This window comes from Zea mays, chromosome 2 (genome assembly GCF_902167145.1).
Source record: "Zea mays cultivar B73 chromosome 2, Zm-B73-REFERENCE-NAM-5.0, whole genome shotgun sequence".
Classification (NCBI taxonomy): domain Eukaryota; kingdom Viridiplantae; phylum Streptophyta; class Magnoliopsida; order Poales; family Poaceae; genus Zea; species Zea mays.
In genome coordinates this window covers 2,672,576-2,814,033 of record NC_050097.1, presented here as the reverse complement: position 1 = coordinate 2,814,033, position 141,458 = coordinate 2,672,576, and the positions used below count along the sequence as shown (strand labels likewise).

At 45.6% G+C, this 141,458-nt stretch overlaps 10 protein-coding genes, 1 long non-coding RNA gene, 8 other non-coding genes and 1 pseudogene across 26 annotated transcripts; 3 read left to right on the top strand and 17 right to left on the bottom strand.

Moving 5' to 3' along the window:
* Nucleotides 1-24,174: 24,174 nt before the first annotated feature.
* Nucleotides 24,175-25,941, top strand: LOC732748 (putative phytol kinase, chloroplastic). Of its 2 annotated transcripts, NM_001112377.1 has the most exon segments (6): nt 24,175-24,664; nt 24,883-24,950; nt 25,040-25,171; nt 25,248-25,363; nt 25,449-25,563; nt 25,639-25,915. In NM_001112377.1, coding segments are annotated over 6 exon segments (912 nt in total). In that variant the 5' UTR covers nt 24,175-24,388; the 3' UTR covers nt 25,844-25,915.
* Nucleotides 25,942-28,854: 2,913 nt separating this feature from the next.
* LOC103645784 (plant UBX domain-containing protein 7) lies at nt 28,855-34,577 on the top strand. Its single transcript, XM_008670495.3, has 10 exons — nt 28,855-29,146; nt 29,239-29,387; nt 29,455-29,586; nt 31,966-32,128; nt 32,542-32,619; nt 32,709-32,777; nt 32,957-33,100; nt 33,238-33,340; nt 33,717-33,994; nt 34,083-34,577. The coding sequence occupies exons 1-10, from the start codon at nt 29,042-29,044 to the stop codon at nt 34,245-34,247; spliced, it is 1,386 nt and encodes a 461-aa protein (XP_008668717.2). The 5' UTR covers nt 28,855-29,041; the 3' UTR covers nt 34,248-34,577.
* A 7,136-nt stretch (nt 34,578-41,713) lies between these two features.
* On the bottom strand, nt 41,714-44,313 carry LOC100383309 (hydroxyproline-rich glycoprotein family protein). Its single transcript, NM_001175967.1, has 2 exons — nt 43,391-44,313; nt 41,714-42,609 (listed from the first exon to the last, which is right to left on the bottom strand). The coding sequence occupies exons 1-2, from the start codon at nt 44,193-44,195 to the stop codon at nt 42,269-42,271; spliced, it is 1,146 nt and encodes a 381-aa protein (NP_001169438.1). The 5' UTR covers nt 44,196-44,313; the 3' UTR covers nt 41,714-42,268.
* Nucleotides 44,314-47,732: 3,419 nt separating this feature from the next.
* On the bottom strand, nt 47,733-47,805 carry TRNAA-CGC (transfer RNA alanine (anticodon CGC)). Its single transcript has one exon. It is a non-coding gene; the product is annotated as a tRNA-Ala (tRNA).
* Nucleotides 47,806-51,470: 3,665 nt separating this feature from the next.
* Nucleotides 51,471-51,543, bottom strand: TRNAA-CGC (transfer RNA alanine (anticodon CGC)). The gene has a single exon. It is a non-coding gene; the product is annotated as a tRNA-Ala (tRNA).
* Nucleotides 51,544-51,782: 239 nt separating this feature from the next.
* Nucleotides 51,783-51,855, bottom strand: TRNAA-CGC (transfer RNA alanine (anticodon CGC)). Its single transcript has one exon. It is a non-coding gene; the product is annotated as a tRNA-Ala (tRNA).
* A 224-nt stretch (nt 51,856-52,079) lies between these two features.
* Nucleotides 52,080-52,152, bottom strand: TRNAA-CGC (transfer RNA alanine (anticodon CGC)). Its single transcript has one exon. It is a non-coding gene; the product is annotated as a tRNA-Ala (tRNA).
* A 239-nt stretch (nt 52,153-52,391) lies between these two features.
* Nucleotides 52,392-52,464, bottom strand: TRNAA-CGC (transfer RNA alanine (anticodon CGC)). The gene has a single exon. It is a non-coding gene; the product is annotated as a tRNA-Ala (tRNA).
* A 226-nt stretch (nt 52,465-52,690) lies between these two features.
* Nucleotides 52,691-52,763, bottom strand: TRNAA-CGC (transfer RNA alanine (anticodon CGC)). Its single transcript has one exon. It is a non-coding gene; the product is annotated as a tRNA-Ala (tRNA).
* A 504-nt stretch (nt 52,764-53,267) lies between these two features.
* On the bottom strand, nt 53,268-62,957 carry LOC103645783 (probable adenylate kinase 6, chloroplastic; annotated as a pseudogene).
* Nucleotides 62,958-65,029: 2,072 nt separating this feature from the next.
* TRNAA-CGC (transfer RNA alanine (anticodon CGC)) lies at nt 65,030-65,102 on the bottom strand. Its single transcript has one exon. It is a non-coding gene; the product is annotated as a tRNA-Ala (tRNA).
* Nucleotides 65,103-68,913: 3,811 nt separating this feature from the next.
* On the bottom strand, nt 68,914-72,875 carry LOC103645782 (probable adenylate kinase 6, chloroplastic). Its single transcript, XM_035965132.1, has 3 exons — nt 70,384-72,875; nt 69,726-69,998; nt 68,914-69,367 (listed from the first exon to the last, which is right to left on the bottom strand). Exons 1-3 carry the CDS (start codon nt 70,393-70,395, stop codon nt 69,224-69,226), a joined length of 429 nt encoding a protein of 142 aa, XP_035821025.1. The 5' UTR covers nt 70,396-72,875; the 3' UTR covers nt 68,914-69,223.
* A 2,823-nt stretch (nt 72,876-75,698) lies between these two features.
* LOC118476220 (uncharacterized) lies at nt 75,699-78,347 on the bottom strand (the record flags this gene model as incomplete). Its single annotated transcript, XM_035965040.1, has 5 exons — nt 78,333-78,347; nt 77,819-77,995; nt 76,168-76,463; nt 75,852-75,960; nt 75,699-75,800 (listed from the first exon to the last, which is right to left on the bottom strand). Coding segments are annotated over exons 1-5 (699 nt in total), but the record flags the coding sequence as incomplete, so codon positions are not given.
* A 3,176-nt stretch (nt 78,348-81,523) lies between these two features.
* On the bottom strand, nt 81,524-84,441 carry LOC118476219 (uncharacterized; the record flags this gene model as incomplete). The annotated part of the gene is made up of 5 exons (XM_035965039.1): nt 84,190-84,441; nt 83,644-83,820; nt 81,993-82,288; nt 81,677-81,785; nt 81,524-81,625 (listed from the first exon to the last, which is right to left on the bottom strand). Coding segments are annotated over exons 1-5 (936 nt in total), but the record flags the coding sequence as incomplete, so codon positions are not given.
* A 2,087-nt stretch (nt 84,442-86,528) lies between these two features.
* TRNAA-CGC (transfer RNA alanine (anticodon CGC)) lies at nt 86,529-86,601 on the bottom strand. Its single transcript has one exon. It is a non-coding gene; the product is annotated as a tRNA-Ala (tRNA).
* A 3,832-nt stretch (nt 86,602-90,433) lies between these two features.
* On the bottom strand, nt 90,434-104,413 carry LOC103645781 (protein RNA-directed DNA methylation 3). The gene is made up of 9 exons (XM_071507225.1): nt 104,354-104,413; nt 103,955-104,264; nt 103,651-103,695; nt 103,434-103,544; nt 101,519-101,622; nt 100,757-101,059; nt 91,883-92,024; nt 91,225-91,497; nt 90,434-90,866 (listed from the first exon to the last, which is right to left on the bottom strand). Exons 1-6 carry the CDS (start codon nt 104,411-104,413, stop codon nt 100,940-100,942), a joined length of 750 nt encoding a protein of 249 aa, XP_071363326.1. The 3' UTR covers nt 90,434-90,866; nt 91,225-91,497; nt 91,883-92,024; nt 100,757-100,939.
* On the bottom strand, nt 97,198-100,027 carry LOC118476218 (uncharacterized; the record flags this gene model as incomplete). The annotated part of the gene is made up of 5 exons (XM_035965038.1): nt 99,956-100,027; nt 99,315-99,491; nt 97,667-97,959; nt 97,351-97,459; nt 97,198-97,299 (listed from the first exon to the last, which is right to left on the bottom strand). Coding segments are annotated over exons 1-5 (753 nt in total), but the record flags the coding sequence as incomplete, so codon positions are not given.
* Nucleotides 104,414-104,492: 79 nt separating the features above from the next.
* On the bottom strand, nt 104,493-107,999 carry LOC118471893 (uncharacterized). Of its 3 annotated transcripts, XR_004856051.1 has the most exons (4): nt 107,115-107,999; nt 105,814-106,006; nt 105,593-105,681; nt 104,493-104,622 (listed from the first exon to the last, which is right to left on the bottom strand). It is a non-coding gene; the product is annotated as an uncharacterized lncRNA (long non-coding RNA). The 3 variants fall into 3 exon arrangements; XR_004856053.1 differs by having other exon boundaries at nt 105,072-105,681; nt 105,814-107,999; XR_004856052.1 differs by lacking the exon at nt 104,493-104,622 and having other exon boundaries at nt 105,353-105,681.
* Nucleotides 108,000-113,121: 5,122 nt separating this feature from the next.
* LOC103645779 (uncharacterized) lies at nt 113,122-116,313 on the top strand. Of its 5 annotated transcripts, XM_020546291.3 has the most exons (7): nt 113,141-113,383; nt 113,483-113,547; nt 113,638-114,015; nt 114,105-114,163; nt 114,253-115,613; nt 115,688-115,921; nt 116,001-116,313. In XM_020546291.3, exons 5-7 carry the CDS (start codon nt 115,291-115,293, stop codon nt 116,110-116,112), a joined length of 669 nt encoding a protein of 222 aa, XP_020401880.1. In that variant the 5' UTR covers nt 113,141-113,383; nt 113,483-113,547; nt 113,638-114,015; nt 114,105-114,163; nt 114,253-115,290; the 3' UTR covers nt 116,113-116,313. The 5 variants fall into 5 exon arrangements, with proteins under 5 accessions (XP_035821024.1, XP_020401880.1, XP_020401879.1 ...); XM_035965131.1 differs by having other exon boundaries at nt 113,122-113,383; nt 113,638-114,163; XM_020546290.3 differs by lacking the exon at nt 115,688-115,921 and having other exon boundaries at nt 113,638-114,163; nt 114,253-114,379; nt 116,106-116,313.
* Nucleotides 116,314-132,025: 15,712 nt separating this feature from the next.
* On the bottom strand, nt 132,026-134,786 carry LOC103645780 (probable adenylate kinase 6, chloroplastic). Its single transcript, XM_008670491.3, has 4 exons — nt 134,408-134,786; nt 133,499-133,639; nt 132,830-133,102; nt 132,026-132,478 (listed from the first exon to the last, which is right to left on the bottom strand). Exons 1-4 carry the CDS (start codon nt 134,699-134,701, stop codon nt 132,335-132,337), a joined length of 852 nt encoding a protein of 283 aa, XP_008668713.2. The 5' UTR covers nt 134,702-134,786; the 3' UTR covers nt 132,026-132,334.
* Nucleotides 134,787-141,458: the final 6,672 nt, after the last annotated feature.

Here is a 141,458-nt window from a genome sequence, read left to right as displayed (position 1 = left end):
GGAGCAAAGTGGCAACCGAAGGCCCTCTGGTCTGGGAGCACCGGACTGTCCGGTGTACACCGGACAGTGTCCGGTGCACCACTGGACAGTGTCCGGTGCACCAGAGGACTCCAACGCGAACTCGCCACCTTCGGGAATTTTCCAGACCGGCGCGCTATAATTCACCGGACTGTCCGGTGTACACCGGACAGTGTCCGGTGCTCCAAGGAAGCGCGGCCTCAGGAACTCGCCAGCCTCGGGATTTCACTTCAGCCGCTCCGCTATAATTCACCGGACTATCCGGTGTGCACCGGACTGTCCGGTGTACCAGCGGAGCAACGGCTATCTCCGCGCCAACGGCTACCTGCTGCGCATTTATTGCGCGCTCTGCGCGCGCAGATGGCAGGCGCGCCCATTCTGGCGCACCGGACAAGGAACAGTAGATGTCCGGTGTGCACCGGACACCCAGGCGGACCCACAAGTCAGAAGCTCCAACGGCTAGAATCCAACGGCAGTGATGACGTGGCAGGGAGCACCGGACTGTCCGGTGCGCCATCGAACAGACAGGATTCCCAACGGCCACATTTGGTGGTTGGGGCTATAAATACCCCAACCACCCCACCATTCATTGCATCCAAGTTTTCCACTTCCCAACTACTACAAGAGCTCTAGCATTCAATTCTAGACACACCAAAGAGATCAAATCCTCTCCAAATTCCACACAACGCCATAGTGATTAGAGAGAGTGATTTGCTTGTGTTCTTTCGAGCTCTTGCGCTTGGATTGCTTTCTTCTTTCTTGATCCTTTCTTTGCAATCAAACTCACTTGTAATCGAGGCAAGAGACACCAATCTTGTGGTGGTCCTTGTGGGAACTTTGTGTTCCAAGTGATTGAGAAGAGAAAGCTCACTCGATCCGTGGATCGTTTGAGAGAGGGAAGGGTTGAAAGAGACCCGGCCTTTGTGGCCTCCTCAACGGGGAGTAGGTTTGCAAGAACCGAACCTCGGTAAAACAAATCTCCGTGTCTCACTTGCTTACTCGCTTGGGATTTGTTTTTGCGCCCTCTCTCGCGGACTCGTTTCTTTACTACTAACGCTAACCCCGGCTTGTAGTTGTGTTTATATTTGTAAATTTCAGTTTCGCCCTATTCACCCCCCCTCTAGGCGACTTTCAATTGGTATCAGAGCCCGGTGCTTCATTAGAGCCTAACCGCTCGAAGTGATGTCGGGAGATCACGCCAAGAAGGAGATGGAGACCGGCGAAAAGCCCACTACAAGCAACGGGAGCACTTCATCGGAAGAGTCCCGCACCAAACGGAGGGAGAAGAAGAAGAGCTCCTCCAACAAAGGGAAGGAGAAGAAATCTTCTTCTCACCACAAAGAGAAGAAGGAAAAATCTTCTTCCCACAAGCCGCATCGGAGTGGGGACAAACAAAAGAGGATGAGGAAAGTGGTCTACTACGAGACCGACACTTCATCAACATCAACCTCCGGCTCCGACGCGCCCTCCGTAACTTCTAAACGCCAAGAGCGTAAGAAGTTTAGTAAGATCCCCCTACACTACCCTCGCATTTCTAAACATGCACCTTTACTTTCCGTCCCATTAGGCAAACCACCAACTTTTGATGGTGAAGATTATGCTAGGTGGAGTGATTTAATGCGATTTCATCTAACCTCACTCCACAAAAGTATATGGGATGTTGTTGAGTTTGGTGCACAGGTACCATCGATAGGGGATAAGGACTATGATGAGGATGAGGTGGCCCAAATCGAGCACTTCAACTCTCAAGCGACAACGATACTCCTCGCCTCTTTAAGTAGAGAGGAGTATAACAAAGTACAAGGGTTGAAAAGCGCCAAGGAGGTTTGGGATGTGCTCAAAACCGCGCACGAGGGAGATGAGCTCACCAAGATCACCAAGAGGGAAACGATCGAGGGGGAGCTCGGTCGGTTCCGGCTTCGCAAAGGGGAGGAGCCACAACACATGTACAACCGGCTCAAGACCTTGGTGAACCAAGTGCGCAACCTCGGGAGCATAAAGTGGGACGACCACAAGGTGGTTAAGGTTATTCTAAGATCTCTTATTTTCCTTAACCCCACTCAAGTTCAATTAATTCGTGGTAATCCTAGATATACTAAAATGACCCCCGAGGAAGTTATCGGGCATTTTGTAAGTTTTGAGTGCATGATCGAAGGCTCGAGAAAGATCAACGAGCTTGACGAACCCACCACATCCGAAGCTCAACCCGTCGCATTCAAGGCGATGGAGGAAAAGAAGGAGGAGGCTACACCAAGTCGACAACCAATAGACGCCTCCAAGCTCGACAATGAGGAAATGGCGCTCGTCATCAAGAGCTTCCGCCAAATCCTCAAGCAAAGGAGGGGGAAAGACTACAAGTCCCGCTCCAAGAAGGTTTGCTACAAATGTGGTAAGCCCGGTCATTTTATTGCTAAATGTCCTATATCAAGTGACAGTGACCGAGGCGACGACAAGAAGGGGAGAAGAAAGGAGAAGAAAAGGTACTACAAGAAGAAGGGCGGCGATGCCCATGTTTGTCGGGAATGGGATTCCGACGAAAGCTCAAGCGACTCCTCCGACGACGAGGACGCCGCCAACATCGCCGTCACCAAGGGACTTCTCTTCCCCAACGTCGGCCACAAGTGCCTCATGGCAAAGGACGGCAAAAGGAAAAAGGTTAAATCTAACTCCTCCACTAAATATGAATCTTCTAGTGATGATAATGCTAGTGATGAGGAGGATAGTTTGCGTTCCCTTTTTGCCAACCTTAACATAGCTCAAAAGGAAAAATTAAATGAATTAGTCAGTGCTATTCATGAAAAGGATGACCTTTTGGATTCCCAAGAGGATTGTCTAATCAAAGAAAACAAGAAACATGTTAAGGTTAAAAAGGCTTATGCTTTAGAAATTGAGAAATGTGAAAAATTATCTAGTGAGCTAAGCACTTGCCGTGAGATGATTGACAACCTTAGACATGAAAATGCTAGTTTAAATGCTAAGGTTGATTCACATGTTTGTAATGTTTCAATTCCCAATCCTAGAGATAATAATGATGATTTGCTTGCTAGGATTGAAGAATTAAACATTTCTCTTGCTAGCCTTAGAATAGAAAATGAAAATTTAATTGCTAAGGCTAAAGATTTTGATGTTTGCAAAGTTACAATTTCCGATCTTAGAGATAAAAATGATATTCTACATGCTAAGATTGTTGAACTTAATTCTTGCAAACCCTCTACATCTATTGTTGAGCATGTATCTATTTGTACTAGATGTAGAGATGTTGATGTTAATGCTATTCATGATCATATGGCTTTAATTAAACAACAAAATGATCATATAGCAAAACTAGATGCTAAAATTGCCGAGCACAACTTAGAAAATGAGAAATTTAAATTTGCTCGTAGCATGCTTTATAATGGGAGACGCCCGGGCATCAAGGATGGCATTGGCTTCCAAAGGGGAGACAATGTCAAAATTAGTGCCCCTCCTAAAAAATTGTCCAACTTTGTTAAGGGCAAGGCTCCCATGCCTCAGGATAACGAGGGTTACATTTTATACCCTGCCGATTATCCCGAGAGCAAAATTAGGAAAATTCATTCTAGGAAGTCTCACTCTGGCCCTAATCATGCTTTCATGTATAAGGGTGAGACATCTAGCTCTAGGCAACCAACCCATGCCAAGTTGCCTAGAAAGAAAACTCCTAGTGCATCAAATGATCATAACATTTCATTTAAAACTTTTGATGCATCTTATGTTTTGACTAACAAATCCGGCAAGGTAGTTGCCAAATATGTTGGGGGCAAGCACAAGGGCTCCAAGACTTGTGTTTGGGTACCCAAAGTTCTTGTGTCTAATGCCAAAGGACCCAAAACCATTTGGGTACCTAAAGTCAAGAACTAAACTTGTTTTGTAGGTTTATGCATCCGGGGGCTCAAGTTGGATACTCGACAGCGGGTGCACAAACCACATGACAGGGGAGAACAAGATGTTCTCCTCATATGAGAAAAACCAATATCCCTAAAGAGCGATCACATTCGGGGATGGAAATCAAGGTTTGGTCAAAGGTTTGGGTAAAATTGCTATATCTCCTGACCATTCTATTTCCAATGTTTTTCTTGTAGATTCTTTAGATTACAATTTGCTTTCCGTATCTCAATTATGTCAAATGGGCTACAACTGTCTATTCACTGATGTAGGTGTCACTGTCTTTAGAAGAAGTGATGATTCAATAGCATTTAAGGGAGTGTTAGAGGGTCAGCTGTACTTGGTAGATTTTGATAGAGCTGAACTCGACACTTGCTTAATTGCTAAGACTAACATGGGTTGGCTCTGGCATCGCCGACTAGCCCATGTTGGGATAAAGAATCTTCATAAGCTTCTAAAGGGAGAACACATTTTAGGACTAACAAATGTTCATTTTGAGAAAGACAGGATTTGTAGCGCATGCCAAGCAGGAAAGCAAGTTGGCACTCATCATCCGCATAAGAACATTATGACGACCGACAGGCCACTGGAGCTCCTGCACATGGATTTATTCGGCCCGATCGCTTACATAAGCATCGGCGGGAGTAAGTACTGTCTAGTTATTGTGGATGATTATTCTCGCTTCACTTGGGTATTCTTTTTGCAGGAAAAATCTCAAACACAAGAGACCTTAAAGGGATTCTTGAGACGGGCTCAAAATGAGTTCGGCTTAAGGATCAAGAAAATAAGAAGCGACAACGGGACGGAGTTCAAGAACTCTCAAATCGAAGGCTTTCTTGAGGAGGAGGGCATCAAGCATGAGTTCTCTTCTCCCTACACTCCTCAACGAAATGGTGTAGTGGAGAGGAAGAATAGAACTCTATTGGACATGGCAAGGACCATGCTTGATGAATACAAGACTTCGGATCGGTTTTGGGCCGAGGCAGTCAACACAGCTTGCTACGCCATCAACCGGTTATATCTACACCGAATCCTCAAGAAGACATCATATGAACTCCTAACCGATAAAAAGCCCAACATTTCATATTTTAGAGTCTTTGGTAGCAAATGCTTTATTCTTGTTAAAAGAGGTAGAAAATCTAAATTTGCTCCTAAGACTGTAGAAGGCTTTTTACTCGGTTATGACTCAAACACAAGGGCATATAGGGTCTTTAACAAGTCCACTGGACTAGTTGAAGTCTCATGTGACGTTGTGTTTGATGAGACTAACGGCTCTCAAGTAGAGCAAGTTGAACTTGATGAGATAGGTGAAGAAGAGGCTCCATGCATCACGCTAAGGAACATGTCCATTGGGGATGTGTGTCCTAAGGAATCCGAAGAGCCTCCAAATACACAAGATCAACCATCCTCCTCCACGCAAGCATCTCCACCAACTCAAAATGAGGATGAAGCTCAAGTTGATGAAGAAGAAGATCAATCAAATGAGCCACCTCAAGATGACGGCAATGAGCAAGGGGGAGATGCAAATAATCAAGAAAAGGAGGATGAGCAAGAACCAAGGCCGCCACACCCAAGAGTCCACCAAGCAATCCAACGAGATCACCCCGTCGACACCATCCTCGGCGACATTCATAAGGGGGTAACTACTCGATCTCGTGTTGCACATTTTTGTGAACATTACTCGTTTGTTTCCTCTATTGAGCCACACAGGGTAGAGGAAGCACTCCAAGATTCGGATTGGGTGGTGGCGATGCAAGAGGAGCTCAACAACTTCACTAGAAATGAGGTATGGCATTTAGTTCCACGTCCTAACCAAAATGTTGTAGGAACCAAATGGGTCTTCCGCAACAAGCAAGACGAGCATGGTGTGGTGACAAGGAACAAAGCTCGACTTGTGGCCAAGGGATATTCCCAAGTCGAAGGTTTGGATTTCGGTGAAACCTATGCACCCGTAGCTAGGCTTGAGTCAATTCGCATATTATTGGCCTATGCTACTTACCATGGCTTTAAGCTTTATCAAATGGACGTGAAAAGTGCCTTCCTCAATGGACCAATCAAGGAAGAGGTCTATGTTGAGCAACCTCCCGGCTTTGAAGACCGTGAGTATCCTAACCATGTCTATAAGCTCTCTAAGGCGCTTTATGGGCTCAAGCAAGCCCCAAGAGCATGGTATGAATGCCTTAGAGATTTTCTTATTGCAAATGGATTCAAAGTCGGAAAGGCCGATCCTACGCTCTTTACTAAAACACTTGAGAATGATTTGTTTGTATGCCAAATTTATGTTGATGATATTATATTTGGGTCTACTAACGAATCTACTTGTGAAGAGTTTAGTAGGATCATGACACAGAAGTTCGAGATGTCTATGATGGGGGAGTTGAAGTATTTCTTAGGATTCCAAGTCAAACAACTCCAAGAGGGCACCTTCATCAGCCAAACGAAGTACACTCAAGATATTCTAACCAAGTTTGGGATGAAGGATGCCAAGCCCATCAAGACACCCATGGGAACCAATGGGCATCTCGACCTCGACACGGGAGGTAAGTCCGTGGATCAAAAGGTATACCGGTCGATGATAGGTTCTTTACTCTATTTATGTGCATCTCGACCGGATATTATGCTTTCCGTATGCATGTGTGCAAGATTCCAAGCCGACCCTAAGGAAGCTCACCTTACGGCCGTGAAACGAATCTTGAGATATTTGGCTTATACTCCTAAGTTTGGGCTTTGGTATCCTAGGGGATCCACATTTGATTTGATTGGTTATTCGGATGCCGATTGGGCAGGGTGCAAAATCAATAGGAAGAGCACATCGGGGACTTGCCAGTTCTTGGGAAGATCCTTGGTGTCTTGGGCTTCAAAGAAGCAAAATTCGGTCGCTCTTTCCACCGCCGAAGCCGAGTATATTGCCGCAGGCCATTGTTGCGCGCAATTGCTTTGGATGAGGCAAACCCTGCGGGACTACGGTTACAAATTAACCAAAGTTCCCTTGCTATGTGATAATGAGAGTGCAATCAAAATGGCCGACAATCCCGTCGAGCATAGCCGCACTAAACACATAGCCATTCGGTATCATTTTCTTAGGGATCACCAACAAAAGGGAGATATCGAGATTTCTTACAATAATACTAAAGATCAATTAGCCGATATCTTTACCAAGCCGCTTGATGAACAATCTTTTAACAAACTTAGGCATGAGCTAAATATTCTTGATTCTAGGAATTTCTTTTGTTAACTTGCACACATAGCTCATTTGTATACCTTTGATCATACCTCTTTCATATGCTATGACTAATGTACTTTCAAGTCTATTTCAAACCAAGTCATAGGTATATTGAAAGGGAATTGGAATCTTCGGCGAAGACAAAGGCTTCCACTACGTAACTCATCTTTCGCCGTCGCTCCAAGCAACTCTCCGTTCTAGGGGGAGAAACCATGAGCATCAAAGAAAAGGATTTTGTCTTTGGGGAGAAATTAAGAGCCCAAGGCAAAAGGACCAGACTTCGTCCTTGGTACAATCTTAACTCATTTATTTATGACCAAAGGGGAAGATAACACTTCGAGGGCTCTAATGATTCCGTTTTTGGCGATTCATGCCAAAAAGGGGGAGAAATGAGCCCAAAGCAAAAGGACCGCACCACCACCAATTTCAAAAACTTAAGTATTGAATATTTTCTATTGGTATCCTATTGTGTTCAAACGGGGGAGAAAGTAGTATTTCAAAATAATATATCAAAACCCTCTTGAACACTAAGAGGAGAATCTCTTTTAGGGGGAGTTTTGTTTAGTCAAAGGAAAAGCATTTGAAACAGGGGGAGAAAATTTCAAATCTTGAAAATGCTTCTCAAAATCTTATTCATTTGCCTTTGACTATTTGCAAAAGAACTTTGAAATGGATTTACAAAAGAATTTGCAAAAACAAAACATGTGGTGCAAACGTGGTCCAAAATGTTATAAGAAAGAAACAATCCATGCATATCTTGTAAGTGTTTATATTGGCTCAAATTCTAAGCAACCTTTACACTTACATTATGCAAACTAGTTCAATTATGCACTTCTATATTTGCTTTGGTTTGTGTTGGCATCAATCACCAAAAAGGGGGAGATTGAAAGGGAATTAGGGTTACACCTAGTCCCTAAGTAATTTTGGTGGTTGAATTGCTCAACACAAATAATTGGACTAACTAGTTTGCCCAAGTGTATAGATTATACAGGTGTAAAAGGTTCACACTCAGCCAATAAAAAGACCAAGTTTTGGATTCAACAAAGGAGCAAAGTGGCAACCGAAGGCCCTCTGGTCTGGGAGCACCGGACTGTCCGGTGTACACCGGACAGTGTCCGGTGCACCAGAGGACTCCAACGCGAACTCGCCACCTTCAGGAATTTTCCAGACCGGCGCGCTATAATTCACCGGACTGTCCGGTGTACACCGGACAGTGTCCGGTGCTCCAAGGAAGCGCGGCCTCAGGAACTCGCCAGCCTCGGGATTTCACTTCAGCCGCTCCGCTATAATTCACCGGACTATCCGGTGTGCACCGGACTGTCCGGTGTACCAGCGGAGCAACGGCTATCTCCGCGCCAACGGCTACCTGCTGCGCATTTATTGCGCGCTCTGCGCGCGCAGATGGCAGGCGCGCCCATTCTGGCGCACCGGACAAGGAACAGTAGATGTCCGGTGTGCACCGGACACCCAGGCGGACCCACAAGTCAGAAGCTCCAACGGCTAGAATCCAACGACAGTGATGACGTGGCAGGGAGCACCGGACTGTCCGGTGTGCACCGGACTGTCCGGTGCGCCATCGAACAGACAGGATTCCCAACGACCACATTTGGTGGTTGGGGCTATAAATACCCCAACCACCCCACCATTCATTGCATCCAAGTTTTCCACTTCCCAACTACTACAAGAGCTCTAGCATTCAATTCTAGACACACCAAAGAGATCAAATCCTCTCCAAATTCCACACAACGCCATAGTGATTAGAGAGAGTGATTTGCTTGTGTTCTTTCGAGCTCTTGCGCTTGGATTGCTTTCTTCTTTCTTGATCCTTTCTTTGCAATCAAACTCACTTGTAATCGAGGCAAGAGACACCAATCTTGTGGTGGTCCTTGTGGGAACTTTGTGTTCCAAGTGATTGAGAAGAGAAAGCTCACTCGATCCGTGGATCGTTTGAGAGAGGGAAGGGTTGAAAGAGACCCGGCCTTTGTGGCCTCCTCAATGGGGAGTAGGTTTGCAAGAACCGAACCTCGGTAAAACAAATCTCTGTGTCTCACTTGCTTACTCGCTTGGGATTTGTTTTTGCGCCCTCTCTCGCGGACTCGTTTCTTTACTACTAACGCTAACCCCGGCTTGTAGTTGTGTTTATATTTGTAAATTTCAGTTTCGCCCTATTCACCCCCCCTCTAGGCGACTTTCACCGGTACCGCCCCACCGTGCGGTCTCGTCATCGCCGTTGTGCGACATTTACTCCGGCGTTGTGCACCTCACCGGCGTCCACCGAGCTCCACTGCTCCCCTTCCCCCCGGGCGCCTATAAAAGGGTCGCCCCGAGCACCTCTTCGCCCCGCACCGGCCACAGCCACCCCTCTCCCCCCCTCACCCGAGCAATCGTGCAAGCGTCGCCGTCTTCTTCCCCTCCGGTAAGCCCTTCCCCCTCCTTTCCCTCTCCCTCTGGTGGTTCAGTGAGAAATTAGAAAGGCTTATCAGCTTCGCCACACCGCCGCGAACTTGGGACACCACTCTGCTACCCCAATCCCCGCCCGAAGCCCACCGGCGGCGACTTCCGTCGCAGAGCTCCGCCACCTCCCCGCGGTCAGCCCCCTCCCGGCCTCCTCCAGATCTTAAATCCTTTTCTTTTTCCTTTTTCAGCCTTTTCTCCTTTAATTATTACATCTCAATATTTTATGCACCAAAAATTATCAAAATACTTTCTAAAGTCACATGTAATAATAATATTAGAAAATGACACACTCCATTTAGTAAACCACTATTGATGTATTGTTTATTGCATGTTTTACTAGAAGAAGCGGGGACCGTCGATCCGGAACCCGTAGCCACGGAAGAAGGGCCAGAGCCCGATCTCTCGGAGGTGGACCTTTTGTGCCAGGAAAGCTTCGACGAAGGCAAGTCCATCCTTCCCTTGATGCATAAATTACCTATTCTTTCTACCACTACCTAGGCCGGGATTACAGGGTGGGATATTTGCATTGTGAGTAGAGAGATAGCCCGCATTAACATATATCTTTTGGATACAAAATGTGGGTTGGGAGAAAGGGCAATATGTTTCTTCAAACAAGATTTCTTTTAAAAAAGGGAATGTGCGATGAAGGGTATTCACCCTCATCACCTTGGGAGTGGGATGATCAGGGACTCCCTGGTTTAGGGAGGGCCTAAGGTGTTGGCTCAGCTGGTTTAGGCGTGAGCAGAAGGATTGTCCCCTCATATAAGGACAGGTTTGTCATCATTCACTACATGTACTCTTGATAAGTACAACCACTTGAGACTGTGTGGGCAGTCACTCAATCTGAACTCGTACGGTCCAACCCCAGGGTTATGAAGGCTGGGGAGCACCGGGAGGATAAGGAGGGGGAATGTTTTGTCCGGTTTGGACATGGCGGTGGCCTGACTCCTTCCGGTATAATCGTTAATGTTAGGACGTGCGAGGAAAGAAAGAAATTCGGCATTCGGGTCTCACGACGGTGAGATCACCGAAACCGGACTAGTGGGAAAAGTGTACCCCTCTGCGCAGAGTTGAAACCTATTGGAATAGTCCGTGTCCACTGGTATGGACGAGTCTGGTGTGGTATGACAATTAGTGCTTTTATAACCTCCGTGAACAGGGAAATGTGTGTGTAAGTGCGTACTAAAAAAGAAAACAAGGCCACGAGAGCGGGAAGCTCAATGGCGGTTGAGTATTTTGTTATTTTTAATTCTCTGGGAAAAACCCTACATCAACTGCCTTTCTCTAAGAAAATGAAGAGTGACTTCAACTCCACCAAATAAAGCATGTATGATATATGTCTCTTTCTCTTTACGGGAGCGGGGTGGGCTTGTGGAATACCTGGTGTATTCACCCAGATTTATTTATGTTTTCAGCAGCCGAAGACTTCTTTTCTGCTATGCTTGATTGAGAGGGCTGTGTCTGCACCCAGTTCTGCTTGTGGCTTGGGCTAGTGTACTTTCTACTGCGCTTTATATTCTGGCTCTCTCAAGCTTGTACCCCGATATTGTAATAACCTTTATTTGAAATCTGTACTATTTGAAGTAAAGAATGTGGTTACTAGCCTCTTGGGACTAGTAATTGTATCACATTTGAGTCCCAAAGGATCAGGACGCTTCAGGTGGTATCAGAGCCCATAGGACTGGTTGTAAGTCGCAGCTAGGGCTGGAAAATTAGCTCCAGGCTCGCGAGCCGGCTCGAGATCGGAGCGGCTCGGCTCGGCTCGGAGTGGCTCGCGAGCCTCGAACGAGCCGAGCCGAGCCTCTTCTTCGGGCTCGTTTTTGCAGCGAGCCGAGCCGAGCCGGCTCGTTCCAGCTCGCGAGCCGGCTCGCGAGCCTTGCAAAAATGGTCAATTTATAGAATAATAATGAATATTAGATAATTTTATGGGTAATAGCTCATTGTTTAGTCTTTGATGATGAATATATTACAAGTTATAATTTAATTTACTCATAATGTAGAATGATGATTCTATATTTCAAATTTATATAATGTTAATTCACCAAATAATGCAACGAAAAGTACTAAAATATGGCTCGCGAGCCGAGCCGAGCCGGCTCGCGAGCCAAGGTCGAGCCGAGCCAAGCCTCTTTCACCAGTTCGTGGAATGGGCGAGCCGAGCCGAGCCGAGCTCGTTCAGGCACCGAGCCGCACCGAGCCGAGCCGAGCCGAGCCGAGCCGAGCTCGGCTCGGCTCGTTTCCAGCCCTAGTCGCAGCCCTGACCTTAAAAGTTGCCTTAAAAAGAAAATACCTCTTACCCCAAGAAAAATCTTCTCTCCTTCCCCCCGATATTAACAAACCCTTCTTTTCCTATTCCAGATGGAAGACTCTCTGGTCATTAGGACATCCTACTGCTCTGAGGTGGAGGGGTTCCCACATCTATTGCGAAGTTGTGCGCTTCGCATGGGGATCCGCAAGAAGCCAGAATATCTCTGGAAGGAATATCTCGAGAATGGAATGGAGAAGTGCTCTATGGCAGTTTACCTGGGAGAAAGCCGAAACTACCCATCCTTCTTTCCAAGTCACTTTCACCGGATACCGCTTCCCAGATACTTGCCAAAATGTTGCCCGAAAAGCCCTCCGACAACTATGCCAGAACTATAGCAGAGTAATCTTTGAAACCCCCCTTCGCTACTTTCCACCCAGCAACAAAAATACCCCCGCCTGGAGCAAAAGACTTCAGGCCCTGTCAGGGAGAGACCCTACCGAGGATGACCCCACCATCGTCTACATGGCCGGATACCTCCACACTCTCGATAACCAATATGATGACCTTGCCTCCCACTGCACTCACCTAAACTCCCGGGTGGAAAGCCTGGAGCAACAAGTCAGGGAGCTTACAAGGGAAAAGGCGTCCCTTCAAGAGAGTCTCGAGATAGCAGAAGGCAAGGAAACCAACACCCGTGAGGCCTACCGCACTCTGAAGATGGATTACGACAAGAAGCTAAAGAAGCTCGCCCCCGCAAGAAAAATCCGCAAGAAGACCAAAAGCCAAGGATGCCAGACGGAGTCGAAGGAAGAAGCCCCTCTAGCCCTGCCTCCTACCAGGATAGGGAACTCGTCCGACACCGAGGAAATGTCCCTAGCAAGCCTTGATGACCTTCTCAAGGAATTTGGGGACACTTTAGAGAAGGAGTTCGGAAGTACCCTAGATAGCACTCGCGTGTAATGAACTTATGGTAGTTGTATGCTGTGATGAACTGGTGTAATGAATAAAGTAACTTGTTGAAAAAAATGTGGCATGTGCATAATAGTAACTCTTTTCCCCTGGCAGATGGCTTCGGATAAAACCACGCCTACCGCCTCCGGGATTGGAGCAGGGTTACCCCTAGGAGCAGAAGGAGAAGCTGGCAGAGAAGGGAGTGAGACCCACCTCCCCGCACCTCCGGAACTACCACTAGATTTGGCCCAAGTTTTAGCCAATCAGACACGACTCATTGAAGTCCTCACTAGAAGTCTGGAGAACTAGCGCCCAGGGGGTGGAAGACCATAGGACAGGATGGGACAATTTCTGATACTCAAGCCTCCCATGTTCTCTGGGTCTAGCAATCCCCTCGATGCAGACGACTGGCTGCGCACGATCAAGAGGAAATTGGAAGCCATCGGATGCCCCAAAAATCAGCGTGTTCAATTGGCTGCTCATCAACTTTCTGGGATGGCCCTAGCATGGTGGGATACCTTCAGCGCGACCGTCAGGGACGCTACCTGGGCAGAATTCGAAACTGCTTTCCGTGAGCACCACGTACCCCAAGGGATCGTTCAACTCAAGGAGGATGAATTCTAGGAACTAACTCAAGGTGGAAGGTCTGTCAGTGAGTACGTGCACAAATTCACAGAGTTGGCTCGCTACGCGCCTGACGATGTCAGCACCAAAACCAGGAAGATGGCCCGTTTTCTGAAAGGGCTAAGACCATACTCAAGACCATCCTCGCCAGCCAAGATTTCCTCAGCTTCTTGCACCTCTCCAACAAAGCCATACAAGTGGAAAGGGCAAAAGAGGAAGAAAAAGGGCACCTCAAGAGGCAATTCCGGGTTCTCCGAGCTCAGCAGCAGGACCGTCACCAGAGAGCTCGATCCTTCGGACTTCCACCCAAGGGACCAAGCTTCAGTAGACCAGCTGGACCCACTCCGTCACGTTACAGTCAGCAGAGTCAGAGCTCCTTTCAGCCCCCTCGGTTGCAAGCAACCAACCGCCAGCAAATGCCTGTTGGCACTGCGGAGACCCCAGTCACTTCAAGAATAACTGCCCCCAGTTGAAGGCACCCGAACCTACCTACTCCAACTCGGTGAATGGCCCCAAGAATACCTCGACACCTGCCTCCAAGGCACTCCCCTCCAACAGTCAGTAGAGCAGGGCCCAGTACCAGGGCAGAGCACGAGTTAACCACGTCGATGCTCAAGAGGCCCAACATGCTCCGGGAGTAGTGCTTGGTGAGTTCCTTGTCGAATTTACTCCTGCTACTGTACTTTTTGATTCAAGAGCATCCCATTCATTTATAGCCACTAGTTTTGTGGAAAAACATGGCATTCCCTCTACACCCCTAGAAATTCCTTTGGTCACCCGAACCCCGGGGTCAGACCTTCTATGTCAGCTCAAATGCTCCCAAGTCAGAATTCTTTTAAGTGGGGTAGTGTTCTTGGCAGACTTAACCGTCTTGCCATCCCAAGGGATTGATGTGATCCTGGGAATGGACTGGCTAACTAAGCACAAGGGCATCATAAGTTGCGCAAGTAAGACCGTCCTTCTCACTGACCGCCAAGGAAAATCAGTTTCTTGTCAGGCCCAACCGCCCGCCAATGATCCAATGATGTTTAATCTAGCAGCAAAAAATATATCCGTAATAGAAGAATTCATGGATGTATTTCCGGAAGAGTTGCCTGGAATGCCACCTGGAAGAGGAGTGGAGTTCTATATAGATCTCATTCCTGGCACTGCGCCCATCGCAAAGAGACCATACCGCATGGCCCCTACAGAGTTAGCAGAATTAAAACTCCAGATTGCAGAGCTGCAACAAAAAGGGTACATCTGTCCCAGTTCATCTCCCTGGGGAGCACCCATCCTTTTCGTCACCAAAAAGGATGGAAGTATGAGAATGTGTATTGATTACCGATCCTTGAATGAAGTTACAATCAAAAATAAGTATCCACTCCCTCGGATCGACGATCTCTTCGACCAGCTGCAGGGAGCCAAATATTTCTCCAAGATAGACCTAAGGTCAGGATATCACCAACTGAGAATCAAGGAAGCAGATATTCAGAAGACTGCATTCGTCACCAGATACGGGCAATATGAGTTCACAGTGATGCTGTTTGGGCTAACAAACGCCCCCGCCTTTTTCATGAACCTCATGAATAAGGTATTCATGGACGAATTGGATAAGTTTGTCGTAGTCTTCATCGATGACATCCTTATCTATTCCAAGAATCGCAAGGACCATGAGCGTCACCTTCGAATCGTCCTCGGAAGACTCAAGGCACATCAACTCTATGTTAAGTTCAGCAAGTGTGAATTATGGTTAGAAAAGATAGCCTTCCTTGGGCATATCTTGACTGCAGAAGAGATAGAAGTAGACCCATCCAAGGTAGAAGCCGTTTCAAAATGGAAGCAGCCATCCAACGTCAATGAAGTACGAAGCTTTCTAGGAATGCAGGGTATTACCGCCGCTTTATCAAGGGATTCTCCAGCATAGCAAGACCTATGACTAAACTTCTCAAGAAGGACAATAAGTTTGTGTGGACTCCAAAGTGTGAGGAAAGTTTCCACATCATAAAGGAGAAGCTCACGACCGCACCCGTTTTGACACTACCAGATATACACCAGGATTTCGTCATCTTTTGTGATGCTTCAAGGCAAGGCTTAGGGTGTGTCTTAATGCAAAATAAGAAAGTTATTGCTTATGCATCCCACTTACTCAAGTCGCGTGAGCAGAATTACCCCACCCATGACTTGGAGTTGGCAGCCATAGTACACGCCCTAAAAATATGGAGGCACTATCTGATTGGGAACAAATGCGACATCTTCATTGATCACAAGAGTCTGAAGTATATCTTCACTCAGCCAGACATCAACCTCCGTCAAAGAAGATGGCTTGAACTGATCGAAGATTATGACCTCGAGATCCATTACCACCCCAGGAAGGCCAATGTGGTAGCAGACGCCCTCAGCCGAAAACCTTTCGGGATGAAGGGGACCAACTTTTTATAAGATTGGAAGAAGTAATCAGCTCAGTTAAACGCATGTCTGGGAGACGACGGTAGCCTAGAAGTCAAGCCAATGCTAGAAGACCTCATATGCAAGGCTCAACGCCTGGACACGGAGACAGCAAGGCTTATGGAAAAAGCTCGCAAAGAACAACTTCCGGACCTTAGGACAGATGAACAAGGAGTCCTTTGGTTCAAGAACCGTCTGTGTGTACCAAGAGGAGAGGCATGGGAAGTCCTGCTCAATGAAGCTCACAACTCAGCTTACTCCATCCACCCAGGAACCACCAAGATGTACCTAGACCTCAAAACCAGATACTGGTGGAGAGGGATGAAGAAAGAGATAGCACAGTATGTGGCCCGGTGTGACACCTACCAACGAACGAAGGCCGAACACCAGAAACCTGTAGGCCTACTGCAACCCCTCCCAGTGCCTGAATGGAAGTGGGAGGAAATAGGCATGGATTTTGTAACCGGACTGCCCCGGACGCAAAAAGGGAATGACTCTATCTGGGTAATAATAGACCGTCTCACCAAAGTGGCCCACTTCATTCCGGTGGAAACCACTTTTGGAGGAGCCACCCTTGCCCGGATATATCTTAAAGAGATAGTCAGGCTCCATGGTATTCCTCGGAAGATAGTGTCAGATAGAGGGACGCAGTTCACTTCAAAATTTTGGAAGAGCCTCCAGCAAGCTATGGGCACCAGGTTAGATTTCAGCACCGCCTATCACCCCCAGTCAGATGGCCAAACGGAAAGGGTCAACAAGGTCCTCGAAGATTTATTAAGAGCTTGTGTGTTGACGTTCGACAGAAATTGGGAGTCCAGTTTGCCGTATGCCGAATTCTCATATAACAACAGCCATCAGGCCAATATCAAGATGTCACCGTTCGAAGCATTGTATGGACGAAAGTGCCAGACCCCCCTAATGTGGTCCAATGTAGGGGAAAGGACACTAGAAGGACCTGACTTTGTTAAAGAGGCCGAAGAGAAGGTTGCCCTAATCCGCAAGAGGTTACTTGAAGCTCAGAGTCGACAGAAAAGTTATGCAGACAACAGACGAAGAGAACTCAGATTTGAGGAAGGAGATTTCGTATACCTCAAGGTCTCCCCGATGCGTGGTGTCAAGAGGTTCCAAATGAAAGGAAAGCTAGCACCACGTTTCGTCGGCCCCTATCCCGTCATTAGCAGAGTGGGACCCGCAGCATACCGCCTTGAACTACCAGAATCCATGTCAGATATTCACAATGTGTTTCATGTGTCCCAGCTCCGTAAATGTCTGCAAGTACCGGAGAACCACATCGAGGCAGAGACAATTCAGATTCAAAAAGATCTCCAGTACCGGGAAAAGCCAATAAAGATTCTTGACTCAGCAGTCCGAAAGACCCGCAACTCAGAAGTGAGACTCTGTAAGGTTCAGTGGAGCAGAGAAGGAGAAGAGGAAGCTACCTAGGAAAGTGAGGACTCTCTGAGGAGGGAATATCCTTACCTTTTCTCGAGCCCCGTCTGAATCTCGAGGGCGAGATTCCTTTAAGTGGGGTAGGTTTGTAACATCCCAATTTTCAACCCAGGTTTGGAACCCTAATGTAACCCCCCTTCTTATTATCTATCCCAAATCTCCCCTAGGTCTTCTCATCATATGCATACACTTTGTTTGATTATAAGCACCTCACTTAGATTTTATTTTCTAGCACCTAAGATTATCTAGTAAATTAATTATTCAAAAGAAAAAGGATATAAAAAATGGATATAGAAATTGGAAAATAAAAAGAAAAAGAAAAACCCTCTTTCCCCCCTAGCTGGGCTGAATCCAGCCCACGCCCGCGGCCGCGACCCCCTCCCCCTTGGCCCACCTCCGGCCCACTCCGCGCTCGCGCCCGCACACCGCTGACGCGTCGTCCCCACTCGTCAGCCCCGCCCCCTCGCTCTCGCTCGCGACCGCTCCCACTGGCAGACTAGCCCCACCGGTCAGCCGCCCCGTCGTCCTCGCCGCATACGGCTTCGTCGCGGTCACCTCCAACCATCGTCCCCTCCCTCGCCCCGTCCCCTCGCCCATCCCCTCGCCGCACAGGGAAGTTTGGCACCGCCCCGTCCTCGCCGCTTGACCGCGTCCTTGCCCGGTACCGCCCCGCCGTGCGGTCTCGTCGTCGCCGCTGTGCGGCATTTACTCCGGCGTTGTGCACCTCACTGGCGTCCCCCGAGCTCCATCGCTCCCCTTCCCCCCGGGCGCCTATAAAAGGGTTGCCCCGAGCACCTCTTCGCCCCGCACCGGCCACAGCCACCCCTCTCCCCCCCTCACCCGAGCAATCGCGCAAGCCCCGCCGTCTTCTTCCCCTCCGGTAAGCCCTTCCCCCTCCTTTCCCTCCCCCTCTGGTGGTTCAGCGAGAAATTAGAAAGGCTTATCAGCTTTGCCACACCGCCGCGAACTTGGGACACCACTCCCCTACCCTAATCCCCGCCCGAAGCCCACCCGCGGCGACTTCCGCCGCGGAGCTCCGCCACCTCCCCGCGGTCAGCCCCCTCCCGGCCTCCTCTGGCCAAATTGAGCCCGCCCCTAAGTTCGCCAGCCACTCCTCATGTTATAGTGCCTGCCCGTTGTCCAAGAACCGGGTCGCCGACGGCGAATCGCCGCCCGAGCCCACCGGCAGCCGGGTTCTCCCCTGCGGACGGCCGGTTCACCCCGCCCGTCGACCGTTGGCGCCGTTTCCCCCTCCCGCTCTCTCTGACGTGTGGGCCCCACGGAGACGACGTCACCCCTCGCGCGCCTGCGCCATCTTCTGTCTTGGGCCGTAGCTGGGCCAGCGCATTCGCGCCCGCACGCGCCCTGCGCCCGGCTGGGCCAGATTCCCCCCCGGTCCACCAGACCTTAAATCCTTTTCTTTTTCCTTTTTCAGCCTTTTCTCCTTTAATTATTACATCTCAATATTTTATGCACCAAAAATTATCAAAATACTTTCTAAAGTCACATGTAATAATGATATTAGAAAATGACACACTCCATTTAGTAAACCACTATTGATGTATTGTTTATTGCCTGTTTTACTAGAAGAAGCGGGGACCATCGATCCGGAACCCGTAGCCCCGGAAGAAGGGCCGGAGCCCGATCTCCCGAAGGTAGACCTTTTGTGCCAGGAAAGCTTCGACGAAGGCAAGTCCATCCTTCCCTTGATGCATAAATTACCTATTCTTTCTACCACTACCTAGGTCGGGATTACAGGGTGGGATATTTGCATTGTGAGTAGAGAGATAGCCCGCATTAACATATATCTTTTGGATACAAAATATGGGTTGGGAGAAAGGGCAATATGTTTCTTCAAACAAGATTTCTTTTAAAAAAAGGGAATGTGCGATGAAGGGTATTCACCCTCATCACCTTTGGAGTGGGATGATCAGGGACTCCCTGGTTTAGGGGAGGGCCTAAGGTGTTGGCTCAGCTGGTTTAGGCGTGAGCAGAAGGATTGTCCCCTCATATAAGGACCGGTTTGTCATCTTTCACTACATGTACTCTTGATAAGTACAACCACTCGAGACTGTGTGGGCAGTCACTCAATCTAAACTCGTACGGTCCAACCCCAGGGTTATGAAGGCTGGGGAGCACCGGGAGGATAAGGAGGGGGAATGTTTTGTCCGGTTTGGACATGGCGGTGGCCTGACTCCTTCCAGTATAACCGTTAAGGTTAGGACGTGCGAGGAAAGAAAGAGATTCGGCATTCGGGTCTCACGACGGTGAGATCGCAGAAACCGGACTAGTGGGAAAAGTGTACCCCTCTGCGCAGAGTTGAAACCTATTCGAATAGTCCGTGTCCACTGGTATGGACGAGTCTGGTGTGGTATGACAATTAGTGCTTTTATAACCTCTGTGAACAGGGAAATGTGTGTGTAAGTGCGTACTGAAAAAGAAAACAAGGCCATGGGAGCGGGAAGCTCAGTGACGGTTGAGTATTTTTGTTATTTTTAATTCTTTGGGAAAAACCCTACATCAACTGCCTTTCTCTAAGAAAATGAAGAGTGACTTCAACTCCACCAAATAAAGCAAGTATGATATAGTTCTCTTTCTCTTTATGGGAGCGGGGTGGGCTTGCGGAATACCTGGTGTATTCACCTAGATTTATTTATGTTTTTCAGCAGCCGAAGACTTCTTTTCTGCTATGCTTGATTGAGAGGGTTGTGTCTGCACCCAGTTCTGCCAGTGGCTTGGGCTAGTGTACTTTCTACTGCGCTTTATATTCTGGCTCTCTCGAGCTTGTACCTTGGTATTGTAATAACCTTTATTTGAACTCTGTACTATTTGAAGTAAGGAATGTGGTTACTAGCCTCCTGGGACTAGTAATTGTATCACATTTGAGTCCCAAAGGATCGGGACGCTTCAGCCGAGGGGTTGGTCGTACGTCTGAGCCCCCGGGGAGGGGTTTCCCATACCATAGTTGTTGTAACAACGTCGTGGATGGGTAAAAGCCTGCTTACGGGGTGCGTCAGCGTGCCTGTGTGGAGTGACATCGTGATTCCTAGCTGCTGTAACACCCTGAATTTGGGGTATAAAATTTCTTCTCTAATACCTACCAAATTCAGGTGTTACTCATTTTCTCACCTCTATAGTTTTTTTATTTTCTATTCTCTTTAGATTTGGATTAATTATGGGAGAGATGTATTATTTTCTTGGGAACATTAAAACCTAGAGATGAGATGAATGTTTGCATCATGCCGAGTTTAGACTTTGTTTTTGGTTGATGCACATGTCTGAAATATTTGAACTTGAATCGTGGTTTGATTTGATTTGAATTCCATAGAGAAAATAAAAAGAAAAGGAATTAGAAATTCAGAACAAAAAGGAAAACCTATTTCAGCCCAAGTCGGCCCAATCCAGCCTAGCCAGCCCCGCGCTCGCCCTCCCTCTGATAGTCGGGGGCCGCCTGTCGGCGCCGTTTCCTTCGCCCACGCTCGCTCGCGCACCCGCTCCCTCTCTCTCTGACCGGTGGGACAGAGCTGTCGACGTCGATTCCCTCGCTCACACGCGCGTCCAGTCTCCCTGGTACGTGGGCCCCACCTTTCGGACACGTCCCTCCCAAACCGCCCGCGCGCACGACCCGCACGTCACCATGAACTCTGCGCCCACGACGCACGCCGAGGTCGCGTCCGCCCTACCCCCAGCCTTTTCTAGCTACCGAGTACCACACTCGCTCTCACTCCTCCCTCACTCGCACGACCGCAGCACCCCAGCGCCCGCTCGCGTCCACGCACGCACCCGAGGAGCTCCACCGCCGTCTGCCGTGGTCTTAGGCCTGTTCCGCGCCCGCCGCCGAGTCCCCACTATGTTTGTTGCCCCAGTGAGCTCCGCCTCAACACCAGCAACTCGGGACACCCCTCGGTTTGCCCCTTCCCCCTCTATCCCTCTCTGCTCACGCTCACCGGACCCCCACCGTGTAGATGAAGGCCGCCGTCGACCTGAGGCTTCACTGTGTCTCGCCGCCATTCAAGCGTCCCAGAGCCCTCTCTCAAGGTAACCAACCTCCCTATGCCCCTGATTTCCCATTTGAAAGGGAAATAGGGTCAAACCTTTTTCCTAAATGATTTTAGTGGTTGAATTGCCCAACACAAATAATTGTACTAACTAGTTTGCTCTAGATTATAAGTTCTACAAGTGCCAAAGGTTCAACACAAACCAATAAAAAGTCCAAGAAAGGGTTTAAAAGAAATGAGCAAAAGACAACCGAAGGTTGCCCTGGTCTGGCGCACCGGACAGTCCGGTGTGCCACCGGACAATGTCCGGTGCACCAGGGAGATCCACTCCGAACTCCTCAGCTTCGGGTTTGTGGAAAATGCTCTCCGCTATAATTCACCGGACTGTCCGGTGTAGCACCGGACTGTCCGGTGTGCCAAGCGGACCAACGGTCGCCAGAGCAACGGTCGAGTTCAACGGTCGGCTGACAACGCTACAGTGCGTGGACTGCGTGCGCAGAGTCAGAGCAGGCGCCAGAAGGCGCACCGGACTATCCGGTGGCCCCACTTGTCAGAGCTCCAACGGTCGAACCTGAGAGCACCTAGAGGGGGGGGGGGTGAATGGGTGATCCTGTAAAAACTTGAAACTTAATCCACAAAACTTGATTAGGAGTTAGCACAATTAAGCCAAGTGACTAGAGAGGAGAGATTGCACAACACGATAACCACAAAGAGATCAACATAGAGATGGCACAGTGGTTTATCCCGTGGTTCGGCCAAGTACAACACTTGCCTACTCCACGTTGTGGCGTCCCAATGGACGAGGGTTGCAATCAACCCCTTTTAAGCGGTCCAAAGACCCACTTGAATACCACGGTGTTTTGCTTTCACTTTACTATATCCCACTTGCGAGGAATCTCCACAACTTGGAGCCTCTCGCCCTTACACTTTGATGTTCACAAAGAAGCACAGAACAAATAGGCACTGGAACACCCCTTGGTAAAGGCAGCGTGTCAAAGGCGGTATCGGTCAACGAACCTTCCTAAAATTCAATAAGTACAGTTATAAGAATCACTACGATTAGATGTGATATTCTATACAATGCTTATCTTTGTTTGTTAGATTTATCGCGCCTAGGCATCCTACTATCCGATAATATGGAGATTAGAAATTAGTCAAAGACATACATCTCCAATAATCATAGACGGTCTCTAATAAACGAAATAAAGAGAAAATCAGGGAGATTACCTTGCCACCAAAGACCAATAGATCAAATAAAATAAGTGAGACAAAAACAAGGGAGATTACCTCGTCACCAATAAGGGATGTTTGTCGTAGTGAAGATGAGAAAACCAAGATGGAGGGGATAGAACCGATGTCGTATCATATAGGTATACAGAGGTTGGCGCCAAGATCTATGGCGCCAAGGTCGGCGTCATAGATCTTGGCGTCTACCCCTACCATGTGGGCGCCACACCGCCGCCACATCGTCGGTCGTGGTCGAGACCTAGGCGCCAATGCTATTGGCGTCGGCCCATGTAAGCTAGGCACCAATAGGTATAGCGCCGACCTATGAGTCCATTTTTGAAATGAAACTGAAATACACATAGCTATGAAAATAAAACAGAAAAAGATCTAAATTGCAAAAAGTTGGATACTCTAGTCGTGTACCGCATTGCTCCCACCATGACCCTCGGCGCCCCAAGTCTCCGGCGACACGAGGCCATGGCGGGCTTCGTCGGCCACATCATTGTCGTGCTGGCCCTGTCCAGTGACAGATCCAAAGGGGAGGGGGGGGGGCTCCAGCCCCCCTTATAGCCATAAAACTCTATGGGAGATGGAGGTGAAGTGTAGATGAAAATAAAAGAGAAATGAGAAGAGAGAAAAACGAGTCTCTATCAACTCCCTTTATCCATAAAACTTCATTGGAGAAAGAGGTGGAGGTTAGAAGAAAATGGAGAACAAAGAAGCTTGTGTTTTCTCTGCCACTCGTCCCTTTAACTCATTTCTGGATCCGTCTCTACCCAGTACATCCTCATCGTCTGCTTCGCCCAACAGTGACGCGGTGGGCGGCATGGCGCTGGCATTGGCGCGGGCGATCTACAAAATGTGGATGGCGCAGTATGGCAAGGCGGCGTCGAACACACTCGACGAGTACGACCGCCGGTTCAACGCGTTCTGGGACAACCTTCGGGAGCAACCGCTTCGCCGACCTCACCAACACTGAGTTCTGTGTCGCATACCTCGCTGCCGGCGCGCGCAGCAACACCGCCTCCCCCATTGGGGATCGGGTGAGGTGCACACGTCCGCCACGACCACGACGTCCGGACTCCGGAATGTGTGTCTCTTGGCCACCTGATGCCCCGCACATCACCCAGTCCGTGATGCTAGGACCCACAACTGCGCCAAGGGCCCAAGGCTAGGGGCATCCCGGACACCGTTTCCGATATTAGTTTAGGCATTACTTAGAATCTTTTTTTTGTGCACAACAAAACAATTGTATGTCAGCTCTAGACCTGATCATGGGCAGCCGACCCGACCCGCCAAAAAAACTCGGCCCGATCCAACCAATGCAATGGACGGGTACGTGCCATATTTTTTGACCCGTAATAATTCACGGGCCGGATATGGACCGTGATTTTTGACCCAAAACTTGATTCAACCCAAAGCTAAAAAATCTGATCCAATCAAAAAAAAACTCAACCCGACACGTCAAACAGGAAAGCACGGCACCGACTCGACACTAGCACTTGTTAGATACAGATTGTGATAAAACGGCCCACCTTGATCCGAGCCGAACTCATACTAGTCAGTCCGTTGTGGCCCGTGGCGAGATATTTTGGTGCGCATCGGCATCGCAAGGTATGCGCGGCCAGACTGGAAACGGAGATGACCGTGAAGCAGTCGTACTTGTACACTCCTTGTCTCCTTCGCTTTGGCACACTGGACACGTCCACCACGTGAACACGTCAACAGAAGTGACCCATCAAGGGGCCCACAGGTCCACGAGCCCGAGTGACGACTGACGACAGATCGCTTGTGCGTCGCTAACCCGCCGCTAGTCGGCTAGTGGGTGGGAAATCCGCAGATTCCCGTCGCTACTTCGGCCACATGGCTGCAGCGGCGGCGTGGACCGGCGCCGCATCCCCCAACTCGCTGCTGCTCTCGCGCTCGCCTCCCCACGCCGCCGCGCTCGCGCCTTCGCCGGGAAGCTCCATGCGGAGGCGGCTCCTCCTCGGCGTCGGCACCCCGGCCGTGGCGGCGCTGGCGGCCGCGGCGCCGCCAGCGGTGCTGCAGGACGGAGCGGTCACTGTGCTCATCACCGCCGGCGCCTACTCTCTTGTGCGCGTCTTCGACGAGCTCACCGAGCGGCGGCTCATCGAAAAGGTTGAGACTTCCACTCACTAATCTGTAGTCTTCCCGCTTCTTGTCTGAAAAAAAAACCAAACCTTCAGCTTCGCCTAGCTGTCTTGGCTGGATACAGGCGACATATGATCCTGACCTCAAACATTTCAGTAGAACGGCCATTACATTTGCTTATGTTCAGCTGTTCACTGTCGTTGGCTTCCGAACTCTGTACTGATCCATGCCATCAATGAAGGCAGAGCTTGAGCAGGAAGGTTGTGCACGTGCTATCCGGCGTCCTGTTCATGTCATCTTGGCCCCTGTTCAGGTATTCCCTGTCCCTAGCATGCATCGAGGTTCTCAGATTCATAACGTTTCACACTGCAAAGCCACCACCAAAGCATGCTCTGCCCGCAGCAATTCGACAGAAGCACGGTATTTCGCCGCGGTTGTCCCGTTCCTGAACTCCATGAGGCTTCTGATATATGGACTCCGTCTCTACACTGATGAAGCTCTGGTAAAATCAGTGACACGTGAAGGAAAACCAGAGTAAATCCGATGAACTGAAGATCCGTATGATCGTTTAGCTTGCTGCTCTGACGATAACGACTTTGCTTCTTTACAGGGAATTGCTGAGAGGTCCACTCTATTATGTCCTGGTGCTGCTGTTCAGCGTTTTAGTCTTCTGGCGTGAGTCCCCCATCGGGATCGTCTCCTTGTCGATGATGAGCGGTGGCGATGGTACTCCCGTCCCCAGTATCTAATAGCACGATGTCGTTTTGTAGAACGCCGTTGCATTTGATTGTTTGTGCCATATAACTTGCAGGTTTTGCTGACATTGTTGGGAGGAGGTATGGCTCAGCGAAGCTGCCATTCAATCGGAAGAAGAGCTGGGCCGGGAGCATCTCGATGTTCATTTCTGGTTTCCTGCTGTCCGCGATGTAGGTTATTGTCTCATTTGCGTTGAGAGTTTTTTTTTCTTTCCCTACTTATGTACTGAAACATTTCCATTGCAGGATGATGCTCTACTTCTCAAGCCTGGGTTACATTGATGTTATCTGGGAAGAGGCACTTGGTAAGCTGGCGCTTGTTGCACTAGCAGCGACAGTAGTGGAGTGCGTTCCTGTGACCGAAGTTGTAGATGACAACATATCTGTTCCTTTGGCCACCATGCTGGTAGCTTTTCTCTTGTTTAGCTCCAACCGCACAATAGTTAATTAAAATACTACTAGTGCATTATTTAAGACATGTGATGAGTTCTTCAGTGATGAGTTGTGCTTGCTTTTGCTTCCTATGTGATCTCTAGTACTTGATGGCGACGGCCTAACATCTCCCAGTTTTTGGTGTCTCCCTCCCTGCCTTGGCTGTTTTGGTGGAAAAGTATTGTTCGCTTGTCTAAAGTGAATCTCTCACTCTCAGATGCTCAGTGATGTGCTTGGCTTTACCTGACGGCCTAACACGCCCTTAGAGCAACTCCAAAAGAGTGTGTAAACTAACCCCAAAACATGTATTAGTCAAGAATAGTGGTTTTTCTTACTTCAACAGCTCCCTCATTCTTCCCCTAAAAAAATTGTGTCCCGCATCCACAACCTCCTTTCCCTCATATTTTGGTGTGTTCTATCTCTTCCCAATCCATTCCTCAACGTATTGGATCATCCACAACCTCTTGATGACTGTACAAATTGCGCCACATGTGACATTTAAAGGAATCGTTGGAGTATCCATCATGATTCACTCTTAAAATCTTTTAGCCTACTCTTAATAATCAGTTTTTGTGGTAAAAATTTTAACATCCTTTTTAGAGTTGCACTTAGGGATTAGAAGAGGGAGCCGTCATTATAGATGGCCAACCGTCACGATCCCGCATGGGCTCGGGCAAGCACGACCCAACAACCAACGAGCCAATATGGCACATCGTGTTTTACGGGTCGTGCTTGAGTGACCCGTCGGCCCAGGCACCGCCCTTCGGGCTGGTTTTCATGCCGGTCTGGCCCGCCGAGCACAACCAAAAAAACAGGTCTGACCCGCTGAGCACGGCCAAAAAACGGGTCGTGATGGCACGAAGCCTGCCATGCTGCCTCACAACTGAAAAAATAGAAATATATAATAAATGAGTTGTTTTGTGCAATGCTCCCTCGTTAAAAACCTTTCTATGTAGAACTCACTTTGTGAGAAACCCTAAAAGGAAAAAAGTGCAACTGAACTTACAATAGTTGTAAATGAACTTATGCACCGGAGAAATGATCAACTAGGCAAACTAGTTAGTCCATAAGGTTTGTGATGGTCGTCAAACACCAAAATCGATCATAGGAAATGTTGATGCCATTTCACTTTCATATAGATCAGATGCGTGTAGTTGTTGGGACGAGGAGGTACGATGAACGTTGGTTCACATGTCCGTCTCTCTTTAGTTTTTATAGCAGTGTGTGAAGGGGGATGAAACAAATATGAAGGGTTAAAACGCTAGTTACGTGCTACTGAACTCAAGATTGTACTACACCTCTTTATCTCAAAACAAGGAACTTATTATTGAGTGAGATGATTGCATTGATGACCTCTTAATTCAGAATCACAGGTACTCCGCTAAACTCATGTCAACTACGTGCTTTCTAAACACACTGGGTGGAAGTTCTTTAGTGAGCGGAACCACAAACATGTTCTATGTCTTTATATGCTCAACTTTAATTGTTTGATCCTGGACTTTCTCCTTCACAACATAGTAGTTAGTGTCAATGTGTTTGTCAACAACATTTGGTTTGTTACTAGAGTAAAAACATTGTCTATTCATTTTCACATTATAACTTCATTGATTTTTGTTATGTTGTCTACCACTTTTAAGCTTTGTATAAACTTCAAGGAAGTCGGACATGGGCAATTTATTTACCGGAGATCGGTTTCCAAATGAAACCTACATCTCCGTTGAGGAGTTCACTCTCTTAGGACGTGTCTCTTTCAACCATCTTCCTTTCTCAAGCGATCACTTAGATCGAGCTTGAGTATCCTTTCTTAAACCAAGAGATTGTAGTCTCCACGAGGATCTCCACACAAACTCAGAGTCTCGCTAGCCCTTACAAGAATGAGAATGAGAGTGAGAGTGAGAAATAAACTCAAGATCATAAAAACGAAGCAACAAACTCAACACAAATCACTACAACAAGGCATTATCTATTTTCTAGCTCAATTCACTTAAAGTGGCACTTGAGAGGCTTTGAATGGCTTTGAGTTGTTGCAAATGGATGTTGAAGTGAATGTTCTAGCTTTTGTATTGAATGAGAGTGAATGTAATTTTTGGATACCTTGAATGGACTGACTTGGGGTATTTATAGCCCTCAACCACACATATAGCCATTGTATACTTCCTGTAATTTATGCGCACTTCCGGATGGTCCATAAATCTGGATAGTATGATATCTCTCAACGCTAGATCTGACAGATCAATGGACATAACCGACAATCCAACGCCTAGAACTGACAGATCAACGACTATATGTCCATGATGGTGTCAGGCGAACGGTCCGTACTCTTATCCATATGGTCTGTGACATGCTCTATAATTCATCTTTTCAACTTATCACCTTTGGGTTAAGATAGATTTGAGTAGGCAGATGGTCCGCGAATTATATTTAGACGATTCGTGTAGGGGCCTGAATGGTACACACTTGGATCTGGACAGTCCATAGTACAAGAGCTTGAATCAGCATAGTTCCTGTCTAGATTCTGATTTTCGCATTACGGACGGTCTACGGTTGTGCCGAACAGTCCGCTAAATAGATATTTTCAGACTTAGATTTTTTTGCCAATCTTTCATTTGTTTCTATTATCTTATGGACCTGTAATGATATACTTTAGCAAACTAGTTAGTCCAAATGATTATGATGGTCATCAAGCACAAAAAAAATAGAAATAGCTCTAAGACATATTTCTCTTTTAATCTTCTTTTTCGGTGGTTGATGTCATTCAATACAAATATTAAACCTTGTATTATTGTACGAGTCTCTTCGAAAAAAAGAGAGTCTAGAGTAACATGTTCGTGGCAGCGCACTTGACTTCTGTTTTGACGTGGAAATCGGCCCAGGTACGCGTCACTGGCGCTGCGGTCGCGCCGCCCAACACAGCACGGAATTCCGTTTGCATGCCCATGAAACATTTTAGGCGGCCCATGAAAGGAGCCAACTGATGCCAACCACAGGCTCTTTCTTCCCCTACAAGCAGCGGCCCAGACTTCTCATTCGTCGTCTTCATCACCCCGCACGTCTCCACTTCCCTTTCCTTACTTCCCACTCCTTCCCCACCCACCCAACCCAACCCTCCCAATCCCACACTCGTCGTCCCAGTCCCACCGAACCCTACTCACCAACAACAGACCCGCAGGAGAAGGGGGAAAGGGGGGGAAATTCCTGTGGAGACGACTTCGCCGCCATGGCGGGCGATCCCCCGACGGCCGCGGAGAAGGAGACCCTGGTCTCCTCTTTCCTCGAGATCGCCGCTGGCCAGACCCCTGAGACTGCCACTCAGTTCCTCCTGGTCCGGTTTCCGCTCTCCCCCAAAACCAAAGCTTCTACTCGATTTCTCGTCTCAATCCTGTCCGATGTGATCCCGGGGTTTCCATTCCGCAGATGACGAGCTGGCACCTGGAGGAGGCGCTGCAGCTGTTCTACATCGACGGCGAGTCCGCCCTCACCCCGGCGCATCCGGTGGCCCCGCCGCCCACGTCGGCGGCCGCGTCGGCGTTGGCGGCAGCGGCCGGGGCGGAAGAGGCGATGAGGTATGCGGCCAGGGTTTGAGTTTTGGGTTTTTGGTGGATCATTGAGCTGAGGGCATCCGATTGGCAGGTTCGCTCCACCCCCGGCGGCTGCACTGGGCGATGCAATGTTGCATGGATTTGGGGTCGGGGAGGACGACGACGTCCGCGCGCCTCTGCCTGTGAAGAGGGAGACTCTGTACGGCGAGGGCATCGTATCCGTGTAAGTACTAAGTAATGGTGCTTTTGTCTGGCACTTTGAATGTTAGCATTGAATCCTGGAGCCATGATGATTTTGCTTACTATCAATAGATTGTAACTTAGTTGATGTTCATGTCTAGTGTGTGTATAGAATATATGTCATCTAGCCAAAATTTTGGCTATGTGTACATGTGCTTATGGGCAGTTTCTATCTGAACCTGCCGTGGTGGAGAGCAATCCTATGGTCTCAGGTGCTTCGTGGAATCGTGGCAGTGTCACTGCTTCACCTGGTGTCTGACGCTTCAAACAGTCTTGTGTTCTTCTGTGGAGTCGGTCATTCGACAGCAGCACAAAAACATGCAATATACAGACTGTAGTTAAGTCTCAGTCTGCATTGGAGCCGAAAAACGCTTGAAATGAGCGCTGCTATGCCAAGTGCCTGGAAATTAATTTTACTATTTTGGATTTAGTTCTTCTACAGACACGTGACCAGTGTTTTAAAGGCACCACCACCTTGGTGTTGCCTAGTTGTCCAGATGAAAAAAAATTCTGGGCGTCCGTGTCGCTTAGCTATGCGAGCACATGGTGTCCGCCTTCGCATCCTACGCCTTTCTTGTTAGGCATCTGAGGCGTCTCCAAGGAGGCTGTGGAGGTCGCCTTACTCGTGAACAGCCTCGTGCGGTCATGCGAGGGAAAAGGAAGTACCTGTGCCTGTGGGGGAAGAGATTGATCTGGCGCAATAAGACCCCACCTCCCGTCGTTCCCTATCTGTGAACGGGAAGAAAATCACGCGGGATTAAGACGATTTCTGCGTGGGAGTAACAGAAAGCACCTTTTCTCTTTTAAGGGTATTTACAATAGCCTTTACTTGTATGTTCCCTTACAGTCCGTACTGTTTGCTAGTGACAACTAAGAGAATCTACAAGAGCTCCTAAAAATCACATCATTGATTATTCCAAAGCTCCATTGTTGCTTTTCTCCGATAATTGCTTCCTGGAAACAAAAAAATAGGTGTTGGAGAGGAAAACCGGTGCCAAGTGCCGATAGCAAGTGTGGAACACACACAAATATCTTGGAGTTGAGGGGGAGATTTATCAAGTGCTTATCCCTAGGGAGTCCTGATACAAAACTGTTGTCTTTTTCCTTTTTGCCAAAAATAAAATGAATTAGGGAGTGTTTCAAGGAGCTCTGGGAGACGCTCTAGGTGTTCTGTTATATCTGTCTTATATATGTCTACAGTCTACATAATAGTTTGTAACCAGTGAATTCTGCATGTTTGCTTATTGAATCACTCATTCTTGCCTTGGACATGACTACAACACACTAGGAAGCCAAATGTTGCATGACATCCAAGTTAATTTTACCATTCTGTGAACAGCAGTTCCTTTTTGGAGTGTTTATGCCTATATGGTGTACTGAAGCTTAAATAACTTTACCTGAGTTGACATCTTGGGAGGCATATGCAAAACTAAGGACTCATCAAGTTATTTATATATTAGCTGTGATTATGTTGGTTAATTGCCATGATTATGCCAGAGCATACAAATTTTTTGCATGCTGTCTCTCATATAGGTTATTCTTTTGTGGTTGAGCCTCCTTACTAAGGAAGGTCCTTAAGATGAAAATAAATGCAACCATTGTATTGTAATGCAAAATAATTACTGCTCCTTTCCTTTGATATGTTACAAGTTTTTATTTCACTGATTGAACGATGCAATTGTGTTTTTCCGGATGCCAATATTGCTTGCATCCAATTTGGCTCATTTAGGCTGTGTCCGACAGATCGTGTATATGGCTGTGTAAATCACTGTTTTACACTGTAGACAACACTGTTTATAGAATGGAGTTTGAAATAGGAAAATGAGATAGGATAGTTGTTGGACATAGCCTTTAGCATCCTTTGGCATCTCCCAGATCCATGTGTCTTTTCCGTATACGGTGACGACAGTTGTACTGCCGAGACCTTTATGGTGACATTTGTTGTACTACCAAGACTAGCCAACTGACATTTTGTTTTCTGTTGCCAAAGAAAAGGAAACATATGCTAATGTAATAGTTTGTGGCAAGCATTTGTCTTAAATAATAATAACCTTTAATGATGTAAATTGAATAGTTGATTAGAGGTGGTTGTTGCTCCTCTTGTTAGCTAGATATAAAATTATTTCCATGGTTGTTTTTTCATTTGTAGTTACCTTGGGCATGACTACATGTAGTTTTTGTTCTATTACAACTTTTTTCTAGATTGGCATACCTTAAGCAAGCACTTGTTGCTTTACATGTGGCAATATATAATTTCATGTTCCAGACTACTGTGTTGTATCTGAACTTGTATACTGTTACTGTTGATTGATAAAACTAGACTGTTTGATGAAATTTGAGTATGATGGCCCTTTTTTTGCAGCATGCGACCTAATGCATCAGCTGCATTTCGTAACTTTGAACAAGAAGCAAGACAATCTGCTGTTTGGGACTCTGACCAGAATGCTACATCTAGTTCTGGTGATAATCTTGCTTCTTTATACCGTCCACCTTTTTCTTTGATGTTCAACGGACCCTTTGACAAGGTAAGCTTTATATCAGTTATACGACTCATTAGTTTACATGCTTGTGAAAATGTATGGACACTATTTTGTTGTTTGCATATATGGAAAACTGCACAACATATAACTGCCACTATGCCTATATCTCAGTTGGCTGATGAATTTCTTGAACATCATAGCTATAGAGCAATTATCAGTGTTAGTTGGTTAATTATTATTTAAATTCTCCTTTAAGAAAATGAAATAATACCGTAATACTGTATATTTTAGGATGTGTTTTGTTGTCAATATATAGTGGATTGATGTCTATAATAGTGTTCTTTCAAATTTATTGTTCCACGACTTGTGCACATAAACTACCTTTGAGCTGAAACTCCACGAGATTCTTAACTATTGCTGATATTTTGTCATTCTTATGATTTTTTTTCCAAATGTAGGCAAAGTTAGAGGCTTCTTCCCTGGACAAATGGCTATTAATCAATTTGCAGTCGACAGCGGAATTTAGCTCTCACATGGTAAGCTCAGTCATTTTGCTTGCAGTGTAATGTTGGGCCTTAAGTTTATTACTCCCATGTTTTGACTATTGAACCGGCCTTTATTTAAGCTTAATCGAGACACTTGGGGAAATGATGCGGTGGCTCAGTTGATTCGGTCAAATTTTATTTTCTGGCAGGTTCGTCCTCACTTTCTGCTTTTGTATCAGAGCCAACGATGTGATTCTCTCGTTACATTCCTTTTGACATGTTAGGATATATATTGACAAAATGTTGTCTGTAAAATATCCCCCCCCCCCTCTAGATGAACTCATATCTGTACACCTGTTTATTAATATGGTTTCATGTGTTAATATAGGTTTATTATGACACCAGTGAGGGGAGGAAGGTATGCACCTACTACCATTTGGTGTCCATGCCTGCTATTCTCCTAATTGACCCCGTCACTGGGCAAAAAATGCATGCTTGGAATGGAATGGTTCACCCAGATCGTTTACTTGAGGTATTTTGATACTATTCTTTCATGTGTCATACTGCACTGCATTTGTAGCCTATATGGGTGCACACTAACTTGTACTATAAGATGTAATATAGCATAGATGTTCCTGTTAATTCTTTCTGATCATGTCCTTTACCTAGGATTTACTACCTTACCTGGATAAAGGTCCGAAGGAGCACCATGCAGCTCAACCTCAAAAGCGCCCAAGGAAAGTTGATCCGGAAGCTTCTACGGGCAAGCAAGGTAGGAGTTGAATTGTTTTTTTTAATCCGCTGTGGTTTTACTTTTGTTTGTTGTTTGAAAACAGTATATGAAGATGCCATTTTTCATAACCATATGATGTGATCCTATCAAATGCATGGACCACGTAATTTATCATAAACTAACATTCACTGCTTTTCAAATTTATGGATATCTACATTTTGAAAACTAGCAAGGACTCTGCTGGTTGTTTTGATTGTACGATTGTATCATGCAGCTCCCTCATGCTATTTGTACATGTTTTTTTTTCTGGACAGTTTTACCCTAGCTGCTAGCATCTGGCTACCTGCAAGGCATTTTCTAACATAGATGATTACGAAAAGAAGTATAATCACAATGCCTTTTGATTCCATTCTAGGCAAAATAGCTGTAGAGGATGAAGATGAAGAGCTAGCACGGGCAGTAGCAGCTTCTCTAGAGGAGAGTAAAGAAGTCATTGAAGCATCAGACGCCAGTGATGACATGGTTGAAGCTGAACCCGAGGAGGAAAATGAGCCCACCCTAAACACCAAGCCTGATTACCCTCCTCTCCCTGAAGAACCTACAGGAAGCAGGGACCTTCTCTGCAGGGTTGCGATTCGGCTACCGAACAACCGGAGGATCCAAAGAAACTTCCTTCACACAGATCCTATCAAGGTTACACCTCCGTCACATATAAAATTTTCTTTTCGTGGTCCCATTTTCTTGGCTCCCATCCTCACTGGTGCTCTCTCTGTTATCGCAGCTCTTGTGGTCATTCTGCGCTCCTCAGGTCGAGGACGGGGAGAGGAGGGCTTTCCACTTCGTCCAGGCAATTCCTGGGGCATCCCAGAAACTGGAGTTGGGAAGCGACCTAACATTCAAGGAAGCCGGGCTGGCCAACTCGATGATCAACCTCTTGTTGGACTGAGCCGCCCGCTCTCTCAACCTGCACTTTGAGATGAGACGCCGTCGGCCGGTCGAGGGGTTTGTATTTCAGGATGGGCTTGAAGATGATGGTGCGCTTGGGTATCTTCTTTCCTTGAGGATTAACTCTTATCTTTTGCTCCACTGGAGCTAGGAGTCCGAGGACAAACCAAAAAAAAAAGTCTGGTGTGCCCTGAGCTGTTTGTGTGTGGAAATGGTCCTTTTGTCGTTCGTTCTTGTGTCCGTATACATCCTGTCCCCGGTAGGGCTTAACTCTATTTAATGCACATATCTATGAAAGATTCAGTCTGGAGCTTGCTTTGATGCTCCCCTCTGGGCTCTGGTCGTGTCAAATGCTGGAAGAGATGCATGCATGCATGCGGGCAGCCCCTACCGGATTCACAGCTCCATGTGACTGCCGAAAGCTGATATGCTTTTCCTCAGTCGCGGTCAAGGAGCAAACCGATGTGAGCTTTGCATCATGCCGAATCGTTCAGTTCCGTTCCATCCATTTCCGAGCGCTCCACAAGCTCTGCTAAGTGGTCCGAGGAACACGACGGGGGCCTGGCCTAGCACTACTGTACTGTACTGTACCAGCTGTTGCGGCACGTTGCTGAACTCGCTCCCCTGGACTGGATGAGCAGCAACTGTAGCGGCTGGACCTGGATCCGGCTCCCATCGAGCCATGAATGTCCAGACCTGGGCCTTTGTGTGCTCCAACCTCACACGGCGGCCGCTGAAACCTGCGTGACTGCCTGCACAGGACAGCGTGCAGATGCTCCGGTCCGGAGTCAGTGCAGGAGCACGCGGGACTTGGAGCGTTGCCGGGCGATCCGCGACTTGCAAGACCCTACACCTCCCGTACTAATACTAGCATGGTGTGGCACTGGCAGGTAAGAACAGCCATGAATGGGAGGCACACACAAGTGAGGGAGGGGCTTGTGTGGTGTGGTGCTGGAACTCCACGCAGGCTGCCTCAGCTATCTGTCTCTCTTTCTGTGACTGCCTATGCTGTGCGTGTTAAATTACTACCTCACCTCCTCTGCCGTTGGAGAGTGGAGAGAGAGTGGTGCTGAGCTAGCGTGTGGGGTTACGCTTACGACGGCCTGCCTTGAAGGCTGCCGCAGGCTAGGCTTCCTGTGTGGAAGGGGGGGAGTTTTGACCGCCCACGTTTGACTGCCCCGCGTGGGCCCGCCGCTTATGATTTGCCTCTGCCCCGCGTGGGCCCGCCGCTCGCAAACTCACGCGCTACCGGGGGCAGCCGGCAGCCCCAGAGGCCCGCAGCTGCTGGCTGGACTGGACCCGAATTATTGCACCCCGACGCAGAGGCTGCCATCGTGTGATCCCTCCCTCCCTCTCTCTCTCTCTCTCTCTCCAAATTGCTGACGGAGGTTGGTTTGCCCGTGCTCGGCGGAGAAAGAAAGAGAGAGCCGGCACCGGAGCTGGAGCTAGCGGCCGACGAGCACTGTTCCACGGCGCAGCACACCTCCGTACGTGGGCCGGCGTCCCATCGTGCTCTGAACTGAACTCTCTGACAGGCAGCCTGAGGTTATTATTGGCATCCTCCAGTGCCACTCCACATGTGCACGCTGAGCGCCCTCCTGCGTCTGCATCGCATGTAACACAACGACGAGACGACGCAACCTCTGCTTCTGCGATAGCAGCGGAGAGTGGACACTGTAGCAGCCTAGCTAGTAGGGGTAGGGGGGCTGGACTGGACTGGAAGCACTGGACCACGCACTCTCCTCTCTACCTCCAGCAAAGTAGTATTGGGCATTTTGGCCGGGCTCGTGCACGGAGCACAGCGACCCACCAAGTGCTGCGTTTTTTGGCCGCATCTCTGGGCCGTCCAACGGAACACAACACAAGTACGGGAACGGGACGGGGATGCTTGCGTTGCATTGCATGGGGACGACGAGGACGAGGATCCATCCGCGTGCGCGCGTGCGTGCGTGGAGGATCGTGCCTTTTTTACAGCTTGCATTGTATTGGCGTGCATGCATGCGCCGGGCCGGGGCGGGCGGGATCTGCACTGCGCTGCGCTGCGCTGCTTGCATGCCGCGCCTAGTACTAGCTTTTTACAGAGCCGGCCGGCCGGCTGGCCGGTGGCTGCCCCTGCCCCTCGGTGACTAGTGGTAGTGGGTGCGTAGTGGAGCTAGCATCCAATGCTCAGGGCTAGCCGCTGCTCCCACCAGCACTCCAGCTCAAGCACCACCAGTACCCGTACTACCACACCACGGCTAGTGGAGGTGTAGCTGTAGAGAGTACAGACTAGAGACCAAGGCGTTGCACTTGTACATAGACCTGATCATGTGCCACTCAATCTAGTCCACACAAAAAAAATCTAACTCGACCAGACCAATACAACAAACAGTTACAATCCATAGTTTTTAACTCGCAATAATCTACGCCTGACCATTTTTTTTGTCTTTTTTAACTACTAGAGTAAGATAAATTTGACTATGAAATTTTGTATATAGATGAGTTAAGCTGAGATGTACATTCATGTTTTTAAGAATTTTTATTCTGAAATTTTTAAAACTCAAATAGATCGAACCAATTTCTAGTGACATTGAAGAGATCAGTATAGATTTTGGGGGTATATATTTTGATGACATTGGAGGGATTTGCTTTAAATATAACTAACGACGTTAGCTTCAAAATATCAGTGATGGCATTCAAAGAATTAAAATTTAAATTCGATTGCATTGAAGGGAAGCTATAAATCCTGATGGCATTGAAGGGATTGGTATAAATTTGGATGACATTGAAGGAATTTTCTCTAGATTTTTCCCCGATTCCGCTGTGATGACATACGATGATGATATTGAGCTCAGCAGGATCGAGTACAAAGTTTTGTGTGCACACGTACGCGCGCGTGCGTGTATACTATGAGTTTGCATACGATAGCTAGTGGGGTAAATACTCTGCTGCCTGCCTCAAGACCATATATATAGAAATGATTGGCAGCAGTAGACGACAGTAGTGGTATACTACCAGTTTTCTTCTTCTTCTTCCAGCTGAGCTAAGAAGGGGCACTGCATGCATGCCGACAGAGAAAAAAAAAAAGCTACCAGCAACGACTACGGGGCGGCAACAATCTCTTGACTCCTTCTCAAAGCCTGCCCTGAACTACTGATGAACTAGCGATCGAGAGTGACACGGTCCATGCATGCTACTATATATCTGCCGCTGCTGTGCCACAATGCTACATACAAGCTGCAGTAGGAGTTCACGCTCGACGCAGCGAGTGAAGGGTTGGTTGGTTGTTTCAAGGCTTCAAGATGTGGCGTGGTGTGTCGTACAGCCGTACAGGGACTGGGGGTGACGGAGACGGCAGGGGTATTTTGGGTAGAGATGGAGGTAAAGAATGGAATGGTGGTGGCTGCCTGGCTGGGAGGAAGTATGTAGTATAGCGTTAGCATCTGATCTGATCTGATATCGCATTGCTGTCTCTCTCTCTCTCTCCAATCCGGTCAAGCCACTTTTGACTACGGACGGACCTGAGAGCGGTGGCAGCCGAGAGGCAGAGAGAGAGGGGGGTGTCAGTCTTTTCTGACACCAAGAGGACAGATCCATACGCTCGCCACCGACTGTGTCCTGTCCACCCCACCGCGGGTTACGGTTACGGGTAGACGTATATAAGGTACAAAATTTTTATTGTACGTACTAACAAGTATCAGTATGATAGGTAACGAATATCTTTAATATCAACACTGAAATATGTACTTTCATAATGATGATTATATTTACTGATGTGAGTATTGATAATACCTTTTATGAATCTTGCTAATTTTTTTGGGGACGTAATAAGCGACCAAAGTAAAAATAGGCACTATTATATCAAAACAAGCTCACCGATCTCCTGTAAACATAGGCACTATTATATTTACGGACCGAGTGCCTTTTGTTATCTACTTGATACTATCAACCTTCTCTCCTGTAACTCTCATCTCATCGAGAGTCGACACCGGTCACTGGTCTTTGAAATCCAATTAACTATCCAGTCAGCGGGCGCGGAAAGACAAGTCTGTCCCTAGACACGACACGAGACAGAGAGCGCAGAGAGAGCAAGGAAGGGTAGTGCGAGAGGCCGGATCGGGACAAAGTGCCCACCGGGTCGGGTCTCTGGTCCAGTCCAGCGAGATGATGGCCGCAAGCCGACAAGGCAGCGGTCCACCCGAGCCAAGCCCCCTTCTCTCACCTCCCCCATGGCCATGTATACTCGTTCGCAGTCGCAGTACAGTAGCAGCAGAGTCCATTGACCACGCTACGGCCCACGTAGCCCCGCTAGATCCCCTGCTGCCAGTGCCCGCCGAGGGCAGTCTCGTCATTGCGCCGCGCGCCCGGATGCGGTAAAACTTTTGCTCGCCTGCGTACGTGTATTCCTTCCACACTGCCGCGATTATCTACGCTACGCCCAAGGCCTAGCGCCTAGCTGGCCTGGGAGAAGATGAGGAGCTCATCTCATGCATGCAGCCAGTCTCAGCGAACCAGAGGGGCCCGCTGCGAGCGTGATCCTCTGGCAGAGCCAAGCCAACTGGCCGAATGTGTGTTTGGAAAATGGAAATGATAATTATATCTATCACCACTCTCCTCGTTTCGAAATGGTAAGTATGTTTTGATTGGGGTCAAACCAAAGTGATCAGAGCACATTTTGACCATTAACTAAAGATTCAATATTAATTTATCTCTGAGAAGCTATCTGAAATAGATAGAAATCCTTCGTGTCCAGATAAACTCTTTATACGATTTGATTAATCGTTGCCTTGTACGTAAGAGCCTGTAGTATTCTTCACTATATGAAAATGCAGCCACAAATTAAATCGTCCGAGACGGGCGGATAAATATTTAAATTTGTCCCCGGCTATATTTTTATCATTTATTTATTTGTAGTAGTTATATATGTTGGATGTAATTAAAAAGATCTGACTTTTATCAGACATAAAATTGCATCTCGTCGACACCGACGTAGTCACGTAGACGTAGTAGCAGCAGCACCTAGCGGCTAGCGCTGGTAGGCGCCATCCCGGATGCCCGGATCCATCGTACGTGCCGCACCAGGTCAACGAAGACCTGAAATATCCTGCATGCATCACTACATCCGCCACAAGCCCACAACTTCAGCCAGACGCCGCGGCAAAGCTGGACTGTCATGCTCATGCATGCATCTTGCTCTCAAAGCTAGCTTCAACTAGCTCCTTCATTCGCGCGCATCGCAGCCATGGAGTTCGATGAGCATGCACACCACCTCTTTCTCACTCTATCTGTTGCCCGTCTCTCATCAGCCGCGATCAGCGATATGCTATCATCTATGTGTGATCTGACCCTACCCCTAGTACACGACAGGTAGTAGCCATCCGGAGATGCTGATGACAGGCCATGTGTATGTTTAGGCATACTTACCATGTATACATACGCTTCCACCTACGTAAATGCTAGCTTCGCTTGGTTTGCAACGAACCCCGACGATCCAGAATTAAACACGCGCGGCATGCAGGCAGCTGGTGGCTGGTGCATGCGGTCATGTCTCCTACGTGCCGGCGCCAAGGCCGCTCAAGTGCGTCGCCGGCCGGCCCGCCAGCTTGCCGCCATGTCGACGACCGTCTTACCTTCTTGGTCGGTCGATCTCTTCTCTATCAATGCACCCGGCCGGGTCGCCATGCACTTGGGCACCAGAAGTTTTCGCATGCATTACGACGTTGGAGTATTATGCAGTGCCGCGCGCCTGCATGCATGGGTCACCGATACTAATGATGTTGTATTGTACGAGTACACGCACGTACATGTAGAGAATAGATCTGCGGTCAACACACTAGTCCAAGTTTTATAGGCGTCAAAAGGCTTTCAATCTCGACTGATAGCAATCTAAGAGCAACTCCAAAAGAACGTGTAAACTAACCCCAAAACAGATATTAGTCAAAAATATTGTTTTTTCTTACTTCAACAGCTCTCTCATTCTCCCCCAAAAAATTAGCATCTCGCATCCACTGCCTCCTCAACCTCGTATATTTTGGTGTGTTTTATCCCTCCCCAATCCATTTCTCAACGTATCAGGTCATCTATGGCCTCCCGACGACTGTACAAATTGCGCCACATGTCATATTTAAAGGAACTGTTAGAGTACCCATCATAATTCACTCTTATAAAATTTTAACCTGCTCTTAATAATCAATTTTTGAGGTAAAATTTTTAACATCCTTTTAGATTTGCTCTAAGGCAATGCTTCTGTTTATGTGTTCGACACAAACATTGTCCAAAATGACTTCTTTTTATGCGTCAAAACACCTTTAGTCTCAATTCTCCTAACTTAAATCGATAGTCTCAAACATTTAATCTTAAATACACGGTACAAATTAGGGGGAAAAACGACCTTTAGTCTAACCAGAATTCGTATTCTTAACCCTTTTGTCCTAAATTCGTGGTTCAGATTAGAAAACCGGTTTGTTCCTAACCGCCGATCAGAAAGTCCATAGCGTTCGGTTTTGAAGCCAGTGACGGTAAGCTGTAGTCGGTCGGTCGAGATGCGAGCTATATATATGCATAGGCCAGAAGCACTGTCCAGTGGCAACAAGTACAGGTACGCCATACCCGGCCGTAGCAATGATCATGCAATTGTTTAAGGCCCCTCCCGGCCTTTGCGCAACCGTGCTTTTGTCATGTCGTGAGTCGCGACTATACGTAGGAGATGACGGTGCGCACGTACGCATACTAGTACGTATGTACAGCGTATAAAACACTACTGCAGCGTGACTGGTGAAGAGCAGACCGATCGAACTCGTAGTAAAAAAATACGTACGCCTCGACCGTAGCTGTACATGTCACACGATCCTCGGGTACGTACGCAGAGACAGACAAAGGTGCGTGGCTTACACAAGTCAAGTCACGGCAGTAACCGGCCGGCCAGACGCGGTACGGTGGCGATTCCATGAGTAGACTCGTTGAACAATCAATCATGGATCGTCCAGTGAGTCCAGGTAGAGGTTGTAGAGACGAGTACTACTGCCATGCACAACACACCGCAGGGGGCAAAAGCGCCATTCCATCAGAGCTACCACTAGCCGGCTATACTGCATGCACGCTCTACTCTCCTCTCAGCTCTCAGGCTCTCATAGTAGAGACTAGAGAGGCTAGCTAGAGGGCTAGCATGCACGAGTCATGAGATGCTGCTAGCTTTGATTCCTTCCTCCAATACCCACCCACACGCAGGGTCAGGGACGAAGAAAGAAAGCAGTGGCACTATGCCATGGCAGCCGTGCAGTACTGGAGTTCCTGCATGCACGCAGCCACAGCCACAGCGGCAGCGAGCCGAGGGGGAGAGGCCCCACGGGCCACGCCATGCTATGCTACTCGCCTCGACTGCTGATCCTCCCCCTCCCACTCGTTCCCCTCTGCTACTACCCTGCATGCCATGCACCGCTAATGATCGTCGTCCGCGACAAACCCGGAACCCAAGAAGACAGTGTCAATGGCAGCACCGGCCTCCCTCATCGACCATAATAATACCCACACACCACACCACGGCAGCTGGCATGCTGCACAGTAACAATGTCCACTGATCGCAACGCAAGCTCCATCTCCAGTCAACAACGAGTCAATGCATGCACAAAAAAAAGGGGAGGGAGGGAGCTCAAAGCAGATACCTAGCACTAGCAGCAGCAGCAGCAGGAGGACACGTTGTACTTACTACTACTACATGCACGCGAGCGAGACGGACCAATGCAATGCTACACACACGCTTCCATTCCACCACCTCCAAAAGAATTCGGAGTCACACAGCCTCCAACAAACAATGAATCACGCTTCACCTTATTTACATCCTGGTCGGTCGGTCGGTTTGTCGGTCGATACCTGGATCATGTTGTCGTCGGAGCCCAGATATAGCCGCCCGGCCGCGACGGACGACGGATCGCACAACGAACGCCGGCGCGGCGGCAGATGAGCCGAGCCGAGCTGAGCTGGGAGAGGTGTTGACAACGACGGACGGTCAAGGCCGAGCGTTAGTTGCCGGCCTGCCCGGCCCGATCACCGGGAGGCGGAGTCGCCGCTGCGGTGGTCGGAGACGAGGGCGTGGATGGCGCTGGAGAGGCTGTTGACGGCGGAGACGAGGCCCGCGAAGCCCTGGCGCCGCACCTCCGTGCGCTCCTCCTCCAGCCGCAGCCGCCGCTCCTCCAGCTCCAGGACCTCCCGGTGCCGCCGCTCCCGCTTCTCCTCGCACGCCACCAGGGTGCGCGCCAGCACCGTCGCGCTGCGCACCACGCTGGACCCCAGCCGGTTCAGCCGCCGCCGCTTCGGCTCCGGCTCCGCCACGGCGTCCGACCCGTCGTCGTCCTCACCGGACTCCGACGACCCCGTCAGCTCCTCCGCTGCACGTACACATCCACGATCCATCCATGCAACACGTCATCAAAAAAACGCTGCAGGGAGGGACCAGGCTGGCTAACATATATAAACTGCACAGCAGTTACTACCATATGCATTGCGACTTATGTATATAGCACACTGTAATCTACTTAAACTGCGAAAACAACAAACAGGCTGGAGTGCTGGACAACAAAAGGTGCTTTGTTAGTTCGTTTCAACAGTTGCTCCAAGCTTTCAGGCTTTTAGAATTGGATCTTGCCAATGCCTTTACAAAGTGACTGCGACCTTTGTTTCTTACTTTGCATTGCTTCGCCTGTGTAGTAGTTCTTATACTAGCCACATGAAATCTATTTTCTCATTTTATTTTGTCATCTATCTCTGCAATGCAAGTAAAACCCTCCATAAACTATAGAATTCGCCGCCTACTTTGCCCTGCATGCATGAGCTGCGCTGCACTCTGATGAACGCTGCTTTATTCTCATCTCCCAGCGCTATCACCACTGCCACCCACCGGGGAAGAAGGCACAGTAAAAAAAAGTTAAAAAGCGAGCCCCCCTACCCCGCCTGGTGAGGTAAATAATTAGACCAGCTCGAGGGAGCATCTGATCTCCCCCAATCATAACGCCTGGCTCTAAGCATATAAATAACATCGTGGCGATCCAGGGGCCCACGTGTCAGTTGAGACGAGACGAGACGACAGACGAACAGTAAATGGAACGGGTAGATAGATGTAACAGCAGCTTGGTGTTAAGTACGGGCGCGGCGCGCGCCGACCGACCATACCGGAAACGGACGTCGCCGGCGGAGGCACGGCCGCCGGAAGCGGCAGCGGAGGAGGCGGAGCGCGGGGCTGGACGATGGGGGGCTTCGGTGGCGATGGAGGAGGAAGCGGCGGAGGCGGAGGCGGAGCAGGCAGCGCGAGCTGGGGTGGCGGCGGGGCGGCCGTGATCGCCGCGCCCCCTCGGCGCGCGGCGCGGCGGGAGAGCACGTCGGTGAGCGCGTCGAACACCTCGGGCGCCAGGTTGGTGGGCAGGTTACGGTCCTTGCGCTCGTGGCGCTCCATGGCCCAGTAGGACGGGAGAGCCCTCGTGGCCGGCGCGGCGGCCGGCGCGGCGGCGGCGGCGCGGGACTCGTAGTCGCGGACCTTCTTGTAGTCGCGGAGGAGGTTGTCCCACTTGTCGTTGCACTGGTTCTGGCTGCGGAGGCAGCCGTGGTTCCAGCAGTAGTTCTCCACCCACTTCCAGCGCTGCTCCGCCGAGCGCGGCGTGGTGGGCGACCCGGCCAGGGCGTGGGCGTGGGCATGGGCGCCTCCGGCGCGGCGGTCGTCGTCCAGGCGCTTGGCCGTGATGAGGACGAGCGTCTCCTGGAGCGTCCAGTTGCCCTTGCGGTAGTCCCGGGGCGCGGACGCCGGGGACGGCGGCGGGGCCGCGAGCGCCGGCGACGGCGGCGTCATGTGGCCGTGCGCGTGCGGGCGGAGCAGCGCGAGCGGGGACGCCCCGACGCCGGACGAGGACGACGGCGACGGGTCGGAGGCGGCGGCGGGCGTCATGGTCGCTGCCGCCGCCTTGGCTACGGTGTTGTCCGACATGCGACGGCTGCAGGCGTGGGTGGGTGGCTGGCTGCAGGGCCGCTGCTAGCTACGGCATCGGGTCGGGACGCGACGAGCTAGGGGAGGGCGGTGTGGTTGGGTTTGGGTCGGACGCGCGGCGAAGGCTGGCGAGGAGGCCACTGGACTGGGCACCCCCGTATTTACATGGCCACGGCGTTGTGCTGGCCTGGGTTTAGTGGTGGCGTTAAGCTTTAACCCACCCAACCAAAGAGGTGCACTGTACGCACGCAGCAGTGCAGTTAGAGGGCGTTTCGCTTCGGATCGGGCGCAGCGCAGTGCAGTGCAGTGCAAGGCTTGGAGCGTGGCAGTGGCAGGCAGGGCGCTCCATGTGAGTGGGGGATCTCATCGGCCGCGCCCGGTCAGGCTCGTTCACGTTCCCGGCTGCTCATCCCTCTCGCCCGCCCGCCTCCTGCTCGTTTCCCGCGGTTCCTTTTCAGTTTTCCCAGTAACCTTTTTCTTCTCGTGTCGTCGTTCACAACGCTTGCACGCAGACGCAGACGCTTCTGTTATGCTAGTACTTATCACCGGCCTCGAGCTAAATGGCTGGGGCTGGCGAGTGAGCAGTGAGCGCTTCTGTTCGGGGGCTTGGTTGTCGCGGAGCCGAGCACCGCCACCGGGGTGTCCCGTAGCTGCCGGCGTGCCGCGTCCTCACCTCATCCTCTCCGTGCAGGGGGACCCCTCCCAGCAGTGACCGGCCACGCCACTTCTGAGCGCGTTGGCCCTGGCCTGTTCCGCTTCCGCCTAGGAAAGAGGACTCGCTGTTGGCCTGGCCAGGCCGGGCCGGGGTGTGTGTGATTGTGCTTGTGCGTGCCTGTGTGCGTGCTTGGACATATGCGGAGCGAGCGTGCTGCGCCCGGAACAGTCGCGCCACAGGTCCTCTAACAGTAAAAATAAAAAATAAAAACGGAAGAAAAAGAGAAAGGAAAGAAGCCAACCCCCCCCCACAGCACAGCAGTGTCGTTTCCCCCAGAAAGAAGATGGTGTTACGTGTTTACATGCATGATGGATCTAGCTAGAGCTAGTTAGTGCTATTATGTGCCTATAAAAGTATCTTAGTAGCAGAAGAAGACGGTGTTAAATTAACTATGGTTCGACGGCAATCATCTACTCTACTTGCCAAAAGTTCCCCCCACAAGTGGTTGCGATCACCACGGGGATCGGAGCAGCAGAAGCACCCCTCTCCTCCTAAACCTAGGCCGAGGTCCACCGCTGTTCATGAACTACTCTGCTAGCCGTAGTAGTACGTGTTGTAGAGACGCGGCGCTTGGGCCTTCTGCTGCCCTTTTCAGCGGCAGCGTCGTGTTCGTCCGTAGCGGAACGGGAACCCCACAACACCTGACCACACTACCGTAGTCATTCACCAAATGGCGCCTTTTTTTTTTTTTTTTTGGCTAGCAGCTAGGACTAGCGCAGCGTGCTACTGCGATGCAGCCGCGGTATAGGCTGGATTCTTGGGTTGCCTTTTGTATCGTAAACAAATATCATGCTGCCTGCGTTGCTGCTTATTAATAACTGAGAGTGGAGTGGACCTGAAACGCAGGCGTTTGGGCCGGAGCCGGACGGAATGGAGTGCGGGCGTGCGGTGCAGTGTGAGACCAGCGAGAACTGAGTGCGGAAATCGCGTTTCAGGCCAAGGCCTTTTTCTTCGCGCGGAATGGGCCCACACAAACTGCATACCTATCTCTGTGTGTCTATCTATCTTATCTTATTATACAACTAAAATACACGATATATCCCCAGCAATCGCACACCAGGCTTGCCCCCCCCCACCCCCACAAATTAATTGAGGATGTTATTAACCAAAAATCATTATCCAGCAGTTGATTAAATAAGGTCCTCAAATGTACTAACTTCCGAAATATCCTTTTTTAGACCCTGACTTTGGATCCTCTTGTGCACTCCCCGTAGCCTATTTTGCGCGTCAATCACACCGTAAAATCATTTAACATCCCCGTAGTCCCCACCCGTGTACAAATGATGCACTACGAATGATTGGAGCTGCGGAAAGGATGAATTTAACATCCTCGCTTGACAAGCACGTGTACAAATGATGCACTACGAATGATTGGAGCTGCGGAAAGGATGAATTTAACATCCTCGCTTGACAAGCATGAAGATGACCATTCCAAAAATTTAGAGGAAAATGACCAACCGTGATTCATACAGAATGAAAATATTAATAAAGAGAAGAATGATGATTATTGAACTTTATCGTACAAACGAAACCAAAATCTTTTTTAGGAACTACCGGAGATGCTCTTAGAATCGTGGCGTACCTAAAACCGTGTCGTGTCTGGTCTGACACTGTTCGTGCCATGCATTATCAGGTCCGTGTCGTGCTTGTGCCGCACGACACAATTACTCATCTATATAACTAGAGCCGCAATGTGTCAATTTGTCGGCACCTAAACTTCCTATGTTTTTTTTTCCTTACCTTTCTCATATAAGCAATTGCTTGGTCTTCTCAATCTGGCCATGTCATTGGATGGTGCTAGCTACAACTGTGCGGAGGGCCAAGGAGCTTCTGAGCTCAAAAATCAACCCTCTATAGTTATTAGCTCAGCTTGCAAATCTTATTATGGATATTTTAGGTAGGAAACACACCCGTCAGATTCTTCGAAAGGGAGAACAGTTACTGGCTAGCATACATGTATGTATACGTTCCTTCTTATGTTTCAAAATTATGCACCTACATATTAAATAGCCTCAAGTACTTTATTTTGTTTTTTTTATAAGCTTTGCTGGTTTTGAAGGAACGTATACAGTATAGCTACTGAATACTCTTGCTGAAGATAATTTTATGTTTTTTTACTGACAAGTTTTGCTACGTGTAGGTTAATTAATACTTACACTTACTGTGTAGGCCTGTTTGTTGTTTCCATCCCTCTCTCTATCTTCGTATCAAATTTCGCAGCTGCTGATATGAACGCACACCAGCCTAGAAATGCATTGAAATACTCTCTGAAACTGGAAAACAATTGTAGACCACAAGAAAAGATTTACATGGCTCTACTGCTGTACTGTTACAGTTTAATATGTGCTGTAGTGCGGCGCCGAAAGCTGCAATCTTAGATCTTTGTTTTCAGAACAAAGTTAGTTCTTTAGACATGAATTTGGGTGATCCAGGTGTATTAGAGAGTAGAGACCATATGGATGAAAGATCTTGAGAACTACTCACCCCGGCCATTTCAATATCTAATGCAGAAGGATGGGAAGTCGTCATCTCTATATACAACTTTTGTCTGTTTTACTTAGGAGAAACATCCATGTCCCTACTTCCCAGAATTCAGAAACATTTCATAAACTGTAATTCAGAGTACAAACCTACACATCCAGTTTGTTTGGGGCATGTGACTCAGTTAACTGAAAGAAGCATCTGATTAATTCATACATAGCACCAAATAAAAAAGAGAAAAAATGGAGGTGACATCCAGTTTGTTTGGGGCATGTGACTCAGTTAACTGAAAGAAGCATCTGATTAATTCATACATAGCACGAAATATAAAAGAGAAAAAATGGAGGTGCGGGGAATCGAACCCCGTGCCTCTCGCATGCGAAGCGAGCGCTCTACCATATGAGCTACACCCCCAATGGTGTTGAGATACAGATTCGGAAATTCTTTATCCCTCTAGCAAGCTCATGTACTTTATTTTTTTTATATAAGCTTTGCTACTTTTGAAGGTATATAGTATAGCTACTGAATACTCTTGCTGAAGATAACTTTATGTTTTTTTTACAGAGAAGTTTTGCTATGTAAGGTTACTTAGGGCGTGTTTGGTTTAAGGAATCACTACATTCAAAAGTGCATCATGAGTTTATTCCTCAAATTTGGTGGGATGACCTCAATCCTCATATTAGTACTAACTAACTAACTATGAGGAATGAGGTGATAATGGATCAATTCATTCCATTCCACAAACCAGACAAAAATAGTGAGGAGTGAGAAGATGATGGACTAGCTCATTCCTCAAACCAAACACCCTATTAATATTTACACTTGTAGGCCTGTTTGTTGCTTCCATCTCTCTCTAACTTCCAGTCAAAGTTCGCAGCTGCTGATATGAACGTGCACCAATTTAGAAATGCATTGACATAATCTCTGAAACTGGAAAACAATTGTAGACCACACGAAAAGGTTTACATGGCTCTACTGCTGTAAAGTTACAGTTTAATATGAGTGTACACTACTTCCTTTTCAGAACAAAGTTGGTACTCTAGATATGAATTTGTGTGATCAGGATGTATTGGAGATCATATGGACGAATATTTTTTTTTAACGAACGACACTAGATTTTGCATGTTTCTGTTAATAAAGAAGAGAGTCAAGCAGTGGTCAAGAGACACCACAGGAAGAATACAAAAAGATTATATAATTACACTAGAGATAAAAGCGCAAGAAGGTGCTTAGCATCTGCGACACCCCACAACCTTGCCTCCGTTTTAATTGTTGCTAGCAGGTCTGCCACTGACCTCTCTGGCCTTTGGAAAGTGCGGTTGTTTCTTTCCAGCCAAATTTGCCAAACCACCAGCAAAAATAGGGAGCGTGTCCCCCTTTTTAGGCGCAACGGATGAGCCGACCATGAACCACCACTGCTTGATCAAAGTGGAGTCCATCCAGGTAGCTAGAGATAAAGGGCCGATGGAGAGCCAAGATGCTAGGGCGTCCCAAATTCTCCTTGAGTAGGGGCAACTAGCAATAATATGATGAGGTGTTTCGGAGTGCCGCTTGCAGAGTGGACAAGAAGGACTATGCAGCCATCCACGTGCTGCGAGCCTATCAGAGGTCCAAAGCCGGTTGCGGATGATAAGCCAAGCGAAGAGTTTGCATTTATATGACCCACATGGCTTCCAAATAAGGGCTTTGAGATTGAAACAAGTGTGACCCATGAATTGAATCTGGTAAGCAGATGCTGCAGAATATTTCACTGTAGGCGTTGTAGATCCAATCGATGCGATCATATGTGTTTTGCACCAAGGAGACCGAATGGGCAAAGGACCAGAGGTCCACAAACTATTTTAGGTGATCAACCGCGTGGATCGCGTGGAGATCAATATGACTCACCCATGCGCTATCGGTCAAGGCCTCCCGAACAGAGAGCCTACGGTCAGAGGAGGCGACGAAGATGTCAGGCACAATGTCCTTGGGTCGTTGATCATTGACCCAAGTGCAATGCCAGAAGGAGGTCTTGGCTCCATCGCCAATTGCGATTCTCATGGGTGTTGCAAAGAGTAATTTATCAGTGTCGTTACAAGGAGTCTGTAACCCCGTCCAAGGGGCATTTGGGTCATCCCAATCCGCCATAGGCAGCTAAGCCGTAGAGCCCTCGCAAAGCGGTGGATGTCAAGGACGACGAGTCCCCCAAGATCTAGCAGCTTGCCACTGTCGGCCAGCTAACCTTGCACTTGCCACCAGTGATGTTCTCATTCCCTGCCTAGAGAAATCGCTTCCTAAATTTGTCGATTTCTTCGAGTACCTTCTTTGGTACACTAGCTGAGTGTCCATGCGTTGCAACGGTAATATATAATACCAGTATACTACGATAACTTATATATAAAATGTATGTTATATTGTTATGAGAAAATGTTTCATAATCAATTTGTGATCCTAGCCATACATAAATTTTGTTGTTTTAATCTAGTTGTTTCACCACTACATTGCAACTATCAGTATCATGCAGACTTCGATATATGCCACGATTTGTATGGTCTCATCATTGGAGAGCACGTTCCACACATGCTGGAAGAAATTTCCTCGTACATCGTTAGTCATCAGACACGCACCACCATACGCTCTTGCTTAAACAAAAAAGTAAGTGTGTGTGTTTGCGAAGAGAATTAAAGGCAAGTCGGCACAAAAGCTACCCTGACGGTGGCGAGGATGACGAACTGGTCACTATTGTCGATCCTCCTCTACGTCACCTCCGACGCTAAGATGACGTCACAATCCTCGATATAGTAGTCGTCGAACACGCGCGACATGACGAGTACCGATGACTCTTGGTTGGGCTACCAAACGAAGTGCACCCCGGGCTCATCAGCGACTCCACTACATACATCATGTTCGAGGACACTCACACAACGTCAGCAACGTCCATCGTCCCAGCGCACAAGAATTCATGTCCGGTTAGTAGCGACTTACGTGGTAGGTTGGGCTTCAGGTGGACGATGAGCTAGACGACGTGATGGCGTCGTCGTCGGATGCGGTGTCCAGAACAACCCGAGAGTCGTCAATGTTGGCGACAACCATGAGGCCCCCATGCTTAACGATGGACAGCGCGGTGCAGCTGCTCTGGACCACGTCCAAGTGGTGGCTTCGCGGGAGCTTGTCGTACACAGCGGCGTATGCGACCACGTAGGACTGCTTCTAGAGGTCGAACTGACAGTCGCCAAGCTTCTTCTCGTCATCGATAAGAGACGCCAACGTGAGTGTCTCCTGCTCATGGTGTTTGTTTGGGGTTTCAAGTAAGAAACATGGATTCATGCTTGGCGTTGGTTTATGAAAATGACTCAGAAGTCTGATCTATGGAAAAAATATTACGAAGAAAAATGTCACGCATGCAAAAAAAGGAATTTAAGTATAATACATTATTCAAACAAAAGAAATTGCATGCAAAACTCTTCTTTAAATAATATTATCTCCATCCAAAAATCTAATTCAAGAATCTCGGTGATACTTATCTACTACTACGCATTGTGCAAGGGTAGCAAGTGAGCTTGGTGAGAGATATAGTAGATGTGTTTCCTATCATAGATGTAGACATAAACACATATGTGGTGTAGCGGTAGCTACTCTTGGTCTTTGCTTGAGAGGTCACGGGTTCAAATCCCCTTGAGGACATGTATGTTTTTTTTAATTTTAGCTAGACGTGGGCTGTACGGGGGAATGAGAATGGGAATGAGAATGAGCTCTACGGGAGGAGGGAATGAGAAAGACATAATAAAGAATGAGAATGACAGACATGAGAATGGAACGGTGGCAGAACACGGGAATGCCCGACTACTCTTGCAGCCTTAATAGTAGTAGAGATTAATGGTCGTACTTCAAGATCTACTGCAAAAGGATGGGAAATTGTCGTCTCTATATAGAGCCAGATAAACAATTTTCTCTTTGCATGACAACATGAGACCTCTTTTTGTTTACTTCCTAGAATTCAGAAACAATTTAGGAACTGCAATTCAGAGGAGAAACCTACACATTCAGAATTGCGCTTTTGATTAATTCATACATAGCTCGAGATTAAAAAAGAGAAAAAATGGAGGTGCGGGGAATCGAACCCCGTGCCTCTCGCATGCGAAGCGAGCGCTCTACCATATGAGCTACACCCCCTGATGGATGGGAAGTTGTCGTCTCTATATAGAGCCAGAAAAGCAATTTGCTCTTTACATGACAACATGAGACCTCGTTTTGTTTACCTCCTAGAATTCAGAAACAGTTTAGGAATTGCAATTCAGAGGAGAAACCTATACATTCAGTTTGTTCGGGACGTGTGTCGGTGTGTGTCAGTTAAAAGAAAGAATTGTGCTTTTGATTAATTCATACATAGCTCGAGATTAAAAAAGAGAAAATGGAGGTGCGGGGAATCGAACCCCGTGCCTCTCGCATGCGAAGCGAGCGCTCTACCATATGAGCTACACCCCCTGATGGATGGGAAGTTGTCGTCTCTATATAGAGCCAGATAAGCAATTTGCTCTTTGCATGACAACATGCGACCTCTTTTTGTTTACTTCCTAGAATTCAGAAACAGTTTAGGAACTGCAATTCAGAGGAGAAACCTACACATTTAGTTTATTCGGGACGTGTGTCGGAAAGAATTGTGCTTTTGATTAATTCATACATAGCTCGAGATTAAAAAAGAGAAAAAATGGAGGTGTGGGGAATCGAACCCCATGCCTCTCGCATGCGAAGCGAGCGCTCTATCATATGAGCTACACCCCCTGATGGATGGAAGGGGTCATCTCTATATAGAGCCAGATAAGCAATTTGCTCTTTGCATGACAGCATGAGACCTCCTTTTGTTTACTTCCTAGAATTCAGAAACAATTTAGGAACTGCAATTCAGAGGAGAAACCTACACATTCAGTTTGTTCGGGACGTGTGTCGGTGTGTGTCAGTTAAAAGAAAGAATTGTGCTTTTGATTAATTCATACATAGCTCGAGATTAAAAAAAGAAAAAATGGAGGTGCGGGGAATCGAACCCCGTGCCTCTCACATGCGAAGCGAGCGCTCTACCATATGAGCTACACCCCCTTATGGATGGGAAGGGGTCAATTCTATATAGAGCCAGATAAGCAATTTGTTCTTTGCATGACAACATGAGACCTCCTTTTGTTTAATTCCTAGAATTCAGAAACAATTTAGGAACTGTAATTTAGAGGAGAAACCTACACATTCAGTTTGTTCGGGATGTGTGTCGGTGTGTGTGAATTGTGCTTTTGATTAATTCATACATAGCTCGAGATTAAAAAGAGAAAAATGGAGGTGCGGGGAATCAAACCCCGTGCCTCTCGCATGCGAAGCGAGCGCTCTACCATATGAGCTACACCCCCGGATGCTTGCTGTGCTTTTAAGCATTTAATACACATTAGCATCAACCAAATATAACTGCCCAGCTCGTGCTGTTTCATCGGGATTTGGCACAGCTCCCGTCTATTGGCTTATGTAGCTGACAGAAACAAGAAATCCAGCAGCCTGACCTGATTTTGGGAAAATTTCAGTGATCTAACGCAAACTAGGGACAGTGCTGGTGGCTGGTTATACACCAAAGAGTTTCCAGTTTGCTCGCTTCAGTTGCAGGTGCTCCATCCTCCTGTGATCCCTGACCACATGCCTAGTTCAGACTCAGTAACCTAACAAGACCAGGATCACAACTCATAATCGCTGGTAGACTCCGCAAGGCATCCATGACTTCATGAGGTCGACCATATACACACTGGATGCAATGAACCTAACAGACTGCCGTATGATTCCTCGCAAGCTATGTGCTCCCATATAGGTATAAAAAAAACCAAAGCTCATCACATACACGAAATGCTTCAATCATATCCACAACGTTTCAAATTGCTTCTGGTATGCACCTCTTTCAACAAGTTCATATATGGTACAGGCTACGAATGAATGTCTGGTCATCGAACAACTATTTCTTTGCTTTTACAGACCGCTTTCGTTCATCTTGCCCATCAATGACTAATCTACTGTACAGTTAGAGTGCTACGCTAAAATAATCTAATCTCGATCCAGATTTGACCATGCTTTCTAAAGATATAAGGAATGTTCAGAAAAATTGACTAACTTTGACATAAGCTACAGATGTTTAGTTTAACGTGCATTCCTAAAAAAATCATGCTGCTGCAGATCTCATATTGTCGGAGTCTTCTATATTCAAGGCTTCTAATAACTTTCGCCATGATTCGGGTATTCCACCAGGTATATTGAACTCCAAGAGCTTTTGACGCGCTCTGTAGAATCCCTCCACTGGTTCAGTCTGTAAAGAGGACAACCCACTTGGTAAGATATATGATGGCACCACACCAAACATCTGTGCCATTCAAACCTTATAGTGATAGGAAGAATCGTTTGTGACTTTTCTATGATTAAAAGCCAAATTAAAAGGCAGTATTAAAATGCAATGCAATTTACAATATTTCACATGTACAAATAATAGATATATAGGGCCTTTTTAATGCAAGAAAATAGTCTAGCTGATCTATATCAACAACAAACTCATTCACTACAAGTACCACAAATTGCGTATTCAGGTTGCATGAATAGATATTTTAAAAACTACTGAGCAAGCGAAAACTTTCAAAAGGCAATCTCAGGCAACCGGAACATACCAGATCATGGTACACACGTAGCCGGTTCTTTACCACTTCTTCAGTATCATCTGCTCTGGTTATTAGCTTCGATTCACACTGTGGCGGAGGCAATAGTGGAGGCAGGTGCATTGGAGCTCCACCATTTTCTCCCTCAATATCAATGGAGGCCACATTGAAGTTTCCTCCACACTGGCTGCACATCCTTCTGCCAAGACATCTTGCAACCACAACTTCTTCTCGGAGCTTGAGATTGATCACCAAGTCAATATTTGTGACTCCTTCAAGTATCTCCTGACAAGGCACATGATAAAACAATATTAGGCCCTACAATTCTTCAACACATGTTGATGTTAAGATTGAATGCCATGGATACCAATCCACTGTTCAATGCTGGGGTCTATCCGTCTATAGCAGAGGAAACTTATTCAGCTCTAAGCAATTTGAGCTTGGCTAATGAAATTTGGTTGGCATGTTTTGAGAAACTATCAGGTTATAGGAATTGATAACAAAGGTAACAGTGACCACTACTGTGATCAAGTTACACATTATTGGTCCCAAACAGCACGTAAAAAGGTATGGTAAGAACTAAAAAGAAAATGCAAGTGAAAAATGCTTCCTGATCAAAGGCAAGTATTTGTTTTTGCATACTTATGGTCAGGTTAAATAATTAGCTTACCGCTTGTCTCATGGTTCGAGGAAAGCCATCAAGGATGAACCCCAATTCACCCCTTTTCTTCTCTCTCTTCCAGGCGTCTTGACAGCAGATTTATGATGATCTCATCAGACACCAGTTTTCCTTGATTGACAATCTCAGCAAGCTGGAAAGGAAGCATACAACCAACACAATCAATTAAAAAACTGACAGAAGATTTATGTTGATCTCATTAGATGCCAGTTTTCCATGATTGTCAATCTCAGCAAGCTGGAAAAGAAACACACAGCTAACACAAAATCAAGCAAACAGAACTACAAAGTGGTCAAAGAGGAGGCACAACAGGAGATTCTAATTTTCTATGTGAAATTGCATTGGCAAGGTTATGGTCTAACTACAACTAAACTACAGCCTACATTCAGAGGCCAAACGATTAAATTACATATTTACACTGTTTAATTTATTTAAACAACAAACAGCTAGCAGCCTATGTGGAGCTACTTATTGATTTTACAAGCTTCTGAAGGGTTTATGGATTATTTGCCCAAAGATTTATTTAACCATATTACTCTACAGGTCAAGTAAAAATCTCTTTATTCCGCACAGACGGAAAGCAATGCATCGTGGAAGCAGCCACAATGAGCAGCTTCGTGAGATTGCTTGGAGCTTACAAGCGAACTACAACATGACGCACCGGATCCATCAACCTGATCAATCTAAGTGCCAGGTAGTAATCCAGTAACGCTGAGATTTACCTTCCTCGAGAAGGGGCTGTTGTAAATTTAGAGGAATAAGTGACATGCTTTCTACATATTTAAATAGATTAAATATACTAATTCCGAATAAAACAAGCATATAACTCAGATAAATGCCATATGTAATTATAACAGCAATGAACAGTAGCAATTCCAGGACATGAAAACATGTAATATAGCTACTCAAATCCATTTGCAAATTAAACATGGCAGGTAGATGAAGAAGGCAGATTAAACAAATAAACATGATTGTTTATATTAAAATATTGCTCTCAAAATAGCGGGTTGCTGCAATAGACAGCCCTCCAACGCTAAAGGGTGATCAAAGATCCTCGACTAACGTGACAGTCCTATCTTACCAAATCAGGGTTTTAGATCAAATATTATGAGCCTAGAAATCAAGCATGAATATTAAGATCAAAACAGTGTGCATAAGAATTAAGGAACAATAATGAACTTAAATAATCAGCTTGCACAATAGTAAGAAATAACTAGGCACAAATAATATCAATGCTGAAAATAACAACACACTAAAACCCAGACTGTCACGTCGTCTCACTACACCGCTATCATCATCGAGCACATAATCCGCCCACAAATTGTGCAATCACACCCAAGTAAATAATACTAGCAGATAGCACAAAATTATTCAATAAATAAATAGAGGCAACGGGTAACTCACAGCACGTAGATTGTCTACGTGGGAAGACCAGCTCAGCGAACACGAGGTTCTGTCCCAGAAAACCAATTCCGCCGCCCACGTCCGGACCTGCACGGCGGGAGGTTGACGGAGATACTGGAGCCGCTGCCGGAGCCGAGGGAGACGTCCTCGGCACCAGCCCGAGAAGAGGAACACCGCGCAGTAGGGAGCCCAAACACCAGGCCACGGTGGACAAAGATCAGAGAACAGCACCACACAGGCGTCAGAGCACAGAAGAAAAGCACAAGGAACCGTTGCTGCACGTGCGCAACACCAGCTACAGCTTTCTTCCAATCACAACCAGCAAGAATCACCACAGGAAGGCCAGAGATCGAGTCAATCGATCCAGTTCTCAACTGGAGCAGTGAACAGGGAGAGAGAGGAGAAGGAATATCGCATATACCGATCCCAAGTCAGGAAATCGAACTCCCATTATAAGGAGCCGAGCAGGAGCTAGTCGCGCAAGAAGAGGGCGAAAGCTACGGCCGAGCAAGCCACTGAAAACGGAGATCCGTTCAGCCGCCGCCGCCGCCCAGCTCTCTGCCCCTATTTTTTCTTTGCCTCTCGGGATACAGCCTTTGCGTCTAGGTTAAGTCACCAGCTGGGTTGCTCGGCTGTAAGGCCTTCTAGCGGCCCAGTCTGGCTGACCCCCTTTCTCCTCTTTTTTTTAATAAAGGGAAAACCCCAATTAACAGCAATCCCCACCATTTTCACTCTTATTTTCTGATCAATGTCATTGAGCTCCCGTACTGTTTATATACTACTTTTCGGCAGAGGTACTTGTTAGGTTTGAACCAAAGCCTATCCCAGTGTACTCCAACCCTGCACGAGTAAGCGGAGGACTACGCCTTGATCCACAAACCCTAGTGTGAGAATCTTCGCACAAAAGGCACATAGTACTAGGCAGATTATCTGCTTCTCTTACGGGGCAGGGCGTTACGGTCATGCCCTTTAATATCTATTCATGAGCTCACTAGAGAGAAAACCTCATTCTCTCCTGGACTGCGACCCCACAGTCAGCTCATATAGGTGAAATCGTTAAGGAAATTCTGTAGGACAATTTCCCTGATTATAGCATTGACTTCATTAAGAGCATATCGCTCAACCTGCCATACAGTCAGAGCACAGCAGCTCATGAGACTCTTTATCTTTTGTGCTCTTGGTTCCACAGTGCTTCGTTTCCTGGAGCCTGGATCTCGGGATCTCCGGTCACACAGGACAGTTATCCGCAGTTGAAACCGCTAACAGGGTACGAGTCCCATTCCCATACACGCTGCTTGGATTGGCTTTTGAGCCAGCCCTTTGGTAAAAGGATCAGCAAGGTTCCTTTCAGACTTGATGTAATCTACGGTTATTACACCCGTCTCTCTAGCATGCCGACATGAATCAAGTCGTCTTCTGATATGCCTCGAGGATTTTTGGTTGTCCTTTCTACTGTTCACTTTCAGCAACACAGAAGTGTTGTCACAGTATACTAGGACAGCCGGTATCGGCTTTGCTAGCATTGGAAGGTCTGACAATAGGTCTCTCAACCATTCAGCCTCCAATGCTGCTGAATCAAGTGCAACTAATTCAGCCTCCTTGGTGGAACGTGTCGACACTGATTGTTTAGACGATCTCCATGACACGGCCCCACCAGCTAAAGTGAACACATAGCCACTTGTAGACTTCATTTGATCCGAGTCAGAGATCCAGTTTGCATCACTGAATCCTTCAAGTACTGACGGAAATCCGGTATATTTAATACCAAGATTCATCGCTCCCTTCAAATACCGAAGCACTCTGTACAAGGCTACCCAGTGTCTATCTCCTGGACTGGCCGAATAACGAGCCAGTCTGCATACTGCATATGAGATATCTGGTCTAGTTGCACTGCTCAGGTACATGAGAGATCCGATGATCTGCGAATATAGTAGCTGGTTCACAGGCTCGCCTTCATATTTACTGAGCGTGTAGGATGGATCATAGGGCGTGGTGACTGGTTTACAGTCCATATGTCCAAAGCGAGTCAGGACCTTTTCCACATAATGGGATTGTGACAAAGTAATCCCATCCTCACCCTTTATCAGCTTGATGTTCAGTATAACATCAGCTTCACCCAAGTCCTTCATATCAAAGTTCTTGGAGAGGAATAATTTTGTCTCCATGATAGCCTCCAAATCGGTCCCAAATATCAATATGTCATCAACGTATAAACACATGATGACACCTTTGCCCCCAGAGAAGCGATAATACACACACTTGTCGGCTTCGTTTACACAAAACCCGGCAGTGGTCAGAGTATTATTAAACTTCTCATGCCATTGTCTGGGAGCTTGTTTAAGACCGTATAAGGATTTAATCAAGCGACACACTTTGCTCTCTTGTCCTTTAACCACAAATCCTTCTGGTTGCTGCATATAAATTTCCTCTTCCAGCTCTCCATTTAGGAATGCTGTCTTTACGTCCATTTGATGAACAAGAAGTTTATACGCAGCTGCCAGCGCTATAAGCACACGGATTGTGGGCAATCGAGCCACCGGAGAATAAGTATCAAAATAATCCTCCTCTTTCTTTTGAGTAAAACCCTTAGCCACAAGACGGGCCTTGTACTTTTCAATAGTACCATCGGGTCTCCTCTTCCTCCTAAAGATCCATTTACAGCCCACAGGCTTGCAACCAGCTGGGAGATCAGTTATCTCCCAAGTTCCGTTCGAGATGATTGAATCCATCTCGCTACGGACAGCCTCCCTCTAGTACTCTGCATCCGGAGATGTATATGCCTCTGTGAGGGAGCGTGGTTCTTCATCCACTAGATAAATAATATAATCATCACCCAGAGACTTTTCAGTCCTTTGTCTCTTACTCCTCCTTAACTCCAAATCTGGAGTCTGGTCATGGACACTCGAGGGCAGAGAATATGTCCGAGATGGACCATCTGGGGCTACTACTTCCTTATCCCGCATAGGGAAGATGCTCTCAAAGAATGTCACATCCCGAGACTCCATTATTACATTTACAGCGATTTCGCTTGTCTCGGAATGGACCACTAGAAATCTATAAGCTGCACTGTTATGTGCATAACCCAAGAAGACACAATCTACGGTCTTAGGGCCTAGCTTTCTCTTCTTCGGCAACGGGACATTCACCTTTGCAAGGCAGCCCCAAGTTCGAAGATGCGAAAGATCTGGCTTCCTTCCTTTAAATCCTTCATAGGGTGTGACTTCACGGTTGCGAGGCGGCACCCTGTTCAGGACATAGCATACTGTGAGTACTGCCTCGCCCCACCAGATGTCAGGCATCCCCGAACTTTGCAACAAAGCATTAGCTAAGTCACACACCGTTCGGTTCTTCCTTTCAGCTACCCCATTTGACTGAGGTGAATATGGAGCAGTGGTTTCATGAATGATTCCACACTCTTTGCAGTACTCATCAAAAAGGTTGGAAAGGTATTCACCTCCTCTATCAGACCGTAACCTTTTAATTTTCTTGTCTAGCTGGTTTTCAACTTCAGTCTTATAGATCTTAAAGTGTTCTAGTGCCTCATCTTTAGTTCTGAGTAAGTAAATATAACAGAACCTGGTAGCATCATCTATCAAGGTAAGAAAGTATCTTTTACCGCCTTTTGTGATTATACCATTCATCTCACAGATATCTGAGTGAATTAGTTCTAAAGGAGTGGTACTTCTGCCTTCAACCGTATGAAACGGTTTTCTAGGCTGCTTGGCTTGCACACAAATACCACATTTTACACCTTTAACATGTTTATATTCAGGAATTAAAGACATGTCACTTAATCTCTTAATGGCCTCAAAATTCACATGACACAAACGGGAATGCCATATATTATTAATGGAATCGTTATTACAGACCACATTAACATGGTAAGAAGAATGATTGTTCAAAACAGAAAGACGGAACAAACCGCCTGACTCATATGACTTTCCAACAAAAGTACCAAACTTAGACAGGACCACTTTATTAGACTCAAACACTAATTTGAGACCCTGTCGACATAGCAGCGACACTGAAATGAGGTTCCGGCTCATCGAGGGCACATAGAGTACGTCCTTCAGCACGAGCGTCTTTCCTGAAGTTAACTTCAGGTAGACCTGTCCAGTACCTCGAACTGCTGCCGGAACACCATTTCCCATCAAGACTGGTGCGCTGTTGAATCCCTGGAATGAAGAGAACATGGATCGATCAGCACAAATATGAACAGTAGCACCGGAATCCATCCACCAGTCATCTGATGGACTTGCCATAAAGGCCTGAGGTGCATACCCTGGGGTGGAGTTAACCACCACGTTCCCTTCTTTGCGCTGAGGTGGAGGACCTTTTCCCTTCCTGAGTTTGCATCTCCGAGCTGTATGCCCGGAGACACCACAAACGTAGCAGATAAAGTCCTCCTTTTTCTTCTTCATCTTTTTGGACTTAGGTTGGTTCATATTCTTCTGTGGAGAGTTCTTCTTCTTCTGGAATTTTCTATCTCCACCCTTCTCAACAACGTGAGCCTGGAGTTGCTGGGATGGCTTGTTACTGGACCTTGCACGCTCTTCCACATTAATCGCAGCTGACAACTCAGTGAGAGTCAATTGCTTCTTCATGTGGCGGCGTGAAGTCACAAAGTCTTGCCAAGAAGGCGGGAGCTTTGCCAGTATTGCATTCACCTGAAAACTGTCTGGTAGGACGCAACCATATTGGACCAAGTCCCTAACAAGGAGTTGAATCTCCTGTAGCTGCTCCATAACAGACCTTCCCTCAACCATTTTATAGTTGAGGTAGTTTTCCGTTGTGAATGACTCATTGCCATTGTCAACTTCAGAGAACTCGTTCTCAAGTTCAGTCCATAGACCCTTGGCGGAGGTAAAACGAGAGTACACGTCAAATAAGCGGTTCGACAAGACGTTCAGCAGACGAGACAAGCATGCCTCATTGGCTTCGTCCCACTTGGCCTTCTCCGCTAGTGCGGCGGCCTTCGCTGCATCATCAGAATCATCTGATGCAGCCTGGGGAACAGCCGACGTCACTACCCAAAATAATTTTAGGTCAGTGAGCCACATGCGAGTCTTAATCTGCCAGCGCTTAAAGCTAGCGCCGTCGAACGCTTCAGGCTTAATGACATCAGAACTGGAGGCCATTATACGAATTGGTTTTCTGGATTGTTGTAAATTTAGAGGAATAAGTGACATGCTTTCTACATATTTAAATAGATTAAATATACTAATTCCGAATAAAACAAGCATATAACTCAGATAAATGCCATATGTAATTATAACAGCAATGAACAGTAGCAATTCCAGGACATGAAAACATGTAATATAGCTACTCAAATCCATTTGCAAATTAAACATGGCAGGTAGATGAAGAAGGCAGATTAAACAAATAAACATGATTGTTTATATTAAAATATTGCTCTCAAAATAGCGGGTTGCTGCAATAGACAGCCCTCCAACGCTAAAGGGTGATCAAAGATCCTCGACTAACGTGACAGTCCTATCTTACCAAATCAGGGTTTTAGATCAAATATTATGAGCCTAGAAATCAAGCATGAATATTAAGATCAAAACAGTGTGCATAAGAATTAAGGAACAATAATGAACTTAAATAATCAGCTTGCACAATAGTAAGAAATAACTAGGCACAAATAATATCAATGCTGAAAATAACAACACACTAAAACCCAGACTGTCACGTCGTCTCACTACACCGCTATCATCATCGAGCACATAATCCGCCCACAAATTGTGCAATCACACCCAAGTAAATAATACTAGCAGATAGCACAAAATTATTCAATAAATAAATAGAGGCAACGGGTAACTCACAGCACGTAGATTGTCTACGTGGGAAGACCAGCTCAGCGAACACGAGGTTCTGTCCCAGAAAACCAATTCCGCCGCCCACGTCCGGACCTGCACGGCGGGAGGTTGACGGAGATACTGGAGCCGCTGCCGGAGCCGAGGGAGACGTCCTCGGCACCAGCCCGAGAAGAGGAACACCGCGCAGTAGGGAGCCCAAACACCAGGCCACGGTGGACAAAGATCAGAGAACAGCACCACACAGGCGTCAGAGCACAGAAGAAAAGCACAAGGAACCGTTGCTGCACGTGCGCAGCACCAGCTACAGCTTTCTTCCAATCACAACCAGCAAGAATCACCACAGGAAGGCCAGAGATCGAGTCAATCGATCCAGTTCTCAACTGGAGCAGTGAACAGGGAGAGAGAGGAGAAGGAATATCGCATATACCGATCCCAAGTCAGGAAATCGAACTCCCATTATAAGGAGCCGAGCAGGAGCTAGTCGCGCAAGAAGAGGGCGAAAGCTACGGCCGAGCAAGCCACTGAAAACGGAGATCCGTTCAGCCGCCGCCGCCCAGCTCTCTGCCCCTATTTTTTTTTTGCCTCTCGGGATACAGCCTTTGCGTCTAGGTTAAGTCACCAGCTGGGTTGCTCGGCTGTAAGGCCTTCTAGCGGCCCAGTCTGGCTGACCCCCTTTCTCCTTTTTTTTTTTTAATAAAGGGAAAACCCCAATTAACAGCAGGGGCCAGGGGAGGCCAGGGCGTCGCGGACGAGGTCGCCGGTGGCAATGTGTGGGACGCCGAGCAGCTGCGAGAGGCGGCTGGCGTAGGTGCCCTTCCCCACCCCGGGGCACCCGAGGAACGCCCACTGCACGCGCCTCCCGTCCTCCGGACCCCGCCCCCTGCGCCCGACCGTTGCCGGTTTCACCCCCGCCTCCTTCGGCAGCGTCACCGCCGAAGCAGCGGCCAGGGTGCGCTGGGACGTGGCGGCGCAGGCCCTGATCGCGCGAGAGATCCCCGCCATCTCGCTGGCTAGGCTAGCTCGGGGGAATCAGACAAGACGAGTAGCGATGAAACTTGGGCAGGGTCCTAGTTATTTATATAGGCATATGGACTGTTAGATCTCCTAAGATATAGGAGATGTATCCACTAATTTAATTTTAATCCATCTCTAACAAGATTCCCTAATCAGACCAGACGCGGCTTCGGACTCCGCTACGTGATCCACACACGTGGCATTATTTTATTGTCTCACTATTTTTTTTTTGGTCCGGCAGCAGAAAACAGAAGCCGCGCGCCGTTTTATGGCGCGTCTTTTACCGTTGCCTTGGCTTCCTTTTTTTCTGTTTCGGCCAAACAAGTCAACATGAATATCGCGCCAAAAACTATACACAAATATATAATTATTTACTAGATACGATCCATTTTCATGGTGTGCCATTTATTCAACCAAAAAAACAACACACAGATGTATGATAGTTTTATTCATGATCTGATCTATTTACAAGGTGCACCATTCATCTATATCTATATCACTATATAATTCATTAGTTTAAACTTTTGCAAAACCCACACAAACAAATCACCCATACACTCAAAACCTTCATTAAATCCAACAAATAAATTACACTAAACTTAACACAACATTAATTCATATCACTGAATAACCCTCTCACTTACTAAAATCTGATCGACAATATTCTTTGTCTTCATCCTCCCCTCCCCTCCCCGCACCCCTCTCCCCCTCCCCCTGTGTTCTCGTTGCCCCTCCCCTCAGTCGTGTCGTTGTCGCCCCTCGCCCCGCCACCACCACTGTCGACCCCCTTCTTAGGATCATAGCGTTAGCATGAGCTATATACTAATCATACTAGCAGTAATACATTAATCGTTTTTGATACAATAGATTTCTTTATTCATGTAAATTGTGCAGGCAAGTGGTGCACAATTCATAAATGTGACTGCATCAACGCACATAGAGGATGTTGTTGAAGGAGCGCCTCTTCGATGGAAAGAAAGATAATATGTTTTTGCTGCTTGATGAGTGCTTACATGAGAGGCGAGAGTCGACAAAGGTAAAAAAATCCACGAGTACTGCTAAGCTCACGTTGTTATTTAGCAACGAAACGATGTCCGTTAGAGCAACTCCAAAAGAACTTATAAACCTTCCTAAAATAGATATTAGAAAAGAAATCACATTTTACTTGCTCCAACAGCTTCTTCAACCTTCTTTAAAAAAAACGCGTCTTGTATCCAGCGACTCATGTTCTGTATATTTTTGTGGCCAACTGGCCATTGCGTTCTCACCAATCCATCTGGAGCTTTTGCGTGTGCACAGGCGTGTGCGTCGGGCACTTGCATGGCAAAAGGAAAGGACGTCTGGCACATGCAATACAAGTAAAACGGCCCATTTAGCACCATACTTGAGTTTTTTTTTATTTGTCCCATTTTTAGATTTTTAGCATTTGTTTCAAGCAGTTGTTGGAGTATACACGTTAATTTGCACCTAAACTTAACGCAACATTAGTTCAGATCGATGAATAACTCTCTTGCTTACTAAAATCAAATGGATAATATTATTTGTATTCATCCAAGGAGTCTTTACTAGTGTTGTTACAATGAGTCTGTAACCCCGTCCAAGGGGCATTTGGGTCCTCCCAATCCGCCATAGGCAGCAAAGTCGTAGAGCCCTCGCAAAGCGGTGGATGTCAAGGACGCCAAGTCCCTCAAGATCCAGCGGCCTTGCCACTGTGGGCCTGTTAACCTTGCACTTGCCACCAGTGTGGTTCTCATTCCCTTCCTAGAGGAATCGCTTCCTAAATTTGTCGATTTCTTAGAGTACCGTCCTTGGTACATTAATGGTCGTACTTCAAGATCTACTGCAAAAGGATGGGAAGTTGTCGTCTCTATATAGAACGAGATAAGCAATTTTCTCTTTGCATGGCAACATGAGACCTCTTTTTGTCAGTTTTATTTTAGGAGACAGATCCATGTCCCTACTTCCTAGATTATGTCCTACACATTCAGTTTGTTCGGGGCGTGTGTGTCAGTTAAAAGAAAGAATTGTGCTTTTGATAAATTCATACATAGCTCGAGATTAAAAAAGAAAAATAATGGAGGTGCGGGGAATCGAACCTCGTGCCTCTCGCATGCGAAGCGAGCGCTCTACCATATGAGCTACACCCCCTGATGCTTGTTGTGCTTTTAAGCATTTGATACACATTAGCATCAACCAAATATAACTGCCCAGCTTGTGCTGTTTCATCGGGATTTGGCACAGCTCGCGTCTATTGGCTTATGTAGCTGACAAAAACAAGAAATCCAGCAGCCTGACCTGATTTTGGGAAAATTTCAGTGATCTAACACAAACTAGGGACAGTGCTGGTGGCTGGTTATACACCGAAGAGTTCCCAGTTTCCTCGCTTCAGTTGCAGGTCCTCCAATGTCTAAATCCTCCCGTGATCCCTGACCACATGCCTAGTTCAGACTCAACTAAAACCTAACAAGACCAGTATCACAACTCACAATCGCTGGTAGACTCCCCAAGGCATGCATGACTTCATGAGGTCGACCATATACACACTGGATGCAATGAACCAGCTGGCAGATAACCTAACAGACTGTTGTATGATTTTTTTAGATAATGGGAAAAGATGTCCCGACCTACATCCGAAACGGATGACGGCCACACAAATCCACAAAACAAACAAATCCATTGCCACAGGCGGCACAAACCCAAGCGTAGTTGGGAGAGCAAAAACATAAAGGCTACATCTTAGATAGTAATCCTATTACTAAATTGCCACCCCTGATGAGCAAATATTTGCATCACCGACACTTGTAACCCCCTGCAGGCATCCTTCATAATTTTGGCATCATCTTCATGCTTTTGGAGGAGCGCCCAAGAACGACATCAATAAATTCCTCGGAAGAGTACCTGCATATAAGTTTGTATAGGGATTTTATAAAAAACAACATCATTTCTACACAACCATAATGCCCAACAAATGGTAGTAGCACCAACCAAAATCAACGACCTCCACCTAGCATTTACATTTATAAGCCAACTATTGTAAATGTCCTCGGTGTTAGTCGGTTCTTTTAGGCCAAAAGTAAAGCTAACAACCCGCCAAATAAACTTAGCATAATGGTAATCAAAGAAAAGATGTTGGATCGACTCGTCGTCTAAACAAAACACACACTTTCTGTTGTCGTTCCAATTTCTTTTTGTCAAACTACCCTTAGTTAGTATAACCCCCCTCCTTAAATACCAAGAGAAAATCTTGATTTTAAGCGGCATTTTGAGCTTCCACACCGTTTGGTCACGCCTAACCCGTCCATTACCGATTATGAAATCATAAAAGGACTTGACAGAATACTGACCGTTCTGGTGGAGGCCCCACTGAAACTTGTCGCTTGAATTGTTTAAGGATACATTAACAACCAAACTTACCAAATTATACCAATTTTGGAGATTGACTCCCACAAGTCCTCTTCGAAAGGAAACATTCAAAGGACTCATTGCACAGACATTAGCCACTATATCATTCTTTCTATGGACTAGGTTATACAAGCTCGGGAATCTTTGTTGTAAGGTAAAATTACCTAACCACCTATCTTCCCAAAAACGTATATCACGACCATTATTAACCGTAAAAACTCCCCTTTCTAGAAACATGTCTCTTACTTTCATAAGGCCAGTCCAAAAATGGGAGTCTCCTGGTTTTCTGCGAACCTGTCCAATAGATTTGTTACATAGGTACTTCTTTCTAATTACTTCTTGCCATAAACCTTCCTCATTAATTAACTTAAACAACCATTTGCTAAGTAAACATTTATTCTGGGTGTCAATGTTTTTTATTCCCAGTCCTCCCATGTCCTTAGGTTGACACCGGATGTCCCACTTAGCTAGTCTATATTTCTTTTTTGGCTATCAGCTTGCCAAAAAATCTAGACCTCAAGTAGTCCAACTTCCTGAGTATTACCCGAGGGATTTCAAAGAAAGACATCATGAACATAGGAAGACTTATCAGAACCGAATTAATAAGAACTAAGCGTCCGCCAACCGAAAGATGTTTACCTTTCGAGCTGCTTAGTTTCTTCTCAATTCTTTCCAACAGTACATTCCAATCGGCGTTCTTTAATTTTGTAACTTGCATAGGAATACCTAGATACTTGAAAGTATAGATGGCCATTTGGCACTAACACGATGGGTCAGCCCAGGCACGGCACGAAAAAGCACGGTCCAGGCACGACCCGGTCCGATTAGTATAGTGCTAGTGCCTGGCACGACACGGCTATAGTGCCGTGCCTGGGCCACTATCTCGACCCGTAGTGCTGGCACGGGCACGACACAATTACATTTTTTATTTTATAAATAATAGTTTACATATATTAAGTATAAGAATTCAACATATAACACAATAAAACTGTAGCTGCACTGGTTAGATGGATGCGTTTAAGCTTCTTATATACACTAGGTTGTGGGTTCAAGCCCCCACAACTACACTTTTTTTGCTAAATTCTACAATATACTCAGATGGGTCATAGTGCCACCGGGCCGGCCTAGCACGATATACTCAGATGGACCATAGTGCCACCGGGCCGGCCCAGCACGACTAACAGGCTCACGGGCCGTGCTTGGGCCGCGGCAGCGGCACGCCGGCCCATCTGGGCACGGCACGCTTCGTAGCCGTGCCAGCGACGGGCCGTGCCGGCCCGTTTGGCCATCTATACTTGAAAGGGTAAGACCCAACCTTACACCCAAGGAGTTGTGAATACGTGTGCTCAACCTCCTTTGCCTCTCCAAAGCAGAAGATTTCACTCTTATGAAAGTTAATCTTAAGGCCGGAAAGTTCCTCAAACGCACAAAGAATGAGTTTTAAGTTTCAGGCCTTCTCAATATCATGCTCCATAAACAAAATCGTGTCATCTGCATACTGGAGAATAGAAAGGCCCTCCTCCACTAAGTGAGGTACCACCCCACCGATCCGACCCTCCCTCTTAGCTCTATTAACAAGCACTACTAGCATATCCACTACTATGTTAAATAACACAGGAGAAAGAGGATCCCCTGTCGCAGTCCTTTTTTTTGTTTGAAAATTATTCCCCAACGTGTCATTTATTTTAATATTGACGTGACCTTTTTGAGTGAAGGCCTCTATCCAATCACACCATCTATCACAAAACCCCTTCAACTTTAAGGTCTGTCTCACAAACGACCATCTAATTTTATCGTACGCTTTTTCGAAATCTATTTTAAACACAACCCCACTTTGCTTCTTACGATGTAATTCATGAATAGTCTCGTGCAGAATAACAACATCTTCCATGATATTACGCCCAGGTAAGAAGGTCGTCTGGGTTGGGCTAATAACTTTAATTGTCACACCTACCAGCCTATTCATTGATGTTTTAGTAAAGACCTTGAAGCTCACGTTTAGCAGACATATCGGTCTGTATTGCTCAATCCTAATAGCCTCACATACTTTGGGAAGTAATATAATTGTCCCAAAATTAAGGCTATGTAACCGGAGGCAACCAGTACTAAAGTCTGAAAAGAGAGCCATCAGGTCATTTTTAATAACATCCCAGAAATACTGGTAGAACTCGGCCGGAAAACCATTCGGACCAGGAGCCTTGTTATGCTCCATCTTAAAAATAGCCACCTTAACCTCTTCTATGGTAAAATCAGCAGTAAGACAAGTATTTTCTTCGCTAAAGATTTATGGGATATCTTGTATCCTAGAGTCATCTAGATGGAAGTTGGATTCAGTAGCTGGACCGAATAGAGTTTTGTAATACGATGTGATATGTTTTTTAAATCAATATCCTCCGTAATTACATTGTCTCCATTCATAAGCCTGTAAATACGGGTTTTCTTGTGTTAACCATTCGCAACTAGATGAAAATACTTGGTGTTCGAATCTCCCTCCAAAAGACCTTTAGTCTTGGCCCGTATAGGTATAAAAAAACCAAAGCTCATCACATACACGAAATGCTTCAATCATATCCACAACGATTCAAATTGCTTCTGGTATGCACCTCTTTCAACAAGTTCATATATGGTACAGGCTACAAATAAATGTCTGGTCATCGAACAACTATTTCTTTCCTTTTACAGACCGCTTTCGTTCATCTTGCCCATCGATCACAAATCTACTGTACAGTTAGAGTGCTACGCCAAATAATCTAATCTCAATCCAAATTCGACCGTGCTTTCTAAAGATATAAGGAATGTTCAGAAAAATTGACTAACTTTGACATAAGCTACAGATGTTTAATTTAATGTGCATTCCTAAAAAAAAATCATGCTACTGCAGATCTCATATTGTTGGAGTCTTCTATGTTCAAGGCTTCCAATAACTTTCGCCATGATTCGGGTATTCCACCAGGTATATTGAACTCCAAGAGCTTTTGACGCGCTTTGTAGAATCCCTCCACTGGTTCAGTCTGCAAAGAGGACAACCCACTTTGTAAGATATATGATGGCACCACACCAAACATCTTACATATGTGCCATTCAAACCTTATAGTGATAGGAAGAATCGTTTGTGACTTTTCTATAATTAAAAGCCAAATTAAAAAGCAGTATTAAAATGCAATGCAATTTACAATATTTCACATGTACAAATAATAGATATATAGGGCCTTTTTAATGCAAGAAATAGTCTAGCTGATCTATATCAACAACAAACTCATTCACTACAAATACCACAAATTGCGTATTCAGGTTGCATGAATAGATATTTTAAAGACTACTGAGCAAGCGAAAACTATCAAAAGGCAATCTCAGGCAACCGGAACATACCAGATCATGGTACACACGTAGCCGGTTCTTTACCACTTCTTCAGTATCATCTGCTCTGGTTATTAGCTTCGATTCACACTGTGGCGGAGGCAATAGTGGAGGCAGGTGCATTGGAGCTCCACCATTTTCTCCCTCAATATCAATGGAGGCCACATTGAAGTTTCCTCCACACTGGCTGCACATCCTTCTGCCAAGACATCTTGCAACCACAACTTCTTCTCGGAGCTTGAGATTGATCACCAAGTCAATATTTGTGACTCCTTCAAGTATCTCCTGACAAGGCACATGATAAAACAATATTAGGCCCTACAATTCTTCAACACATGTTGATGTTAAGATTGAATGCCATGGATACCAATCCACTGTTCAATGCTGGGGTCTATCCGTCTATAGCAGAGGAAACTTATTCAGCTCTAAGCAATTTGAGCTTGGCTAATGAAATTTGGTTGGCATGTTTTGAGAAACTATCAGGTTATAGGAATTGATAACAAAGGTAACAGTGACCACTACTGTGATCAAGTTACACATTATTGGTCCCAAACAGCACGTAAAAAGGTATGGTAAGAACTAAAAAGAAAATGCAAGTGAAAAATGCTTCCTGATCAAAGGCAAGTATTTGTTTTTGCATACTTATGGTCAGGTTAAATAATTAGCTTACCGCTTGTCTCATGGTTCGAGGAAAGCCATCAAGGATGAACCCCAATTCACCCCTTTTCTTCTCTCTCTTCCAGGCGTCTTGACAGCAGATTTATGATGATCTCATCAGACACCAGTTTTCCTTGATTGACAATCTCAGCAAGCTGGAAAGGAAGCATACAACCAACACAATCAATTAAAAAACTGACAGAAGATTTATGTTGATCTCATTAGATGCCAGTTTTCCATGATTGTCAATCTCAGCAAGCTGGAAAAGAAACACACAGCTAACACAAAATCAAGCAAACAGAACTACAAAGTGGTCAAAGAGGAGGCACAACAGGAGATTCTAATTTTCTATGTGAAATTGCATTGGCAAGGTTATGGTCTAACTACAACTAAACTACAGCCTACATTCAGAGGCCAAACGATTAAATTACATATTTACACTGTTTAATTTATTTAAACAACAAACAGCTAGCAGCCTATGTGGAGCTACTTATTGATTTTACAAGCTTCTGAAGGGTTTATGGATTATTTGCCCAAAGATTTATTTAACCATATTACTCTACAGGTCAAGTAAAAATCTCTTTATTCCGCACAGACGGAAAGCAATGCATCGTGGAAGCAGCCACAATGAGCAGCTTCGTGAGATTGCTTGGAGCTTACAAGCGAACTACAACATGACGCACCGGATCCATCAACCTGATCAATCTAAGTGCCAGGTAGTAATCCAGTAACGCTGAGATTTACCTTCCTCGAGAAGGGGCTGTTGTAAATTTAGAGGAATAAGTGACATGCTTTCTACATATTTAAATAGATTAAATATACTAATTCCGAATAAAACAAGCATATAACTCAGATAAATGCCATATGTAATTATAACAGCAATGAACAGTAGCAATTCCAGGACATGAAAACATGTAATATAGCTACTCAAATCCATTTGCAAATTAAACATGGCAGGTAGATGAAGAAGGCAGATTAAACAAATAAACATGATTGTTTATATTAAAATATTGCCCTCAAAATAGCGGGTTGCTGCAATAGACAGCCCTCCAACGCTAAAGGGTGATCAAAGATCCTCGACTAACGTGACAGTCCTATCTTACCAAATCAGGGTTTTAGATCAAATATTATGAGCCTAGAAATCAAGCATGAATATTAAGATCAAAACAGTGTGCATAAGAATTAAGGAACAATAATGAACTTAAATAATCAGCTTGCACAATAGTAAGAAATAACTAGGCACAAATAATATCAATGCTGAAAATAACAACACACTAAAACCCAGACTGTCACGTCGTCTCACTACACCGCTATCATCATCGAGCACATAATCCGCCCACAAATTGTGCAATCACACCCAAGTAAATAATACTAGCAGATAGCACAAAATTATTCAATAAATAAATAGAGGCAACGGGTAACTCACAGCACGTAGATTGTCTACGTGGGAAGACCAGCTCAGCGAACACGAGGTTCTGTCCCAGAAAACCAATTCCGCCGCCCACGTCCGGACCTGCACGGCGGGAGGTTGACGGAGATACTGGAGCCGCTGCCGGAGCCGAGGGAGACGTCCTCGGCACCAGCCCGAGAAGAGGAACACCGCGCAGTAGGGAGCCCAAACACCAGGCCACGGTGGACAAAGATCAGAGAACAGCACCACACAGGCGTCAGAGCACAGAAGAAAAGCACAAGGAACCGTTGCTGCACGTGCGCAACACCAGCTACAGCTTTCTTCCAATCACAACCAGCAAGAATCACCACAGGAAGGCCAGAGATCGAGTCAATCGATCCAGTTCTCAACTGGAGCAGTGAACAGGGAGAGAGAGGAGAAGGAATATCGCATATACCGATCCCAAGTCAGGAAATCGAACTCCCATTATAAGGAGCCGAGCAGGAGCTAGTCGCGCAAGAAGAGGGCGAAAGCTACGGCCGAGCAAGCCACTGAAAACGGAGATCCGTTCAGCCGCCGCCGCCGCCCAGCTCTCTGCCCCTATTTTTTCTTTGCCTCTCGGGATACAGCCTTTGCGTCTAGGTTAAGTCACCAGCTGGGTTGCTCGGCTGTAAGGCCTTCCAGCGGCCCAGTCTGGCTGACCCCCTTTCTCCTCTTTTTTTTAATAAAGGGAAAACCCCAATTAACAGCAATCCCCACCATTTTCACTCTTATTTTCTGATCAATGTCATTGAGCTCCCGTACTGTTTATATACTACTTTTCGGCAGAGGTACTTGTTAGGTTTGAACCAAAGCCTATCCCAGTGTACTCCAACCCTGCACGAGTAAGCGGAGGACTACGCCTTGATCCACAAACCCTAGTGTGAGAATCTTCGCACAAAAGGCACATAGTACTAGGCAGATTATCTGCTTCTCTTACGGGGCAGGGCGTTACGGTCATGCCCTTTAATATCTATTCATGAGCTCACTAGAGAGAAAACCTCATTCTCTCCTGGACTGCGACCCCACAGTCAGCTCATATAGGTGAAATCGTTAAGGAAATTCTGTAGGACAATTTCCCTGATTATAGCATTGACTTCATTAAGAGCATATCGCTCAACCTGCCATACAGTCAGAGCACAGCAGCTCATGAGACTCTTTATCTTTTGTGCTCTTGGTTCCACAGTGCTTCGTTTCCTGGAGCCTGGATCTCGGGATCTCCGGTCACACAGGACAGTTATCCGCAGTTGAAACCGCTAACAGGGTACGAGTCCCATTCCCATACACGCTGCTTGGATTGGCTTTTGAGCCAGCCCTTTGGTAAAAGGATCAGCAAGGTTCCTTTCAGACTTGATGTAATCTACGGTTATTACACCCGTCTCTCTAGCATGCCGACATGAATCAAGTCGTCTTCTGATATGCCTCGAGGATTTTTGGTTGTCCTTTCTACTGTTCACTTTCAGCAACACAGAAGTGTTGTCACAGTATACTAGGACAGCCGGTATCGGCTTTGCTAGCATTGGAAGGTCTGACAATAGGTCTCTCAACCATTCAGCCTCCAATGCTGCTGAATCAAGTGCAACTAATTCAGCCTCCTTGGTGGAACGTGTCGACACTGATTGTTTAGACGATCTCCATGACACGGCCCCACCAGCTAAAGTGAACACATAGCCACTTGTAGACTTCATTTGATCCGAGTCAGAGATCCAGTTTGCATCACTGAATCCTTCAAGTACTGACGGAAATCCGGTATATTTAATACCAAGATTCATCGCTCCCTTCAAATACCGAAGCACTCTGTACAAGGCTACCCAGTGTCTATCTCCTGGACTGGCCGAATAACGAGCCAGTCTGCATACTGCATATGAGATATCTGGTCTAGTTGCACTGCTCAGGTACATGAGAGATCCGATGATCTGCGAATATAGTAGCTGGTTCACAGGCTCGCCTTCATATTTACTGAGCGTGTAGGATGGATCATAGGGCGTGGTGACTGGTTTACAGTCCATATGTCCAAAGCGAGTCAGGACCTTTTCCACATAATGGGATTGTGACAAAGTAATCCCATCCTCACCCTTTATCAGCTTGATGTTCAGTATAACATCAGCTTCACCCAAGTCCTTCATATCAAAGTTCTTGGAGAGGAATAATTTTGTCTCCATGATAGCCTCCAAATCGGTCCCAAATATCAATATGTCATCAACGTATAAACACATGATGACACCTTTGCCCCCAGAGAAGCGATAATACACACACTTGTCGGCTTCGTTTACACAAAACCCGGCAGTGGTCAGAGTATTATTAAACTTCTCATGCCATTGTCTGGGAGCTTGTTTAAGACCGTATAAGGATTTAATCAAGCGACACACTTTGCTCTCTTGTCCTTTAACCACAAATCCTTCTGGTTGCTGCATATAAATTTCCTCTTCCAGCTCTCCATTTAGGAATGCTGTCTTTACGTCCATTTGATGAACAAGAAGTTTATACGCAGCTGCCAGCGCTATAAGCACACGGATTGTGGGCAATCGAGCCACCGGAGAATAAGTATCAAAATAATCCTCCTCTTTCTTTTGAGTAAAACCCTTAGCCACAAGACGGGCCTTGTACTTTTCAATAGTACCATCGGGTCTCCTCTTCCTCCTAAAGATCCATTTACAGCCCACAGGCTTGCAACCAGCTGGGAGATCAGTTATCTCCCAAGTTCCGTTCGAGATGATTGAATCCATCTCGCTACGGACAGCCTCCCTCTAGTACTCTGCATCCGGAGATGTATATGCCTCTGTGAGGGAGCGTGGTTCTTCATCCACTAGATAAATAATATAATCATCACCCAGAGACTTTTCAGTCCTTTGTCTCTTACTCCTCCTTAACTCCAAATCTGGAGTCTGGTCATGGACACTCGAGGGCAGAGAATATGTCCGAGATGGACCATCTGGGGCTACTACTTCCTTATCCCGCATAGGGAAGATGCTCTCAAAGAATGTCACATCCCGAGACTCCATTATTACATTTACAGCGATTTCGCTTGTCTCGGAATGGACCACTAGAAATCTATAAGCTGCACTGTTATGTGCATAACCCAAGAAGACACAATCTACGGTCTTAGGGCCTAGCTTTCTCTTCTTCGGCAACGGGACATTCACCTTTGCAAGGCAGCCCCAAGTTCGAAGATGCGAAAGATCTGGCTTCCTTCCTTTAAATCCTTCATAGGGTGTGACTTCACGGTTGCGAGGCGGCACCCTGTTCAGGACATAGCATACTGTGAGTACTGCCTCGCCCCACCAGATGTCAGGCATCCCCGAACTTTGCAACAAAGCATTAGCTAAGTCACACACCGTTCGGTTCTTCCTTTCAGCTACCCCATTTGACTGAGGTGAATATGGAGCAGTGGTTTCATGAATGATTCCACACTCTTTGCAGTACTCATCAAAAAGGTTGGAAAGGTATTCACCTCCTCTATCAGACCGTAACCTTTTAATTTTCTTGTCTAGCTGGTTTTCAACTTCAGTCTTATAGATCTTAAAGTGTTCTAGTGCCTCATCTTTAGTTCTGAGTAAGTAAATATAACAGAACCTGGTAGCATCATCTATCAAGGTAAGAAAGTATCTTTTACCGCCTTTTGTGATTATACCATTCATCTCACAGATATCTGAGTGAATTAGTTCTAAAGGAGTGGTACTTCTGCCTTCAACCGTATGAAACGGTTTTCTAGGCTGCTTGGCTTGCACACAAATACCACATTTTACACCTTTAACATGTTTATATTCAGGAATTAAAGACATGTCACTTAATCTCTTAATGGCCTCAAAATTCACATGACACAAACGGGAATGCCATATATTATTAATGGAATCGTTATTACAGACCACATTAACATGGTAAGAAGAATGATTGTTCAAAACAGAAAGACGGAACAAACCGCCTGACTCATATGACTTTCCAACAAAAGTACCAAACTTAGACAGGACCACTTTATTAGACTCAAACACTAATTTGAGACCCTGTCGACATAGCAGCGACACTGAAATGAGGTTCCGGCTCATCGAGGGCACATAGAGTACGTCCTTCAGCACGAGCGTCTTTCCTGAAGTTAACTTCAGGTAGACCTGTCCAGTACCTCGAACTGCTGCCGGAACACCATTTCCCATCAAGACTGGTGCGCTGTTGAATCCCTGGAATGAAGAGAACATGGATCGATCAGCACAAATATGAACAGTAGCACCGGAATCCATCCACCAGTCATCTGATGGACTTGCCATAAAGGCCTGAGGTGCATACCCTGGGGTGGAGTTAACCACCACGTTCCCTTCTTTGCGCTGAGGTGGAGGACCTTTTCCCTTCCTGAGTTTGCATCTCCGAGCTGTATGCCCGGAGACACCACAAACGTAGCAGATAAAGTCCTCCTTTTTCTTCTTCATCTTTTTGGACTTAGGTTGGTTCATATTCTTCTGTGGAGAGTTCTTCTTCTTCTGGAATTTTCTATCTCCACCCTTCTCAACAACGTGAGCCTGGAGTTGCTGGGATGGCTTGTTACTGGACCTTGCACGCTCTTCCACATTAATCGCAGCTGACAACTCAGTGAGAGTCAATTGCTTCTTCATGTGGCGGCGTGAAGTCACAAAGTCTCGCCAAGAAGGCGGGAGCTTTGCCAGTATTGCATTCACCTGAAAACTGTCTGGTAGGACGCAACCATATTGGACCAAGTCCCTAACAAGGAGTTGAATCTCCTGTAGCTGCTCCATAACAGACCTTCCCTCAACCATTTTATAGTTGAGGTAGTTTTCCGTTGTGAATGACTCATTGCCATTGTCAACTTCAGAGAACTCGTTCTCAAGTTCAGTCCATAGACCCTTGGCGGAGGTAAAACGAGAGTACACGTCAAATAAGCGGTTCGACAAGACGTTCAGCAGACGAGACAAGCATGCCTCATTGGCTTCGTCCCACTTGGCCTTCTCCGCTAGTGCGGCGGCCTTCGCTGCATCATCAGAATCATCTGATGCAGCCTGGGGAACAGCCGACGTCACTACCCAAAATAATTTTAGGTCAGTGAGCCACATGCGAGTCTTAATCTGCCAGCGCTTAAAGCTAGCGCCGTCGAACGCTTCAGGCTTAATGACATCAGAACTGGAGGCCATTATACGAATTGGTTTTCTGGATTGTTGTAAATTTAGAGGAATAAGTGACATGCTTTCTACATATTTAAATAGATTAAATATACTAATTCCGAATAAAACAAGCATATAACTCAGATAAATGCCATATGTAATTATAACAGCAATGAACAGTAGCAATTCCAGGACATGAAAACATGTAATATAGCTACTCAAATCCATTTGCAAATTAAACATGGCAGGTAGATGAAGAAGGCAGATTAAACAAATAAACATGATTGTTTATATTAAAATATTGCTCTCAAAATAGCGGGTTGCTGCAATAGACAGCCCTCCAACGCTAAAGGGTGATCAAAGATCCTCGACTAACGTGACAGTCCTATCTTACCAAATCAGGGTTTTAGATCAAATATTATGAGCCTAGAAATCAAGCATGAATATTAAGATCAAAACAGTGTGCATAAGAATTAAGGAACAATAATGAACTTAAATAATCAGCTTGCACAATAGTAAGAAATAACTAGGCACAAATAATATCAATGCTGAAAATAACAACACACTAAAACCCAGACTGTCACGTCGTCTCACTACACCGCTATCATCATCGAGCACATAATCCGCCCACAAATTGTGCAATCACACCCAAGTAAATAATACTAGCAGATAGCACAAAATTATTCAATAAATAAATAGAGGCAACGGGTAACTCACAGCACGTAGATTGTCTACGTGGGAAGACCAGCTCAGCGAACACGAGGTTCTGTCCCAGAAAACCAATTCCGCCGCCCACGTCCGGACCTGCACGGCGGGAGGTTGACGGAGATACTGGAGCCGCTGCCGGAGCCGAGGGAGACGTCCTCGGCACCAGCCCGAGAAGAGGAACACCGCGCAGTAGGGAGCCCAAACACCAGGCCACGGTGGACAAAGATCAGAGAACAGCACCACACAGGCGTCAGAGCACAGAAGAAAAGCACAAGGAACCGTTGCTGCACGTGCGCAGCACCAGCTACAGCTTTCTTCCAATCACAACCAGCAAGAATCACCACAGGAAGGCCAGAGATCGAGTCAATCGATCCAGTTCTCAACTGGAGCAGTGAACAGGGAGAGAGAGGAGAAGGAATATCGCATATACCGATCCCAAGTCAGGAAATCGAACTCCCATTATAAGGAGCCGAGCAGGAGCTAGTCGCGCAAGAAGAGGGCGAAAGCTACGGCCGAGCAAGCCACTGAAAACGGAGATCCGTTCAGCCGCCGCCGCCGCCCAGCTCTCTGCCCCTATTTTTTCTTTGCCTCTCGGGATACAGCCTTTGCGTCTAGGTTAAGTCACCAGCTGGGTTGCTCGGCTGTAAGGCCTTCTAGCGGCCCAGTCTGGCTGACCCCCTTTCTCCTCTTTTTTTTAATAAAGGGAAAACCCCAATTAACAGCAATCCCCACCATTTTCACTCTTATTTTCTGATCAATGTCATTGAGCTCCCGTACTGTTTATATACTACTTTTCGGCAGAGGTACTTGTTAGGTTTGAACCAAAGCCTATCCCAGTGTACTCCAACCCTGCACGAGTAAGCGGAGGACTACGCCTTGATCCACAAACCCTAGTGTGAGAATCTTCGCACAAAAGGCACATAGTACTAGGCAGATTATCTGCTTCTCTTACGGGGCAGGGCGTTACGGTCATGCCCTTTAATATCTATTCATGAGCTCACTAGAGAGAAAACCTCATTCTCTCCTGGACTGCGACCCCACAGTCAGCTCATATAGGTGAAATCGTTAAGGAAATTCTGTAGGACAATTTCCCTGATTATAGCATTGACTTCATTAAGAGCATATCGCTCAACCTGCCATACAGTCAGAGCACAGCAGCTCATGAGACTCTTTATCTTTTGTGCTCTTGGTTCCACAGTGCTTCGTTTCCTGGAGCCTGGATCTCGGGATCTCCGGTCACACAGGACAGTTATCCGCAGTTGAAACCGCTAACAGGGTACGAGTCCCATTCCCATACACGCTGCTTGGATTGGCTTTTGAGCCAGCCCTTTGGTAAAAGGATCAGCAAGGTTCCTTTCAGACTTGATGTAATCTACGGTTATTACACCCGTCTCTCTAGCATGCCGACATGAATCAAGTCGTCTTCTGATATGCCTCGAGGATTTTTGGTTGTCCTTTCTACTGTTCACTTTCAGCAACACAGAAGTGTTGTCACAGTATACTAGGACAGCCGGTATCGGCTTTGCTAGCATTGGAAGGTCTGACAATAGGTCTCTCAACCATTCAGCCTCCAATGCTGCTGAATCAAGTGCAACTAATTCAGCCTCCTTGGTGGAACGTGTCGACACTGATTGTTTAGACGATCTCCATGACACGGCCCCACCAGCTAAAGTGAACACATAGCCACTTGTAGACTTCATTTGATCCGAGTCAGAGATCCAGTTTGCATCACTGAATCCTTCAAGTACTGACGGAAATCCGGTATATTTAATACCAAGATTCATCGCTCCCTTCAAATACCGAAGCACTCTGTACAAGGCTACCCAGTGTCTATCTCCTGGACTGGCCGAATAACGAGCCAGTCTGCATACTGCATATGAGATATCTGGTCTAGTTGCACTGCTCAGGTACATGAGAGATCCGATGATCTGCGAATATAGTAGCTGGTTCACAGGCTCGCCTTCATATTTACTGAGCGTGTAGGATGGATCATAGGGCGTGGTGACTGGTTTACAGTCCATATGTCCAAAGCGAGTCAGGACCTTTTCCACATAATGGGATTGTGACAAAGTAATCCCATCCTCACCCTTTATCAGCTTGATGTTCAGTATAACATCAGCTTCACCCAAGTCCTTCATATCAAAGTTCTTGGAGAGGAATAATTTTGTCTCCATGATAGCCTCCAAATCGGTCCCAAATATCAATATGTCATCAACGTATAAACACATGATGACACCTTTGCCCCCAGAGAAGCGATAATACACACACTTGTCGGCTTCGTTTACACAAAACCCGGCAGTGGTCAGAGTATTATTAAACTTCTCATGCCATTGTCTGGGAGCTTGTTTAAGACCGTATAAGGATTTAATCAAGCGACACACTTTGCTCTCTTGTCCTTTAACCACAAATCCTTCTGGTTGCTGCATATAAATTTCCTCTTCCAGCTCTCCATTTAGGAATGCTGTCTTTACGTCCATTTGATGAACAAGAAGTTTATACGCAGCTGCCAGCGCTATAAGCACACGGATTGTGGGCAATCGAGCCACCGGAGAATAAGTATCAAAATAATCCTCCTCTTTCTTTTGAGTAAAACCCTTAGCCACAAGACGGGCCTTGTACTTTTCAATAGTACCATCGGGTCTCCTCTTCCTCCTAAAGATCCATTTACAGCCCACAGGCTTGCAACCAGCTGGGAGATCAGTTATCTCCCAAGTTCCGTTCGAGATGATTGAATCCATCTCGCTACGGACAGCCTCCCTCTAGTACTCTGCATCCGGAGATGTATATGCCTCTGTGAGGGAGCGTGGTTCTTCATCCACTAGATAAATAATATAATCATCACCCAGAGACTTTTCAGTCCTTTGTCTCTTACTCCTCCTTAACTCCAAATCTGGAGTCTGGTCATGGACACTCGAGGGCAGAGAATATGTCCGAGATGGACCATCTGGGGCTACTACTTCCTTATCCCGCATAGGGAAGATGCTCTCAAAGAATGTCACATCCCGAGACTCCATTATTACATTTACAGCGATTTCGCTTGTCTCGGAATGGACCACTAGAAATCTATAAGCTGCACTGTTATGTGCATAACCCAAGAAGACACAATCTACGGTCTTAGGGCCTAGCTTTCTCTTCTTCGGCAACGGGACATTCACCTTTGCAAGGCAGCCCCAAGTTCGAAGATGCGAAAGATCTGGCTTCCTTCCTTTAAATCCTTCATAGGGTGTGACTTCACGGTTGCGAGGCGGCACCCTGTTCAGGACATAGCATACTGTGAGTACTGCCTCGCCCCACCAGATGTCAGGCATCCCCGAACTTTGCAACAAAGCATTAGCTAAGTCACACACCGTTCGGTTCTTCCTTTCAGCTACCCCATTTGACTGAGGTGAATATGGAGCAGTGGTTTCATGAATGATTCCACACTCTTTGCAGTACTCATCAAAAAGGTTGGAAAGGTATTCACCTCCTCTATCAGACCGTAACCTTTTAATTTTCTTGTCTAGCTGGTTTTCAACTTCAGTCTTATAGATCTTAAAGTGTTCTAGTGCCTCATCTTTAGTTCTGAGTAAGTAAATATAACAGAACCTGGTAGCATCATCTATCAAGGTAAGAAAGTATCTTTTACCGCCTTTTGTGATTATACCATTCATCTCACAGATATCTGAGTGAATTAGTTCTAAAGGAGTGGTACTTCTGCCTTCAACCGTATGAAACGGTTTTCTAGGCTGCTTGGCTTGCACACAAATACCACATTTTACACCTTTAACATGTTTATATTCAGGAATTAAAGACATGTCACTTAATCTCTTAATGGCCTCAAAATTCACATGACACAAACGGGAATGCCATATATTATTAATGGAATCGTTATTACAGACCACATTAACATGGTAAGAAGAATGATTGTTCAAAACAGAAAGACGGAACAAACCGCCTGACTCATATGACTTTCCAACAAAAGTACCAAACTTAGACAGGACCACTTTATTAGACTCAAACACTAATTTGAGACCCTGTCGACATAGCAGCGACACTGAAATGAGGTTCCGGCTCATCGAGGGCACATAGAGTACGTCCTTCAGCACGAGCGTCTTTCCTGAAGTTAACTTCAGGTAGACCTGTCCAGTACCTCGAACTGCTGCCGGAACACCATTTCCCATCAAGACTGGTGCGCTGTTGAATCCCTGGAATGAAGAGAACATGGATCGATCAGCACAAATATGAACAGTAGCACCGGAATCCATCCACCAGTCATCTGATGGACTTGCCATAAAGGCCTGAGGTGCATACCCTGGGGTGGAGTTAACCACCACGTTCCCTTCTTTGCGCTGAGGTGGAGGACCTTTTCCCTTCCTGAGTTTGCATCTCCGAGCTGTATGCCCGGAGACACCACAAACGTAGCAGATAAAGTCCTCCTTTTTCTTCTTCATCTTTTTGGACTTAGGTTGGTTCATATTCTTCTGTGGAGAGTTCTTCTTCTTCTGGAATTTTCTATCTCCACCCTTCTCAACAACGTGAGCCTGGAGTTGCTGGGATGGCTTGTTACTGGACCTTGCACGCTCTTCCACATTAATCGCAGCTGACAACTCAGTGAGAGTCAATTGCTTCTTCATGTGGCGGCGTGAAGTCACAAAGTCTTGCCAAGAAGGCGGGAGCTTTGCCAGTATTGCATTCACCTGAAAACTGTCTGGTAGGACGCAACCATATTGGACCAAGTCCCTAACAAGGAGTTGAATCTCCTGTAGCTGCTCCATAACAGACCTTCCCTCAACCATTTTATAGTTGAGGTAGTTTTCCGTTGTGAATGACTCATTGCCATTGTCAACTTCAGAGAACTCGTTCTCAAGTTCAGTCCATAGACCCTTGGCGGAGGTAAAACGAGAGTACACGTCAAATAAGCGGTTCGACAAGACGTTCAGCAGACGAGACAAGCATGCCTCATTGGCTTCGTCCCACTTGGCCTTCTCCGCTAGTGCGGCGGCCTTCGCTGCATCATCAGAATCATCTGATGCAGCCTGGGGAACAGCCGACGTCACTACCCAAAATAATTTTAGGTCAGTGAGCCACATGCGAGTCTTAATCTGCCAGCGCTTAAAGCTAGCGCCGTCGAACGCTTCAGGCTTAATGACATCAGAACTGGAGGCCATTATACGAATTGGTTTTCTGGATTGTTGTAAATTTAGAGGAATAAGTGACATGCTTTCTACATATTTAAATAGATTAAATATACTAATTCCGAATAAAACAAGCATATAACTCAGATAAATGCCATATGTAATTATAACAGCAATGAACAGTAGCAATTCCAGGACATGAAAACATGTAATATAGCTACTCAAATCCATTTGCAAATTAAACATGGCAGGTAGATGAAGAAGGCAGATTAAACAAATAAACATGATTGTTTATATTAAAATATTGCTCTCAAAATAGCGGGTTGCTGCAATAGACAGCCCTCCAACGCTAAAGGGTGATCAAAGATCCTCGACTAACGTGACAGTCCTATCTTACCAAATCAGGGTTTTAGATCAAATATTATGAGCCTAGAAATCAAGCATGAATATTAAGATCAAAACAGTGTGCATAAGAATTAAGGAACAATAATGAACTTAAATAATCAGCTTGCACAATAGTAAGAAATAACTAGGCACAAATAATATCAATGCTGAAAATAACAACACACTAAAACCCAGACTGTCACGTCGTCTCACTACACCGCTATCATCATCGAGCACATAATCCGCCCACAAATTGTGCAATCACACCCAAGTAAATAATACTAGCAGATAGCACAAAATTATTCAATAAATAAATAGAGGCAACGGGTAACTCACAGCACGTAGATTGTCTACGTGGGAAGACCAGCTCAGCGAACACGAGGTTCTGTCCCAGAAAACCAATTCCGCCGCCCACGTCCGGACCTGCACGGCGGGAGGTTGACGGAGATACTGGAGCCGCTGCCGGAGCCGAGGGAGACGTCCTCGGCACCAGCCCGAGAAGAGGAACACCGCGCAGTAGGGAGCCCAAACACCAGGCCACGGTGGACAAAGATCAGAGAACAGCACCACACAGGCGTCAGAGCACAGAAGAAAAGCACAAGGAACCGTTGCTGCACGTGCGCAGCACCAGCTACAGCTTTCTTCCAATCACAACCAGCAAGAATCACCACAGGAAGGCCAGAGATCGAGTCAATCGATCCAGTTCTCAACTGGAGCAGTGAACAGGGAGAGAGAGGAGAAGGAATATCGCATATACCGATCCCAAGTCAGGAAATCGAACTCCCATTATAAGGAGCCGAGCAGGAGCTAGTCGCGCAAGAAGAGGGCGAAAGCTACGGCCGAGCAAGCCACTGAAAACGGAGATCCGTTCAGCCGCCGCCGCCCAGCTCTCTGCCCCTATTTTTTTTTTTGCCTCTCGGGATACAGCCTTTGCGTCTAGGTTAAGTCACCAGCTGGGTTGCTCGGCTGTAAGGCCTTCTAGCGGCCCAGTCTGGCTGACCCCCTTTCTCCTTTTTTTTTTAATAAAGGGAAAACCCCAATTAACAGCAGGGGCCAGGGGAGGCCAGGGCGTCGCGGACGAGGTCGCCGGTGGCAATGTGTGGGACGCCGAGCAGCTGCGAGAGGCGGCTGGCGTAGGTGCCCTTCCCCACCCCGGGGCACCCGAGGAACGCCCACTGCACGCGCCTCCCGTCCTCCGGACCCCGCCCCCTGCGCCCGACCGTTGCCGGTTTCACCCCCGCCTCCTTCGGCAGCGTCACCGCCGAAGCAGCGGCCAGGGTGCGCTGGGACGTGGCGGCGCAGGCCCTGATCGCGCGAGAGATCCCCGCCATCTCGCTGGCTAGGCTAGCTCGGGGGAATCAGACAAGACGAGTAGCGATGAAACTTGGGCAGGGTCCTAGTTATTTATATAGGCATATGGACTGTTAGATCTCCTAAGATATAGGAGATGTATCCACTAATTTAATTTTAATCCATCTCTAACAAGATTCCCTAATCAGACCAGACGCGGCTTCGGACTCCGCTACGTGATCCACACACGTGGCATTATTTTATTGTCTCACTATTTTTTTTTTGGTCCGGCAGCAGAAAACAGAAGCCGCGCGCCGTTTTATGGCGCGTCTTTTACCGTTGCCTTGGCTTCCTTTTTTTCTGTTTCGGCCAAACAAGTCAACATGAATATCGCGCCAAAAACTATACACAGATATATAATTATTTACTAGATACGATCCATTTTCATGGTGTGCCATTTATTCAACCAAAAAAACAACACACAGATGTATGATAGTTTTATTCATGATCTGATCTATTTACAAGGTGCACCATTCATCTATATCTATATCACTATATAATTCATTAGTTTAAACTTTTGCAAAACCCACACAAACAAATCACCCATACACTCAAAACCTTCATTAAATCCAACAAATAAATTACACTAAACTTAACACAACATTAATTCATATCACTGAATAACCCTCTCACTTACTAAAATCTGATCGACAATATTCTTTGTCTTCATCCTCCCCTCCCCTCCCCGCACCCCTCTCCCCCTCCCCCTGTGTTCTCGTTGCCCCTCCCCTCAGTCGTGTCGTTGTCGCCCCTCGCCCCGCCACCACCACTGTCGACCCCCTTCTTAGGATCATAGCGTTAGCATGAGCTATATACTAATCATACTAGCAGTAATACATTAATCGTTTTTGATACAATAGATTTCTTTATTCATGTAAATTGTGCAGGCAAGTGGTGCACAATTCATAAATGTGACTGCATCAACGCACATAGAGGATGTTGTTGAAGGAGCGCCTCTTCGATGGAAAGAAAGATAATATGTTTTTGCTGCTTGATGAGTGCTTACATGAGAGGCGAGAGTCGACAAAGGTAAAAAAATCCACGAGTACTGCTAAGCTCACGTTGTTATTTAGCAACGAAACGATGTCCGTTAGAGCAACTCCAAAAGAACTTATAAACCTTCCTAAAATAGATATTAGAAAAGAAATCACATTTTACTTGCTCCAACAGCTTCTTCAACCTTCTTTAAAAAAAACGCGTCTTGTATCCAGCGACTCATGTTCTGTATATTTTTGTGGCCAACTGGCCATTGCGTTCTCACCAATCCATCTGGAGCTTTTGCGTGTGCACAGGCGTGTGCGTCGGGCACTTGCATGGCAAAAGGAAAGGACGTCTGGCACATGCAATACAAGTAAAACGGCCCATTTAGCACCATACTTGAGTTTTTTTTTATTTGTCCCATTTTTAGATTTTTAGCATTTGTTTCAAGCAGTTGTTGGAGTATACACGTTAATTTGCACCTAAACTTAACGCAACATTAGTTCAGATCGATGAATAACTCTCTTGCTTACTAAAATCAAATGGATAATATTATTTGTATTCATCCAAGGAGTCTTTACTAGTGTTGTTACAATGAGTCTGTAACCCCGTCCAAGGGGCATTTGGGTCCTCCCAATCCGCCATAGGCAGCAAAGTCGTAGAGCCCTCGCAAAGCGGTGGATGTCAAGGACGCCAAGTCCCTCAAGATCCAGCGGCCTTGCCACTGTGGGCCTGTTAACCTTGCACTTGCCACCAGTGTGGTTCTCATTCCCTTCCTAGAGGAATCGCTTCCTAAATTTGTCGATTTCTTAGAGTACCGTCCTTGGTACATTAATGGTCGTACTTCAAGATCTACTGCAAAAGGATGGGAAGTTGTCGTCTCTATATAGAACGAGATAAGCAATTTTCTCTTTGCATGGCAACATGAGACCTCTTTTTGTCAGTTTTATTTTAGGAGACAGATCCATGTCCCTACTTCCTAGATTATGTCCTACACATTCAGTTTGTTCGGGGCGTGTGTGTCAGTTAAAAGAAAGAATTGTGCTTTTGATAAATTCATACATAGCTCGAGATTAAAAAAGAAAAATAATGGAGGTGCGGGGAATCGAACCTCGTGCCTCTCGCATGCGAAGCGAGCGCTCTACCATATGAGCTACACCCCCTGATGCTTGTTGTGCTTTTAAGCATTTGATACACATTAGCATCAACCAAATATAACTGCCCAGCTTGTGCTGTTTCATCGGGATTTGGCACAGCTCGCGTCTATTGGCTTATGTAGCTGACAAAAACAAGAAATCCAGCAGCCTGACCTGATTTTGGGAAAATTTCAGTGATCTAACACAAACTAGGGACAGTGCTGGTGGCTGGTTATACACCGAAGAGTTCCCAGTTTCCTCGCTTCAGTTGCAGGTCCTCCAATGTCTAAATCCTCCCGTGATCCCTGACCACATGCCTAGTTCAGACTCAACTAAAACCTAACAAGACCAGTATCACAACTCACAATCGCTGGTAGACTCCCCAAGGCATGCATGACTTCATGAGGTCGACCATATACACACTGGATGCAATGAACCAGCTGGCAGATAACCTAACAGACTGTTGTATGATTTTTTTAGATAATGGGAAAAGATGTCCCGACCTACATCCGAAACGGATGACGGCCACACAAATCCACAAAACAAACAAATCCATTGCCACAGGCGGCACAAACCCAAGCGTAGTTGGGAGAGCAAAAACATAAAGGCTACATCTTAGATAGTAATCCTATTACTAAATTGCCACCCCTGATGAGCAAATATTTGCATCACCGACACTTGTAACCCCCTGCAGGCATCCTTCATAATTTTGGCATCATCTTCATGCTTTTGGAGGAGCGCCCAAGAACGACATCAATAAATTCCTCGGAAGAGTACCTGCATATAAGTTTGTATAGGGATTTTATAAAAAACAACATCATTTCTACACAACCATAATGCCCAACAAATGGTAGTAGCACCAACCAAAATCAACGACCTCCACCTAGCATTTACATTTATAAGCCAACTATTGTAAATGTCCTCGGTGTTAGTCGGTTCTTTTAGGCCAAAAGTAAAGCTAACAACCCGCCAAATAAACTTAGCATAATGGTAATCAAAGAAAAGATGTTGGATCGACTCGTCGTCTAAACAAAACACACACTTTCTGTTGTCGTTCCAATTTCTTTTTGTCAAACTACCCTTAGTTAGTATAACCCCCCTCCTTAAATACCAAGAGAAAATCTTGATTTTAAGCGGCATTTTGAGCTTCCACACCGTTTGGTCACGCCTAACCCGTCCATTACCGATTATGAAATCATAAAAGGACTTGACAGAATACTGACCGTTCTGGTGGAGGCCCCACTGAAACTTGTCGCTTGAATTGTTTAAGGATACATTAACAACCAAACTTACCAAATTATACCAATTTTGGAGATTGACTCCCACAAGTCCTCTTCGAAAGGAAACATTCAAAGGACTCATTGCACAGACATTAGCCACTATATCATTCTTTCTATGGACTAGGTTATACAAGCTCGGGAATCTTTGTTGTAAGGTAAAATTACCTAACCACCTATCTTCCCAAAAACGTATATCACGACCATTATTAACCGTAAAAACTCCCCTTTCTAGAAACATGTCTCTTACTTTCATAAGGCCAGTCCAAAAATGGGAGTCTCCTGGTTTTCTGCGAACCTGTCCAATAGATTTGTTACATAGGTACTTCTTTCTAATTACTTCTTGCCATAAACCTTCCTCATTAATTAACTTAAACAACCATTTGCTAAGTAAACATTTATTCTGGGTGTCAATGTTTTTTATTCCCAGTCCTCCCATGTCCTTAGGTTGACACCGGATGTCCCACTTAGCTAGTCTATATTTCTTTTTTGGCTATCAGCTTGCCAAAAAATCTAGACCTCAAGTAGTCCAACTTCCTGAGTATTACCCGAGGGATTTCAAAGAAAGACATCATGAACATAGGAAGACTTATCAGAACCGAATTAATAAGAACTAAGCGTCCGCCAACCGAAAGATGTTTACCTTTCGAGCTGCTTAGTTTCTTCTCAATTCTTTCCAACAGTACATTCCAATCGGCGTTCTTTAATTTTGTAACTTGCATAGGAATACCTAGATACTTGAAAGTATAGATGGCCATTTGGCACTAACACGATGGGTCAGCCCAGGCACGGCACGAAAAAGCACGGTCCAGGCACGACCCGGTCCGATTAGTATAGTGCTAGTGCCTGGCACGACACGGCTATAGTGCCGTGCCTGGGCCACTATCTCGACCCGTAGTGCTGGCACGGGCACGACACAATTACATTTTTTATTTTATAAATAATAGTTTACATATATTAAGTATAAGAATTCAACATATAACACAATAAAACTGTAGCTGCACTGGTTAGATGGATGCGTTTAAGCTTCTTATATACACTAGGTTGTGGGTTCAAGCCCCCACAACTACACTTTTTTTGCTAAATTCTACAATATACTCAGATGGGTCATAGTGCCACCGGGCCGGCCTAGCACGATATACTCAGATGGACCATAGTGCCACCGGGCCGGCCCAGCACGACTAACAGGCTCACGGGCCGTGCTTGGGCCGCGGCAGCGGCACGCCGGCCCATCTGGGCACGGCACGCTTCGTAGCCGTGCCAGCGACGGGCCGTGCCGGCCCGTTTGGCCATCTATACTTGAAAGGGTAAGACCCAACCTTACACCCAAGGAGTTGTGAATACGTGTGCTCAACCTCCTTTGCCTCTCCAAAGCAGAAGATTTCACTCTTATGAAAGTTAATCTTAAGGCCGGAAAGTTCCTCAAACGCACAAAGAATGAGTTTTAAGTTTCAGGCCTTCTCAATATCATGCTCCATAAACAAAATCGTGTCATCTGCATACTGGAGAATAGAAAGGCCCTCCTCCACTAAGTGAGGTACCACCCCACCGATCCGACCCTCCCTCTTAGCTCTATTAACAAGCACTACTAGCATATCCACTACTATGTTAAATAACACAGGAGAAAGAGGATCCCCTGTCGCAGTCCTTTTTTTTGTTTGAAAATTATTCCCCAACGTGTCATTTATTTTAATATTGACGTGACCTTTTTGAGTGAAGGCCTCTATCCAATCACACCATCTATCACAAAACCCCTTCAACTTTAAGGTCTGTCTCACAAACGACCATCTAATTTTATCGTACGCTTTTTCGAAATCTATTTTAAACACAACCCCACTTTGCTTCTTACGATGTAATTCATGAATAGTCTCGTGCAGAATAACAACATCTTCCATGATATTACGCCCAGGTAAGAAGGTCGTCTGGGTTGGGCTAATAACTTTAATTGTCACACCTACCAGCCTATTCATTGATGTTTTAGTAAAGACCTTGAAGCTCACGTTTAGCAGACATATCGGTCTGTATTGCTCAATCCTAATAGCCTCACATACTTTGGGAAGTAATATAATTGTCCCAAAATTAAGGCTATGTAACCGGAGGCAACCAGTACTAAAGTCTGAAAAGAGAGCCATCAGGTCATTTTTAATAACATCCCAGAAATACTGGTAGAACTCGGCCGGAAAACCATTCGGACCAGGAGCCTTGTTATGCTCCATCTTAAAAATAGCCACCTTAACCTCTTCTATGGTAAAATCAGCAGTAAGACAAGTATTTTCTTCGCTAAAGATTTATGGGATATCTTGTATCCTAGAGTCATCTAGATGGAAGTTGGATTCAGTAGCTGGACCGAATAGAGTTTTGTAATACGATGTGATATGTTTTTTAAATCAATATCCTCCGTAATTACATTGTCTCCATTCATAAGCCTGTAAATACGGGTTTTCTTGTGTTAACCATTCGCAACTAGATGAAAATACTTGGTGTTCGAATCTCCCTCCAAAAGACCTTTAGTCTTGGCCCGTATAGGTATAAAAAAACCAAAGCTCATCACATACACGAAATGCTTCAATCATATCCACAACGATTCAAATTGCTTCTGGTATGCACCTCTTTCAACAAGTTCATATATGGTACAGGCTACAAATAAATGTCTGGTCATCGAACAACTATTTCTTTCCTTTTACAGACCGCTTTCGTTCATCTTGCCCATCGATCACAAATCTACTGTACAGTTAGAGTGCTACGCCAAATAATCTAATCTCAATCCAAATTCGACCGTGCTTTCTAAAGATATAAGGAATGTTCAGAAAAATTGACTAACTTTGACATAAGCTACAGATGTTTAATTTAATGTGCATTCCTAAAAAAAAATCATGCTACTGCAGATCTCATATTGTTGGAGTCTTCTATGTTCAAGGCTTCCAATAACTTTCGCCATGATTCGGGTATTCCACCAGGTATATTGAACTCCAAGAGCTTTTGACGCGCTTTGTAGAATCCCTCCACTGGTTCAGTCTGCAAAGAGGACAACCCACTTTGTAAGATATATGATGGCACCACACCAAACATCTTACATATGTGCCATTCAAACCTTATAGTGATAGGAAGAATCGTTTGTGACTTTTCTATAATTAAAAGCCAAATTAAAAAGCAGTATTAAAATGCAATGCAATTTACAATATTTCACATGTACAAATAATAGATATATAGGGCCTTTTTAATGCAAGAAATAGTCTAGCTGATCTATATCAACAACAAACTCATTCACTACAAATACCACAAATTGCGTATTCAGGTTGCATGAATAGATATTTTAAAGACTACTGAGCAAGCGAAAACTATCAAAAGGCAATCTCAGGCAACCGGAACATACCAGATCATGGTACACACGTAGCCGGTTCTTTACCACTTCTTCAGTATCATCTGCTCTGGTTATTAGCTTCGATTCACACTGTGGCGGAGGCAATAGTGGAGGCAGGTGCATTGGAGCTCCACCATTTTCTCCCTCAATATCAATGGAGGCCACATTGAAGTTTCCTCCACACTGGCTGCACATCCTTCTGCCAAGACATCTTGCAACCACAACTTCTTCTCGAAGCTTGAGATTGATCACCAAGTCAATATTTGTGACTCCTTCAAGTATCTCCTGACAAGGCACATGATAAAACAATATTAGGCCCTACAATTCTTCAACACATGTTGATGTTAAGATTGAATGCCATGGATACCAATCCACTGTTCAATGCTGGGGTCTATCCGTCTATAGCAGAGGAAACTTATTCAGCTCTAAGCAATTTGAGCTTGGCTAATGAAATTTGGTTGGCATGTTTTGAGAAACTATCAGGTTATAGGAATTGATAACAAAGGTAACAGTGACCACTACTGTGATCAAGTTACACATTATTGGTCCCAAACAGCACGTAAAAAGGTATGGTAAGAACTAAAAAGAAAATGCAAGTGAAAAATGCTTCCTGATCAAAGGCAAGTATTTGTTTTTGCATACTTATGGTCAGGTTAAATAATTAGCTTACCGCTTGTCTCATGGTTCGAGGAAAGCCATCAAGGATGAACCCCAATTCACCCCTTTTCTTCTCTCTCTTCCAGGCGTCTTGACAGCAGATTTATGATGATCTCATCAGACACCAGTTTTCCTTGATTGACAATCTCAGCAAGCTGGAAAGGAAGCATACAACCAACACAATCAATTAAAAAACTGACAGAAGATTTATGTTGATCTCATTAGATGCCAGTTTTCCATGATTGTCAATCTCAGCAAGCTGGAAAAGAAACACACAGCTAACACAAAATCAAGCAAACAGAACTACAAAGTGGTCAAAGAGGAGGCACAACAGGAGATTCTAATTTTCTATGTGAAATTGCATTGGCAAGGTTATGGTCTAACTACAACTAAACTACAGCCTACATTCAGAGGCCAAACGATTAAATTACATATTTACACTGTTTAATTTATTTAAACAACAAACAGCTAGCAGCCTATGTGGAGCTACTTATTGATTTTACAAGCTTCTGAAGGGTTTATGGATTATTTGCCCAAAGATTTATTTAACCATATTACTCTACAGGTCAAGTAAAAATCTCTTTATTCCGCACAGACGGAAAGCAATGCATCGTGGAAGCAGCCACAATGAGCAGCTTCGTGAGATTGCTTGGAGCTTACAAGCGAACTACAACATGACGCACCGGATCCATCAACCTGATCAATCTAAGTGCCAGGTAGTAATCCAGTAACGCTGAGATTTACCTTCCTCGAGAAGGGGCTGTTGTAAATTTAGAGGAATAAGTGACATGCTTTCTACATATTTAAATAGATTAAATATACTAATTCCGAATAAAACAAGCATATAACTCAGATAAATGCCATATGTAATTATAACAGCAATGAACAGTAGCAATTCCAGGACATGAAAACATGTAATATAGCTACTCAAATCCATTTGCAAATTAAACATGGCAGGTAGATGAAGAAGGCAGATTAAACAAATAAACATGATTGTTTATATTAAAATATTGCCCTCAAAATAGCGGGTTGCTGCAATAGACAGCCCTCCAACGCTAAAGGGTGATCAAAGATCCTCGACTAACGTGACAGTCCTATCTTACCAAATCAGGGTTTTAGATCAAATATTATGAGCCTAGAAATCAAGCATGAATATTAAGATCAAAACAGTGTGCATAAGAATTAAGGAACAATAATGAACTTAAATAATCAGCTTGCACAATAGTAAGAAATAACTAGGCACAAATAATATCAATGCTGAAAATAACAACACACTAAAACCCAGACTGTCACGTCGTCTCACTACACCGCTATCATCATCGAGCACATAATCCGCCCACAAATTGTGCAATCACACCCAAGTAAATAATACTAGCAGATAGCACAAAATTATTCAATAAATAAATAGAGGCAACGGGTAACTCACAGCACGTAGATTGTCTACGTGGGAAGACCAGCTCAGCGAACACGAGATTCTGTCCCAGAAAACCAATTCCGCCGCCCACGTCCGGACCTGCACGGCGGGAGGTTGACGGAGATACTGGAGCCGCTGCCGGAGCCGAGGGAGACGTCCTCGGCACCAGCCCGAGAAGAGGAACACCGCGCAGTAGGGAGCCCAAACACCAGGCCACGGTGGACAAAGATCAGAGAACAGCACCACACAGGCGTCAGAGCACAGAAGAAAAGCACAAGGAACCGTTGCTGCACGTGCGCAACACCAGCTACAGCTTTCTTCCAATCACAACCAGCAAGAATCACCACAGGAAGGCCAGAGATCGAGTCAATCGATCCAGTTCTCAACTGGAGCAGTGAACAGGGAGAGAGAGGAGAAGGAATATCGCATATACCGATCCCAAGTCAGGAAATCGAACTCCCATTATAAGGAGCCGAGCAGGAGCTAGTCGCGCAAGAAGAGGGCGAAAGCTACGGCCGAGCAAGCCACTGAAAACGGAGATCCGTTCAGCCGCCGCCGCCGCCCAGCTCTCTGCCCCTATTTTTTCTTTGCCTCTCGGGATACAGCCTTTGCGTCTAGGTTAAGTCACCAGCTGGGTTGCTCGGCTGTAAGGCCTTCCAGCGGCCCAGTCTGGCTGACCCCCTTTCTCCTCTTTTTTTTAATAAAGGGAAAACCCCAATTAACAGCAATCCCCACCATTTTCACTCTTATTTTCTGATCAATGTCATTGAGCTCCCGTACTGTTTATATACTACTTTTCGGCAGAGGTACTTGTTAGGTTTGAACCAAAGCCTATCCCAGTGTACTCCAACCCTGCACGAGTAAGCGGAGGACTACGCCTTGATCCACAAACCCTAGTGTGAGAATCTTCGCACAAAAGGCACATAGTACTAGGCAGATTATCTGCTTCTCTTACGGGGCAGGGCGTTACGGTCATGCCCTTTAATATCTATTCATGAGCTCACTAGAGAGAAAACCTCATTCTCTCCTGGACTGCGACCCCACAGTCAGCTCATATAGGTGAAATCGTTAAGGAAATTCTGTAGGACAATTTCCCTGATTATAGCATTGACTTCATTAAGAGCATATCGCTCAACCTGCCATACAGTCAGAGCACAGCAGCTCATGAGACTCTTTATCTTTTGTGCTCTTGGTTCCACAGTGCTTCGTTTCCTGGAGCCTGGATCTCGGGATCTCCGGTCACACAGGACAGTTATCCGCAGTTGAAACCGCTAACAGGGTACGAGTCCCATTCCCATACACGCTGCTTGGATTGGCTTTTGAGCCAGCCCTTTGGTAAAAGGATCAGCAAGGTTCCTTTCAGACTTGATGTAATCTACGGTTATTACACCCGTCTCTCTAGCATGCCGACATGAATCAAGTCGTCTTCTGATATGCCTCGAGGATTTTTGGTTGTCCTTTCTACTGTTCACTTTCAGCAACACAGAAGTGTTGTCACAGTATACTAGGACAGCCGGTATCGGCTTTGCTAGCATTGGAAGGTCTGACAATAGGTCTCTCAACCATTCAGCCTCCAATGCTGCTGAATCAAGTGCAACTAATTCAGCCTCCTTGGTGGAACGTGTCGACACTGATTGTTTAGACGATCTCCATGACACGGCCCCACCAGCTAAAGTGAACACATAGCCACTTGTAGACTTCATTTGATCCGAGTCAGAGATCCAGTTTGCATCACTGAATCCTTCAAGTACTGACGGAAATCCGGTATATTTAATACCAAGATTCATCGCTCCCTTCAAATACCGAAGCACTCTGTACAAGGCTACCCAGTGTCTATCTCCTGGACTGGCCGAATAACGAGCCAGTCTGCATACTGCATATGAGATATCTGGTCTAGTTGCACTGCTCAGGTACATGAGAGATCCGATGATCTGCGAATATAGTAGCTGGTTCACAGGCTCGCCTTCATATTTACTGAGCGTGTAGGATGGATCATAGGGCGTGGTGACTGGTTTACAGTCCATATGTCCAAAGCGAGTCAGGACCTTTTCCACATAATGGGATTGTGACAAAGTAATCCCATCCTCACCCTTTATCAGCTTGATGTTCAGTATAACATCAGCTTCACCCAAGTCCTTCATATCAAAGTTCTTGGAGAGGAATAATTTTGTCTCCATGATAGCCTCCAAATCGGTCCCAAATATCAATATGTCATCAACGTATAAACACATGATGACACCTTTGCCCCCAGAGAAGCGATAATACACACACTTGTCGGCTTCGTTTACACAAAACCCGGCAGTGGTCAGAGTATTATTAAACTTCTCATGCCATTGTCTGGGAGCTTGTTTAAGACCGTATAAGGATTTAATCAAGCGACACACTTTGCTCTCTTGTCCTTTAACCACAAATCCTTCTGGTTGCTGCATATAAATTTCCTCTTCCAGCTCTCCATTTAGGAATGCTGTCTTTACGTCCATTTGATGAACAAGAAGTTTATACGCAGCTGCCAGCGCTATAAGCACACGGATTGTGGGCAATCGAGCCACCGGAGAATAAGTATCAAAATAATCCTCCTCTTTCTTTTGAGTAAAACCCTTAGCCACAAGACGGGCCTTGTACTTTTCAATAGTACCATCGGGTCTCCTCTTCCTCCTAAAGATCCATTTACAGCCCACAGGCTTGCAACCAGCTGGGAGATCAGTTATCTCCCAAGTTCCGTTCGAGATGATTGAATCCATCTCGCTACGGACAGCCTCCCTCTAGTACTCTGCATCCGGAGATGTATATGCCTCTGTGAGGGAGCGTGGTTCTTCATCCACTAGATAAATAATATAATCATCACCCAGAGACTTTTCAGTCCTTTGTCTCTTACTCCTCCTTAACTCCAAATCTGGAGTCTGGTCATGGACACTCGAGGGCAGAGAATATGTCCGAGATGGACCATCTGGGGCTACTACTTCCTTATCCCGCATAGGGAAGATGCTCTCAAAGAATGTCACATCCCGAGACTCCATTATTACATTTACAGCGATTTCGCTTGTCTCGGAATGGACCACTAGAAATCTATAAGCTGCACTGTTATGTGCATAACCCAAGAAGACACAATCTACGGTCTTAGGGCCTAGCTTTCTCTTCTTCGGCAACGGGACATTCACCTTTGCAAGGCAGCCCCAAGTTCGAAGATGCGAAAGATCTGGCTTCCTTCCTTTAAATCCTTCATAGGGTGTGACTTCACGGTTGCGAGGCGGCACCCTGTTCAGGACATAGCATACTGTGAGTACTGCCTCGCCCCACCAGATGTCAGGCATCCCCGAACTTTGCAACAAAGCATTAGCTAAGTCACACACCGTTCGGTTCTTCCTTTCAGCTACCCCATTTGACTGAGGTGAATATGGAGCAGTGGTTTCATGAATGATTCCACACTCTTTGCAGTACTCATCAAAAAGGTTGGAAAGGTATTCACCTCCTCTATCAGACCGTAACCTTTTAATTTTCTTGTCTAGCTGGTTTTCAACTTCAGTCTTATAGATCTTAAAGTGTTCTAGTGCCTCATCTTTAGTTCTGAGTAAGTAAATATAACAGAACCTGGTAGCATCATCTATCAAGGTAAGAAAGTATCTTTTACCGCCTTTTGTGATTATACCATTCATCTCACAGATATCTGAGTGAATTAGTTCTAAAGGAGTGGTACTTCTGCCTTCAACCGTATGAAACGGTTTTCTAGGCTGCTTGGCTTGCACACAAATACCACATTTTACACCTTTAACATGTTTATATTCAGGAATTAAAGACATGTCACTTAATCTCTTAATGGCCTCAAAATTCACATGACACAAACGGGAATGCCATATATTATTAATGGAATCGTTATTACAGACCACATTAACATGGTAAGAAGAATGATTGTTCAAAACAGAAAGACGGAACAAACCGCCTGACTCATATGACTTTCCAACAAAAGTACCAAACTTAGACAGGACCACTTTATTAGACTCAAACACTAATTTGAGACCCTGTCGACATAGCAGCGACACTGAAATGAGGTTCCGGCTCATCGAGGGCACATAGAGTACGTCCTTCAGCACGAGCGTCTTTCCTGAAGTTAACTTCAGGTAGACCTGTCCAGTACCTCGAACTGCTGCCGGAACACCATTTCCCATCAAGACTGGTGCGCTGTTGAATCCCTGGAATGAAGAGAACATGGATCGATCAGCACAAATATGAACAGTAGCACCGGAATCCATCCACCAGTCATCTGATGGACTTGCCATAAAGGCCTGAGGTGCATACCCTGGGGTGGAGTTAACCACCACGTTCCCTTCTTTGCGCTGAGGTGGAGGACCTTTTCCCTTCCTGAGTTTGCATCTCCGAGCTGTATGCCCGGAGACACCACAAACGTAGCAGATAAAGTCCTCCTTTTTCTTCTTCATCTTTTTGGACTTAGGTTGGTTCATATTCTTCTGTGGAGAGTTCTTCTTCTGGAATTTTCTATCTCCACCCTTCTCAACAACGTGAGCCTGGAGTTGCTGGGATGGCTTGTTACTGGACCTTGCACGCTCTTCCACATTAATCGCAGCTGACAACTCAGTGAGAGTCAATTGCTTCTTCATGTGGCGGCGTGAAGTCACAAAGTCTCGCCAAGAAGGCGGGAGCTTTGCCAGTATTGCATTCACCTGAAAACTGTCTGGTAGGACGCAACCATATTGGACCAAGTCCCTAACAAGGAGTTGAATCTCCTGTAGCTGCTCCATAACAGACCTTCCCTCAACCATTTTATAGTTGAGGTAGTTTTCCGTTGTGAATGACTCATTGCCATTGTCAACTTCAGAGAACTCGTTCTCAAGTTCAGTCCATAGACCCTTGGCGGAGGTAAAACGAGAGTACACGTCAAATAAGCGGTTCGACAAGACGTTCAGCAGACGAGACAAGCATGCCTCATTGGCTTCGTCCCACTTGGCCTTCTCCGCTAGTGCGGCGGCCTTCGCTGCATCATCAGAATCATCTGATGCAGCCTGGGGAACAGCCGACGTCACTACCCAAAATAATTTTAGGTCAGTGAGCCACATGCGAGTCTTAATCTGCCAGCGCTTAAAGCTAGCGCCGTCGAACGCTTCAGGCTTAATGACATCAGAACTGGAGGCCATTATACGAATTGGTTTTCTGGATTGTTGTAAATTTAGAGGAATAAGTGACATGCTTTCTACATATTTAAATAGATTAAATATACTAATTCCGAATAAAACAAGCATATAACTCAGATAAATGCCATATGTAATTATAACAGCAATGAACAGTAGCAATTCCAGGACATGAAAACATGTAATATAGCTACTCAAATCCATTTGCAAATTAAACATGGCAGGTAGATGAAGAAGGCAGATTAAACAAATAAACATGATTGTTTATATTAAAATATTGCTCTCAAAATAGCGGGTTGCTGCAATAGACAGCCCTCCAACGCTAAAGGGTGATCAAAGATCCTCGACTAACGTGACAGTCCTATCTTACCAAATCAGGGTTTTAGATCAAATATTATGAGCCTAGAAATCAAGCATGAATATTAAGATCAAAACAGTGTGCATAAGAATTAAGGAACAATAATGAACTTAAATAATCAGCTTGCACAATAGTAAGAAATAACTAGGCACAAATAATATCAATGCTGAAAATAACAACACACTAAAACCCAGACTGTCACGTCGTCTCACTACACCGCTATCATCATCGAGCACATAATCCGCCCACAAATTGTGCAATCACACCCAAGTAAATAATACTAGCAGATAGCACAAAATTATTCAATAAATAAATAGAGGCAACGGGTAACTCACAGCACGTAGATTGTCTACGTGGGAAGACCAGCTCAGCGAACACGAGGTTCTGTCCCAGAAAACCAATTCCGCCGCCCACGTCCGGACCTGCACGGCGGGAGGTTGACGGAGATACTGGAGCCGCTGCCGGAGCCGAGGGAGACGTCCTCGGCACCAGCCCGAGAAGAGGAACACCGCGCAGTAGGGAGCCCAAACACCAGGCCACGGTGGACAAAGATCAGAGAACAGCACCACACAGGCGTCAGAGCACAGAAGAAAAGCACAAGGAACCGTTGCTGCACGTGCGCAGCACCAGCTACAGCTTTCTTCCAATCACAACCAGCAAGAATCACCACAGGAAGGCCAGAGATCGAGTCAATCGATCCAGTTCTCAACTGGAGCAGTGAACAGGGAGAGAGAGGAGAAGGAATATCGCATATACCGATCCCAAGTCAGGAAATCGAACTCCCATTATAAGGAGCCGAGCAGGAGCTAGTCGCGCAAGAAGAGGGCGAAAGCTACGGCCGAGCAAGCCACTGAAAACGGAGATCCGTTCAGCCGCCGCCGCCGCCCAGCTCTCTGCCCCTATTTTTTCTTTGCCTCTCGGGATACAGCCTTTGCGTCTAGGTTAAGTCACCGGCTGGGTTGCTCGGCTGTAAGGCCTTCTAGCGGCCCAGTCTGGCTGACCCCCTTTCTCCTTTTTTTTTAACTAGTTAGGTGCCCGTGCGTTGCGACGGCACATAAAATATTGAGAGGGATCTGTTGCTGCTCGTCCGAGTCGATGACGGGCTAACAATGTTGTTAGGCATCATCATCGGGATATGGATAGGAGGATCCGAGACATGAGGAGCGTGACTACATGAGGTTCTACACTGAAACTAAACAAGAGCTTAGCGGCTCCCATCTTGAGAAACATGATGGACGTGTCCATCTTGCGAAACACGATGGGGATCCTCTTGCATGGATGACAGAGATAACATTAAATAGTACAATTTTCGTATGTTGCGACGGTACATAAATTATTCAATAAAATGATATTGCACACCAATTACATAAAAATGAATAAATATCTGATAATTTCTGTCAATAACAATGCATTGTTACTCTCGACTTTACATCGGCTATTTAAACTTATCTCACTATTTAATTTTATATGGTTTATTTTGATAAGATTAGGTGCCAACGAGGGAGGGGAGGGACAGCGGCAACGCAACTCGAGAGGAGGGAGGTGTCTCTAAGTGACCCGATGGAGGTGTTGCGTGGGCTGCTCGAGCTAATTGTGTCAGTCCAAAGAGCCAAACTTGTTGTCCATGCAAGACAAAAACAGGAGCAGGAAAATTAGGTCACAAATGTTGCTTCTGTCATATTGCTCATCCAAGACCTACTTTTAATATTGACAAAGTACAAGGCTTATGTACCCTAAGTCTTTTTTCTCGGATGCAATAACTAATGCATACTAAGCAAAATTCTCTAGCAAAGCTGCAGATCGGAAATTGAGCTTCTCCAATTGTCTATGTTGATGGGATAGTCTATGCAAACCATTCAAATCTATGGAAGCACACATAAATATTCTAGAAAAATACTTCCTGCCGAAAATTTGAGGATATTCTTGTACTCGCTTTTGTAAAGACCGTAAATAACAAGTAGTTAAGAATAGTACCAGCAAAGACCAATTTATTCATTTGCATCTTCCAAAAACAGATAGATCAATGCCGACAAGAAACATTTACAGAGAAAGGTCAGCCAAATCGAATGATTTTGAAACCGTCTTGTACCATGAATCAGCCCTCTTCTTGTGCACCTCATCCAATTTTGGGCGAAAGATTGTCGCGTTCTCCTTGTGCTAACCTGCAAATACTTGTTCCTTGGTCCAAACTCCTGCATCTAAGCTAGCAACATATGTGGCTCCAAGTGTTGTGGTCTCTATGTCAAGTCTGGCAATAGGGCTGTCTAATAAATCAACCTGCAGGCAGGAAGTAACCAAGCTATCGTCAGTCATCCAATGCATTATATAAAGATTTTTGTACTACTTGAAGCTAACAGCAGCCTACTGCTGTTAACATGCATAATTTTCCACGCCAGATTGACTGTGTTCTGAGTTGGTCTTAATAGGAGAGAAGCAAGGAGAGTTAGCATCTCAACTTCGTCCATTTCCAACAAGCCAAAAGCACTAACTGAAAGCATGGCCTTTTGGAGCAAAAATAACATGTATTGAAAGCACAGTAGTATAATTGGTCACAAATTTAATTATGAAAATATATGGATAAGTCGTCTTTCATCTACGACATGCATGAATTCAACAACAAGAACCTAGGTGCTAGATCAATAATTCACCAGTAAAAACTGTTAAAATAAAAATACAGAGACTAAGGATAATTATGGTTCATATGCAGCTTGCTAGTAGCAAGAAACCATGTTTTACCTTCTCAAATGGCTTAAGAGTAGCTTCATTTATTGGAAATAATTGTAGCTTCTGCTTCACGGGTGCATGTGAATCTACTTCCTTCATATGATTTATGCTAATGCCTGCAAATGCATATTAAAAATATCAGGATAATAGACTTGTATCTGTTACTGTTAACTTCAACGAGTGTGTTGAACAAAGTTCACCAAATACAAAAACTAAAATCCAGCTGCTAGAATCCATACCATCAACAGTAGGAAGTCTTTCTGATGATAAAAGTCAGTGTCCTTGCATCAACATTACATAAAATTCCTGAGTTAATCGTGTCGTGCTCGAGCTCCTCAGTTGCATCAGCAACTAAAGAAACACCAACCACAGGTGGCATTGATTGCAACAAACTGTCAATTAGGCCCATGGACACCCCGGATGGATTGTCAATTATAGCTTTGAAGGATAAACTGTTTTGTATGTGAAGCGACACTTCTCTCGTGAACGATTTCACATAAAAATACTCTATTTCATGGTAAATTACTATGGTTTTGTTCATTAAAAGTTGCTCTCGCGAAAAGTTTAAAAATAAGTGAAAAAATAATTGTTTGATTTTCTTTATAAGCATGTATGTCAGCAGGGAGAAAACCAACTGAAAAGAAATTAACACCACATGTGTCATAGATACACCAATAGTTGACTTCACGACTGAGGTAAAGAATGTTTGTACACGCATCTTAAAAGAGATATGCAGGCACTGAGTTAACCGAAGGTGTTTATTGTAAGCACCAGTCAACTAATCCAAGATCTTAAGTTTATACAGTCTATAAGGGAATATGGTAATTAGCCTTATACTAATATCACATTTCTACTAAGCAGATCGCGGGGCGTCCGAGGGCTTGTGCCCGCCGAGCAGGGAGCCAGACGGCCGGAGAGGAAGCAGAGAGAGGAAGAGCATCGGCTGCTGTAGAGGAAACTGGGAGAAGATGGCATGGGCGAGAGGGGCCAGGATGAGGAGGTGGTGAAGGCCACGACCTGATGGAGGCCGAGCACCAAGGGGAGGTGAGGGAGGAGCTGGGACGACGACCTCCATGGCCGGCGAGGATAGGAGCTCGGTGGAGGTCGGCGACCTGATGGAGGCCGAGCACCAAGGGGAGGTGAGGGAGGAGCTGGGACGACGACCTCCATGGCCAGCGAGGAGAGGAGCTCGGTGGAGGTCGGCGAGGAGGCCAGCTCGGTGGAGGATGCAGTCGAGCCCGGCTGCCACCGCCGCTGGCCGGGGACGTGTGCGCACACCGGGGCCAGTTCGTGCCCGAAGGAGGCGGTCGCGCCTGGCCGGAGATGCACGCCGCGCCTGCGTCGTGGCCATCCCCGCGCATGTTGGGGCCGCGCCCTCCTCGGGGTTGCGCGCCGCCGTGGCTAGGCCGCCGCGCCACGCGCCGGGTCGTACCTGGCCGGATCCACGCGCCCGTGCTGGAGCCGTGGTTGCGCTTGGCTGGCCAAGTCCGCGCCGGCGACTGTGCCTCCGAGGGCCGCGTCGGGGGCCTGGCCGCCGTGCCTGGGCCGAAACTGTCGCGCCTGCGCTGGGGCCATGGCCGTCGCGCCCGCGCGCCTGGTGCTCCCTTGCGCCTTGGAGAACGGGAGGGGAGGAAAGGTGGGGGCACCGGGATGGGGTTGGGGGCCACCCCTGAGAGAGATGAAGGAGCCTCCCGGGGACGGCGGCAGGGAAGCCTGTGGCGGCTGCTGTGGGAGATGGGAGGAAACCCTAAACCTAATCCTCTGATACCATGTAGGAATATGAAAATGTTGTATTGCATAGAGAATGGGTACAATATATAGACTCAACCCTAACTCTAATGGGCCGGCAGCCCAACAGTGGTGCCGGCCCACACACACTAACACACACAGTCTAACACTCAACGCTACCAACATTTTTCCCACTTACCCCCATCATTGCAGGAAGAGCCTTTCACCTTGCTGTCCCAGCCACCTCTGGTATCCTCAGCACCACAAGAAGTCATTTTACTTGACCAAGAATCATTCTGTTGTCCTTTACCTGCAAAGAGCCCACAAGAAAGCAAGTGAATTAGGAAGCTCAGAGGAAAACTACAGCTAGAAACACTAAACACAGAAAAAAATGTTGTTGGTTGCTTCTTAATCACCTTCAGTAGAAGACACCTTGCTTGCCCAAGGATCACCTTGTTCACCTACAAGAGTAATACAAATAAATGCTCTGTAGCATAAAATGGACTGCAAGAATGTCAATTATTTTATTTTTATACTGATAGCTCTCAGCTTGAGGACCAGTTTCTGCTTTACACAAATTCAAAATGTAATAAAAGTAGCTGGAGCTGGAGCCTTAGGCAAATCAAGAAATTTGAGAAGCATGTTCAAGATGCCATTTAGAAATAGTAGCTTGAAACTTTAACAGGGAAACAAAAGGTAGAAATTAAACAGGTTACTGACCTACAGATGGTTTGTTATCCTCTGAATTATTCCAAGTGGAAGGCTGATTTTGACCATATGACTTGGTGCCTCCACTGCTACTCCAAGGCTGATTACTTGGTGGATTTGTAGCGTTCCAATTATCTCCACCATCCCATTTTGGTCCATCACCATTTCTCCAACCATTGTCTCTGCCTCTTCCTCGTCCTCCATATTGCCCCCTTCCTCCTCTTCCCCGTCCCCTATATCCACCAGAATCTCCAGCTTCATTGTCTACCTGATTATCAGACCTCCAAGAAGATTTTTCAGCATTGTCACCACCCCATGAATTCTTTCAATTTCCTTGATCATTTCTGCCATTGAAATCTCCAGATTCCCGACCCCTACCTCTCCCTCGTCCTCGCCCAAAGCCACGCCCACCTCCAAAATTTCCAGGACTGTTCCAACTGCTATTCTGATCACCACCCTTGTTCCAACCATCACCACCAAAAGATTTCGGTCCAGCTTGGTCCGAAGCTCCAGCTTTGTTCCAATTTATGTGCACAAAATATATCTTCATACCAATGTTTTTAAAAATTATTTATACATAGATACTACAAGAGTAAAGCTACAGTAGGTCATATAGCAATAGCACTAACCTCCAAAATTTGAATGGCAGCAGCAACGGCGTCCAGGCTTGTGCCACTGCCCTGGAAATGTACAAAACATCATCAGGAACCCACTACTGAAAATAGAATCTACAAGGACGGATCTGAAGATTGCATTTCCACATGATCAAAATATCACATCGACACATCGTACTGTCCCAGTGCTCATGGTGCAAACGTGAATGGTCCAGCACAACCTGAAGTTATCCTTTGAACAGCAACAACCTCCTGAAGCTACGGTAATAAAATTAGTCACCCAGAAACCCCAAATTTATAGGACTGAAAACAAGTAGGCCATGGTCGGCTCAGTTTATAATGCACCACGTCTCACTGACGCAAATGGACAGTGTGCCCCAATCTCCCGATCCCAATTGTACCCTACGCACTCGACAATTCCGATCAGCGGCTAAAATCCAGGCGCCACGCCATACCAAGCCATGACAAGGAGGGAGATAGTGGGCCATAAAATGGTAAACGCTCAGTGACCGGACCTCGTGGAGAACGGCCGCAGCGGCTAGGCAGGCGCACTTCATGGCCCTGCGGTACGCCTTCTCGTTCGCCGGAGCTGACATATATTATCATCGATTTCAATATCTCACAATTGAGGCATTGACTTGACTGCCAAATCCTCTGATACCATGTAACAACAACGATTGGAATAGTTTACCATCCAAATGTTCTAAATATAGTTTACTGTGCTGAAGCAAAGCTACTAAACAGGCTGTTCGGTCCATGTGAACCTCCTCCAAATATTCCAAAACTCATCACAAGGTCAAGGTAAGTAAACTAATATAATGTCAGGGTCCAAGGGTTGTCAAATGATTGAAACCCAAAAGAGGTAATTTGTTTTTGCACAATTTATACATAAAAAATTATATTACATAGGCCCTCTGCTCTGCTATGCTCTTTCAGTCCCCAATTCATCGTACTATGCCCCCTTTCACAACAATACAATCCAACAAAAATAACAGAAATTTCAGCACATAATCTAACTTGTCAGAGAGATGATTACAGAGGGCGTTGCAGTCTCACCAACGACCACACCATAATCAGCGCACAAAACCTGATGCTCGAATGAGAAAAATCCATGTCATCCCTTCTCTGGTAAAATGAACAAGGTTAACAGGATAAAGTTCAGAGGAATGACGAGTAACCAAACATTTAGTTTATTGTAATTCTCACTGCATGCTCAGGTAGATAGCTGAGGAAAATAGCTCAGATAATGAGGCTAACCTCATCAGTATGCCCTTGTTCACTGTATGACGTAGATGATTCAGCACTGACCACATTGAAGGGGGGAATTGGAGAGGTGTACGACACTCGTCCTCTTATCAGCAGTAGCCCAAAGGTGGACGAGGATCTGATAATGGCCTCCGCCCTTCATCTGGCCAATAACTGAGGTCCAAACCACCACAGTATTTCTTACCTGTCACTACATACAACTTAGTTTCCAGATAAAGATAATACAAAAAATTACAAAATTACTGACGGACCTCCATATCTAAACCAAACAAGCTAAAACATTAAATATGTGTTACTAAATTGGTTAATCACTTAATCAAAAGAGTTAACTATGATAAGGGTGGAGAGCTTCTCGCCATCTTCCATGAAAACATCATGAAAACAAAAACTTCTGTCTTCGCCATAGACGAATCTGTAGCACCTATGGCTGTGAACAATCGAACCAAGCACTCCCCATGCACGAAGATGAACTGAACTGAACTACAACTCCACAAGGAAAATGAAACAAAAAGGCACATATTTCTTATAGAAGCGAGGAACCTCCCTATGATTCTCGATCCCTAAGAGAAGAGCGCAGACAACCTGAACTGAAGTGAAACACAAACAGAAACTGAAACAGAGAGTGGTTCCTACCAGTTGTCTAGTTCTCATCCAACTCACACACAAGACGAAGAGACACCCGCGTACAACAGATAGAGAAAGTGAAGCTGAAGACACTCGCGGAATGAGGAGCTGGTATCAGGAGTAACTTAATAAAAAGGTTTCTTAAATGGATCACTTTTTCTTTAAAAATACTTGCTCTAAGCCATTTTCTTGCCTTTCCTATTTGTACATGTTAGTGGTAGTAGCATCACAACTGGTCTGTAAAACCTTGCATTTGTGCTTTTAGTGTGGTCACTGTTTTACACCAATGTAAGATTGTAAGTTAAGAGACAACTCTAAGCTACACAATTCATATCAGAAACAAATAGAGATGAAGCTTATTTCATTCTTATTCTTATAGTAGCAACAAAAGTAGGCTCGGGAAGGGTAGGTGACAATTATAGAGAACGAAATGGACTGAACCCTCAAAGGGAGAAGGTAATTTTTTCCATTACTACGCCAGATACTCCAACGAAAAGCAAGTTTCGCTAGGAGGCACGGTAGCCGTGAGAATCAATTGAGTATTTTGAACGCATACCAATTTCAACATAATGATGAAACTCAAAGATAATTAGTCAATGCAGGGGTCAGGAACTTGGACCCTCTCAGTCGATGCAGAGGTCAGGAACTTGGACCCTCTCCTTCCTCACCTGCAAGTTTCTAATGGCAGTGAATCTGAAGCTCCTTGCCGCATTCGTGCCGTCGTCTCAGCCTCAACGACTCTCCTGCTGATCAGGAATCTGAAGTGGTGCCATCGGGGATGGAGAGGAGCTCCTTGGCAATGCTCAGATGGTGAGAAAAGGCGTGGTGTGTACCCGAGGGTGAAGACGCCGGTGCCGAGGTAGAGGGGGATGGTGAGCGTGGTGCTGAGGATGCTGCTCTACTGGCCGGATTTGATCTCGAACCCTAGAGGAGCCCTGAACTCTTGCGGTGGCCCAAACGCGGAGGTGGAGGCGACGACAGTGTTCGGCTGGGCCCTGACGGGGAGAGATGCGGCCCCGGCGGCGTGTGCGGTGGTACTCAGGGCGATGGTGCGGTGGGGGAGGAGAAGCGGCAGCGGCGGTGCAGCGTGTTGGGTGTGGCGGGCGAGGCGCCGAGATGGATGTGGCCACAGGCCGGGATGCCATGTGGGCCAGCAATGGTCCGTGGGTACGCTAGGGTTTTCCTGCTCTGCGGTGGGATGGCCTAGGCTGCGTGGGGCATAAAAATATGAGATTTGGGCATGCGACACACGATGGGCAAGGTGGATGGCGGCGCGCGATATGCAAGTTGAGGTATCGGGGATGGCGCTGATGGCGTGCAAGCGGTGCCCGGAGAAGTCGCAGAGCCGTTGAGGACAGGGGCGGGGGCGGCGCCGAGGCCGGGGAGGATGGGGGCGGGAGAAGAGGCGCTGATGACGGGCACCGTGCTGGGGAAGGGGTGGGGGCGGGCATGCACACGGTGTCACGTGCGGGCGGTGTCTCGAGCGCGCAGTGACCATAGGGGCGGGGGCACGGTATCCTGTGGACGCCCTCCTTAGCCTCTTATACGAGTAGTATAGATAAAGGGAAAACCCCAATTAACAGCAGGGGCCAGGGGAGGCCAGGGCGTCGCGGACGAGGTCGCCGGTGGCAATGTGTGGGACGCCGAGCAGCTGCGAGAGGCGGCTGGCGTAGGTGCCCTTCCCCACCCCGGGGCACCCGAGGAACGCCCACTGCACGCGCCTCCCGTCCTCCGGACCCCGCCCCCTGCGCCCGACCGTTGCCGCTTTCACCCTCGCCTCCTTCGGCAGCGCCACCGCCGAAGCAGCGACCAGGGTGCGCTGGGACGTGGCGGCGCAGGCCCTGATCGCGCGAGAGACCCCCGCCATCTCGCTTCTCGCTGGCTAGGCTAGGCTCGGGGGAATCAGACAAGACGAGTAGCGATGAAACTTGGGCAGGGTCCTAGTTATTTATATAGGCATATGGACTGTTAGATCTCCTAAGATATAGGAGATGTATCTACTAATTTAATTTTAATCCATCTCTAACAAGATTCCCTAATCATACCAGACGCGGCCTTTGCCGCTGCTCCGGACTCCGCTACGTGATCCACACACGCGGCATTATTTTATTGTCTCACTATTTTTTTTTAAACAGAAGCCGCGCGCTGTTTTATGGCGCGTCTTTTACCGTTGTCTTGACTTCCTTTCTTTCTGTTTCGGCCAAACAAGTCAACGTGGCGCCAAATAAAATATCCCTCCAAAAACTATACACAGTATATAATTATTTACTAGATGCGATCCATTTACACGGTGTGCCATTTATTCAGCCAAAAAAAACAACACAAAAATGTATGATAGTTTTATTCATGATCTGATCTATTTACAAGGTGCACCATTCATCTATATCCGTATCACTATATAACTCATTAGTTTAAACTTTTGCAAAATCCACACAAACAAATCACCCGTACACACTCAAAACCTTCATTAAATCCAACAAATAAATTGCACCTAAACTTAACACAATATTAATTCAGATCGTTGAATAACCATCTCACTTACTAAAATCTAATGGACAATATTATTTATCTGCATCCTCCCCTCCTCGCGCCCTCTTCCCTTCACCCTGTGTTCCCGCTGCCCCTCCCCTCAGACTTGTCGTCGTCGCCCCTCGCACCGCCATCGCCACCGCCACTGTCGACCCCCTTCCTAGGATCATAGCGTTAGCATGAGCTATATATTAGTCATACTAACAATAATACATTAACCATTTTTGATACAGTAGATTTCTTTGTCCATGTAAAATGTGCAGGCAAGTGGTGTATAATTCATAAATGTGACTGCATGCATCTACGCACATAGAGGATATCGTTGAAGGAGCGCCTCTTCAAAGGAAAAGAAAGAGAATATGTTTTTGCTGCTTGATGAGTGCTTACGTGAGAGGCGAGAGCCGACAAAGGTAAAAAAATCCACGAGTACTGTTGGGCTCACGTTGTTATCTAGCGACGAAACAACGTCCGTTAGAGCAACTCCAAAAGAACTTATAAACCTTCCTAAAATATATATTAGAAAAGAAATCTCATTTTACTTGCTCCAACAGCTTCTTCAACCTTCTAAAAAACGTGTCCCGTATCCAGTGACTCTTGTGCTGTATATTTTCGTGGTCATTCCGTTCTCTCCAATCCGCGTGAAGCTTTTGCATGTGCATGGGCACTTGTATGGCAAAAGGAAAGGACATCTCGCACATGCAAGACAAGTAAAACGGCCCATTTAGCACCATACTTGAGGTTTTTTAATTTGAGTCCATTTTTAGTTTTTTAGCATTTGTTTCAAGCAGCTGTTGAAGTATACATGTTAATTTACATCTAAACTTAACACAACATTAGTTCAGATCGCTGAATAACTCTCTCACTTACTAAAATCTAATGGATAATATTATTTGTCTTCATCCTCCCCTCCCCCTCACCATGTGTTCCCGCTACCCCTCCCATCAGTCGCGTCGTTGTCGCCCCTCGCACCGCCACTACCACTGTCGACCCCGCTTCCTAAGATCATAGCATTAGCATGAGCTATATACTAGTCATACTAGCAGTAATACATTAATCGTTTTTGATATAGTAGATTTTTTTATCCATGTAAATTGTGCAGGCAAGTGGTGTATAATACATAGATGTGACTGCATTTACGCACAAAGAGAATATTGTTAAAGGAGCGCCTCTTCAATGGAAAAGAAAGAGAATATGTTTTTTTGCTGCCTGCTGAGTGATTACATGAAAGGCGAGAGCCGACAAAGGTAAAAAAATCCACGAGTATTGTTGGGCTCACGTTGTTATCTAGCGACGAAACGACGTCGGTTAGAGCAACTCTAAAAGTACTTGTAAACCTTTCTAAAATTAGATATTAGAAAAGAAATCTCATTTTACTTGCTCCAACAACTTCTTCAACCTACTTAAAAATGTGTCCCGTATCCAATGACTCATGTCCTGTATATATTCGTGGCCGATGCGTTCTCCCCAATCCGCGTGTGCACAGGTGTGTGCGTCGGGCACATGCATGACAAAAGGAAAGGACGTTTGGCACATGCAAGACAAGTAAAACGCCTCATTTAGCACCATACTTGAGGTTTTTTAATTTGGGTCAGTTTTTAGATTTTTAGCATTTGTTTCAAACAACTGTTGGAGTATATATCAGCACACCTAAATTTTTTAGCATACCCTAATAATCATTTTATGGGGGAAATTTTTAGCATCCTTTTGAAGTTGCTCTTAACTCGACGTGAATATGATAGTTGTTGCCTGTTGGGCCCAGAAAAAAGAGCCAATAGAACAGCGCCACCTATCGGGTGCATGGAGGGGAACACACAATAGGAACACCGAAGCTATGTCCCGCCTAAATAAGGTAGTAGATCCTCACGTATTGCCGAGGGAAGTAGGGTCACTGCACGTGGGCCCTGTGGCATGCAGGGGCCACACGATAGTGTCTCTCTCCCACATCAAATGATCTCGTTGTCTAAATAAGGGTCATGTCTATCTTAACAACTTGTCTAAACTGAATAACATTGGGCTTGAGCATTCGGGTTACCAGATTTTTTTCGTATCGGGTAATTCGAGTAATTGGAAATTCGGGTAATAAATTTCAGTATCTGAATTATGCCTACCTAGAACTTGTACCTGAAATTTCAGATTTGGATTCAGGTAATCCCGAATTACCCGACCTGTACATAGATTAAAAAATGCTGCTCTATTCACTTGATTTCATAGCAAAAATCGAAGAAGCACGTTGTAGATATCATACAACAAAATTGTACAGTGACAGAATGTCAGATTCACTCATTCACAGAACAAATTCATTGTAGCAGATATATATATGGACAACACAAATTCACAGAACAAATTCATTCGGGGCGTGATCCCTGACTACATGCCTAGTTCAGATCACTCATATGTCTCAATACGTAGGCACGCCATTGCGCCATGGCAATTCAAACATAGAATGCTGCCATGGAGGGACAACACCTTCGCACTAGCAAGACCAAGGTTACAATCGATGATGGACTCCGCAAGGCATATTTGACTTCATGAGGTTGACCATACACACACAGGATGCAATGAATCAGCTGACAGACAACCTAACAGACTGATGTCTGAATCCTCGCATGCAATGTGCTCCTACCTAGGTAGCAAAAAAAGGTCATCACATACACGAAAAGCTTCAATCACATCCCCAAAGGTTGCCTCTGGTATGCACCTCTTTCAGCAAGCGCATGTATATTGTACATGTTACAAATGAATGTCTCCTTGAGTCGAACATTTATTTCTTGCCCTTTACAGACCCCCACTTCCGCTCATCTTGCCCATGGATGATTAATCTGCTGTACAGTTAAGAGTGCTACGCCAAAATAATCTGGATCCGAAATGGACCATATTGCTCATCAATTAAACTAACTTTGACATAAGCTATAGATGTTGAATTTAATGTACATTCCTAAAACCAAGAAAAAATATCATGCTGCTGCAGATCTCGTATTGTCCGGGTCTTCTATGTTCAAGGCTTCCAACAACTTTCGCCATGATTCGAGTATTCCACCAGGTATATTGAACTCCAAAAGCTTCTGACGTGCTCTGTAGAATCCCTCCATTGGTTCAGTCTGTAAAGAGGACAACCGACTTGGTAAGATATATAAATTTGGGACTTGGAGAGGGTTTGATCTTCGGAATTGTGTCTTGAAGTGAACGATCTAGCTCTTGTATTGAATATGATCTTCAAAAAACTTGGATGACAATGAATGAGGCCCCCAACCACTTCCTAGCCGTTGGTGAAAGCTGCTGGCGATGGGCGCACCGGACAGTCCGGTGGGCCACCGGACAGTCACTGTGCACTATCCAGTGTGCGCCACGTCAACGCAACCGTTAGGGGTCGGAGCAGTTGACCGTTGGAGTCGCTTGTCGTCTTGCTGCACCGGACAATCCGGTGCCACACCGGACAGTCCGGTGCCCTCTGACTTCTGTCGCGGCGCTGTAGCTCTGCACAGTCGACCGTTGGCGTGCAGGGAGCCGTTGCTCCGCTGGCTCACCAGACAGTTATACATGAAAGAAGAACCCATCAAACATTTGTGCCATTCAAACATTTATAGGAAATGGTTAACCCTATTTCCCTTTCAGCACCCAGCAAACATTTGTGCCATTCAAACTTCTACATAGTGATACATGAAAGAAAAATCATTTGTGACATTTCCATAATTCATATATGCACCTCAAAAGACTCGGAAAAGAATCCTCACAACTTTTAAATGCCAAATTAAAAGCGGTATTAAAATGCAATGCACGGTACACTATTTCGCATATACAAATAATAGACATATAGGACCTCTTTTAATGCAAGAAAATAATCTAGCTGACCTATATCAACAACAAACTCATTTTCATTTACTACAAGTACACACGTAGCTGCTCCTTTACCACTTCTTCAGTATCATCTGATCGAGAAATTTGGAACTGGGCCATTATGAAACGTGGGCTTCGCTGGATTGCATCAAGTGAATTGGTTTCGCCTAGGTGCCATTATGAACAACTGCATATACACTAGAATGCCTTTTGGTTGTTTACCAAAACCTGAAATGGTTTTAATTTAATTAGAGAAGGCGACTTGACTCTTTTGCCCCTCATCATCTCTTTCACATTCACGGGAGATTTTTCACGGTCTTCTTTCTTTCACTGTGGCCAACAGGCCAAGCTCCTCACGGGTCCTCACCCGCCGCCATGCTCCTCACCTGAGGTCTCCTCATCCACGCCCAGGCTCCTCACCGCGCCCACGCCAGCAGGGGGCTTGCGCCAGCAGCCAGCGCTCTCCGGTCCCCGCACCACCGACTGCAGCCGGTGGTTGTTCGATTGCCGCCCCGAAGCTCTCCACCATCGTCGCCGTCGACGCCCTCCACGTTGGCTGCTCCTCCTACAACAGGTGTAAGAGAACGGGGTTTGCATTTTTGATTTGATGTTTGATTGCCAGCATGCCTACAAAATAATCAGTACATTCTGTTTCCTAAAATCCAAACCCTAGGTTACATAAGAAAAGGAAAAAGGTAGTTATCGGATGGAGTCCATCTCAATTGATGATTTCCATGGGTATGCTCTGCTATCACTTTGTTGTTAGTTGACGAGTAGGAAGCACAGTAGCAGTGCAATTTTGCTAACCGCTAACCTATTTATTTCCAGCATTGATGATGAGCCTTTAGCAATAGTAGAAGCTCCTGTTCGACATGATCAGCCACTAGCTGCTATTGACTGGGACACACTACATATTTTTGATAGTACAGATGAAGAAGGAAGGATAGAAATAGTTGATGATAACCAAATGTATGTGCTATTGGGGCTAAGAGATGAGGATGAGGCTGCTGATAAGGGTAGTGAAACTTTCGAGCAGGCAGACAATGCACATGCAGCTAGTGGCAATGACACCTTTGTTGACAATGACACTCTTGGTGCAGCCATCCTTGTTAATGATAACATACCAGGGGAGAGGGTGGTGGTGCATGATCCGGATAATCCTTGTATGGATATTGGAACTGTGTACCCAAGCATGCGTGAATTTAGGTTGGCTATGAGACAGTTTGCTATAAATGAAGAGTTTGAGCTGCAAATCGTGAAAACTGACCCGAGTCGATTTATTGGTGATTGCAAAGGGGAGGATTGCCCGTGGCATATCGTGGGCCGTAGGCAACCCGATGGGAAGACTGTTATGGTATTTATAATTGGTGGCCTTTGATTTTTGTATGTAACATTGTCCTTCATTTATATGGTTACTAATTGATTTTTTTGTTTGTGTTGTAGGTGACAGTGTTACTTGATGAACACAATTGTACCTCCAGCGCTAGAAGAAAGACCACTACACCTACTAGTGCATGGGTGGCATCAAAGGCTATTCATCTGTTAAAGAATTCAGCCATGGGAACTAAAGATTTAAGGATTAGGTTGGAAGAAAAATACAAGTGTGAAATACCTTATGACACTGTTTGGAAGGGAAGACAACTAGCACTGAAAGAGTTGCATGGCAGCTGGGAAGAAAGCTTTCAGATGCTATTCAATTGGAGAGCAGATGTTTTGAGTCGGTCTCCAGAGAGTGTCATCGAGGTTGACATTAAAGAGGTGGATGGCAAGGTATATTTTCATAGGTTTTTTTGTGCATTGGGTCCTTGCATTAAAGGTTTTTAGAGGGTTGCAGGCCATATCTAAGTATAGACTCTACAGCACTTAATGGTAGGTGGAATGGGCATATGGCTGCAGCAACTGCTATAGATGGTCACAATTGGATGTACCCAGTAGCCTTTGGATTCATAGATGGTGAAACTGAAGATAATTGGGTCTGGTTCATGAGTCAAATGAAAAGGGCCATAGGAGATCTCCCTTTGCTTGCTGTGTGCACAGATGCATGTAAAGGACTCGAAAAGGCAGTTAAGCTTGTTTTCCCTTATGCTGAACAAAGAGAATGCTTTAGACATCTAATGCAGAATTTTGTAAAAAGATTTGGTGGTGACATCTTCTCCAATATGTACCCTGCAGCCAGAGCTTATAGGCCAGGAGTCAGCCAGTACTTTTACAATCAAGTTGTGGAAGCTTCAGAGGATGCAAAGAAGTGGCTAGAAATGTACCATAATTTGAAGTGGAAAAGGAGTGAGTTTAACCCTGCCATTAAGTGTGATTATATCACCAACAACCTAGCTGGAGTTTTCAACAATTGGGTTAAAGATTGGAAAGACCTTCCAGTTGTTGAGCTTGCAGACAAGTGTAGATGTGGAGCTGGAGGATTTTGTGCATGATTTTTATTCAGTTCAGAGGTTCAAAAGTGCATACAAGAGAATTATAGAGCCAATGCCAGATAAGTCTCAGTGGCCACATGTGGACCTACCATTTGCTGTTGCTGCACCACTAGACAAGAGAGGTAGAGGAAGGTACAAAAAACTCAGAATCAAGAGTTGTCTTGAAGGTGGGAATAGCAAGAGCAAGAAGGCTGCTGCAGAAAAAGGAAAAGAGGCTGACAAAGAGGCAGCTAATGAAGTTGACATGCAGGCTGAAAACCAAACTGAAAAAGGCAAGAAGAAGATGATAAGAGGGAAGAGAAGGTGCAAAAAATGTGGAGAACTAGGCCACGGTGAAACCAGCTATAAGTGTCCATTAAATGGAACAAAGAAAAGGCAAGTGTACAAATGGTTCATTCAAATTGTTGACATTTAATTATTTCCTAAAACTATTTTCCTCTATCACGCAGGAAGAGAAAGCCTCGGAAGAACACAACTAAGTATAGGGAGAATGCCAAAGTGCCAACGCAAAAGAAGTCAAAAGAATGTGCTGCTGTCCAAGAAATGGAGGAAGGTGCTTGTGTCCAAGAAATGGAGGAAGTTGCTGCTATCCAAGAAATGGAGGAAGGTGCTGCTGTTCAGAACCCAACTAAGCCTACAATGGAAACAATTATAAATGATAGCCCAATTAGGGTCACCAGAAGGTTAGTAATTGATAGCCCAATTTGGCATGTTGTGTATGCTGCTAAGATATGTATTGAATGTTTGCTCTTTCACTTGCAGTCGACTTGCAATGCTATTGGGAGTTGGTCCAACCTCACAGGAAGGTCTGCCATCAGCATCAGACAAGATGACAACTCCTACAAAGCTAACACCTAGGAAACTGAGATGCTGATATGTGAAATCAGCTAGTATTTATTAGTAGCATGTATCTGAGATGTGAACTGAACCACTATTAGTAGCATGTATCTGAGATGTGAACTCGACCACTATTAGTAGCATGTATCTGAGATGTGAACTCAACCACTATTATGTATCTAAGAAAGTTTGAGATGGCTACTTGCCTTTTCTCATATGGAGAGCCATGTCTATCTGATGTGAGGTTTGTGTGAAAAATTCTCATATGAAGCTTGTGTGTAAATCTGATGTGATGCTTTATTATGGTGAGTCTAACTGATGTATCTGATGCTTGTGTGAAAATTCTAATGTGATTCTCATGTATCAAGTTTGTATAAGGTTTGCTGCTACAGACCATTGTAAGGTTAGTGGTGCTGTTGTAATTATTGTGAGGTATTTGTGCTGTAATCTTATTGCAAGGTACTAGTGCAGGTATCAAGTCTGTAATTATTGCTTGCTTTTTCTCATATGCAGAATGTGGGTGTAGTTCTGCTCTTCTCTAATGCAGGTTCTGCTCTTCTCCAAGTCGCGTGGGGGCTGGAGACCGTGGGGGCTGCAGACCGTGGGCGTGGGTGTGGGTGCAGGCGCGGGTAAATCGACAGGGGTAAAACAGTCAGATCAGCTGCTACTTTTAAATTAAAGCTGATCCAGTTCTTATTAAACAGCCAGAAGGCATTCTAGCGGGTATGCAGTTGTTCATAATGGCACCTAGGCGAAACCAATTCACTTGATGGCAATCCAGTGAAGCCCACGTTTCATAATGGTCCAGTTCCAAATTTCTCCATCTGATCTGGTTATTAGCTTCAATTCACACTCTGGCGGAGGCAATAGTGGAAGCAGGTACATTCGAGCTGCACCATTTTCTCCTTCAATATCAACGGTCAGGTTTCTAAAACCTGAAGACAAACAAACAGAACGATGCCTAACATGCACACTCAACAACTAAGAGAACAACACGTTAACTAACATATAAAAGGACTAAATATACTCACATGTAAATGGCTAGCTAGTATACTCAATACTAAAAACTAAATACTAAACTAAGTAAATACTAACTAAATGCTAAACACTAACTAACCACTAACCCTAAACCCTAAAATGCTAAAAACTAAATACTAACTAACCACTAACGAACAACTAAACACTAACTAACTAAGTAATACCAAAAAAATACAAAAATATTAAGTATTAATTATAAAAAAATTTACCTGGTGAGCTGGAAGGCCGGAGGTAGAGCGGCAGGCGGAGGACAACAAGCGGCGGCTGGAGTCGAGCGGGAGGCCGGTGGAGCGGTGAGATCGAGCGACGGGCGGAGAGAGCAGGCGGCGGCCAGAGTGGCGCGCGCGGACGTGGCAGCCGGTTGAGTGGCTGGGCGCGGTGGCCGGCGTTGAGTGGTCGGGCGCAGCGACGGAGAAAGCAGGGGCGGGCGCCGCGGCGGGGAAAGCAGGGGCGAGCAAGGAGAAAGAAGAAGAAAGAAAGAAAGAAGACGACGGTTCGGCTTAAATCCTAGCTCGGTGCCAAGATATGTGGCGCCGAGCTTCGGGTAAAAAACAGTAATTAAGACATTTAGGGGTCTAAAAATAATTTTTTCGAAAAATGGACTGAAAAACAAAAAATTTGGCCATTTAGGGCTTGTTTGATTATTTCTATAACATGTGGATTGAATGAGATTGGAAAAATTATGAAAGATTTTGACTTGTTTGGAATTGAAACTCGGCTCGGCGCCACAGCTTATGGCGCCGAGCTTCGGGTCAAAAACAGTAATTAAGACATTTAGGGGTCTAAAAATAATTTTTTCGAAAAATGGACTGAAAAACAAAAAATTTGGCCATTTAGGGCTTGTTTGATTATTTCTATAACATGTGGATTGAATGAGATTGGAAAAATTATGAAAGATTTTGACTTGTTTGGAATTGAAACTTATTCAATCTCACCCAATCCACATAGATTCAGAGCAAAACGAACAAGCCCATATGATGTGCCATTTATTCAGCCAAAAACAACACACATATGTATGACAGTTTTATTCATGAAGATTTGATCTATTTAAAAGGTGCCCCATTTCTTCTATATCTATATCACTGTATAAACCACTAGTTTAAACTTTTGCAAACCTACACAATCAAATCACCCATACACTCAAAACCTCCAATAAATCCACCAAATAAATTGCACTTACACTTAACACAACATTAGTTTAGATCGTTGAATAACCCTCACTAAAATCCAATGGACAATATTATTTGTCTTCATCCCCCTCCCACGCGACCCCACCCCCTCCCCCTCCCCCTGTGTTCTCGTTGCCCCTCCCCTCAGTCGTGTCGTTGTCGCCCCTCGCCCCGCCACTGCCACTGTTGACCCCCTTCCTAGAATCATAGCGTTAGCATGAGCTATATACTAATCATACTAGCAGTAATACATTAATCGTTTTTGATACAGTAGATTTCTTTATTCATGTAAATTGTGCAGGCAAGTGGTGCATAATTCATAAATGTGACTGCATCAACGCACATAGAGGATGTTGTTGAAGGAGCGCCTCTTCGATGGAAAGAAAGATAATATGTTTTTGCTGCTTGATGAGTGCTTACATGAGAGGCGAGAGTCGACAAAGGTAAAAAAAATCCACGAGTACTGCTAAGCTCACGTTGTTATCTAGCAACGAAACGATGTCCGTTAGAGCAACTCCAAAAGAACTTATAAACCTTCCTAAAATAGATATTAGAAAAGAAATCACATTTTACTTGCTCCAACAGCTTCTTCAACCTTCTTTAAAAAAACGCGTCCTGTATCCAGCGACTCATGTTCTGTATATTTTTGTGGCCATTGCGTTCTCACCAATCCATTTGGTGCTTTTGCGTGTGCACAGGCGTGTGCGTCGGGCACTTGCATGGCAAAAGGAAAGGACGTCTGGCACATGCAAGACAAGTAAAACGGCCCATTTAGCACCATACTTGAGTTTTTTTTATTTGTCCCATTTTTAGATTTTTAGCATTTGTTTCAAGCAGCTGTTGGAGTATACACGTTAATTTGCACCTAAACTTAACGCAACATTAGTTCAGATCGCTGAATAACTCTCTTGCTTACTAAAATCAAATGGATAATATTATTTGTCTTCATCCAAGGAGTCTTTACTAGTGTTGTTACAATGAGTCTGTAACCCCGTCCAAGGGGCATTTGGGTCCTCCCAATCCGCCATAGGCAGCAAAGTCGTAGAGCCCTCGCAAAGCGGTGGATGTCAAGGACGCCAAGTCCCTCAAGACCCAGCGGCCTTGCCACTGTGGGCCAGTTAACCTTGCACTTGCCACCAGTGTGGTTCTCATTCCCTTCCTAGAGGAATCGCTTCCTAAATTTGTCGATTTCTTAGAGTACCGTCTTTGGTACATTAATGGTCGTACTTCAAGATCTAGTGCAAAAGGATGGGAAGTTGTCGTCTCTATATAGAACGAGATAAGCAATTTTCTCTTTGCATGGCAACATGAGACCTCTTTTTGTCAGTTTTATTTTAGGAGACAGATCCATGTCCCTACTTCCTAGATTATGTCAATTTAGAGGAGAAACCTACACATTCAGTTTGTTCGGGGCGTGTGTGTCAGTTAAAAGAAAGAATTGTGCTTTTGATAAATTCATACATAGCTCGAGATTAAAAAAAGAAAAATAATGGAGGTGCGGGGAATCGAACCCCGTGCCTCTCGCATGCGAAGCGAGCGCTCTACCATATGAGCTACACCCTGAAAGGGAAATGTGCCCTTGGGCCATTTCTAAGTATTTTGGTGATTGAGTGCCAACTCAAGTGCTTAAATGTGAATTTATGCAATGGATGAACAAAGTGCAAATCTAGAGCAAAGGTATGTTTCTAAGTCTTAGTACATTGGTTTTGTGTACTAATATATTTGTCTAAGTGTTAGAAACAGAAAGAAGAAGAGAAGAGAAGACTTGGCTGTGTACAGTCAAGAGGCTGTTTCGGTCTGGGGCACCGGACTGTCCGGTGGTGCACCGGACAGTGTCCGGTGCGCCAGGCTGCCCCGGCCGAAGAGGCCGCTCTCGGGAATTTGCTGACGACGTACGGCTAAAATTCACCGGACTGTCCGGTGTGCACCGGACTGTCCGGTGAGCCAACGGTCAGCCGGGCCAACGGTCGGCCGCGCGATCTGCGCGGGACACGTGGCCAAGCCAACGGTTGGAAGGGTGCACCGGACTGTCCGGTGTGCACCGGACATGTCCGGTGCGCCAACGGCTCCCGCATCTGCAACGGTCGACCGTGCTGTTTAAGGAAGGAAATCGGGCACCGGACAGTGTCCGGTGTGCACCGGACTGTCCGGTGCGCCCGACGATAGAAGGCAAGATCAGCCTTCCTGATTTGCTCTCAACGGCTCCTAGCTGCCTTGGGGCTATAAAAGGGACCCCTAGGCGCATGGAGGAGGATACCAAGCATTCCTTGAGCACTCTTGATCACTCACACATCAATCTTGCACACTTGTTCGATATTCTAGTGATTTGAGCTCCGTTCTAGTGTGCTAGTCTCTTGAGCTCAAGTCTGGGTCTTGTGTGTGCGTATTCGCTGTGATCTTTGTGTTGTGTGTGAGTTGCTAATCCCTCCCTTGCTCCGTGATTCTCTGTGAACATCTTTTGTAAGGGCGAGAGGCTCCAAGTTGTGGAGATTCCTCGCAAACGGGATTGAGAAAAGAAAAGCAAGAACACCGTGGTATTCAAGTTGATCATTGGATCACTTGAGAGGAGTTGAGTGCAACTCTCGTCCATTGGGACGCCACAACGTGGAGTAGGCAAGTTTTTGTACTTAGCCGAACCACGGGATAACCACCGTGTCATCTCTGCGATTGATTTCTTGTGGTTATTGTGTTTTGACTCCTCTCTAGCCACTTGGCCATACTTGTGATAACACTTAACAAGTTTTTGTGGCTTAAGTTTTGAAGTTTTACAGGATCACCTATTCACCCCCCCTCTAGGTGCTCTCAATTGGTATCAGAGCCGTTCTCTTCAAGAAAGGGACTAATCGCCCGAAGAGATGGATCCTAAGGGGAAGGGAATCGTGATCAACGACAAGGAAAAGGAGTCCTTCGTCAACGAGCCAAAAGATGACAAATCCAACGACTCTGGCTCGGGCCACAAGCGCAAAGATGGGAAGAAGAAGAAGACAAGGCGCATCAAGGAGATCATCTACTACGACAGCGACGAATCCTCTTCTTCTCAAAAGGACGACGACAACGACTACAGGAAGACGGTCAATTCGAATTTTTCATTTGATTATTCTCGTATTCCACATAGTTCGAATTCGCATTTGCTTTCCATTCCTCTTGGCAAACCTCCACACTTTGATGGGGAGGACTACGGATTTTGGAGTCACAAAATGCGTAGTCATTTATTCTCTCTCCATCCAAGCATATGGGAGATTGTAGAGAATGGAATGAAATTTGATAGCTCGGATAGCCCTATGTTTATTAATGAACAAATTCATAGAAATGCACAAGCTACTACTGTTCTCTTAGCATCTTTGTGCAGGGAAGAATACAATAAGGTGAGCGGCTTGGACAATGCCAAGCAGATATGGGACACCCTCAAAATCTCTCACGAGGGCAACGACGTCACCATGCTCACCAAGATGGAATTGGTGGAAGGCGAACTTGGGAGATTCGCTATGATAAGGGGAGAGGAGCCAACCCAAACATACAACCGGCTCAAGACCCTTGTCAACAAGATAAGGAGCTATGGAAGCACGCGATGGACGGACCATGACGTCGTTCGCCTAATGCTAAGGTCCTTTACCGTTCTTGATCCTCATTTGGTGAATAATATTCGTGAGAATCCCAGGTATACCAAAATGTCGCCCGAAGAAATTCTTGGAAAATTTGTAAGCGGGCGGATGATGATCAAGGAGGCGAGGTACGTCGATGACGCGTTGAATGGTCCAATCCACGAGCCTCAACCCATTGCTCTCAAGGCATCGAGAAGCAAGGAGGCACTACCAAGCAAGGTGGCGCAAATTGAGGCGGCCGGGCTTAATGATGAAGAAATGGCTCTCATCATTAAGCGCTTCAAGACGACATTAAGGGGTCGCAAGGAGCATCCCAACAAGACCAAGACGAAAGGGAAGCGCTCATGCTTCAAGTGTGGTAAGATTGGTCACTTTATCGCTAATTGTCCCGATAATGATAGTGACCAGGAAAAGAAGAGTGGAAAATGGGAAAAGAAGAAGAATTACAAGAAGGCAAAGGGCGAGGCTCATATTGGAAAGGAGTGGGATTCAGATTGCTCCTCGTCCCACTCCGACAACGAAGGACTCGCCGCCACCGCCTTCAACAAGTCATCCCTCTTCCCCAACGAGCATCACACGTGCCTCATGGCTAAGGAGAAGAAAGTAAGTACTCGAAACTCTACTTATGCTTCTTCTAGTGAGGATGAGTCTAGTGATGATGAAATAGACTATTCATGCTTATTTAAAGGCTTAGATAGATCTAAGATTGACAAAATTAATGAATTGATTGATGCTTTAAATGATAACAATAGGCTACTAGAAAAGCAAGAGGATCTCTTGTACGAAGAACATGATAAGTTTGTAGAGGCTCAAAAATCCCTTGCATTAGAAATTAAGAGAAATGAAATGCTTGCTTGTGAATTGTCTACATGCCATGATTCAATTTCTAAATTAAAGAGCATTAATGATGACTTAAATGCTAAACTAGTAGAAGCACAAAAATCCAACTCTTGTGTTGAACATGTTGAAATTTGCACTAGGTGTAAGGATGTTGATATTAATGCTTGTAGTGAACACTTAGTTTCCATTTCAAAATTGAATGATGAATTAGCTAGTCTTAATGCCCAACTTAAGACTAGCAAGAGTGAATTTGAAAAACTAAAATTTGCAAGGGATGCCTACACTATTGGTAGACACCCCTCAATTAAGGATGGGCTTGGCTTCAAGAGGGAAGCCAAGAACTTAACAAGCCATAAGACTCCTATCTCCACCAAGGAGAAAGGGAAGGCTCCTATGGCTAATAGTGTTAAGAAGAATCATGCTTTCATGTACTATGATAGGAGATACTCTAGAAATGCTTTTAGAAGTAATGATGTTTTTGATTCACATGCTTATGACTCTTATGCTATGACTGCTTCTAGTTCTCATGTTATGCATGGTAGAAATGTGTTTAGAAGAAATGTTGTTCACCAAATGCCTAGGAGAAATGTAGTTCATAATGCTCCTAGGAAAGTAGTGAATGAACCTTCCGAAATTTATTGTGCTCTAAATGCTTCCTTTGCTATTTGTAGAAAGGATAAGAAAATTGTTGCTAGGAAGTTAGGGGCAAGATGCAAGGGAGATAAAACTTGCATTTGGGTCCCTAAGAATATTTGTGCTAACCTTGTAGGACCCAACATGAGTTGGGTACCTAAGTCCCAAGCCTAAATTTGCCTTGCAGGTTTATGCATCCGGGGGTTCAAGCTGGATTATTGATAGCGGATGCACAAACCATATGACGGGGGAGAAGAAGATGTTCACCTCCTACGTCAAGAATAAGGATTCCCAAGATTCAATCATATTCGGTGATGGGAATCAAGGCAAGGTAAAAGGGTTAGGTAAAATTGCAATTTCTAATGAGCACTCTATCTCTAATGTGTTTTTAGTAGAGTCTCTAGGTTATAATTTGCTATCTGTTAGTCAGTTATGCAACATGGGGTACAACTGTCTATTTACAAATATAGATGTGTCTGTCTTTAGAAGAAGTGATGGTTCACTAGCTTTTAAGGGTGTATTAGACGGCAAACTTTACTTAGTTGATTTTGCAAAAAAAGAGGCCGGTCTAGATGCATGCTTAATAGCTAAGACTAGCATGGGCTGGCTGTGGCATCGCCGCTTAGCACATGTGGGAATGAAGAACCTTCACAAGCTTCTAAAGGGAGAACACGTGATAGGTTTGACTAACGTGCAATTCGAAAAAGATAGACCTTGTGCAGCTTGTCAAGCAGGTAAACAAGTGGGAGGAGCGCATCATAGCAAGAATGTGATGACCACATCAAGACCCCTGGAGCTGCTGCACATGGACCTATTCGGACCCGTCACCTATCTGAGTATAGGGGGAAGTAAGTATGGTTTAGTTATTGTTGATGACTTTTCCCGCTTCACTTGGGTGTTCTTTTTGCAGGATAAGTCTGAAACCCAAGGGACCCTCAAGCGCTTCCTAAGGAGAGCTCAAAATGAGTTTGAGCTCAAGGTGAAGAAGATAAGGAGCGACAACGGGTCCGAGTTCAAGAATCTTCAAGTGGAAGAATTCCTTGAGGAGGAAGGGATCAAGCACGAGTTCTCCGCTCCCTACACACAACAGCAAAATGGTGTAGTAGAGAGGAAGAACAGGACGCTAATCGATATGGCGAGAACGATGCTTGGAGAATTCAAGACCCCCGAGTGTTTCTGATCGGAAGCCGTGAACACGGCTTGCCACGCCATCAACAGGGTCTACCTACATCGCCTCCTCAAGAAGACTTCGTATGAGCTACTAACCGGTAACAAACCCAATGTATCCTACTTTCGTGTTTTTGGAAGCAAATGCTACATTCTAGTGAAGAAAGGTAGAAATTCTAAATTTGCTCCAAAAGCTGTAGAAGGGTTTTTGTTAGGTTATGACTCAAATACAAAGGCGTATAGAGTCTTCAACAAATCATCGGGTTTGGTTGAAGTCTCTAGCGACGTTGTATTTGATGAGACTAATGGCTCTCCAAGAGAGCAAGTTGTTGATTGTGATGATGTAGATGAAGAAGATGCTCCGACGGCCGCTATACGAACCATGGCAATTGGAGAAGTGCGGCCACAGGAACAAGATGAACGAGTTCAACCATCTTCCTCAACTATGGTGCTACCCCCAACTCAAGACGATGAACAGGTTCATCAACAGGAGGCGTGTGATCAAGGGGGAGCACAAGATGATCATGTGGAGGAAGATGCGCAACCGGCTCCTCCAACCCAAGTTCGAGCGATGATTCAACGGGATCATCCTGTCGACCAAATTCTGGGTGACATTAGCAAGGGAGTAACTACTCGTTCTCGATTAGTTAATTTTTGTGAGCATTACTCTTTTGTCTCTTCTATTGAGCCTTTCAGGGTAGAGGAGGCCTTGCTAGATCCGGACTGGGTGTTGGCCATGCAGGAAGAGCTCAACAACTTCAAGAGAAATGAAGTCTGGACGCTGGTGCCTCGTCCCAAGCAAAATGTTGTGGGAACCAAGTGGGTGTTCCGCAACAAACAGGACGAGCACGGGGTGGTGACAAGGAACAAGGCTCGACTTGTGGCAAAAGGTTATGCCCAAGTCGCAGGTTTGGACTTTGAGGAGACTTTTGCTCCTGTGGCTAGGCTAGAGTCAATTCGAATCTTGCTAGCATATGCCGCTCACCATTCTTTCAGGTTGTACCAAATGGATGTGAAGAGCGCTTTCCTCAACGGGCCAATCAAGGAGGAGGTGTACGTGGAGCAACCCCCTGGCTTCGAGGATGAACGGTACCCCGACCATGTGTGTAAGCTCTCTAAGGCGCTCTATGGACTTAAGCAAGCCCCAAGAGCATGGTATGAATGCCTTAGAGATTTCTTAATTGCTAATGCTTTCAAGATTGGGAAAGCCGATCCAACTCTTTTTACTAAGACTTGTAATGATGATTTGTTTGTGTGCCAAATTTATGTCGATGACATAATATTTGGTTCTACTAACCAAAAGTCTTGTGAAGAGTTTAGCAGGGTAATGACGCAGAAATTCGAGATGTCAATGATGGGCGAGTTGAACTACTTCCTTGGGTTCCAAGTGAAGCAACTCAAGGACGGCACCTTCATCTCCCAAACAAAGTACACGCAAGATCTGCTAAAGCGGTTTGGGATGAAGGACGCCAAGCCCGCAAAGACTCTGATGGGGACCGACGGACACACCGACCTCAACAAAAGAGGTAAGTCCGTTGATCAAAAAGCATACCGGTCAATGATAGGTTCTTTGCTTTACTTATGTGCTAGTAGACCGGATATTATGCTTAGCGTCTGCATGTGTGCTAGATTTCAATCCGATCCTAAGGAGTGTCACTTAGTGGCGGTGAAGCGAATTCTTAGATATTTGGTTGCTACACCTTGCTTCGGGCTCTGGTATCCAAAAGGGTCTACCTTTGACTTAGTTGGATACTCAGACTCCGACTATGCTGGATGTAAGGTCGATAGGAAGAGTACATCAGGGACGTGTCAATTCTTAGGAAGGTCCCTGGTGTCATGGAATTCTAAGAAACAAACTTCCGTTGCCCTATCCACCGCTGAAGCCGAGTATGTTGCCGCAGGACAGTGTTGCGCGCAACTACTTTGGATGAGGCAAACCCTCCAGGACTTTGGCTACAATCTGAGCAAAGTCCCACTCCTATGTGATAATGAGAGTGCTATCCGCATGGCAGAAAATCCTGTTGAGCACAGCCGCACAAAGCACATAGACATCCGGCATCACTTTTTGAGAGACCACCAGCAAAAGGGAAATATCGAAGTGTTTCATGTTAGCACCGAGAACCAGCTAGCCGATATCTTCACTAAGCCTCTAGATGAAAAGACCTTTTGCAGGTTGCGTAGTGAGCTAAATGTCTTAGATTCGCGGAACTTGGATTGAATTGTAGCATACATGTGTTTATGCTTTTGATCATGTTCATTCTGCATTTTGTTGCTTATTGTGGTGCTCAAGTTGTACAAACACTCCCTGGACCTCACAAGTCCGTTGCAAAGTGATGCACATGTTTAGGGGGAGATGTGTTACAACTTGACCCTTTGAGACTAACCATTTGCTTGAGTTTGCTTGATTTAGTCTCGAAGGTTGATTGAAAGGGGAAAGGTGAACTTGGTCCATGCAAGACTTCCACTGCACTCCGATGAGAGGGTAACTTATTCCAAGTTCATCTTATTGCCTTTGTACTCTTAATTGAAGATTTTGGTGAGGCAATGGGGTTAAAGGGCCAAAATTGATCCCGTTTTGGTGCTTGATGCCAAAGGGGGAGAAAATAAAGGCCAAAGCAATAAATGGATCAGCTACCACTTGAGAGATTTTGAAAATAGTAGAATAGAGTTTTTGTTTTGTTAAACTCTTTTATTGTCTCTCTTGTCAAGAGTGGTTTCTTGTGGGGAGAAGTGTTGATTATGGGAAATAGGGGGAGTTTTTGAAATCTTTGATCAATCTCTTTTGGAATGACTCTCTTTATGCTTCAACATGTGTGTTTGACTTAAAAGATAGAGATTTGAGTTTGATTTGCAAAAACAAACCAAGTGATGGCAAAGGATGATCCATATATGCCAAAATTGGATCAAAATCAATTTGAGTTTTATTTGAAGTGATTTTGCACTTGTTTTAGTTGCTTTATGTTGTGTTGGCATAAATCACCAAAAAGGGGGAGATTGAAAGGGAAATGTGCCCTTGGGCCATTTCTAAGTATTTTGGTGATTGAGTGCCAACTCAAGTGCTTAAATGTGAATTTATGCAATGGATGAACAAAGTGCAAATCTAGAGCAAAGGTATGTTTCTAAGTCTTAGTACATTGGTTTTGTGTACTAATATATTTGTCTAAGTGTTAGAAACAGAAAGAAGAAGAGAAGAGAAGACTTGGTTGTGTACAGTCAAGAGGCTGTTTCGGTCTGGGGCACCGGACTGTCCGGTGGTGCACCGGACAGTGTCCGGTGCGCCAGGCTGCCCCGGCCGAAGAGGCCGCTCTCGGGAATTTGCTGACGACGTACGGCTAAAATTCACCGGACTGTCCGGTGTGCACCGGACTGTCCGGTGAGCCAACGGTCAGCCGGGCCAACGGTCGGCCGCGCGATCTGCGCGGGACACGTGGCCAAGCCAACGGTCGGAAGGGTGCACCGGACTGTCCGGTGTGCACCGGACATGTCCGGTGCGCCAACGGCTCCCGCATCTGCAACGGTCGACCGTGCTGTTTAAGGAAGGAAATCGGGCACCGGACAGTGTCCGGTGTGCACCGGACTGTCCGGTGCGCCCGACGACAGAAGGCAAGATCAGCCTTCCTGATTTGCTCTCAACGGCTCCTAGCTGCCTTGGGGCTATAAAAGGGACCCCTAGGCGCATGGAGGAGGATACCAAGCATTCCTTGAGCACTCTTGATCACTCACACATCAATCTTGCACACTTGTTCGATATTCTAGTGATTTGAGCTCCGTTCTAGTGTGCTAGTCTCTTGAGCTCAAGTCTGGGTCTTGTGTGTGCGTATTCGCTGTGATCTTTGTGTTGTGTGTGAGTTGCTAATCCCTCCCTTGCTCCGTGATTCTCTGTGAACATCTTTTGTAAGGGCGAGAGGCTCCAAGTTGTGGAGATTCCTCGCAAACGGGATTGAGAAAAGAAAAGCAAGAACACCGTGGTATTCAAGTTGATCATTGGATCACTTGAGAGGAGTTGAGTGCAACTCTCGTCCATTGGGACGCCACAACATGGAGTAGGCAAGTTTTTGTACTTGGCCGAACCACGGGATAACCACCGTATCATCTCTGCGATTGATTTCTTGTGGTTATTGTGTTTTGACTCCTCTCTAGCCACTTGGCCATACTTGTGATAACACTTAACAAGTTTTTGTGGCTTAAGTTTTGAAGTTTTACAGGATCACCTATTCACCCCCCCCTCTAGGTGCTCTCACACCCCCTGATGCTTGTTGTGCTTTTAAGCATTTGATACACATTAGCATCAACCAAATATAACTGCCCAGCTCGTGCTGTTTCATCGGGATTTGGCACAGCTCGCGTCTATTGGCTTATGTAGCTGACAAAAACAAGAAATCCAGCAGCCTGACCTGATTTTGGGAAAATTTCAGTGATCTAACGCAAACTAGGGACAGTGCTGGTGGCTGGTTATACACCGAAGAGTTCCCAGTTTCCTCGCTTCAGTTGCAGGTCCTCCAATGTCTAAATCCTCCCGTGATCCCTGACCACATGCCTAGTTCAGACTCAACTAAAACCTAACAAGACCAGTATCACAACTCACAATCGCTGGTAGACTCCGCAAGGCATGCGTGACTTCATGAGGTCGACCATATACACACTGGATGCAATGAACCAGCTGGCAGATAACCTAACAGACTGTTGTATGATTTTTTTTAGATAATGGGAAAAGATGTCCCGACCTACATCCGAAACGGATGACGGCCACACAAATCCACAAAACAAACAAATCCATTGCCACAGGCGGCACAAACCCAAGCGTAGTTGGGAGAGCAAAAACATAAAGGCTACATCTTAGATAGTAATCCTATTACTAAATTGCCACCCTGATGAGCGAAGATTTGCATCACCGACACTTGTAACCTCCTGCAGGCATCCTTCATAATGTTGGCATCGTCTTCATGCTTTTGGAGGAGCGCCCAAGAACGACATCAATAAATTCCTCGGAAGAGTACCTGCATATAAGTTTGTATAGGGCTTTTATAAAAAAACAACATCATTTCTACACAACCATAATGCCCAACAAATGGCAGTAGCACCAACCAAAATCAACGACCTCCACCTAGCATTTACATTTATAAGCCAACTATTGTAAATGTCCTCGGTGTTAGTCGGTTCTTTTAGGCCAAAAGTAAAGCTAACAACCCGCCAAATAAACTTAGCATAATGGTAATCAAAGAAAAGATGTTGGATCGACTCGTCGTCTAAACAAAACACACACTTTCTGTTGTCGTTCCAATTTCTTTTTGCCAAACTACCCTTAGTTAGTATAACCCCCCTCCTTAAATACCAAGAGAAAATCTTGATTTTAAGCGGCATTTTGAGCTTCCACACCATTTGGTCACGCCTAACCCGTCCATTACCGATTATGAAATCATAAAAGGACTTGACAGAATACTGACCGTTCTGGTGGAGGCCCCACTGAAACTTGTCGCTTGAATTGTTTAAGGATACATTAACAACCAAACTTACCAAATTATACCAATTTTGGAGATTGACTCCCACAAGTCCTCTTCGAAAGGAAACATTCAAAGGACTCGTTGCACAGACATTAGCCACTATATCATTCTTTCTATGGACTAGGTTATACAAGCTCGGGAATCTTTGTTGTAAGGTAAAATTACCTAACCACCTATCTTCCCAAAAACGTATATCACGACCATTATTAACCGTAAAAACTCCCCTTTCTAGAAACATGTCTCTTACTTTCATAAGGCCAGTCCAAAAATGGGAGTCTCCTGGTTTTCTGCGAACCTGTCCAATAGATTTGTTACATATGTACTTCTTTCTAATTACTTCTTGCCATAAACCTTCCTCAATAATTAACTTAAACAACCATTTACTAAGTAAACATTTATTCTGGGTGTCAATGTTTTTTATTCCCAGCCCTCCCATGTCCTTAGGTTGACACCGGATGTCCCACTTAGCTAGTCTATATTTCTTTTTTGGCTATCAGCTTGCCAAAAAATCTAGACCTCAAGTAGTCCAACTTCCTGAGTATTACCCGAGGGATTTCAAAGAAAGACATCATGAACATAGGAAGACTTGTCAGAACCGAATTAATAAGAACTAAGCGTCCGCCAACCGAAAGATGTTTACCTTTCGAGCTGCTTAGTTTCTTCTCAATTCTTTCCAACAGTACATTCCAATCGGCGTTCTTTAATTTTGTAACTTGCATAGGAATACCTAGATACTTGAAAGGGTAAGACCCAACCTTACACCCAAAGAGCTGTGAATGCGTGTGCTCAACCTCCTTTGCCTCTCCAAAGCAGAAGATTTCACTCTTATGAAAGTTAATCTTAAGGCCGGAAAGTTCCTCAAACGCACAAAGAATGAGTTTTAAGTTTCGGGCCTTCTCAATATCATGCTCCATAAACAAAATTGTGTCATCTGCATACTGGAGAATAGAAAGGCCCTCCTCCACTAAGTGAGGTACCACCCCACCGATCCGACCCTCCCTCTTAGCTCTATTAACAAGCACTACTAGCATATCCACTACTATGTTAAATAACACAGGAGAAAGAGGATCCCCTGTCGCAGTCCTTTTTTTGTTTGAAAATTATTCCCCAACGTGTCATTTATTTTAATATTGACGTGACCTTTTTGAGTGAAGGCCTCTATCCAATCACACCATCTATCACAAAACCCCTTCAACTTTAAGGTCTGTCTCACAAACGACCATCTAATTTTATCGTACGCTTTTTCGAAATCTATTTTAAACACAACCCCACTTTGCTTCTTACAATGTAATTCATGAATAGTCTCGTGCAGAATAACAACACCTTCCATGATATTACGCCCAGGTAAGAAGGCCGTCTGGGTTGGGCTAATAACTTTAATTGTCACACCTACCAGCCTATTCATTGTTGTTTTAGTAAAGACCTTGAAGCTCACGTTTAGCAGACATATCGGTCTGTATTGCTCAATCCTAATAGCCTCACATACTTTGGGAAGTAATATAATTGTCCCAAAATTAAGGCTATGTAACCGGAGGCAACCAGTACTAAAGTCTGAAAAGAGAGCCATCAGGTCATTTTTAATAACATCCCAGAAATACTGGTAGAACTCGGCCGGAAAACCATCCGGACCAGGAGCCTTGTTATGCTCCATCTTAAAAATAGCCACCTTAACCTCTTCTATGGTAAAATCAGCAGTAAGACAAGTATTTTCATCGCTAGAGATTTAATTATGGGATATCTTGTATCCTAGAGTCATCTAGATAGAAGTTGGATTCAGTAGCTGGACCGAATAGAGTTTTGTAATACGATGTGATATGTTTTTTAAATCAATATCCTCCGTAATTACATTGTCTCCATTCATAAGCCTGTAAATACGGGTTTTCTTGTGTTTACCATTCGCAACTAAATGAAAATACTTGGTGTTCGAATCTCCCTCCAAAAGACCTTTAGTCTTGGCCCGTATAGGTATAAAAAAACCAAAGCTCATCACATACACGAAATGCTTCAATCATATCCACAACGATTCAAATTGCTTCTGGTATGCACCTCTTTCAACAAGTTCATATATGGTACAGGCTACAAATAAATGTCTGGTCATCGAACAACTATTTATTTCCTTTTACAGACCGCTTTCGTTCATCTTGCCCATCGATCACTAATCTACTGTACAGTTAGAGTGCTACGCCAAATAATCTAATCTCAATCCAAATTCGACCGTGCTTTCTAAAGATATAAGGAATGTTCAGAAAAATTGACTAACTTTGACATAAGCTACAGATGTTTAATTTAATGTGCATTCCTAAAAAAAATCATGCTACTGCAGATCTCATATTGTCGGAGTCTTCTATGTTCAAGGCTTCCAATAACTTTCGCCATGATTCGGGTATTCCACCAGGTATATTGAACTCCAAAAGCTTTTGACGCGCTTTGTAGAATCCTTCCACTGGTTCAGTCTGTAAAGAGGACAACCCACTTGGTAAGATATATGATGGCACCACACCAAACATCTGTGCCATTCAAACCTTATAGTGATAGGAAGAATCGTTTGTGACTTTTCTATAATTAAAAGCCAAATTAAAAAGCAGTATTAAAATGCAATGCAATTTACAATATTTCACATGTACAAATAATAGATATATAGGGCTTTTTTAATGCAAGAAATAGTCTAGCTGATCTATATCAACAACAAACTCATTCACTACAAGTACCACAAATTGCGTATTCAGGTTGCATGAATAGATATTTTAAAAACTACTGAGCAAGCGAAAACTATCAAAAGGCAATCTTAGGCAACCGGAACCTACCAGATCATGGTACACACGTAGCCGGTTCTTTACCACTTCTTCAGTATCATCTGCTCTGGTTATTAGCTTCGATTCACACTGTGGCGGAGGCAATAGTGGAGGCAGGTACATTGGAGCTCCACCATTTTCTCCCTCAATATCAATGGAGGCCACATTGAAGTTTTCTCCACACTGGCTGCACATCCTTCTGCCAAGACATCTTGCAACCAGAGCTTCTTCTCGAAGCTTGAGATTGATCACCAAGTCAATATTTGTGACTCCTTCAAGTATCTCCTGACAAGGCGCATGATAAAACAATATTAGGCCCTACAATTCTACCCAGTCTCTAAAGTTCTTCAACACATGTTGATGTTAAGGTTGAATGGCATGGATACCAATCCACTGTTCAATGCTGGGGTCTATAGCAGAGGAAACCTATTCAGCTCTAACCAACTTGTGCTTGGCTAATGAAATTTGGTTGGCATGTTTGGAGAAACTATCAGGTTATAGGAATTGATAACAAAGGTACCAGTGACCGCTACTTTGACCAATTTACATATTATTGGTCCCAAACAGCACGTAAAAAGGTATGGTAAGAACTAAAAAGAAAATGCAAGTGAAAAATGCTTCCTGATCAAAGGCAAGTATTTGTTTTTGCATACTTATGGTCAGGTCAAATAATTAGCTTACCGCTTGTCTCATGGTTCGAGGAAAGCCATCAAGGATGAACCCCAATTCACCCTTTTCTTCTCCCTCTTCCAGGCGTCTTGACAGCAGATTTATGATGATCTCATCGGACACCAGTTTTCCTTGATTGACAATCTCAGCAAGCTGGAAAGGAAGCATACAAACAACACAATTAAAAAACTGACAGAAGATTTATGTTGATCTCATTAGATGCCAGTTTTCCATGATTGTCAATCTCAGCAAGCTGGAAAAGAAACACACCACTAACACAAAATCAAGCAAACAGAACTACAAAGTGGTAAAAGAGGAGGCACAACAGGAGATTCTAATTTTCTATGTGAAATTGCATTGGCAAGGTTATGGTCTAACTACAACTAAACTACAGCCTACATTCAGAGGCCAAACGATTAAATAACATATTTTACACTGTTTTATTTATTTAAACAACAAACAGCTAGCAGACTATGTGGAGTTACTTATTGATTTTACAAGCTTCTGAAGGGTTTATGGATTATTTGCCCAAAGATTTATTTAACCATATTACACTACAGGTCAAGTAATAATCTCTTTATTCCGCACGGAAAGCAATGCATCGTGGAAAGCAGCCACAATGAGCAGCTTCGTGAGATGTAGTGCTTCCTAGCTATGCACTACCATGGTTTGTGGATATGCAAGGCTAGCAGACTAGCGCATGCAAGTGCAATCCGCAGAGACCCTAATTTTAGCGCTGACGAGTTGGATAACGTCTGGGGCGACGGTCCAATCACTGTTGCAGCAGGGGGCTAGTAGAGCAACAACGATCCATGGCACACGCAACATGATTGCTTGGAGCTTACAAGCGAACTAGAACATGACGCACCGGATCCATCAACCCGATCAATCTAAGTGCCAGGTAGTAACGCTGAGATTTACCTTCTTCGAGAAGGGGCCAGGGGAGGCCAGGGCGTCGCGGACGAGGTCGCCGGTGGCAATGTGTGGGACGCCGAGCAGCTGCGAGAGGCGGCTGGCGTAGGTGCCCTTCCCCACCCCGGGGCACCCGAGGAACGCCCACTGCACGCGCCTCCCGTCCTCCGGACCCCGCCCCCTGCGCCCGACCGTTGCCGCTTTCACCCTCGCCTCCTTCGGCAGCGCCACCGCCGAAGCAGCGACCAGGGTGCGCTGGGACGTGGCGGCGCAGGCCCTGATCGCGCGAGAGACCCCCGCCATCTCGCTTCTCGCTGGCTAGGCTAGGCTCGGGGGAATCAGACAAGACGAGTAGCGATGAAACTTGGGCAGGGTCCTAGTTATTTATATAGGCATATGGACTGTTAGATCTCCTAAGATATAGGAGATGTATCTACTAATTTAATTTTAATCCATCTCTAACAAGATTCCCTAATCATACCAGACGCGGCCTTTGCCGCTGCTCCGGACTCCGCTACGTGATCCACACACGCGGCATTATTTTATTGTCTCACTATTTTTTTTTAAACAGAAGCCGCGCGCTGTTTTATGGCGCGTCTTTTACCGTTGTCTTGACTTCCTTTCTTTCTGTTTCGGCCAAACAAGTCAACGTGGCGCCAAATAAAATATCCCTCCAAAAACTATACACAGTATATAATTATTTACTAGATGCGATCCATTTACACGGTGTGCCATTTATTCAGCCAAAAAAAACAACACAAAAATGTATGATAGTTTTATTCATGATCTGATCTATTTACAAGGTGCACCATTCATCTATATCCGTATCACTATATAACTCATTAGTTTAAACTTTTGCAAAATCCACACAAACAAATCACCCGTACACACTCAAAACCTTCATTAAATCCAACAAATAAATTGCACCTAAACTTAACACAATATTAATTCAGATCGTTGAATAACCATCTCACTTACTAAAATCTAATGGACAATATTATTTATCTGCATCCTCCCCTCCTCGCGCCCTCTTCCCTTCACCCTGTGTTCCCGCTGCCCCTCCCCTCAGACTTGTCGTCGTCGCCCCTCGCACCGCCATCGCCACCGCCACTGTCGACCCCCTTCCTAGGATCATAGCGTTAGCATGAGCTATATATTAGTCATACTAACAATAATACATTAACCATTTTTGATACAGTAGATTTCTTTGTCCATGTAAAATGTGCAGGCAAGTGGTGTATAATTCATAAATGTGACTGCATGCATCTACGCACATAGAGGATATCGTTGAAGGAGCGCCTCTTCAAAGGAAAAGAAAGAGAATATGTTTTTGCTGCTTGATGAGTGCTTACGTGAGAGGCGAGAGCCGACAAAGGTAAAAAAATCCACGAGTACTGTTGGGCTCACGTTGTTATCTAGCGACGAAACAACGTCCGTTAGAGCAACTCCAAAAGAACTTATAAACCTTCCTAAAATATATATTAGAAAAGAAATCTCATTTTACTTGCTCCAACAGCTTCTTCAACCTTCTAAAAAACGTGTCCCGTATCCAGTGACTCCTGTGCTGTATATTTTCGTGGTCATTCCGTTCTCTCCAATCCGCGTGAAGCTTTTGCATGTGCATGGGCACTTGTATGGCAAAAGGAAAGGACATCTCGCACATGCAAGACAAGTAAAACGGCCCATTTAGCACCATACTTGAGGTTTTTTAATTTGAGTCCATTTTTAGTTTTTTAGCATTTGTTTCAAGCAGCTGTTGAAGTATACATGTTAATTTACATCTAAACTTAACACAACATTAGTTCAGATCGCTGAATAACTCTCTCACTTACTAAAATCTAATGGATAATATTATTTGTCTTCATCCTCCCCTCCCCCTCACCATGTGTTCCCGCTACCCCTCCCATCAGTCGCGTCGTTGTCGCCCCTCGCACCGCCACTACCACTGTCGACCCCGCTTCCTAAGATCATAGCATTAGCATGAGCTATATACTAGTCATACTAGCAGTAATACATTAATCGTTTTTGATATAGTAGATTTTTTTATCCATGTAAATTGTGCAGGCAAGTGGTGTATAATACATAGATGTGACTGCATTTACGCACAAAGAGAATATTGTTAAAGGAGCGCCTCTTCAATGGAAAAGAAAGAGAATATGTTTTTTTGCTGCCTGCTGAGTGATTACATGAAAGGCGAGAGCCGACAAAGGTAAAAAAATCCACGAGTATTGTTGGGCTCACGTTGTTATCTAGCGACGAAACGACGTCGGTTAGAGCAACTCTAAAAGTACTTGTAAACCTTTCTAAAATTAGATATTAGAAAAGAAATCTCATTTTACTTGCTCCAACAACTTCTTCAACCTACTTAAAAATGTGTCCCGTATCCAATGACTCATGTCATGTATATATTCGTGGCCGCTGCGTTCTCCCCAATCCGCGTGTGCACAGGTGTGTGCGTCGGGCACATGCATGACAAAAGGAAAGGACGTTTGGCACATGCAAGACAAGTAAAACGCCTCATTTAGCACCATACTTGAGGTTTTTAAATTTGGGTCAGTTTTTAGATTTTTAGCATTTGTTTCAAACAACTGTTGGAGTATATATCAGCACACCTAAATTTTTTAGCATACCCTAATAATCATTTTATGGGGGAAATTTTTAGCATCCTTTTGAAGTTGCTCTTAACTCGACGTGAATATGATAGTTGTTGCCTGTTGGGCCCAGAAAAAAGAGCCAATAGAACAGCGCCACCTATCGGCCGGGTGCATGGAGGGGAACACACAATAGGAACACCGAAGCTATGTCCCGCCTAAATAAGGTAGTAGATCCTCACGTATTGCCGAGGGAAGTAGGGTCACTGCACGTGGGCCCTGTGGCATGCAGGGGCCACACGATAGTGTCTCTCTCCCACATCAAAGGATCTCGTTGTCTAAATAAGGGTCATGTCTATCTTAACAACTTGTCTAAACTGAATAACATTGGGCTTGAGCATTCGGGTTACCAGATTTTTTTCGTATCGGGTAATTCGAGTAATTGGAAATTCGGGTAATAAATTTCAGTATCTGAATTATGCCTACCTAGAACTTGTACCCGAAATTTCGAGTACCTGAAATTTCAGATTTGGATTCAGGTAATCCCGAATTACCCGACCTGTACATAGATTAAAAAATGCTGCTCTATTCACTTGATTTCATAGCAAAAATCGAAGAAGCACGTTGTAGATATCATACAACAAAATTGTACAGTGACAGAATGTCAGATTCACTCATTCACAGAACAAATTCATTGTAGCAGATATATGGACAACACCAATCCTCCTGATTCGGGGCGTGATCCCTGACTCATTGTAGCAAGACCAAGGTTACAATCGATGATGGACTCCGCAAGGCATATTTGACTTCATGAGGTTGACCATACACACACAGGATGCAATGAATCAGCTGACAGACAACCTAACAGACTGATGTCTGAATCCTCGCATGCAATGTGCTCCTACCTAGGTAGCAAAAAAGGTCATCACATACACGAAAAGCTTCAATCACATCCCCAAAGGGTTCAAAACGCCTCTGGTATGCACCTCTTTCAGCAAGCGCATGTATATTGTACAGGTTACAAATGAATGTCTCCTTGAGTCGAACATTTATTTCTTGCCCTTTACAGACCCCCACTTCCGTTCATCTTGCCCGTGGATGATTAATCTGCTGTACAGTTAAGAGTGCTACGCCAAAATAATCTAGATCCGAAATGGACCATGCTGCTCATCAATTAAACTAACTTTGACATAAGCTATAGATGTTCAATTTAATGTACATTCCTAAAACCAAGAAAAAAATCATGCTGCTGCAGATCTCGTATTGTCCGGGTCTTCTATGTTCAAGGCCTTCCAACAACTTTCGCCATGATTCGAGTATTCCACCAGGTATATTGAACTCCAAAAGCTTCTGACGTGCTTTGTAGAATCCCTCCACTGGTTCAGTCTGTAAAGAGGACAAAAGACTTGGTAAGATATATGATGGCACCCCAGCAAACATTTGTGCCATTCAAACTTTATACATAGTGATACATGAAAGAATCGAAGAATCATTTGTGACATTTCCATAATTCATAGGTGCATATGCACCTCAAAAGTCTGGGAAAAGAATCCTCGCAACTTTTAAATGCCAAATTAAAAGCGGTATTAAAATGCAATGCACACTACACTATTTCGCATATACAAATAATAGACACTAGTTAGTTGCCCGTGCGTTGCGACGATACACGAACACCGCTGATAAAAGCATTAGTAGTAATTAATTTTGGATCACTTTATGAGATGTGCTCTCCCGACAGGAGGAAAAGGAGGAAAGACCCATTCATTTTTATTCATCAATTAGAACAAAGTAGAAGAAGTAACTAAACACCATACATGTTCATATTATCTCATGAACCGTCTGTGGACATGGCCGCCGCACACCCCAACGTCTCCGATGCATATACACGGATGGGCAACCCGTTCATCACCATGCCTGCCTTGTGTACGTTGTCGCCGTCCACGCTGTTCGCGCTACACTTGTCCATTTGCGCTGCATTTGTCCATCCCCATCGGTGGGATGAGGTAGTCGAACTGCACGAGCGCGAAAAGTAGGAAAAAGAACAACCATGGTTAGTTCACTGTTGAATCGATTCTTCTTTTTTGGTAAGCATACAACTGAGATAAGAAATAAAAATAGTGACGTATGAAACGAGTGAACAAGAAGAAACCAGGATGTTGCCGCCTGCTGGCCTCCTTGGCGAGCTTGAGTATGCTGAAGGTAGTCCAACTGCACGAGGGCAAACAAAAGGAAAAAGGAACCATGGTTAGTTCTTTGTTGGATCGATTCTTCATTTTTTTGGTAAACATGCAACTAAGATAAGAAATAAATGGAATAATGTATGAGACGGGTCAACAAGAACGAACCATGATTTAAAAAAATAGTTAGTTGCCCCTGTGTTACTATGTTTCTATACTCACAATATTTATAGTATCGATCTTTTATAGAACATACACAAATATGAGCTCTTACAGTTTCAGGATCACTCAAGTCTCCCAAGTGTACACCGTAGAAGTTTGAGAAAAGTCCCGATGATGAAGGTGGAGAGAGCTCATAGATTATGCGGCGCCGAAGCAGCCGAAGATGGAGAGCGTCCGGCCCCGGGCCTGCAGCGAGGCGGGGTCGAGCCTAGCCCCGGGCCTGCAGTGCCAGGTGGCAACGTTGGGGCCCAGGTGGAGGCGGGTGGCGCAGAGCACGCGCGCGTCGTCGGGCGCGAGCTCGCACTGCAGGCCCAGCCACGACGTGTCAGTGTAGGGCCGCGGGGGGGGGGGGGAGCTGTGGCCATGTCGGGTCGCCGAGGAGGTTTTCCATCACCCGGAAGATGGCCGCCAGCTTCGCCCCCGGCATCTCCGGCGCCAGCGCGTCCCCTCTGGGGATTGCGGGTGACGGGGATCGCAGCTGGGAGGGTGAGAATGGCGCGATGGGGAGCGGAGCAGAGGGGAGGATGTCGGGGGTGTGAGGGTAGGGGGGCAGAACCGTGCACCGTGAACGTCTACACTATAGTCTTAAGTAATAATAGAGATATAAGACCTCTTTTAATGCAAGAAAATAGTCTAGATGACCTATATCAACAACAATCTCATTTTCATTTACTACAAATACCACAAGTTGAGTATTCAGATTGCATGAATAGATATTAAAAAATACCGAGCAAGCTAAAACTATCAAAAGGCAATCTCATGCAATCGGAACCTACCAAATCATGGTACACACGTAGCCGCTCCTTTACCACTTCTTCAGTATCATCTGATCTGGTTATTAGCTTCGATTCACACTCTGGCGGAGGCAATAGTGGAGGCAGGTACATTCGAGCTCCACCATTTTCTCCTTCAATATCAGCGGTCAGATTTCTAAAACCTGCAGACAAACAAACAGAACGATGCCTGACATGCACACTCAACAACTGAGAGAACAACACGTTAACTGACATATAAAAGGACTAAATATACTCACATGTAAATGGCTAGCTAGTATACTCAATACTAAAAACTAAATACTAAACTAAGTAAATACTAACTAAATGCTAAACACTAACTAACCACTAACCCTAAACCCTAAAATGCTAAAAACTAAATACTAACTATCCACTAACAAACAACTAAACACTAACTAACTAAGTAATACCAACTAAATACAAAAATATTAAGTAATAATTATAAAAAATGTTACCTGGTGAGCTGGAAGGCCGGAGGGAGAGCGGCAGGCGGAGGACAGCAAGCGGCGGCCGGAGTCGAGCGGGCGGTCGGCGGAGCGGTGAGAGCGAGCGGCGGGCGGAGTGGTGCGGGCGGAGAGAGCAGGCGGCGACCAGAGTGGCGCGCGCGGACGTGGCGACCGGTTGAGTGGCTGGGCGTGGTGGCTGGTTGATTGGCCGGGCGCGGCGACGGAGAAAGCAGGGGCAGGCGCCGCGGCGGGGAAAGCAGTGGCGGGCAAGGAGAAAGAAGAAGAAAGAAAGAAGACGACAGTTCGGCTTAAATCCTAGCTCGACGCCAGGATATGTGGCGCCGAGTTAGGATGCCACGTCGGCTGTCGCGTCATCAAGCTCGGCGCCAAGACCTGTGGCGCCGAGCCGAGTTGGCTCGACGCCACAGCTTATGGCGCCGAGCTTCGGGACAAAAACAATAATTAAGTCATTTAGGGGTCTAAACATAATTTTTTCAAAAATGGACTGAAAAACAAAAAATTTGGCCATTTAAGGCTTGTTTCATTATTTCTATAACATGTGGATTGAATGAGATTGGAAAAAAATATGAAAGATTTTGACTTGTTTGGAATTGAAACTCACTCAATCCCACCCAATCCACATAGAATCAGAGCAAAACGAACAAACCCATATGATGTGCCATTTATTCAGCCAAAAACAACACACAGATGTATGGTAGTTTTATTCATGAAGATTTGATCTATTTACAAGGTGCCCCATTCTTCTATATCTATATCACTGTATAAACCACTACTTTAAACTTTTGCAAACCTACACAATCAAATCACCC

Coding starts and splice junctions, on each gene's coding strand:
- LOC732748 (XM_008670439.3), top strand. CDS start 24,389: ATGGCTGCAGCGGCGGCGTGGACCGGCGCCGCATCCCCCAACTCGCTG. Junction 25,364..25,448: donor GATGATGAGCGGTGGCGATG/GTACTCCCGTCC, acceptor TATAACTTGCAG/GTTTTGCTGACATTGTTGGG. Junction 25,564..25,638: donor GGTTTCCTGCTGTCCGCGAT/GTAGGTTATTGT, acceptor TTTCCATTGCAG/GATGATGCTCTACTTCTCAA.
- LOC103645779 (XM_035965131.1), top strand. CDS start 113,516: ATGGAGTCCATCTCAATTGATGATTTCCATGG. Junction 113,548..113,637: donor TCAATTGATGATTTCCATGG/GTATGCTCTGCT, acceptor ATTTATTTCCAG/CATTGATGATGAGCCTTTAG. Junction 114,164..114,252: donor CCGATGGGAAGACTGTTATG/GTATTTATAATT, acceptor TTTGTGTTGTAG/GTGACAGTGTTACTTGATGA.
- LOC103645780 (XM_008670491.3), bottom strand. CDS start 134,701: ATGGCGGGGGTCTCTCGCGCGATCAGGGCCTGCGCCGCCACGTCCCAG. Junction 133,640..134,407: donor CTGGCCCCTTCTCGAAGAAG/GTAAATCTCAGC, acceptor CTTCCTTTCCAG/CTTGCTGAGATTGTCAATCA. Junction 133,103..133,498: donor CTCGAACCATGAGACAAGCG/GTAAGCTAATTA, acceptor GCGCCTTGTCAG/GAGATACTTGAAGGAGTCAC.
- LOC103645781 (XM_071507225.1), bottom strand. CDS start 104,413: ATGGTTGGAACAAGGGTGGTGATCAGAATAGCAGTTGGAACAGTCCTG. Junction 104,265..104,353: donor CAGTCCTGGAAATTTTGGAG/GTGGGCGTGGCT, acceptor GGAAATTGAAAG/AATTCATGGGGTGGTGACAA. Junction 103,696..103,954: donor GGATAACAAACCATCTGTAG/GTCAGTAACCTG, acceptor TTACTCTTGTAG/GTGAACAAGGTGATCCTTGG.
- LOC100383309 (NM_001175967.1), bottom strand. CDS start 44,195: ATGTCGGACAACACCGTAGCCAAGGCGGCGGCAGCGACCATGACGCCC. Junction 42,610..43,390: donor GCCGGCGACGTCCGTTTCCG/GTATGGTCGGTC, acceptor GTGTACGTGCAG/CGGAGGAGCTGACGGGGTCG.
- LOC103645784 (XM_008670495.3), top strand. CDS start 29,042: ATGGCGGGCGATCCCCCGACGGCCGCGGAGAAGGAGACCCTGGTCTCC. Junction 29,388..29,454: donor GGGGCGGAAGAGGCGATGAG/GTATGCGGCCAG, acceptor TCCGATTGGCAG/GTTCGCTCCACCCCCGGCGG. Junction 33,995..34,082: donor TTCACACAGATCCTATCAAG/GTTACACCTCCG, acceptor CTGTTATCGCAG/CTCTTGTGGTCATTCTGCGC.
- LOC103645782 (XM_035965132.1), bottom strand. Junction 69,368..69,725: donor TACGTGTGTACCATGATCTG/GTATGTTCCGGT, acceptor TCCTCTTTGCAG/ACTGAACCAGTGGAGGGATT.